This window comes from Prunus mume, linkage group LG5 (genome assembly GCF_029339155.1).
Source record: "Prunus mume cultivar Tortuosa linkage group LG5, ASM2933915v1, whole genome shotgun sequence".
Taxonomy (NCBI): domain Eukaryota; kingdom Viridiplantae; phylum Streptophyta; class Magnoliopsida; order Rosales; family Rosaceae; genus Prunus; species Prunus mume.
In genome coordinates this window covers 13417396-13541040 of record NC_142702.1, presented here as the reverse complement: position 1 = coordinate 13541040, position 123645 = coordinate 13417396, and the positions used below count along the sequence as shown (strand labels likewise).

Sequence of the window (123645 nt, the reverse complement as noted above, 5' to 3'; positions counted from 1 at the left end):
AGGGCATATGATGTCAGCGCTGATGCTAGCCTGGTGTTAGCCTTGATTTCCGCCAATGACTAGAAGCCACGTGGCTTGTCCTGGGCTGTTTGATTGTAATTTGTTCTCCAATCCAACAACTGCTATTTTTTTTTGTTTAAAAAATTTTAAACAAATTTTAAAAAATACCAAAAAATTTTGAATTTTTTTATTATAAATATCTACCAATATTCTTCACTTTCTACACCAAATTTTCTTCACTTTTCCAAATTTCATTTGTGTAAAAATACAAATGGCATCTTCTCATCGAAGCCGGAGGGTCATGGACAACCATAGAAGATGTTTTGTTGTGTGAGTAGGGCCAAGTTGGTCATTGCTTGATCATAGGCAATGAGATGAAGTTATCTCATATTTGGAGAAAAATTCATTCTGAATTATGTGAAAGATCAAGTTCAACTCGTATGGAAATGGCCTTGGCTAGTATGTGGAAAATTTTGAATAAAGAGTTGAGGAAATGGAAAGATGTGCTGGCAAAAGCGAGGGACAATGCTCGAAAAGGCGAAAATCTTGGCAAAGAGATAAATTATTTGTAATTGCTGTTTTATTAAATTTAATGTACTATTCTTTCGAAATTTTCTTGCATTTCCATTTTTTTTTTAATTTTAGATTATGCAAGCACAAATGTGGTTCAGTGGCCATTGACCAAGGCAAAAAATCTTTCAACAATCACCAATATTTGGTGAAAAATTGTTCGAAATTCAAAATTATTTCCACGGGTCCGACCATTGTGTTGAATGAGACGCCGCTCCATGATTCAACGGCATCAGATTCGCCGTTGTATTCCCCAATGAATCAAGACTCACCAATCCAAAGGGAGTCGAGGACTATTGGGAGAAAGGTGGCAAAGGCCTAGAGAGATAGTAATTCCACCAATGATATTGCAAAAAAAAATTGGAGCAAATTGCTCTGAACAGCACAATAAGAGTTGAGAAAGACGTGAAAAGAGATGCGGATGAAAAGGCAAGAGATGAAACATTTGCAAGAGAAAGGGAGTATGCAAGCAAACAAGACATGGAGAAGAAGAATCAGGAAACCATGGTCATGGATACGAGCCATATGTCCCTTAAAACAAAGTCATTTTGGAAGCTATAACTAAGGGATGTTATGAGAAGAAGGTTTTTCCGTGACGATGGACCTAGCAACATAGATTGGTTAAATGATGAAAACAATTAGGTTGTATTGCTTGTCTTTTATTTAATTAGTTGTATTGCTTGTCTTTTATTGAATAAAGAAAGCATTCAATAATATAGCTATTTATTTAACACATTGTGTACATCAAAACAAAGCATAATTCGATTCAAAATACAAAGAATGCATAATTCATTACAAAACACAACCAAAGCATAATTCAAAACAAAACATAAACAAATCATAATTCAAACAGAGCATACAGGAACACAAAGCATAATTAAAAATTAAGCATTAAACTTGACATCATTGACCGTCATTGCCTCTTAGCGCCCATAAGTGCTCCATCAAGTCAACTTAACGTTGTTCATGAACATAAGAAGATTGTATTTCCGTATAACAGTCAATCATACGATTGTTGTAACGACCGTCCCTAATCAACAAATTTGGGATAAAGTAATCTTCCAAAAGATTCTTACCCCAAAAATGCCTACATCTGTCCATATTTGGGCCACAGCCAACTTGTGAACCACGATGATGGCCTTGGCTTGATAGATGGAGCATACCCACTGCCATGGCAACTTGATCATCATCTTTTTCCTCCTCCATTTCTTCTTCAGCTCTTTTGCGCCTTCTTTCTTCAATTTCTCACTCGTCTCTCCAAGCACCTCCTCGTGTCAAACATTGAGAGTGGAATGTGTTTTCTACATTCTGAGAAATGAAAGGATATAGAGGATATGGTGTGAGAGGTCTGAGTTGAGGCTCTGGTTTTATAAAGGGATTTAGAAGATAGAGATGACATATGACACAATTTTAGATGGTGAAATTCTTCTCTGATATCTTAGATTTGTATTTTATAATGAATATCGACACATGGCAACCGAGAATCTTATTTGAAATTTGATATGTGAATTTTATAATAATTATGGACATGTGGCAACTAAAAATATTATCCGAAATATGAGATGTGAATTTTATAATAAATATTGACACGTGGCAACCGAAAATCTTATCCAAATTAATTATTTAAGTTTAAAAAAAAAATTAAAGTGAATAGTATTTGCCATTTGTCATGGCAATGGGTGGAAACACAACAAGCCTTTTGCAAGGACATGCACTATAACAACCTTTGTCTCCCCTTTCCCTTTGCCATGACAAATGAGTGGAAGTGCTCTTAAAGGGCATAAAAGAAATTGCACCACTAGCTCTAGATCTCCACACTCAAACTTCATCACAAATTCATCATAATTCTAAAAAATTCAGCAACAAAAATGCTACACTCTCTTTACAATAAACACTATTATTCTATAACGTTAAATTCACAATTTGATCTCAAGAAAAATATTTTTTAAGTTCCGCATTAGATAAGTGTTACTTCAAAATTTCATTATAGTTGAACTAAGTCAAAATTGAATCCATGATATGAGAATCAACACCTTGAGCAAGCAAACACATCTGTTACCTCTCAACCACTCTATAATGACTATCAAATTCGTAGACATGACAATAAGACACACATAAGTGCCCTAGTGGCACCGCCCTTGACTTGCCCCAATGAACCTTGTACCCAAGGCCGATCCTAACTTTTTCAAGCCCCATGGTAAATGTAAAAAATTAGGCCCTTACATATATATATACAGTCCCCTTCTATTGAGGGATTCCTCAAATAATTTTATTTGAGGGACGCCTTTTAGGGTACCCTACAATTTTTTTTCTAATGATCCAAACCATTGATTTTTTAGGTTTTCATTCATAGATCATCCTTACAAAAAATTAGACAAATCGGAAACCGTTTCGACATTCAATTGTGTTCTACAAAATCAATGAACACGGTGCTTCAAGAAAGTACTAAAATTTCAATAACTCAATTGAATGGTCAAATGATATCAGATTCAAGTGATTTTTTGTAGAGATGATCTTTGAATGTGTCTCTACAAAATAGACGGTTTGGATTAATGAAATACAATCCGGAGTGAGCCATACAAGGGGTGTCCCTCAAATAAGCTTATTTGAGGGATCCCTCAATGGAAGCTCTCTGTATATATATATATATATATATATATATTATATATTCACTTAACTGCTAGACTCACTCTCATTTTTCAATCAAGATTTAACTTATTCGAATTAACTAAAAATTTAACATTCAAGACTAATACATTATATAAATTCAAACTTCAATATATAAAAATATAAAATAAGAGGCTACACCTGATACATTCAAATCTAATCCATAAACAAGATAAATATTTGTAACAATTCAATAATTTCTTTTTCTTTTTTGATTTCCAGATTGTTGTTTTTTCAAAAATCATTGCTACTTGAAATCGGAAACAGTATAAGGAAATCCAATGAAATTTAATACTTCAAATAATAAACAAAGAAGGACATAACTTGGAATTTGAGGAATCCCCTTTCATAACAACAAACTTAAAACCTTCAAATTTGCAATCAATTAGAGCTTAAAATAGTTGAAACACCCCATGTTACTTTTAAAAAAAATATATTATAATAATATATAATAAATATAATATATCTCTTTATAAAATATAATATAACATAAATTTGGGCCCCCCTAGACAATGGACCAAGGATACTCGCTCTAACTGCCCCTATTCAAGCATTGATTGTACCTAATCCGTTGACCCCTGAACTTTCCCTTCAAACAATCAAACTCGACCATGGATGTGGAGGTGGATAGTATTCTTTTCAACATCCTGGCTGTGATTCGAGAATTCTAGAAAGCAACCTTTGTATATACACCTCGCAATTGTAACAAAGTTGCTCACGAGGTTGCATCTTTTGTGTGTAGGGTATGGTAATTTTTATTGGGACTTTGTACCTCCAATATGGTTGTTTTATACCTCAGTTGGAGATGCTAATGCATGTGTTCATCTTTAATAAAAGTTCCTTTTCTAGGCACACAAAAAAAAAATAAATAAATAAAACCTGCCCCCTTAACCACGGGCTTAAAAGAGTGACTTTGTGGCCCAACTTAGTGACCATTAAACCCACCTTGACATAGTTATCAAATGGGCTCTGAATTTATTAATTTAATGATTCATCAAATTTGAAAAATAAGCAACATTTAGTCGAAGAAATCAATTACGTTAACATTTTCGTTGGTAATTTGTGCGCATGTGAGACTCATAATTTCTTTAATCCGGTGCCATAAAGATTAAAAATTCTAAATTTATTTATGAAGCATTCTAAAACATTGTAAATAAATAAATAAATTTATATAAGAGAGATTGTGTGTTGGTGTTAGTATTACACTACAAAATACCAAAATTTGGGCATTGCATTCTCTCTTCCTATCCCCAAGTATAGGTGTGCATATGGTAACAAGGAGGGTTGAAACCTAGGATGCCATTACCATGAGATTTGGAGCCCGGGTTACTTTCTTATTAAATTATTTCTCAAATAAAATAATAAAGTCTCATAATGTAGTGCATAAAGATGCTAACAAATACGATTTTATATACCACGGACATATAATTCTACAATCGCACTACTAAGAGCTCGTTTGGGAGTGCTTTTGGAGCAGTGAGAAGTGCTTCTAAATTGGTGAAAATGCTTCTGTCTTTTAAAAATGGTGTTTGGGAAAAATTACCAAGCACTTTGGGTGAGTTCCAAAAGCACTTGGAGTGGTTTTGAAAAAAGCGCTTGAGAGGTGCTTCTTAAAAGCGCTGCGGGACAAAAACACGGGAAGCACTTAGTTTTCTTTAATGAAACTTTAAAAATACTAAAAATACCCATATTTAATTTTTTTAAATACCAAAATACCCTCTCTCTCTCTCTCTCTCTCTCTCTCTCTCTCTCTCTCTCTCTCTCTCTCTCTCTCCTATTAAAACCAAAACACTACCCTATCAAGGATTACTGTTCCATAAGAGTGAATCAAAATCTTCCAATAGTTGTTTCTCTATCACATTAGCAAGTCTCCTCTAAATTTGCTTTCTCCTTTTTCTACATCATTTTCCTTGTAAAAATTCTTCATATCCCTACTGTTATTTTGTAAAGATGGATAAAGAAGTAACAGCCCCAAATTAACCACATCGTCACCAAAATGGAGACTTTCTTCTTACTCACCAGACAGTGCCTTCTGCCCAGAAAGGTATCCACTAACCATATCATTCAGACTTTTCAAACTCAATGAAATGCAACTCATCAGCATCATCTTCTATAATCTTTTCACCTAGCTTTTCCTGAAACACGATTTCCCTTGTGCTATCTTCTTATGTTTGGTTAATTCCTTTTTTATTTTCAAAAAATGATTAAAAATTATACTTGGTGAAGCTCATACTTTTTTAGGTCTTGTTTTTATTTTGGGATCATGTGAATTTTTATTTCCTAGGTTTATTATAATATTTTGGAATTCTTTAAAAAAAAATTAAAATACTTTTAAAAACGTTTCTACCATGTCAGCCAAATACTCAACAAAATATCAAAAACGCTTTTATGTAGTGTAAAAATACTTTTAAATGTGACATCTAAACAACAAACGGCTTCTTTGTAGAAGCACTTACGTCATAAGCACTTCGGGAAGAAGCGCTCCCAAACGAGTCTTAAGTAACTACAAGTAAAATTATAAACACAAATTAAAACTAAAAATTGTGAATTAGCTAGGAAAAAAAAAATATTATACTTTTTTTTTTTTAATGAACTTAAACCTGAAAGCGAGGCTAGGACGAGGATAGTATTCCCATCCCTAGGCAGCAAGGCATGCCCCCGCAGGTTTAGCAGGAAACGGGAACAAATTGCCATCCCTGGTGCGCAAGAAAAGGGTTTAGTTTCCACGCTGAGATACATTTCTTTGGTTTGGTATTAATGGTTATATTTGATGAGTAAAACATACAGAATTATAGAAAGTAGTCTTGAGACACATTGCTCACAAATTTTGCTATTAAGAAAGCCAACGTTCAAGATTCATATCGGATTAGATGAGACTATGAACTGAATTAGTTTACCATAAATGAACTTTGGGATGTAGTTCCAAGACCGACAGATAACAATGTCATCGGTACTAAACGCGTATCAAAGAATAAATATGTTGATCAAGGTTAAATTCAAAGAAACAAAGCAAGTTTGGTAGCTCAAGGATATACTCATATTGAAGGAGTACATAGATTCTAATGAAATAGCATATGGTTTGAACTTCAAATTGATATGCGTGTCAAAACAACCTTTCTCAATGGTAAAGAAAATACATTATGCCTAATCTTGGGCAAAACGTGCATTTTTTTTTCCCTTTGGTTTTCTGATTAGTAGTCTTGAGAAAGGTTGTGTGAAACTATTCCCATGTTTGGTAAAACGAGTGATGGGAATATGAAACCTGCCACATGGATTTTTCAAACCCATGAATGAGGGAATCTCATACCCTTAGCCACCTTCGGAATTTTTCTATCATGATTTGGGAATGTATTTGATGCACAATTATTGGCATAGGCATGAATTTTTGGTTTAGGGTTTGAGGTTTTCTTTTCAAACCCATGGCAAAAAAATTCAATAGAATATTCAGCCCAAGGGGCGTGGCCAGATTCATTAAGATTTAAAGCCTCCTTCTGTTTGTCCAAGTCATACATATCAGATTTTCCCATAGTAGGCATAGGGATGAGGTGAATTGGAGCTAGGCATGACGTTTCTATCTCCATCTATAATATTCAAATTGAGAATTCCTCATTCCCACCTTCATTCGGGAACGAGTTCCCCCAATCCCATAACAAAAGTTAGAAATTGTTCAACTATGACAACATACACTCGTAATTTTTCTAATGTATTATTTAATTTAATACATAATATAATATAATTCAATTTAATCTAATATACAATATATTCATATGAAAAATAAATAACATTATTCTAAATGGGAAGGATTTGGATCGAGGATTCGAATACCCCCCTTGCCCTACCACGACGTTCGATTTCTATCTTTCATACTTGACTTGTTAGGGTTGCGCCTCTCGAAAACCCTAACCTGAGGAAAAAATTGTCATCCCTAATAGAATCCAAGCAACCCAAGAAACTACGCGAGGTTTGCACCTTTTTTTTTCTTTCAAAATAGTTCTTGAGCTATTATAGGAATTCTAAATCGTAGTTTGCACTAATTCTACCCAAGGCTTCTATCACAAGCATCTCTCCACACAATAGCTCTCTAGCCCTGATCTTGCTTTCGAAATATCTCTTTTGGAGCTGACCCAATTGGCCTTTGGCGACCAGTAATACTAGAAATACCAACTTATGATTAATAATTGATGTGGCAATGTTTCATTTGTTTCCTTTTTAGTTCCAATTTAGATCTTATTTAGAGCATTCACAATGGGCTCGTTAAACCACCTCCTTAGCTAATTTAGAGAGGAATTGAAAAAACCCACCTTCAACCATGCTCATTATTCAGCTCCTAAAATAGGGAGACCTCTAGGAACTCCTAAATTTGAGGAGAGAGAAAGTACTCCTAGTGACTCCCTACAATTAAATGCTTATATAAGCATTTGTTTAATGCCAACTATTTTTTATTATTGCTTTTGTGTCTACACTTTATTCAAACATTGAATTAAAATTTATTAAAAATATTTATGACTCTTTAAACTAGAGAGTATGGTTGGAGTTGAAATTTTATAGAGAGCTTCTAAAATAGCTTTCTAGTGTTTTTAGCTAAATTTTAACTAAAAAATAGAGAGCATGATTGTGAATGCTCCCAACGAATAAGAAATTGTCAAATCAATTAGTAATCAATAGTTTGTGTAATAATTTAGTGTCTATCAATATCGATTGTTATGCAAACAGACGCTAAAGCATTCTAGACAGAATAATACCATCAACCATAGTCCAGATAATCTCTTGCTCCAAATTTAATTGTAGAGCACAGTGACTGCCGAGTCATTCTTATGCAAAACTGAGGTATTATCTAAGAGTTGTACTTGCCACATTCAACTATGCACTGACTAAACAAATACTTTGTTTATCTAACAACGGCAAAAAGGTTGATATTTAACATAATTCAGGTCTAAACTGCCGATTTCGATGAGAGGCTAATCCAAGCCCATAAAGATACAACATAGTTCAGCTTGCTGCTGGTACAACAAGCTTGCTACAGTTTACAACATCGTTCAATTAACAACAGACAGTTACCGACTCTATTAAGGAAAACATACTCACTGTAGATAGTTCAACACGGCCCATACGGGCGCCGTTAACTCATACAAAGAACACTACGAGTACATACGACTACGAACCACTAGGCGACTCAGACATTGTTCCTCTTCAAATCCTCATTCTCCTTGTTTAGAAGATCGATTCGTGCTTGAAGAATGTTAATCATGGCTTGGGCACTCATCATTTCAAATTTCAATGTCTCCCTCTCAATAGAGATCTTGTGGATTTCATTTTGCAGAGTCTCTACATATTTCAAGCAGCTAGGAGGCACAGATGAATGAAGCAAAGCAGCACTGAATTCAGGCGGTGGTGGTGGAGTAGTATCTTTGGGTTCAAGGGATTCTAACAGCTGATACTCCACCAGTGCAGACAGAAAATTTCTTGTTGTCGTGGTCATCGATGCCTCAGTTGACGCTGTTGTTGTTGTGGACGAGCAAGGGTCATGTGTCATCCCACTTGAAATGTCAGAAGCATTTGAATGGTTAGAATTTGAATCATTATGCCGCCTTCTTTTATACTGGCGTAGTTGCCCAGGATGTCGATTGAACAAAGATAGCAGGGGTTGTGCATCATCAGGACCTGGTGATGGATAATCATCCAATCTCTCTTCCCGATTAACCACACATGTCATGGGATAATCATCCATTCTCTCTGTCTTGCAAAGCGGTAAATCATTTTCATTCTCTGTTGGAAGTTCACCATCAGTCACAAGAGCATTGCTGATGGGCTGAGTATCCTGAAATAAGCAACCAAGACAGACAAGCAAATTGTGGAGATATGGTGAATTGAAAATACAAAGGAAAGTTTCAAGTCAAATATGATGAACAAACAAGTCCAATACATATATGCGGTACAACCCAGATCTATTGTAAAAAAGAACAATATTAATGGGAATGTTTCAAACAGGTCAGGTTGGTTGTACACAAAATAACATGATATCAACTTTGGTTGCTTATAATAGCATGTCATTATCTACTTCTTTTGGTGTATATTCAATCACATGATAAACTTCTGATATGATGCACACAACACAGCAACAATAATAGATGATAACCTGTAAATCTAAATCTAAATTGCACAAGCAAGGATAGTTTCAACAAAAGATTAGAGTTTAAAGATAGAGTGAGAAAAAAAGAAATTGAGAGATTTATAATGATTCAAGATTCTCGAAATACAGTTGCAATACTCAGAAATATGGTCAGGTAGTATGGTTCTTTGAAAGGCATATGTGTCTTTCATTCAGTTTTTTGCATCCATGATTTCTATATTCAGGTCAAAAAGAGACAACTTAAAGTAGCTGATACTGTGGTGTCAGGTCAGAAAGTAGCATTATGAACAATCTAAGTAGTGGTTTTAGTTTAAAAATAATAAAATAAAAATTGGTCTCATATTATTCTAAGGCTAGGATTTAATGATTTCCAGCTGTATGTGACATAAATTTCTACAGACCAATGCGATAAAACAAAACTCAAAAGAACATTTAACATGTGGTAAAAATTACCTTCTAATAATTTTCTTTGTTTTTCTTCAGTTCTATCTAATATTTTTATCTGGAGCCATGTAAGGACATCATAGTTAATACTTGGAGTTCAATGGAGATCCTTATGTTTCTACTCACCATAATGGGCTAATTAAGACCGTCAAAATCTGATTAAACAGCAGAAGGATCTATTAATTAACTTTAAGAAAGCCAAAAGTTCTGCAAAAAAATAAAAGGAGAGCACAAATGATGGACATATAGTCACCATCCCAGGCTTTTCTTCAGGGTATGGCAATCCCTTAGTTTAACCATATTTCTGATTTTTAAAAACACAACCTTTTTTCATGTGGAAAACAAATAGACTGGCAAGTCGTATATGCCATGATATAGTTTCCCAAATCAAGACTCTACACATGGAAACACAATCTACAGCAAAACACAGCTTCAGGCACCTGCTGAGATAAGGATATAAGGGGGAGAGCGGGGGAGAGAGGAATGCAGGTTGAACTAGTAAACCAGTGACTTGAACAATCGCCTGGTTAAGCTTAAGTTCCTTCAGTGTACCATCCATAAGTTGACTTAGGTATTAACTAGAATAATTGTTTGGCATACTAAGAAATCTTGGGAACTGCAAAATTTGATTGTTCACCATTTGGCCTGCTTAGGAATCAAGAAGATAAATTGTTGTACAAAAGCCTCATAAATCCAACACCTATGCTAAAAGATCGTTAACAAACACCACAGTCATCAGATCAGAACCTAAATCGTAGTTACCATTTCGATGCTCTAAGAGTTCTTCTTCATCACCTGGTCTTTCAAAAATTCCAACAAGCTACAGTCTATGTCATTAGAATCATCGTTTTGTTATCACCTTCAGCAAGAAATGCTGTCAACTTCTTTCTACAGCTTGATCTCAAACAACCTATAAACCTTCCAATTATGCATATGCTCCTCTACAGAAAAGCAACATCCTTGCTCTTTATCCCTAACTCACATAAAATCCAACAAAATCAACAGCCTACTGAGTTTTTAACTATTCCACCTTCTGATATCTTTCTCTCAAGGTACTTTACTTATTTTACAGCAATCTCTAATCTAAAGTACCATCCTATTTTACTTATCCTCAAAAAAACCAATTTTAGGCCACAGATCCATAAAACAGAATAATATTCCAAAACTTTCTTCTTCTTTTTCGGAAGAGAACTCTCCAAGACTTCAAAGTTCAAACTGCCAAATTCTAGTACGATAGGAGATACAACATTATAAGCCATATCTGAAGAGCAATTCATTTAGAGACCACGGTCAAAACAGTTGCTGATTATTGGAACATAAAATATAGTTACCCTAAATCAAGGGCAAATAATACAGAAAACCCTAGCCACATAATCATAGGAAGTTCTCACAAACCACATGTTCTAATTCCAAACCAGGGACACATAGAATACCCCATCCTTCAAAGAGTACCTTGTCAGACTAATTACAATTTCATCAAGCAGTCATTGCAGCTTTTTCCACATAAGGAAGCCTCCATAAATTGTCTTCCAAACTTCCATTTCAAAATTATGTAACAATTCCAGTTTGTAATGATATCATGATGACACCTTTAAAATGATAAATCTAGAGATGGCATAGAAACAAGGGGGCCATAGGTTATCATCTAAATAAATTAGTCAGTATTTTGTGAAAAACTTCTTCAAGGAAAGAACAAATACATAGAAGAAAACATAAATGATTCAGTTTAGAAAATTTCAATCCACAAGACGATTGAGAAGTTGGATTAGCAATTCATGAATTCAGTCCACGGAACAAATAAAAAATAAATAAAAATTCTCATTTCCAACCATGTAGTTACATCCTTTCTTTTGGTGCAGCATATTGGATGTTTACTCCCATTTCTAAGCATACAGTAAAATCCTCATTTTATTATTTTGCATGTTTCATTGAAATTTCTAATACCTACAAATGATTAAATATCCCATATTGCCTAAATTAAGGACCTTCAATCAAAACAAGGTGCATGTTTGTCAAAAACAAAAACAAAAACAAAAACAAAATGCATGCTTCATTTGGTTGATTGCATGCTTTGATTGAGTTGTTCTAGTGAATAGTTGTTTGTCTTGTTGTCAATCACAATCATCATGATACACTAATGATAAAGTGGAGAAATCACTATTTGCATAACAGATGAGCAAACTCAGCCTATACGATAAAAGAGCACAAATATTTATGTGGATAAACTTAGGAAAACAGAAATAAACTGAAAAGCACAAACCTGCTCAAAATTATTTCCTGCATTGTGCATATCAGGACCATATTCCACCATTTCCAGACAGTTACCCTCATTAGTAGTTCCATGATCATCTCCAATTATAATGCCATGGCCATTTCCTTCAACAGAAGTAAGATGACCATTTCCTTTGACAGAAGTGCCGTGGCCATTTTCTTTGACAGAAGTGCCGTGGCCATTTTCTTTGACAGAAGTGCCGTGGCCATTTCCTTTGACAGAAGCTCCATGATCATTTCCTTCGAATGAAGTTGCATGACCATTTCCTTTGATGGAAGTTCCATGACCATTACCTTGGACGGAAGTTCCATGACCATTTTCTTGGACGGAAGTGCCACGACCATTTCCTTGGACGGATGTGCCATGACCATTTCCTTGGACGGAAGTGCCGTGACCATTTTCTCCATTACATGCAGCATGATCATTTCCTTCAATGCATGCAGCATGACCATTTTGTTCCCTACGTGCAGCATGACCACTTTGTTCACTACGTGCAGCATGAGCATTTTGTTCACTACGTGCAGCATGAGCATTTTGGTCATTACAAGCAGCATGACCATTTCCTATAATAAATGCATCCCGACCAGCTACAGCTTCATTCCGGGACTCTTGTCCAGGAACCAAAGTTAACTTGTCATCATCATCCCATTCCTCCTCAACAAAAGGAGCATATCTGTGCCCGTTTGGTGGTCCTATGTTGCTTTTATGAAATACTCTACACAGCACAAATGCATCCTGCAGCCCCCAAATAAAAAAGACAACAAAAATAATGAATCAATCTCCAGAAGATAGCAATAGCCAACACTAAAATAAAAATACCGTTTGGATGGTTCAATAAGATGTAGGTACGGATCTCAGTAGTTCACATTATTGTAACACAATATAAACCAAGTTCAGCAGTTCACTAAAATAAACTATTCAGCTCCAATGCCAAAACTTTTGATAATTACCAAACCAAAATTAGCATAACACAAGTGCAAAAACAGCATTTCTCTCATAAACAAAAAAAGTTGCTTATAGCATAAAAGCACTAACGAAAATTAGGCCAAGGCCTCACCTGAATGGAACCAAGCCCAGCTTTTTCAAATACTTCATCAACAAGCCTATATTCATGCATAACCCAATTGGTCCTTTTGCCATCAGGAGCTCGGCCACTATGAAAAACCAAGGTTTTCTTCATCCCCACAGTGATGTCGTTGTGCTTGACTGCCCTGTCATTTCCTGTGGCCTTCCAGTACCCTAGGTTTGTAGCCCTGTTCATCCTTGCCCCATTTCCATACTTCCTGTCTAATGCACTGAAAAAGTAGTACTCCTGGTCCCTGCTCTTCAAGCTCGACTTATCTAAAAACCCATGTAAAAAATTCAATAAATAACCAAAATTTCAACCCAGAATCTAAAAAAGCCCAAAAAGGCACAAAATTTCCAAGCGTCATCTCAGCCGAAAAATCAGCAAGGAAGACCCACAAACATAATAAGGCAAGTTTCCTTATAAAACACAAACATTAAGCAAACAAAAGCTTTAAAAAAACACAATAAAAAGCAAATTTAACACAAAAATTAAAAAGCCCAGTTACAAAATTTAAATAAATTTAAATAATAAAAATTGGAGAGGTGGGTATTACCTGCGAGGTCCCAAGGCTCGCTCTTGTAGATGTCGACCTCGGAGATCGCGTTGAATTTGAAGGGTTTTCGACACACCTTGCGCTTGAGGTAGTAAATGACGAGTTCTTCGTCTGTTGGGTGGAACCTGAAGCCTGGAGCCAAAGCCGTTGGCGCTGGCGGCGGCGTGACTGGGGCTGTGGCTGCGAGTACTATTGCTTTTGGTTGCTCTGCTTCGCGACCCATGAGTCCGAAAGCTCAGAGATGGGTCTGGTTTTTGGTCTGGTCCTTGATATGGAGGCTTCTGGGGATTTGGTGGAGGTGAAAAGCAAGCGATAGGGCTTTGATTGGTGTCGAAGAAATGATGGGAATGCCTTAGTTTACAAGAAACTGTTTTCGATTTAATTTTTATTCTGATCTGTTCCCTTTTATTTGTGTCATGGCCTTTGGGTTTGGTTTGAGTGAAATGGCAGAAAATTGTGCCTACTTATACAACAAGTTCCTCGGATGGAAATATCAGCCCAATAAAGTCATATAATATTCTAGTAATTTTTATTTCTTTTTTACTTCTATTTTTATGTTTTATTTTCTCCTTCATTTCTATTATTTATAAATAGAAAATTGTTAAGAATTGGTGAAATTTTTGAAGTTTTAACATCCAAAAATGTCATTTGCTAAAGAAACTGTTCAAGCAAAACAGTGACTAGGGAGGTGAAACTTATCTCTCTTATTTTTCTTATTTCTTAATTTTTTTTATTTTTATTTTCTTTTACGAACGTGTATCAAGAAGCTAGTATGTTCTTTCGAAAAGAAAATGTTATTTGTATTAATTCTTTTACAATTGATATAATAGTGTAAGTTAGAATGTACCACCATGACGTTATTCTACGTTAATAATACTCTATAATTTTTAAACCATCAAAGTTTTCCATAAATAAATTAAAATAAAGAAAAAACAACTACAAGTAGATAATAGTTACAAATACAATGAGTTATTCTTGCTAAGTAGTTACCGGTAGTTGCTGCGTGTACTTTTCTTCAATTTTAAAAAGTCGTTATACATCAAAAGTGCAGTTTTATGTTATCGCGCTGAGATAGTGGTTATCGTTATTTTCCTGACATTCTTTGTCTATAACTAGTTTTAATTCGCCTATTCTAGCTACAATCACACACCTTACTCCACCCCCTTTGGCAAAAGTTTGAATCTTATCATTTCTATTTCTCATATAAATAAATAAAAGAATTAGAATGCGGGATTTATAAGAGAAAATAAAAATAAAAATAAAAATTCCTGAGCCCGACCAAGCAAACCCTACTCGTCATATATGTCAGTTAACTTAAGAGTCAAAACAAATTTAGTAAAACTTATTTTCATATCTGTATAGATGCTAAATAAAAAATTTATCCATTTATGAAATTTATACTATTCTCGATTTATAAAATACTAATTCTGAAAGTTTAAAATGTATGTGATTTATTTTAAAATGGATAAATCATAAATTCCATATTTACTTTTGAAAAGAATTACATTTTATCTTTGCAGGGTAATTGGGGTCACAAAAGCTGTGACTTAAAACCCAGCTGGTGTACTAGTCCTTTCACCATTTGCCACCACACACAGCATTGAAACCCGCGTCAGTTGCATAAAACCTTGTGCACATTTCCAAAAATTAAAAACCTTTTCAAAATAAATTATCATCTTTACCCAAAAAGAAAAAGAAAACAACTGTAAGACTGGGTTGCAACACAAGAAACCTCAGGGGTGTTAATGTAAATAACTTTTCAAATTTTTCATTGTCATCATCATCTCGATATTATCGATATTATCGATATTATAGCGATATTTTGGCCAAATATTGCTAAAGTGTAAAAGAAATTATCGACATCGATATTTTTTAATATTATCGATATTTATACGATATGTGTATGGATATATTCCAAAATATCTTTGCTCCAAAAAAAGGATAATATCCTCGATATTATCGATATTTTCGATTCTGGTATTTACTAACATGTGGGTATTGAAACGATTTCAATTCTTGGTTTATGTGTTTACTAACACATGACAATTGGAATGATTCCTATTCATGAATTTAACACATAAGGAACCAAAAATTATGTGAGTTTCACGTTAAAATCCTCTCAAAATCATGAATGGGATCTGACTAAGGGGGTAGTTGATCAAATTCCAATTCCTTGAGTCCTCATCTAAGCTCCCTAACTCATAGCTTCCTTGTTCCTAATAAATATATAAACATACAATAATTATATTTATATCTTTCTCAGGTGACGGTAAAAAGATAATTCTTAACCATTTTCATAACACATATCACTCATATTTTCTCTTAAACAACATTCAAATCTTACTCCAATTGTGGTAAGAAATCTAAACACATCAATCCTTATAAGCAAAATTAATCCAAAATAGGAATGGTCAACAATTGATGGATAAGCATGCCATGGAAAGTGCATGTATGCCAAGTGTCAACTGGATTTATAAATTACACATATATGTTTTTACTAATTAGAAATTAAATTGCAGAATCAAAAGCTGGAAAAAAAAAAAAAAAAAAACACCTGGATTTGTCCAATTTGTCCTATTAAACATAAATATAGATAAAAAGCTTGTACTTCAAATTCTAACGCCACACAAACCCTCTGCCATATTGGAGAAGGTGGTCCTGTAAAAACAGTTGTCGTCCGGAAGTAAAAAGTTAAAGTAAAAAACAACAAAAGATTTTTACCTATAAAATCATGCAAGTGGAGCAGGAAATTTTTTGGCAAAACAAAAAAGAATTACAGTACAGATAAGGAAATAAAGATGGAGTGAAGAATACGTTGCCGTCGCATACTTCACCCACAAGGCAAGTAAGCGTAGCGAGTTTGGTCAATTGAGGCTGCAGATTAATAACAAAAGACAAAATTAAAATAACAAAAGCGTGATTGGGATTTTTATTATCTCCTTGTTACCAAGTTAGACGGTAAACGGTCAGATTTGAGGACGGCCATTTGACCTCGCTTGCAAGGCAGTTAAAAAAAAAAAAAAAAAAGGTTAGGTTTTTTTATTTTTTTATTTTTTTAAAAAAGCTTTTTTTATTTAAAAATATATTTATGGGCTTTTTGGGCTTTGAGCCGAAGTGGGGCTCTAGTGCAAACCACACTTCTGCTTCTGTTTTGTTAATGAATGTTATGAACATGGATTAGTTAAGTTGATTGATATTTAGTGTCATGAACTAAACTTCGACTACATTAGGTAATCATTCACAAAGATCTTTTTTTTTTTTTTATGTATGAATAGTTGGTAGAAAATTGATTCAACAAAGTAAATTGTGTTGATGAATATAAGTTCCACATTGGAAATTTGACTAAATAAAATACAAATAAATGACACCACTTCTAATAACACCAAGACCTTTTGTAATAAAATCACACACCTACTTGGCTTTGTAAGTGGTTAAGTTGGGGACAATATCGGTGTTGTTAATAGTGGGCTGATACCCTGTCTCTCTGAAAGTTAATAGTGGGCTGATACCCTAGTCCTCCCTACCAAAGTATGACACTACCTAATACTACACAAGTTCATCAAGCATTGCTTTTTAGATTTCTTCATGATTTGGGCATATTGTTACAAGTTAGACATCTATTAGCCAATGACGGAACTAGGAATATTTCGACGGTGGGCTAGCTAAATTTTTTGGCTAAAACAAAAATATACATTAAGGCTCGTTTGGTACGTTGGACTGTACTAACAAATTTATGTCGGATAGTATTAATTTGTTCCAGAGAGTACTGATTGTTTATCCATAATATTATAAGGCATTTGGTGCTATTTCGAATAAATAGTATGACTAAGTTATACTGTGTTTGGTGATGTCCAAATAACATCGGATCAAACTATTTGTTACAAAAAAATTCTTTGATAATTTAAGTGAAAATTCAAATTCAAATACACGAATTTTTTGGGTAAGATTCATATGACAAGATTTGTTTGTTCTAATCGCTAACTTGGGATGATAATTTAATTATTGAGTTTGATACATGGAGAAGATGAAATATATAAAGAAAAAAAATGCATGAAAAACTCAGTGGCATGTATTGAGTTGGATACACAGCCCCATGATGATAATTTGATAATTTGATTATTGAGTTGGATACACAGCTGCATGTATTGCCCCAATACAGCAAGAAAAAACGTCAAAAAGAAAAAAATCATAACCTAATTTCCACAAAATTTAATAAAAGAGGAAATATATAAAGAAAGAGAAGATAAGCCATAAGAAGAGAGAGAAAACATATTGTGGAGAGAGAGAGAGAGAGAGAGAGAGAGAGAGAGAGAGAGAGATGAATACCTGGAGAAGAGTGAAGAGAATAACCTTGGAGAAGATAGTAGAGAAAAACCCTAGGGAGAAGAAAATGAAAATAATGTCGTCGGATTTTTCACATGAACTTGTGTGTTCCTTTTCCCTAGCTGTATAATTAAGCATATATTATCTAAACCAGGCTGTGTGGATTGTATTAGTTAGTTAGGTAAGGAGAGTATTAAAAGCCCAACTCGTTTAAAATAGTCAAGTAATTAATAATACAAGTTGACACCAAACACTTGACATGAACTATTTACCCCTATCCATAGTTTAATACGGTGTACCAAACGAGCTAAATCATATAAACCATGCAATTCATGGCTACATTGACTAATTTCTAGTAAGAACCTAACATAAAATAGATACAAATTAGATGCAATAAAAAAAAAAGGGAGCTAATTTTCCCACTCTCCTTTTGTCCACTTACATTCTCTTTTGCTTTTTAATCAATTTCAATATTGTTCTTTTATGTTCCTCTCTTTCCTATTCTATCATTACCCTACATTAAGGTTTTGATAACTGAAATATTAAGAAAAGAACATAAAATAAATCAAAAATAAAATTTGGAAATTGATAGAAATGTAAGTATTTGTACGTCAAATTCTTTGTTCTTTTACCAAGTATGTGAGTACTATTTATCTTTGTCGTAGTTAATAGATAATAAATTTTTTGGGCTAACATGTTTACTGGTAGAAGAACCAAAGAATGCTACTAACAAAATTTTCATTAGGAGCTTAGATATGCAGAGAGCAAAGTATGCATAATAGATAATAGTCTCATATTAATATTAGTAATTGATTGTACATGTCTTTTTATTAAAGGGAAAGAGAGTGTAAAGGTAGAGTAGGAAAGAGAAAAAAAAAATTGAAAAAAATTGATTACAAAGTATTAAAAAGCAAAAGGGAGCGTAAGTGGAGAAAATGGGAGTGGAAAAATTACCTTCCTAAAAAAAACATATTATCAAAATGAATATACGTCTAACAACATAATTAAAAGTGTACTTATTGAAGTTGTGCCCTGAGATCCTGGAGAGAATTGAAATATTTTGTTATTGTCATCTAAATCCATCTTATTGCTAATCAACATATCTATCAAATGATATCTTTGTGACTTTTTTGTTTCATCTTATTCGTAAAAGGGTGAATTTCATTTAGACAAATCTTTCTCTTATGGAGACAAATGAATGAAAATTTTAAAATTGGAGAATTAGGGATAAGAATTTTACCTATGAGAATTTCATAACAAAGAATACAAAAAGCATCATGTATTTTTTTGGGACCGCTACTAGGGTTAAGTTTCACATGTATATTTTTTATTTTGACATAGTTTATTATAATCGAAGATACTTCATTATGTGGGACCAATTAGGATACTAGGATATTTATTTCTTTATATGAGACTTCAAACTTGCAGACTTCTTTACGTGGGAAACTGCCAGAAAGCCACAAGATGATAGGCTTAGCCAATGGGCTATATTAAGTTTAATATTTTCTTTTCCAAAAAGTTACCTAGGCTATAGTCCAGTCAGTGTAGCCCACTAGGTAGTTCCACCCGTGCTATTAGCGACTTATAATTAGCTTACTGACACATATGCATGCCAAATATGAACATACATTAGTTAAGCAATTTCTTCTCTTAATTTCTAGTTTGTTGTCTCCAACATCTTTGATAAAATGCCTCGAAGAGACAAATTTGCTATTGGGAAAATTTTGGAACTTTCATTTTGATCTCATGGGGAGAAATTCTTGGACCCAGCACTTCTTAAAATGGAGGACATCGATGGTTTCTAAAATAAAACCCACGAAAATTGTAAGAAAAACTTGAAATTTTTTCCTGAAACTTTGGAAGATGTTTATTTAATCAATTATCTATTACTTTATCACAAAAAATTGGAAGGAAATGCATTGCATGATGAGTTTAACTAATTTAAGTTGATTGTATAGTAAGTTGCGAGTGTAAAAAATATGTAGTAATTAATGAAAGAAGATTATACACACCATATTCATTTATTTATAATGATTTACTCAATATTTTACACTTTCTATATTGTATGGTCATATACATAAGTGACTTAGTACCACATAGAGTTCCTATAAGGTTTAAATTTGAGTTATTTACACTAACACCTCATGAGATTTTTGGTTTTTTCACAAAACTCCTTGAGGTTTTAGAAATTACAAGAACACCCCCTAAGGTTTAAATTGTTTTTACAAAACTCCTTTTCGTTGATTTTTCATCCAAAGATTGATGATTTTATACAAAAAATTCTCCAAATGACAAAGTTGGCATTTGAGATTTGATTACATATACTTCATTGAGGTTAATTTTGTCATTTGTATAATTTTTTTTTCAATGAAATCATCAATTTTTGGACAAACAATTGACGAAAATGGGTTTTGTGAAAACAAATTGAAACATCAGGGGGTGTTCGTGTAATTTTTGAGACCTGAGGGGATTTTGTGAAACCACAAGAAACCTTAGGAGGTATTAGTGTAAATAACTCTTCAAATCTTTCATTGTCTTCATCATCTCGATATTATCGATACTATTAGTGATATTTTGGCCAAATATTACCGAAGTGTAAGAGAAATTATCAACGTCGATATTTTTCAAACTATCGATATTTATACGATGTGTATGGATACATTCCAAAATATCATTGACCTGAAAAAACGATAATATCCTCGATATTTCGTCGATATTTCGATATTTTAGACTATGATCATAATCTCCAATGATAATAACAAGCATGGAAAAAAAAGAAAATCCTTCCTTACTAAATCATCACTATTTAATTTAATGTAATTTTTCTTAGGTTGTTAAGTCACTCTTTTCTTGTCAATTATTTCCATTTAAACTCCTCATTTGGTATTCTAATGTGCAGTTTTATAATTCATAAGATACTTCTACTGGGAAGCCCCAACTCAGGCAAGAGGCCCCCAATCCAGTTTTCAGTGGCCAAGTCTTGCCAGGGCAAGAGCTGGGTTCCACCAACTTGGGCAAACCCAAAGTCAAGACTTGCTTGTGCTGTTGTCTAGCAAGCTGACCTAATGCTAACGTTATGTGACGTCAACAACCAATTTAAATAATAAGAAAAAATAGGAAAAAAAAACCAAAAAATTCAAAAAATTTATTATTATAAATTCCTAGCCATATTCTTCACTTCCCACACCAAAACTCTATATAAATTTCTCTCCTCATATTTCATGTGAATAGTAATTGCCCCTAGATTGCCATGGCAATGGGTGGAAAACCAACAAAAAAATTGCTAGGGCAGACACTATTCATGTGAATAGTAACAACCATTGCCTCCCCTTATCTTTTGCCCTGACAAATGGGTGGAAATTCTCTAAGAATAAAAGCTGCTAGAATTATAGCTTGAATTGAAATTAACTTTATATCCACAAAACCACTGTTTATTATTATTATTATTTTTTCCAAATCTACCATTAAAAAACAAAAATCAATATGTTCTCTACATCAAATATATCATAAGCAGAAGCCCAATAATTTTTTTTTCTTTCCAAACCTGCTAAAATCAATCTAATTTTTATTTTTGGGACAATGTTAGGTTACCCAACTTTCTTTTCCCAATCTAGGTCTTCAAAGTTTTTATTATTTGAGACAATATTGTAGAGTAGATATCATTTTCCACCTAAGTTAGGAAAGAAAAATTGAGACATTAAGGGTCCATTTGATAATCATTTTATTTTTCAATTTTCTATCTTTTTTTAAAAAAACTGAAAATTGAAACCATGTTTTGTAACGGTTTTCATTTTTTATTTTCGTATATTTTTATGCTCCTTTCTCATTTACCAATTTTGTATCACCACACATACATTGCACTACAGCCCCAAAACATGTGTATGAGACATCCCAATTTGGACTAGGCCGCCTGACTATTGTGTTTGTATGCGTACCCAGTCCAAGCCTCGAGACCTCGAGATCCAAAATTCACAAAAAATTCATCCCAACTCCCAAAAATTCAACGAAAAATGCTACAAACTTTTTATTTTATTTTATTATATATGTATTTTCAATCTATGACCTCACATTAACAATTTGATCCTAAGAAAAATTTCATTTCCAAATTCCACATAAAACTAAAAATTAAAAAATGAAAAATGAAAACAATTACCAAACAGCTTTTAAACAGAGTTACCAAACAAGTTTCTTGTTTTCAGTTTTTTACAAATGAAAACTAAAAATTGGAAACTAAAATATGAAAACTCAAAATTGAAAACTGAAATGGTTATCAAACGAGCCCTAAGCATTTTCCTTCTTTGATGATTAATGTCTTTGACAACATCGTGATAACATGTTGAATAATTCTTTATGATGGAAAAAAATTTAGTTTGTAATTTGTTCTGAGGGAAAGCATACCTAAAAAAATCAGTACTAAATACTCATATTCATATATGGGACATACCAACTTTTAGTCCAATTTTCCCAATTTAAAATTTTCTCTCGAAAATCAGCCTGTTTTGTTTTTATGACATTTCTCAAATTGTATATAACATATTAACATTCCATTATTTATTTCTACATCTTCAACTAAACCACCCAAATTGAAATTTATACCATTGATTTGTATCAAAGGTCTTTGTATACTCATCTAATTTGAGTTGACATAGTCAAGTTGTACATATTTTCTTCTAAAAATATCATATTCATTTAAAGGGTAAGTCAATATTGCATGACGCTTTCTCGGATCATATTCATCATAATTGGTATGACCTTCTATACATACTCGACTCTTAATTTAGAAGGTTGTTGCTTCTCTATTATTAGTCACATATGGAAAAAAAAAAAAAGAAAGAATAAAAAATGTTGTGTTGATGATTGGCTCTCAATATTAGCTAAATTAGACAATATTTACTTAACTAAATGTGATCAAATAAGCATGAAAACAAGATATTTGCTATAAACAATGAAAATATTAATTTCTTGTAGAGATCTTCCTTTGTATGATGACTTAAAAATAAGTTTTGATAATCATATGATATTGTAAAGTGAGTCCAAATAGTAATTAGCGTCATATTAACTTAATAACTAATTAACGCTCGAGTTCTAAAGACATATATCACCTAAATGCAAGGGACCATAGTGGTCCTTGACAACTCCCACCTCTCACTTCTCTTTTTATTTTTGTTATATATATATGTATCAACAAAATAATATTATTTTTAAAACACAAATCCTTAAAAGCTAAGTCTTTTTCACCCACACAACAGACTTCCTCATTGCTCTTACAACCATGTTGGTGACTTTTGTTTATTCTCTTATTTTTCATATAACATATTATTAAGTTTTAATTGAGTTAACTCATTTAATTAAGTTTTATTTTTAAAACTTGGTTTGTGAAATTTTTTTATTGTGTTGTTTGGATTTGTGAAATTTTGATTTATTCTTTATATTATGCAATATAAATAATGTTTTGGTCCTCTTGGTTATTTTGGCATATATTGTAAGTTCGAATTTTTTAATATATGTTTTATTTACAATGATCTTTACATATAATCATAGTGGGTTGGATTGGGTTGGTTTAGCCTAAAAATTGAGTTCAAAAAATCATAAATCATTATATACTGGTTGGAATCAAAACTTAAAAATATTCTTAATTTTGAGTAAACTCGACCAAACTGCCCAACCCGGTCACAAAGTGTTTAGATTAGGTTGAGTTGGCATAATAATGAGCGTATCTTGAGTCCAAAAAATCATAAATCGCTATATATTAGGTTGAGTTATGAGTTGGGACTAAAACCAACTCAACTCAACCCATCCCCACCCATAATCACAACATCATGGGTTCAACAACAAAATAACTAAATAACTACAAAGCAACAATAACAAAATGAAAAGAATCACAACAACCATTGCAACCATTAAATACAAAAAAATTAAAGAAAAAATTTACAATAAATATTCAACTTGGCAAGTGCCTCTTCCAGTGTACTAATCTTGAGGATGTTTTCATTCATCTATCAAATTATATGTAAAGATCATTGTAACGGTGAGATGGAGAGGGTTCATAGAGAGCAATCTAAAACCATTGCAGACTATTTACTCCAAGCCGCATGATTTGCCTTTGCACAAAAACGCAAGTCAGCTGTCAGCAAAAAGCAATTTGATGCATTGTTGACTTTCTCTGTTTTTATAGAGCGGCACTGGCAAAAAGCCTCTGGCTCTGATTTTGCAGGTGCAGAGAAAATGTCTTTGGGGCGCTTCCTCTTGGGCTATTTCCAGTCCGATCCCTAAATCTTTGTGAGTTTACCACTTGCCTGCCCTCAACTCAGAGCTACTCAGTCAATGACTTGACATGACTAGAATAAGTAAGAAGAATAAGATAAAGCTCTATGTCTTTGATAAAGACGACTTGGGCCCCACATCAAAACTCAGGTCGGCCCACATGCTTAGTAAGTATTGACAGAATTCAGCTTCGACAAGCGTGTTGAGCGTGAACAAAACTCCCACGTGCCTTTCATTCCATCTATACGAAACTTTAATAAAAATCTAGGCCTCCCTTTCAAATGAAAAAGATGAAATCTCGTTACAACAGAAAAAAAGAAATCCCTTTTTAATTTTTTGAGAAAAGGGGATAATATTTTATTGATGAGACAGATTAAAACAGTTACAAAAAAATCAGGGTGTAATCAAGGGAGATTAGACGAGCTGTCTCTACATATAAGGATTCAGTCGATGGATTAACTGCATAGTCCCCTCAACTACAAGCGGGAAAAGAAACCTTGACCTAAAGGTGTTAAACAGACCAGGCCAATCTGAGTACAATACTAACAAAGCCCGTTTAAGTAAGGCCTAGCACGCTACGGTCAGTATCTTTCTTTGGATGGGCCAAGACAAGGTAATTAGGCCCAACGAGTGGGCTGGCCCATAGCCTGTTTCGGGATGTGCTGAAACCCAACATGCGCGGCTTGTTGAAAGCTTATTTATTAAATTATATTTATTTCAGAAAAAAATACAACATAATATTATTACATTTATATCTTAAATAGAAGTCTATTTCTTTATATATATATATATTAAAATGTAATGTTTTCTTTATATATATTTCAAGTTTCAATTTTAAAAATCCAAATAATAATCTAGTCATTTTCTATTTAAATATACTTTAAATAAATTTATTGGCCTCCTTTTGCAATATACACAATTATTTTATAATAAAAAAAGGATTTAAAGGAAGTTGTAAAAAAAATTACAAAACAAATGCAAAACATAAGTCAAATTTGGTGTGGGCCTATCTTTGCCCTGACACAAGCACAACTTGAGTCCATACTGTGGGCTCAGACCGGGATTGACAATTTTCATAAATAGACGATCTGCCGTTTATTAAATAAGCCAACTCTAAACGGGTATAAGAGCATCCATAATCATGCTCTATATTTTTTTAGTTAAAATTTAGCTATAAACACTAGAAAGTTATTTTATGAGCTCTCTATAAAATTTCAACTTCAACCATACCCCCTTAGTTTCAAGAGTCATAAATGTTTTAAATATTTTTTAATTCAATTTTCGAATAAAGTATAAACACAAAAGCAACAATAAAAAATAGTTGACATTAAACAAATGCTTAAAATAATATTAAATATAGATGTATTTAATTCTAAGGAGTCACTAGGAGTCTTTTTTCTCTCATCAGATTTAGGAGTTTCTAAAAGTGTCCCTATTTTAGGAGGAGTGCAGTTTTTTTAATTCCCCCCTAAATTTTAGCTAAGAAGGTGATTTAGAGAGCTCATTGTGGATTTTCTAAGTCTAGGACCATCCATTTTTTTAAAACTATACTTAATAATTTTGAAGCCATTGGACTAAAAAGTAGTGACAGTTTCAATCATCTTCTTGTTCCTAAAATGATAAAGCTTAATTTGATCCTCTACCTTGAAATGCTACTGACGTCAGATTTAATAAAATATTTTACATATTATAATATTCATGTTTTGAGAACTGTTATTTTTGGAAAGACAAAGGAGCAAAAGTTTACAGTAATTTAATTACAAAGTCAGAAACTCCGTTATGCATCTTCGCTTATTTTTGGAAAAGAGGGGTGGTAGGCCATGGAGAACTTACAAGAAAAACTTGTAAAACATACTCAGAAATATGTTGCAATGTTGACATCAATCTTCAAGCTCAATGATCTTCACCACAGAAGTATCGCCGATTTTCTGGCAAATCACAAGACGGTCATGTGACTTTATGACACCAGAGGATTTACCATAATCCAAAGCGACCTTCAAAATCGATTCATTTGTTGCACCAGTAGATTCAGCCTGCAGGAGCAAAAAGATAGAAATGCAAAAGAAAATGTCTCAGTCTGATCCAATGGGAAATGAAGCATGCAAAGTATATGCATTATTGAGATGAATGTAACCTACTCATGTCCCTAAACAGATTTTTACCTACCATAAGGGTATTTTGTTTAAATCATTTTGACATCAAGTAATCTAGATTGTGCTAATATTACGATATAAGTCTTCCGTGCTGCAAGCAATCTTCCGTTCTTCCCTAACCAAGAAGAAGCTTTTAATAACTGCTCACCTAGATTTTCGAAATACATATCGGATGTGAGTGTGGAAAAAATTCTTTCTGACTATATTATTCACTAGGGCTGCATAAGATGATTATAAGAAGTTCAAGGCCAACAAGAAACCCAACTCAATCAATTTTAACAGAAGGAAAGATCTGGAAGCCACGTGATATGAATTCATCATTTGTTTCTCCTATGTAATCAACAGGATATATCTTGCTTTCAAAATTTCCTTTGTAAATAATAAAAATCAAATCAAAACACAAGATTTGATTCTCACTGCTTGAGTGAAAGCATCTCCACATTGTTTCAACAAAGAGACTCCTAGGCTAGGGAAAAGAAAACTACTTCCGAAAGAGATTGTCTAGCAATAACCGCAAATTGATGCCTCGAACAATTAATTTCTCAATTCATACTAAAATATTTACCTTCTTTCCTTTTTCCAGTATAATAACCATTTAAATCATACTCACTCGAGGTGTCAAATTAATACCAAACTTGTGAGATGGAAAGATATTTTGGTAAAGCTAAAATGTTTTATCCTTCGAGTTTTAAAATGACGCAAATATCAAAACCAGAAGAAAATCAATATCCCTGTTGTGGAGAGAACACAACACAATGAAGGCGACCATCTTACCTCATTGCAAATTACACACAAAATGTCAGAAGGTGGAAGGAATATAGAAAGGTCCATTTGCAAAACTTCTATTATTATTTTTTCTATGTACAAAATATTTGGAAAAAAAAAAGGGCTTGCAAGATGAAATATGCTCTCAGAAAGAGACTTTTTTTTTGCCTCTCCAAGTATATGGGACTGAAATAATTTAAAAAATGATACAGAATAATTCTTACTGGATGTCGAGGATCTGCTAGCATGGGAAAAAGGCCTCTAACAATGAGTGATTGCCTTGCCTGCCAGACATTCATCATAAGAAAAAGATACACATGACGAGCATCAAATTCAGTTGGAGAATGTAATGCATAAAGAAACAGAAGCGTAAGTCCAATAACTAGATTGTCTTCTAATCATTGTTCTGTTCTCAAATTTAAACTGAGAGGTCTATAAGAGATATATGTTCATCCAAAACCAATGGGCAATGGGCGTAGAGGGTCAAGATATTTAGATATTGTCAGCAAGGCTTAGAATTCCCGATGTGCAATTTCTATTTTCAATTGGCAATGTTTGGCAGAATTGAGCCATACATGTGGATCAGTTATACCGGGTGACGTGGAGCACGTGTGACCATTGGCCTTGACATGTAGATGAATTATTTGCTCTGATACCATGCTAAAGTTAGAGCATCCAACCCAAAAAGAATCCGCTCAGATACCATGCTAAAGTTATATTGGGTGGAGAGGCTCAAGATATTATCTATTGACATGCAACGCTTACAATTGCCAATGTGGGATTTATATTCCAACACCATATTTTACCACTCTCCCAAATCAACCCTCAATCCACATGTTCAACAACATGATTTGAAAGAATTAGTTACAGATTCTGTTGACAGAAAATTATGAGTGGGACAAAGGGAGTACGAAAAACAAATCAACATAGGAACTGAGATAAGTTGAAAGAACCTTAAGACAAACAATCAGAGTTTAAAAAAAATATATTTAATGTACAAAACATTTTATCTTAAGAACAGTACTCCATTTTTTCTTCTTCTTAAAATGATACTTAGTAGACCTTCTAGAATCAAAGGAAATGGACGGACAGAACTGCTCTGGGATTATGTTTCAACAGGATAAAACCATTAGTAGCTACACTCTAGCATCTAGCAGAAACCTGGAAATGTAACCTCGACAGTGCATAAACCAAATCAGGTCAGTAACAAACCTCAAAAGCACCAGAAAATTTCCATCGGAGTTGATTTGTCTTGACCCGAGGAATTACAACAGAAAGCACAGGCATTGTTGGTCTGTACTTTGCGATCAACCTACAACAATGCCCAAGTATCAAAACCAATAAACGCAAGAGTGAGCATGACAATTACAACAGATTTGTATATAACATCATAAAGGAAAACTGTTTCTTAATTAAATATGAACCATCTAACTGAAGTTCAATAGGGAAATTAAAAATTTACATGAAATCAAATCCCATAAGCTATAGCTACCCACTCCTTAAGCATTTGAATCTAATATACAAATGAAGATAGAAGAAGAGATAAGAGAAAATCACCTTGCAGCTCGTCCGGATGAAGTGAAGCAAATAATTACAGAGGCCTTCACCTTGATGGCTGCCCGTACCTAGAACAAGCGACTTTTTTATATATAATATTTCACTATGCCATAAAACTTATCCTTCATACCATGCTTCAGTTAGCAAACATCTCTTCAGGGTTCAGGCCAATGGTACAATAAAAAAAGAAAAGAATTTGAAAAACACTGAAAGCAAAAAACTACCGCAGAGGAAGCAATAGATTCCAAGTGGGTCATTGGTTCTCCAACATATTTGACAGCCCTCTTAAAGTACAGATCTTGATTGAAAACTTTCTCAGCCTGCATACAGCATTTTTATAAAAATCATTAAAATTCAGCTCACGATAACTGATATAAAAGAACTAATGTAATAAATGTGAACTGAGAACTTTGCCTTGCCATTGTACTTTAATATCTAACAATCTTTTGATAACCCATCCTACGACACATGCATCCTAACAAGAATAAAGAATGGTCCCACCCTCCAAAAGAGAAACTGTCTGATCATAAGACAAAATTTCTGCACATCAAATGACTACCAGCTAGACCAACATATCACTGTATAAAGAAAGAAATAAGTATGCTTTAAAAATAAAAGCTGGCGTAACAAAACACATAAAGAAATTCTATAGCCAACTTCAAACTGTTGTAGCTTGAATGAGAGGGAGTGAACAGAATAACCATAACACATTTTTCAACTTACCAAAACTATATACAATTAATACAACAATTCAACAAAAAGCGAAATCCTAACCCTTAGTGCGGGTAGAAACTATGCTAGAGATCATCAAATTTTAGATCAGAAAAGATAAGACGGCAGAACATCATAAGCAGTGCTTAGTGTGCAAACAGAAGTCAGTTCTTCACAAAACTGAAAAAGAGGAGACTGACAACAATTTAAAAGAATAACAGGAGTTTGATCTAGTGTACATCAACACATGGAAAATTAATCCACAGTGAGGCGAAAAGTAATAGGATGGCAAAATCATGCTACTCCAACAGTAAGTTTGAAACTGCACGTCCATAAAGACCTCTACTGATGCAGGACAATAACAAAGAAATGAAGAAAGAAAGACATTAGCTCAATCCGGCATTTGGCATCACACTGATGTTTTCCTGAATCACCCCGAGTCAACCCATGCTTCAAACACAAGCAGGAAATCACAACTTCTTTCACCATTAACTAAATCTCAAAGCTCACAAAGTAGCCCTTTTATAGAGCCATTGGCACATGACTCCTTGAAAGACTCAAATTAATACACTTAAATGCTACAAGACATGTTCATGACATCTAATGCATTCATCATGTGACATACAATACATAGGGAGACTCAAAGACAATGACTATAACACTCCTAAACAGTGAAATATATGTTCAAATTGCATTTATTGCTTCATTTGTACTTGTACAGGCGCTTATCCAGTATAATTTGAACTTTGCTCTTGCATCATCCAGTAAAGGGAAAACGTTATCCAGAAAATTCGGGGATGCTATAGCCGGAAGGTTTCTCACTTGCTCATTTATTTTTGTTTTTCCGCCGCGGGGGGGAAGGGAGTTGTGGGGGGAGAGAGAGAGAGTCAATACGAAATTTCTTTACAACAATATGAAAATGGAGTTACCTCAGCGCAGATCTTTCCAACAATGGAGATAGTCTCAACAGGGTACAAACCCCGTAGGGTCTCCGCACCTAGAAGAATTGCATCACTTCCTGCACAAATAGAATTGAAAAGTAGATAAATAAGATCCCAATTGGCATGTGTCATACTTGGGACAGTGGGACCGTCAAAGCTCAATCAACAGGAATATTATAATAATGACGGTTACTAACACCAGCAGTGCAACAATCTATGTGAATCTGTGATGACATGAAAAAGTAATACACGCCATCCAGATCAGCAATAAGACGCTGACATCCACTAAAAGTTTATATTAAAAAAAATATATATATTTAATGTCAAAAGACAAAAATTTACCATCCAGTATGGCATTGGCAACATCAGTTGCTTCAGCACGAGTAGGTCTTAGGTTGTCTGTCATACTATCCACAACCCGAGTCACCACTGCTGGCTTTCCAGCCATATTGCACTTGTAAACAGCAGCCTTTTGAAATAAAAATACCTGGAAAATCCAAGGAGTGTGTACCAACATATTCAAGTTTCACTGTACAAAACAACTTCCAACTAAAAGTAAATGTAGATGCACATCCACCCAAGCATGCACACAAACACACACACCCCTAAAAGAACATGTGGTAACCAATCCTCATTACTGTATGTACCCCAATTTTCGGGTTGACATCACAGGAAATCTACATTTGATAAGTACTATTTCTTATAGTTGACATCATGGAATATAACTCATTCAAGTATACCATCATCTATTCAAACATCAACAAACCATGGATTTGACAGTGACACACATACAAGTATGATGGCGCCACATACAAGTGCAACTTGGTTCTCAAGTCATACAACTATCATGTGACTGTTTGAATTTTGACAATGATTTTCTCATATACTTGTAAAGCTATGTGCAGTTTATGCAAAGACATATAGAAAGTATGCCCACCAAAGCGTTTATATAATAATAATAAAATACTATAAGATTACTTATTTCTGAGATTTGAAAGCTTACCTTCTCTGGTGGGAGATCTATCCCCAAATTTCCACGAGAGAGGATAATACCATCAGCTTCTTGTAGGATTTCATCAAAATGATTTAATCCCTACAAAAATAGAGGAGAAAAATAAACTAATTTATCCAAGCAAAAGTATGAAATTGAAAAATCTGGTCACTACAAATGATCCTTTTCTGGCAACCATTCCTTACTACCATTACTGCCTAGATACTGAGGACTTTCAACAAATGTCAAACCCATGTGTCTAAGTGGTAACTGTGATATGAAGGAGATGGTGGCAAAATTTGTAACTTTCATTTATACTTTTCTTAAAAAACAACTCACCTCTACATTTTCAATTTTTGCAAAAATTTGAGTTTGGTTCAGGTCACCTAACTTTGAAAGAAATTCGCGGGCCTGCATAAAAGCAAGAACAACCAATGTTAAAATAAAATAATAATATGAGAATACTTAGTTTCTCCTTAAATTATGAAAAGTATAAACAGAATTATATTACCCAGTAAATTAAGCCCTAACTACAAGCTACCACGTCATAAACTAAGGATGAATAGGGAGAAAAAGAAGTCTTTTAAAATTTTATTTAACATCAGAAAATCATAACAGGAAGAACAGTCCTTACGTGGCGAACATCTTCAGCATGACGGGTATATGACAATGAGAGGAAGTCAATGTTGTTACGAACGCCCCAAGTGCTTATGACCTGATAAATTATTAAAATGTTCAAAAAGGAAATGCATTAAATAAATAAACAAACTTTGTAAGAACAAGATCTCCTTGGAAATTACAATAATTTCATACATAAAGTTTGCTCGAAATTGATTTTAAACAACTAAAATTTACCACATCAATCTAGGAAATGTAAATTACCATCTATAGAGAACAAACTTTGATAAACTTTCAACTTCAAAAACCATTTCTATCACCAGCCAAATAAACTAGGATTTACTGTCACTATTAAAAAAAAAATTAGGAACACAAGCCAATGAGTGACGACACTCGAAGATTGAATCCACAAGTTTTTGTTTTGTTTATAAGAAACACAAGCTTTGTTACTGTAAAGTGAAATTGGACAAGAAATCCATCACCTGCAAGGTACACCCGTAAAGCAAAACAAACATTACACTCATGCCAAAACTGTCTCCAATCAAAATGAATTATACCAAATGTTGTATGTCCAAAATACTTTAACAAAAATCCACAAAAAGAGTTGGAAATCTAATCTTATTCCAAAGAAGATGCACTCCATCTTCCTTGTCAAAAGAGGAAAAAACACCAATTGTTTGTTTCCAACCAAAGCATCAACCAAAGCAACAAAATCCCACTCCACCAAAGAGTGACCACCTTTTGTTAGCCTCTGCAATAACCTTTCAACCAAGAAGGAACGACAACTCCAAGAAAAACCCACACCACCCCAAACGCAACTAATAACCGGGTCCAAATTTGCCTTGTGAAGGTGCAATGCGAAAACACATGACACAAGTTAATGAATCCATGGATGGCCATTAAAAACTGTAGGCACTCCATTGGAAGTACTCAAAAAACAATCAGACAGTTTGGTTTTGGGCATTGTAGACGAACATATAACTACGTTAGCATCTAATACTGTGAAGAAAAAAGTATTCCATTCCAACAGATAAACTGACCTCCTTATCTTTATCTGTAAGTGTAGGCAGATCAATACGAATCTGAGAGACATGCAAAGTATACAATGGCCCTGACAAGGTAGCAGAATTCTTTATGAGACAAACCACCTCTTCACCATTCACCTCGGTGACCTGCATTGTGAAAGAAAAACTTTACAACAATATGCAAATTACCACTTTATTTTCCTGAGAATATTCCATAAAGAGAACCAAAAAACAAAAGGAAAAAGAATGAGGGAACTTCTCAAAAGACATCTGCAAACAGAACACATGGAGACACTGAACGGAGGGACTGAAAACAATAGTCTCATAAGAGAAGGCTTGCAGGACCATACTGTAGGCTTGAGTTCCTAGAGGTTCTAATTATAAAATTTTTGGAAGCCAGTGACTTATCGAATTAATAACTTCTGATAGTCCCCTTTTAATATCATAGTTGTAAGAACTAGTGGCGCTTGAGACACTGCAGGTTCCACTGCCAAATATTTTATCAAGTTATAGTTCTCTTTTTTCGGCCAGCAAAGCTTCTCCTACTTCCAAATATATGTCTAAATTGGAATTTTAATTTTCAGTTGAATGTCAGCATTCCACATCTCTTGCTTGCATAAACAAGATTGCTTTGAAATAGGCACATAAGAAATGAGTAAAGTGGCTGTTGCGTTGTTTTAATTTCAAACTAAGTGACAAAAGACTGGGCAAGGAGTTGAATTGACATGCCTAGATGTTTATTATATAATTATATTAAATCAGCAGAGACAAACCAACTTCATAATGGAACTCACTTCCTTACCTCCAGCCACACGGAAGTAGTTTCACTTCCTGTAAAGAGGTATTGACCAATAAAAATAGTATCTCCCTTCGTCACTACCTGCAAAGACCAAATTTGAATAATCATTGCAAGAATGCCAGCATAAGGTGAGAACGTGAGACATGCTGTAATATAGATAAAAATAACTCAATATGCTCCGACATGCTCCCATGAAAGTTAGGAGTAAAAGCAAGAGCACAAAGTCAAAATCAAACTCTATGAAGAAGGCAGATTCCTGAACCTACAAGAAGAATTGGTTCCTCCAAACTCTTGTGAAATTATTGTCCTGTGTGTATAGTAATTCTATACCAGAAGTGAAAAGTCTAAAATAGAGGAAAAATTCAAGACTGAAAGAAGCAAAAGAATCACCACAAAAACTGAGTGTAAAATGCTTACTCCTCTCTCTCCCAACAAAGTCAATGGAGACAAAAAGTTGAAAATGTTTGGTCATTTAATTGTGGTCAAATAAATAGATGAACACAGGATTTCTGATAAAATAAAAATGATCATGATAATAATCAAATGACTAAAGGATTTCCTATTTGATTATTCTTCCAATGGTGATCCATGAATGTGATGCATGTGTAGGAAAAATGGGTTGGGTTAGGTTGGTTGAATGTATAACATGGTTGCAGTGCTAGGAGAATTAACCTGTGAGAGAAAATGCTGTTTTTTTTAACGTGTTTTTAACAAAGGATGAAAATGTCGGCCGTGCAGATAGTATCAGCCCTCCAATTTACCCGGATATTTCAGGGGATATATCAATATCCATTTTAGTATCAGTGAAAATTGACAAAAAAGCCAGATATTGGCTTTAAAATGTGAAATTTTGAAATAGAACTTGCGTAGATTTTAGTTCCATTATCAATGCATGCATTAAACTAATAAATTTCAAAATATACTAAGTATACGATTTCATACAATGAAATTTATGCGTATATGATGTGGGTTCATGAAAACATGAAAATAAAAATTTGATTAGAATGGATAATTTATGCATAATTGCCTTCAACCTTGGAGTACAAATAAAAATGCGGTCCATCTAGATAAACGAAGAGCTCCAATGAGGCTCAAACAATGAGGAGCAACCATCTACATCCACACAATAGTCATACCAAGTCATATAATCTAAGCAGTTCGAAAGCCATGTTTGAACTTGGTGCACATATGTCTCTAAGCTCCTTACTGTCCTCACATACATGGGATACTTAGGATTAGCCCAACTAGTCAGTCACTAATCTGGTTCCTCATAAGGAGCTCCATAAGTTGTTTTAGGTGAACAAGGCTTGATTGGATATTTAGTTTGATTCAGTGGATGGGTTAGTAGATGCGAATTCAATTAAGGTTTAATTTGATTCATATTTGACTTGATTAGATATTTATGTCTGTTTTGAATTTGCATCTTCTTCCTCCAATTACCTTCAAAAATCAAGAAACTTTTCTGAGTTTTTGGGCAGATATAGGGAAATATAGGGGGAATCCGGGAATATCTGTGTTGACACTCTCAAAATCAGATAGATATATCAACCAATATTTCCATCCTTGTTTTTACCATTAAAGTTGTATAAAGATTTGTTTCAAAGTTCAATTTACAAAGAAGGTTCTCTTAATAATAGTGTACTAAATGGGTGTATAGAAATATACATACATATATATATATATATATTTTCTATATATATACATATCCCTATTTCTCCACCAAATAGTAAAACTCCATCGGACAAATAACCAACGCTTGATAAACCTCAGCCCTCATTGATGCAAGGATAAGCCAGCCTCTTTCCGGGTTAGCAGAGTTTGGTAAATGCAAAAACAGTTACTTCATAATCACTCAAGGAAGTAGATTGGTGCAGCAAATATCATAGCTATAGATATGATCAAACCAAAGATCCCAATATAACAAGATAATATCAAGGAAACCCAACATATGTCTTTCATAGAGATAAGCCAGACAGTATATTTCAATCATACATACCTTTGAGAGCCCACTAAAATTTATGGGTAATAGATTTGAAGTGGCCTCTTTGTCTTGATCAGGTGTTAGGACAACCAGGGTCTCTTCCTGAAGAGATACAGGGCGCTCAGATTTATTCACTACCTGCAACTCAGGACCAACTGTATCTAGCATAACCTGAGAAAAAAGGGTAAAAAACTGACTAGTAGGCGTACACGTCCAAAGGTTGACAAGGCATGTAACTCAGAATGTATACAAACCCAAGTCAGAAAAATACTTATTATGTACTAAATGAAGACAGCATGCAGTTAAGATGCTTTAGTGAAAGGCACATAACAAAGTAAATAATGCACAAAATGCACAGTTATTAAACCCATGAATAAAAGGGTCATTATAAAGTCAAATAATATAGAGACCAAATGCAGAACACATAAGAATAACCGGCTTACTGCACAGAGTTTCTTGGTACTCTTGATTGCGATCTTCAGATTTTCCAACGTCTTTTGATGAAACTCAGCATCGCCCCATGAAAAATCAAATCGTGCCACTATTTTTTTTCGGGGGGTGGGGAGTGGAAGAAATTATATACCGAAGTTAGTAAAACCAACAGCATGTCATATCCAAATTTAATCTTGCCAAAAACGAGCATGCTCGCATTTATTACCTTCACAAAGAAAATGTAAACTAGATGGAGAGGACAGAAGAAACTATATGCTTAAGTTAGTAAAATCAATAGCATATTAAATTCAAATTCAAACTTTCTGAAAATGAAAATAGGCTTTGCTAAAAACAAAGAAGCACACATTTATTGCTTTCACAACTAAGAAAATGTAAAAGGGGCCTAAAAACACTGCCAGAAAAGAGGTACATAGCCGGTACTATGTTCATTATCCTTTTATTACTTAACTATAATAGATGAAGGGTGACAGCAATAATGAGAATCTGCAACTCGTAATTATACAAAGAATAATGAAAATCAAACATAAAAGGTGGGTAATACCAGACATTCCTGCCTTCAAACACGCAGATATTGTCTCAACGGATTGTGAATTTATACCAAGTGTTCCAACAATCCTTGACATTGCAGGAAAGAATGTCTGCAAAATTTTGTATTTAATATCAAAGCTAAATCAGGCATTCAAATTCTTCGACATCAATATGACCGCAAATTCAACAAATGACAAATATCCACCAGCCAACACAGTAATTCCTATTCTCGCATTTTCTCAGCTACCAAGCGCATCATAAGAAAAAGCAAACAAGGGCATACAGCAGCACATCTATTGAAACTCCACTAACACATAGTTGATTCATACTAGTAACTCACAAAAACCCTTGCTCCAATTTCTGCTGCTTTAATTTAGTTTACAAAACAAAAGAACGCCAAATAAGTAGCGCTAAGTTCAGTTCAGCGAAAACTGAGGCATTGTTTTCCGTTAATCCCTTCATTTTTCTCAGGAACCAAACAACACTACAACTTTGTTACTTGTTGAAGAAACAAAAGCAAATAATTAGACAAACTAACAATAACAACTTCAAAAATGAGAGATTAGAGTGACTTACAGACTTAGAAGACTCGAGAATTGAGGCCATTCTGATAGGCTCCTCCAGAAGCAAGTGATTCGAATGCATTTTCTCCGACGAAGAACAAGAAGAAGAAGAAGAAGAAGAAGAAGAAGAAGAAGAAGAAGAGCAACTGCAAGGCCACTGTTGTGAATGTGATCAGAGAAAGACTGAGATGAGCTGCTTTTGTACGCTTTTGAAATTTTTTAATAATTTTTTTGGGTCTGCGTTGATTGAGTTTAGTAGTGATTAGTTTCTGAACAGTAATTAATTAAATTAAACTAAGTTAATTACGGTGTTTTAATTAAATTAAACTAAGTTAATTGATGAAAAAATAAAATAATGATTTTTGTTTGGTGGGTGGGTGATGTTAGGAAGCCACGCGGCGGTTGGACCCGAGGACAGGGCATAAGGAAAGGACCAGAAGGATATAGTCCGTGTGCTCTGTTTGTGAGACTTATTCCAGACCACAAAATTGCAAATTAAAGGAAAAAACAAGTCATTGTAGTTCTTTTTTTTTCTTTTTCTTTTTCTTAGAAGGTCAAAATGCTTCTTCTATTTTATTTCTTTGCCATTTATAGTTGGATATTTGTGTCCCACTTCTTTACTCGAGCCAATTTAGTTAAAATTAAAAACATTTCACAAACATGTTTTCAAATTAATAAAAAAAAATTAATAACTATTGGTAAGGAGTTTGTTGCTCAAGTGCTTAAGAGTTGTTATCCCTACACTTGAGGTCCTGTATTCGAATCTCCTCCCTCAATATCTCTTCTATCCGTGTGTTGTGAGCCAAAAGGCCTTTGATGCCCAAGTAAGATTTAAAGTATGAATGTTCAAAAGTAAGGTTCTTAGTTATAAGAGTAGTTACATTCTTTGTTTGACGGAGGTTGACTTGTATACATCCACTAAGTGGTTAGTTTCATTGTGTTGTAAGCTACGTGACATTTGCCTATTGGGTTAGTCGAGACTCGTTATTCCATCCATTATGTCAATTAGCTATTTGACTTGGAACAGTTAATGGGGTTTAATGCGAATAATGCTTGGTCATTCATCATGTAACATTCATTCTCAAGACAACCCCCCTCTCCCGGATTCCCTTTTAAAACCTAAGAGAGAGTCTTCAGCAAGTCCAACTAGGTGTCAGGTCAAAGCAACAACGGGTGCAACTGCAACAACAACAACAAGAAGTATAGATGTTGAGTTGGGTTCATGAGTCGAATATGGTTTTTGAGTCGGTGCCTCTCTCTCTCTCTCTTGTTAATTTTAATTTGAGAATCTAGGGTTTCTAATTTTAATTTTAATTTTTTTAAATTTCACTTGACGAGCCTGATGCTAGCGGATTGGGAAATTTTTAGAACAATTGAGGAATCATCACTAAATGGAAAGGCTCAGGATCCCATCAGGTAAACACCCACATATTGAAAATAAAATATGTTTAGTACTTATCAAGTTGATTGGTGGTGATAATTAGGGTTTTCTATTATTTCACTCGGGATTTAATTTTCAGTTACATTATAGATTAAAAAAGGTTTATGTCTTGTTGGCAAGGAGATTGACGAGTAGAGTGGAAAATAAATGAATATTGAGCATGCATTATCTTTTAATCTAATGTTGTATTCCTTTAGTTAGAGCGTCATTGAATACAGTGTGAAGTACAAAGCTGCTAAAGAATTTGCCCACATCAAAGCCATCATCAAATGGGGCACATATGACTTTCAATGGTACGTACTTTAGAGTCGCCGAGTAAGCCTACATGCAAAATGCAATACCAAAAATGGCGCTCTTGAACCGGTCGTATTAATAGTCATGCTATTAGTGGATATCTCAGTACTAATTATGCTCATCCTAGTCCTCTATCACCACCACCACCACCACCACCCATCACCCACCACCTCCACCACCATGACCCCCACCTGCACTGCCACCACCACTACTAACTCCACCTCCACATGATCCACCACCACCAACTCCACCTCAAAATAGTTGGTGAAAACCAAAACGTAGAAACATGATTTTGATATCTATTTATTATAAGTTGAATGAATTTTTTTTGTATAACTAATAAGAGCTCATCTTTTGAAGTCAAAGAGAAACCAAAAAAGTTAGGTGCTATTGAAATGTTTAGTTTTAATTTTAGTTTTAAATTTGTGGTTTTACCTTTTTAGTTGAGCAAATCTTAGTTTTAATTGTGTTTTTTTTTTTAAACGCTCCATCATAACAACACTGTTGATGCTATATTTGACAACAATATTATTCTTTAATTACTATAGATTAATGCCTAATGACAACCCTTAATGAGGAGAGATTACTTGCGTTTTTTGGAGCTACATAGGGGAAGAGGAGCTTTAAGAAGTTTGGTGCCTATGAGGTAAGTACTAATAATGAAATTGCTACAAAACTTGATGTTATGTGTGGTTTGCTTCAACAAGCATCAAACGACAGAATTTCACCAAACTTAGCATATCGTCGTGCTCAAGACGATGTGGGGATAATTCTAAGTTTGAGACAGATCACTAACAAAGGGTCATAGTGTAAAACTTCCAAAAAAAAAATTTGAGGATGAAAAAAACATTTAAAATGAAACCATATCAGTGTTATTCATGTCAAAAACAACATTACAAGCTACAATTGTCCACGACGATGTTTCATATTTTGAAAACGTAGCATTATAGCATTATAGCTTCATTTTCAATACAAGAGAAAACATATCTCTCAATGTAAACCAGCAAGCTATCATTCAATCATTGATCTCCCATTTTGTTCCAAAGTGGACCCTTAATAATATTCATGACGAAAAATTCCTTTTCTACTGAAGCTGTTGCAACTGGTATACCTAAAGTCAATGTAATAAGCAAGTACACATAATTGAATGCTAGAAACATCTTTGTCTCCACTTTTTTTTTTTTTTTTTTGCAAGACCACTAATCCATTACAAGTGACAGAAATCACTACTTGAACTTACATGATGAATATAATTCTCAAGTTAATTTTGAAGTGCCAAAAGATCCACACCAAAAAAGTCTTGAGGATAAAATTGAGCAAGGTGAAGTAATTTTTTTTTATCAAAAGCCACAAATGAATCACTTGGACTCAAACATGCCAAACAAATAAACAACTCAGTCTTTACCTCAGTAAAGCGATCATCTAACTCCATAATTTGCTCATCAATGACATAAATAGATAGCTCCACACGATAATGATGACAGTTTGTCTTAATTGGAACATTATCCCTTGACCTCCCTGGAAGTACAAATGTCTCATCCATGTCAGGAACTCCAATATGATGTTTGTCACAAAACAAAGATATTTTATCAGTACATTAAACCCATTATTTATAATCCAATGTAGCTTTTCCTTGCATTAACATAGCCCAAAGCAGCGTCGTTTTGGCGAGGTCATTTAAAAAAAATTTCTCTCGACCAAAACGATGTCATTTTGCCCACAATGTTTATAAAAAACAATAGAATAAATTGCCGTGCAACTTCTTCTTCCTCCTTAAAAGGTCTTACCTTTACCAAAGTAGCATCTTTTAAGCCTATTTCCATAGTTGTTAAAGGGTCGTTTGACCCTTATGACCTCATGTGGATCTGCATTAACTATCATTTCTTTCAAAAACAGACTTGAATAACACTTGTAGCCTTGTGGATTGTTGTACCGACATGTTGTTTAATTGAATAGTTTCATACTACAAAACCAATTTTGGTATAAATGACACGAATAATGTGTTTAATGAGACAAATCCTCAATTCAACGATCATCCCAGCTTGTTTAATATACGTGAGTTGTACAATCGACTAAGTTCTAACGCTGTAAGTGGAACACTGTATGCTCACGGGACACGAAAAGTTTCATATGAAAAACATTTGCTCATGTAAATGCATAGATCAAGAAGAAGACATAATTATTACCTCTGAAATTGGCGCAGAAGCAGAAGTTGGGATGTGGTCTAAGATTCTAAGATCATGCCACTAAATCTAAATAAATAATAACAAAAATAAAAACCAAAAATTAAGAACTAAAAATCCATATATATATATATATATATATATGCTTACACATCCATAGGATGAGAGAATCCCTAAAAATCAAATTAGTGGTTGCACCTATTACATCACCAACAACACTACATTGTTCCCTTCGAGGTATTTTATATATTATTTGCTTTCAAGACCCAAGTCAATCTCAAATTGCGTCAGCTGATGACTTGCGCTTACTAGGAATTCCTCGTTGAAGACTAACAATTACAATTATTTATCCCCATCACGATGAAATTTCAAAGATTATCTGGGTGTCTCGGCCAAGGCTATAGACTTATTGAATACATTAGTGTAGCGCGAGTGCAGCCCAGAATATCTAAGGGCACTTACCCTCCACTCGTGCCTTAAGGAAAACAAGAAGGCTCGACTTCTATCGTAAATCTGGCGGTAATCTCCCTTATAATTCGTAGGACTTCTTAAGCATATTTTCATGGCTATTAAAGGGTCGTTTGACCCCTATGACCCCCCTTTGGATCTGTCATTGACTATAATTTATTTAAAAGACAGACTTGAAAAACACTTGCAGCCTTGTGGATTGTTGTACTGACATGCTGTTTTATAGTTGAATGGTTTAATACTACAAAACTGGTTTTCGTATCACGAATAATGCGAGTACGGGTACGGGGGAGATCCGAAAAGAAAATCCCCGATAGGTTTGGGCTGGGTATGGTGAATGTGTCCCTGTCCCCGAACCTGCCCCGAAATATATATTTATAATTTTAATTAATATACATCTTAAAAAACTTAAAACATTTTTTGGATGGAGGCAAGGGGTTTTGAACCCATGACCTCCTTTAAAACCCAAGAGCTTACCAATACTCCACCAAAAGTCCTTGTGTTATAAAGAAACAATTAATTAATGTAATGGTTACGATTCTAGTTCCAGCTAGCAAACATGGATTTGAAAAACAAAATTTATATGCAAACATGAATAATAATCAATAAATTCAAACAATCCATATATAATGGAAAAAATCAAACACCATAACAAATACTGATTTTCAAAAACAAAATTCGTATGCAAACATGTATAATCAACATATTCAAACAATTCAAAGATAACAAAAATAATCAAACGCCACAACAAATATTGATTTATTTATTTTTTTAAAAACAAAATTTATATGCAAACATGTATAATCAATAAATCCAAAGATAACGTAATAGTCAAACATCATAACTAACATTGATTTTAAAAAATAAAATTCATATGCAAACATGTATAATCAATAGATTCAAATAATCCAAAGAGAGCGAAAATAGTCAAACACCAAACATCATCTTTACATTAGACAACTACTAGATATACTATCACAACAACTGGAGGATTAATGTAGATTGGTAATCAAACACTAAATAATCAAACACCAAGTCATACATAGATTAGAACTCTTCATCAATTAGATGACTAATGTAGATTGGTAATCACATACCACTCTATGAGTATATGATGGAGGTAGACAAGAAACACAAATTACTCTCATAATTAAGGTATCCATATCAATATATGGAAGGAAGAAGAAGAACCATATCAATGTACAATTTTTGTGTTAAGATGAGAAAGAAAAAGAAGAAAAATAATGAGACTTTTAACAAGATTCACAAAAATTATATGTCATTAATTCAAAAAATTGGAAAAAGTATATTTAAATTTAAAAAAAAAAAAATTGGAGATGGGTTGTGTGTTTTGAACCCCTGACTTCTCAATTTCAAACTCACATGCTTACCATCAATGCACAAACAAACATTGTGTTTTAGTGAAATATTTAAATTATTTAATACTTGCATTTCAGCTACAATAAAAAACACTAACCCTATCCCTAACAAACATCATTATCTTGCACCTCTATCAGAAGCACTTTCATTTTATTTTTCTTCCATTGCTTTTTTCTTTTTTTTCTTCTTTTTTTCTTTTTCTTCTTTTTTCTTTCTTATTAGAATATTGGCAAATCAATCTGGTTGAGTGTTTAATAATACAGGCACTTTAAATTTTGTATGATTGAGCAAATTTTAGCTTTTTTTCTTTATATTATCTTGTGCTTGTTGAATTAGGGGTATGTTATTTCTTCTTATTGCTATGGGTTTGAAGTTTTTGAGTTGGGGAGAGTAATTGATAACTGTGGTATTTTGGAATTTTTTTTTTGAAGCTTTCATTTGATATCAATTTGTTCTTAATTTGTTTCTTCTAAAGTTTTTCAAGGGGATTCGTTTTTTTTTTTTTTTGGGTTCTGATTCAAGGGGCTTCGTTTGTTTCTTGGAGTTCTTGTTTGTATTTTTTTCCTTAAAATATCGAGGATTCGGGGTGGGTATAGGGGATGATCATCTGCCGGTTTGGCTACCCACAATCGCTGGTTACAAACAACGGCCCACAATTCATTGGCAGGCGATCATCGCAAAAATCGCCATAAGCGGTGTCCTAAGGGAGACGCAGGTGGCGACCAGAATTTCCTAAGGAAGTATCCAGTTCCTATCCGTTCCCTAAAAGGGTAGGTAGTCTTGTAATTGCCCATAAGAAGCGTCCTTTGGGAGACGCAGGCGACGACAAAGCGTCATTCGGGAGACGCAGCCCGTAAAAACGTCATAAGGGAAAGACAGGGTGCACCAGAATTTCTTAAAATGAGGTCTCTATGCCTCATATAGGAAGTATCCAAGTTCCTATCCGTTCCTAAGGGGGGTAGTCCTACAGATTGCCTATAAGCGGCGTTCTTGGAGACGCATGATGACAACCGAGCGTTCTTGAAACGCAGCCCGTAAAAAGCGTCCTAAGGGAGATGCAGGGTGCGCTAGGAATTTCTTAAAAGGAGGTATCAATGTCTTCTGGAAGTATCCAGGTTCCTATCTGTTTCATAAGGAAGGCAGAATAGTCACACAGTTGCCCATAAACACTTTCTTCGAGACGCAGGCGACCAAGGCATCCTATGGGATGTGCGAACATGCCCGAGCCTCTTAAAGAGGGCCCGACACTCATGAATCACCAGAGAGGAGATGTGCAATCAAGACACAGGTTGGTTACTCAAGTAGTTCATAAATAAATTCGCAAGTCGAAAAGAAAAAAACAGCATCAACGACAAACAAAAACAAAAAGAAAAGAAACGAAAAGAAAAGAAGCGATACCGGCGCCTCCAAAGACGAAGGCCCACATGGCGCAGACCACCATCGCTCCAAGGCCCCGCCTCACTACATCGGCCACTAACCCATCCAAGCTCGTGCAAGGCCCAAGACCAACATGCGCTGCCCACACCTCGTGCCAGCCCATCGCTCCTTGCCTCGGCTCTAGCCCGCTTGCCCAATAAGCGCAAGCCCACTTCACACACAAGGCCTGAAGCCTTGTTGCCTTCTTCTTGAGCCCAGCGTATGTGGACACAAACCTGCCAGGCCTTCCATGCTCTAGTCATGCCCCATGCCTCACATCTCCAAGGACTAGCTAGAAGGCATGGACCAAGCTGCCAAAAGTCAGAGACACAAAAAATTCTTCCAGGCTAATTACCTTGGATGTGCGGCAAATGCAAAGTCTCAAGCAAGCTGGAACAATTCACCGAAGTTTTGTCTCTCACTAATGAAGTTGAAGGGATGGATTTTTTATGTGAAGAATAAATTAGAGAGCTCTACATTTATAAGGATCAAAATTCCTTGACCTACAAGGAATCGCAAACTCTTTCCAACTTGGGAGTCCATAAAATTGGCAAGTCAAACACCTCCTCAACTCGGGAGCCCAGGTCCACGAAGGAAGCCCAGTTACAGCTGGACAACCCAACGGATAAGTTACATCTCCTACATGCCACCACACAAAATGCAGAAGCTGGGGGGCATTTGTGGTAACCAAATTAAATCAAAACCCTAGATCAAATAATTCATTCCATTTGGGGATTATTTGACCTAATTGGGAATTAATTAACCTGATTGGGAGTTACTCAATTTAATTGGGGATTACGTAATTAAATTGAACTTACCTAATTAGGTTGAGAATTGATTTGATTAATTACCACGATTCCCAATTAAATGAGGAGTTACCTAATTGAATTAGGATTTGATTTGACACCTACCACAATTAGGGGTTTGATTTACCCTAATAAATCAAATCCCTAATTAATCAAATCAATTCCAAAAAGGGAAGGAATAATTCTCTTCCATCTACGAAATTATTCATCTGAAACCCTAGCCTCCAAGACAACTATAAAAAGATAGCCACACATAAGGGTTGAGGTACGTCTGAAATCCCTACTGAAACTCTGCAGAAAATTCCTCTCAAACCTTAGCCACCTCCTTTCTCTCTCTCTTTTACATAAGGCTCCGGCCACCCGGTTTACACCATAAACACATCTCCGTACCCTTATTGTTTTCTATACGATTCAATTGAACTAATTTAGGCATCGGAGGGCCTTTGGCCAACACCCCCCAAGTGTGGTCCTCTTATTGGTTCTATTTTGTAGGGAGAAGGAGGCGACGAAGAAGAAATGGGAATCTTTCCAATAGAATATTCTTGTGGGGAAATTTGTACACTCACCAAGTATTGAGCTTTCGCCACACTTTTTCTCGCACATGATTAAACATCCGGGATTTGCTGCGTTGAGCTAAGGTAGGCAGCCCAAGGTAGCATTCATGACATGTAACAATTGACACTCCAAGCATTTCAGAAATTAGTTGCTTCATCACCAGATCAGTGTTGGGGCTAAAACATACTGCAAACTTATCAAAATTAATTTTTTGACCAGATGCTTTTTCATACATGCTGAGAATCTGAAGCAAATGAGCACAATCAACTAGATGGGCATTAGAAAAAAATAGATTATCATATGCAAAAAATAAATGAGAAATAGTAGGTGCTCCCTGAGCCACGAAAATGCGACTTATACGCTTGATTCTGAGTGCTTTAGAAAACAAAGCAGACAGTCCCTCTGCACAAATTAAAAACAGATATGGAGATAGAGGATCTCCCTGACGCAGCCCCCTTGATGGCACAATCATTCCCGAAGCCACTCCTCGAACTTGGACAGAGTATGTAACAGTGGATATACAATCCATGATTAACTCCACCCATCTGTCGTTAAAGCCCAAGCGCTTAAGCATAGCCTCAATAAAGGTCCATTCCACTCTGTCATAAGCTTTAGACATATCAAGCTTTAATACCATTTTCTTCAGCTTACTCCCACCACGCTGTTTAATAGCATGTATGCTTTCAAACGCAGCAATAATGTTATCCGTAATCAGCCATGTAGGGACAAACGTGCTCTGAAACTCAAAGATGATAAGAGGCATAATAAGCTTCAACCTGTTAACTATAGTTTTGAAAATCATCTTATAGATCACCGTACACAACTAATCGGCCGAAACTCAGTAACTTTTACTGGTTTGTCTACCTTAAGAATGAGCGTCAAAAGTGTGTGGTTAATTTCTTTTACACTGGCACCCCCATTCAAGACATTAAGGCAGAACCCTACCACATCATCGCCTACCACCCCCCAATACTTATGATAAAACAGTGCCGACATACCATCCACTCCTGGAGACTTAGTAGGAAACATTTGTCCCAAGGAAGTTTCAATCTCCTCCCTTAAGAAAACTTGATTGAGGCGCAAATTTTGAGATGGAGTGAGTATCGGCTTAACCACCCTCAATGACTGCCCTAGCCTCATGTAGTCCATTGGAAGCAGACAAGCCTTGAAAATACCCACAATAAAACACTGCCAATACTTTTAGTAGATGTACGCCAAATCTCCTGATAATCTACAATAGCCTTAATCAAATTCTGCCGTCCTCGCATTTTTGCATGTTCATGAACACATCATTTCTTCTATTTCCAGTAACTCATCCATGAGACTCGCGATCTTTGCCTTCACAACATTTCTTCTCTTTCCAGTAACACATCCATTTCCCTACATATATCTCTCCATTGAAACTCAACTACTGGAGAGAAACTTCTCCTTTGGATGACATCTAATTTCCGCTGCAGACTTCGGAGCTTTGTGGGTATTCGGCCTACATGGGCATTATTCCACGTCCCCAGAGACCCTTGACATGCCTTCAATTTCTCTACTACAGTTCCAGTCTCAGACTCCCAAGCATGTGTAATGACGTATTGGCAACCCTCAACAGTAGTCCACATTTCCTCGAACAAAAACCGCTTATGCTTCCTCTCCCATCTCAAATACAACAACAAAGGAAGATGGTCAGACATAATAGAATTCAGATGATGCGTTGTTACCTCAAGAAAAGTCCTAAAGAAGTCACCATTAGCCGTCATTCTATCCAGCCTGAGCTTTACATTCCCATCACCTTGCCATCTGTTAGACCATGTAAATTTATATCCCTTAAACCCAATAGTTGTCAATCCACACTCCTCCAAAGCTTCTCGAAAGGCTCTCATCTGTGACATGGGTCGGAATCGGCGACCAAAGTACTCATGAGCCTCAAGTATTTCATTGAAATCCCCTCCTACAATCCATGGCCCGTGAATAGTCCCTGAAATTCGCGGTAACAAATCCTAAGAGTGCCGACGTAACCTCATTTCAGGATTACCATAAAACCAAGTAAAACGGAAAGTCTCCATGTCCACTCCCTTTAAAATAGCTTCAATATGCCCTGGAGAAGAAGATAGAATAGTTACTTCCACATTTTGCGATAATAAAGCTAACCCCCCCGCGCCAATCCTTCTCTACCAACACTGAAACACCCCACCCCATCATACCCAACCGCCATTGCACACACTTCATCCGCACACTGCTTTTTTGGTCTCCAAAAAAGATGATACGAGGCTTTTATCTTTGAGAAGGAATCTCAGAGCTCGGAATGTTCGTGGGTTGCCCAGACCCCGAACATTCCAACATAATATTGTCATTTCTCGTGATGGGCCCGACTCTTAGAACCCATCACCGGTGTGCGCTCAGCACCAGTTGTATGATCAACACCATGTCTCCCCTTTTTGCAAGCGGCTTCTAATTGCGTTTGATCCTTGGTTGTCACAGGACTCCTCCGGGACCTGACATTGCCCATCTAAAAGCCACGTTGTATACTACCTTTGCATAATGAAGTTGGCGGCCTCAAGGTAGCATAAGTCGTAGTGGTATCTTTCCCCAAAACTATTTTACCTTTATCTGAACGCTTTTGAACAGTAGGAAGAATCTGTGAGATATCCCCATCCAATCTTAGGTGGCCTATATTCGACAGTGCAGACTCAGAGACTCCTTAGTTCAGTTGCACCCTACCTTCCATGTGGCCAACCACATCACCATCGTCCCCTTGTGAGGAGGCCATAACCTCCTTCTCCCTGTGCACTCGGCGCCTTTTAAAGACTTGCACCAGGGGGCAATCTATCCTACTATCCATCTTTGTCACTCCTTGCTCTGCAAAAGCCTCGTCGAGGGATCTAACCACCCCCGTACGCTTGGTTGGCTTTAAAACCTTATCATCTTTTTAAGTATCATCGTCGAATAAACCTAGCCGCTTGCCTTTTAAATTATTCTCTGCCCGAATACTATACACATCCTTCATTATCGTTTTCCACCTTCCATATTATTCATCTTCAGTAGCCCTTGAGGCCTTGACACTGCATTCAGAACCCACATGGTCGATGCCCACAATATAAGCGAAATAAGGAGCCGCTCATATTCTATTTCATATGTTTAGCGGTTCATCACCGACAAACGCAGTGTGACACACCTTTTTAGCGGCTCATTGATTTTCAATCCCACCCTAATATGCAGAAAGCTCCCCAAACAGTCTCCATTTAAGCCACGATCAACCATGTAGAACGTACCCAAAAAATTTCCTAGTTTTTCTCCCATGGCTGGGGTCAAAAATATCGGCGGAATACGCCGCACTCGCACCCAAAAACTTTGCAAATCCACTTAAACGGACATAGGGTCCACTGCACCATCAGTGCTCGTCAATAGCAACAACGCTCTATCAAAAGTCCAAGGGGAGCCCCTCATCACATTCTTCCTATTGAAATCTGATTTGAAAGAGAACAGGAACTTCTTGGGGTCGTCCAGAGACACCGCAGTGAACTCCTTTCTTGTATGCCATGTCCTCTTCAATGTGCCAAATAAAGCCTCCTTATGAAACGCCTTTGAAATGAGCAACTTCCCAACGAGCAAAAACCATTCAGCCTTCAAGTTTCCGAGATCCTCTAACCCGACAACCTCCACTGATTTAGATTCTGAAATTGCCAAGGAAGAGGTGAGACCAGACACTAAATCATCAACAGCCGCCATCATCCACTCGATGCTTCCCGCAGTTAACCCAAGACAACACCCTACACTCGCTTGAACAATAGTGTCGCCATATTTCACACCGTACATGTGATGAGAAAGAAGCAACCGTAAAACATAAGCAATCACCTAGAAACCCTAACCAACCTGTGCTTGAGACTGGCAGGCCTAAAAGAACGAAATCCCACAAATTACCAAAACCCTAAATGAAGCAAGTTGTCACTGCCGCCGCCTCAAGAAGAGCAAGGTCCAGGGGAACCAATAGAGCAGATATGTAGAGTGTGGATTTGGGGGAGCAAGCCACCATACATCATACTCAAGCGATCTATCAAGTAGTGATCAAAATTGACCATAGACTCTTAGATTTGGGAATTTGTTGTTGGAGTAAAATAGCTGCAGCAATCCAATTGCAAACTAAGTAAATCTTAGGGATAGATGACTTTTGGGTTTGAGATTTGGTGGGTGGAAAGACACGGGTTGACGAAGGTGTTGAGGGATGAGATGAAAGAGAGGTGAGGGAGATACGAGGGTTGTAGAAGAAAGGGTGAGGAAGTTCAAAGAGAGAAGGAGAGGATCTATGGGCCAACATTAGAAAATACAGCAAAGGAAAGGCTTTCGAAAGGAAACACGTGAAGTAAAGGAGAGAAGCCATACAAAAGTTGGCGCAGTAGCCAGACCATAGGTGGTGGAGGAGCCGCCTCGAATGGCTGCAGGATAGCCACCAACTGCTCAAAAGAGGGCGGTGGAGACGAGAGAAATTTTAGAGAGAATGAGGAGCCTATCTCTCTAAAACTTCTCTATTAAGAAATTGCAAGTCGTTCAATTCACTTGTTTAAACTCATGAATGTTACTAAAAAAAATTGATGAATATCAAGCTATAAATTTGATTTTCAGACTTATAATATTTCCTCACTCATCTTATCTTCTAAATTGTATCATTCGTTCAAAAATCTGGATTCCATCTAGTAAATCTGAGCCTTTTGACCAAAAATATCTGGGCCTTGGGCCCTCATTGTAACTAAAAGATAAAGTTAAAAGAAAATTCATAATTAAAAGCTTTTATTTTATTCTTTTCATAATAAGACTACAATGTGTTTTATCCAAAAAAAAGAAAAGAAAAAAAAAACAAGAAAGAAAAAGAATGTTTATTTTTTAAAATTTTTAATTAGACGAGGGACGTTCTGGAGTAAGAGATGGAAACATACAAAAGCGTTTTGAATATCTCATGAACATCTCCTACTCTGTTTCCTCCGCCGTTTACAAGCCCGCCCACCCCACTTTCAGAATCACCCTTCTTTCTCAAAAATGGCAGAAAACACGGAGATTGTAAGCAAAGAAGAAGATCCTAAAGGACCCAAAAACTTATTCTCACTGTTTCCCAAGTTCAAGCTTCAATTTCCATTCTTGAAGCAAGAATCAAAAGCAGGCGTGGCTGTTGAAGATGAACCGACGAAGGCAGTAGCTGGTGATGAAGGACTTGAAAGTAAGACTCAGAAACCGGACACTGTGAGGTTCCCAAAGGCGCAACTTGTTGTTCCTCCTCCTGTGGCGGTTGAGAATGAAGAGCCTTCAACTAAGACTTCCAATCCTATTATACTCTGGCAGGCATGGTTTTTTGAACTTTATGTATTTATTTTTTCTGATTTACATGAATTTATGTTGGGTATTGAGAATAAATGGAGGGAATGAAGAAAGAAAAATGAAACCTTGTGTGTTATGTTGTTTGGTTTAGAATTAGTTGTATTTGAAATATGGGTTTTCATTCATGATGTATGTAAGTTGGGTTTCATGCATCCTCTTAGGTGAAGATAAAAAATTTCTTAAGGAAATTTTGAAGAAAATAAATTTTGGGTACGAACAAATATCATATCATGTTGTGTGGACAGAAGTCTATCAGAAAAAAAAAGTATTTTGCTTGAACTTTTGATTACAAAAAACCAAAATTCGATAGGAAGGGGCCAAGTATAGGAGTAACACTTAAAGAAAGGGGTTTTGAGCACCCAACTTGGGATTCCAACCCTTTTATCAAAGTTTGCATTGCTTTCCCAAAAAAGGGGTAAAAAAGAAGTCAAACAGAAGGTTCTTAATTTTGTTTTTACCATGAAGTCTATAGACTCACCTTGCTATTTATTTCATTATTGCTTGATTATAGTCCACTGAAACGTTGAGAACAGCAAGATGCTTGTAATAGAGAGCAGTCTATATGCATGCTTAGTAGTTAAGCAGCCTAGCTTAGTAAACATATGGACTATGGGATTTGGAGGAAGTGCGGCAAGGATGAGGACATCTGTGTACTTAACAGCGTATTGATATTATGAGATTTTGTTTTGAAGATTGGTGATGACACAGTCATGCCAGTGTCAAATGATGATTATTTTAGCACAGTGGTGGAAAGTCTCAAGTTGGTTCCTTAGGTATGGTTGAAAGAGTGTGTAGGGGAAGTTGTCATTAAGATTTAGGTGGGGTGATGAACATCAAGTATTAATTCACTAGATAAGAAATTACATAGTTATAGTTGAGTCAATATATGGCTTGGCCAATATGTGAGGTACTTATCTGCTATTTTTGGTGCCTTATTAGTGGATGGAGATATGTTGCTAAGAATTTGAATGATTTATGTTGAAACCTAACATTTCAGTATCTTATGGAATGTAACTAACAAAGTTTATGGTTTAATTATTTCGCTTGTAAGGCAGTAGGACTTGGAACATCAGTATGGTAACGGTTTGATACTTGTTGACTGGATGCGCTTTGCATCTCTTGTGAGACACCTGGTTATATGTTCATGGTCAGCAGAATCTTTAGATATTTTAGTAAAGTCTCATTAGTGGCACTGATTTCAAAGCTCTAAGAAAGGTGGTTAGGATTTCATTGTTTTGACATTGTTTCTTTCAAAAAAAGAAAAAAGAAAAAAAGAATTCTTTGTTTTGACCAAAAAAAAAGAAAAAAGAAGAAGATGCATATTTCATCTTTCAAGGAAGCACATGAAGCAAACAAAGAACAGTGGAATAGTTGAGGAGATGGGATAGGTCACTAGCCCTGCTCTCCACCATTTCCTTCAGTTCGCTTGTGTTCGTATTGTATACTTGTACTCATTGAGGTGGGTGGCTGAAAGTTAATACCATGTTGATCCTTGTCTTCTCCTGTTGTGATGAAATTATTGGAGCTCGCTATGAAGTTCCGACTTTGTGGCTTTCTAGTATCCAAACTTGCACTTAAGTTCAGATTATGCAATAGCATGCTAATAGTCAATCCTTTAGCGGCAAAGTTATCGGCTTTCTGTCCGTTATTTGTCTCAATGAGCTATTTTCTTTCTTCTCTATCATGTTTCATTTAGTTTTTTTCCCCTGTTAATTTGAATATTTTCTGTTCTCAGTACACATTCATTAGCCTTCTCATAGTTGTACTGATCACCCATTTGTTTTTGGGCATATGTCATATCACATTTCACTCATTATGATAAACTGATACTTGGATTAAACGAGGGAAATAGATAGGACCGCAACTTTTCCAGGCTGTCTATATAGGTGCAAATCATGCATTTTGAGGTTTTAAATATCATCTTGAAGGCCATATCGTGTATACAGAATAACATCTTTGTTAAATTTTGAGTTAAAGATTATGAATAAGAGGGGGTATGGGTGGGCTGTGGAATACCTACATATTTGAGACTTTGGTGTTGTGTTTGGCAGTCATCTGAATATTTAGTAAGGATAGTAACTGTTTGGTTGATTATATTAGCCATTGTGTTGGCTTTTCATTATTTTTTTGGTACAGGTTGGCTTTTTTTATTTAATCAATGTCGACTTTGTACTATTTTCTAATGTTTTTAATTGGCAGTTTTCAGTTTGCCCTATGAATTTTCAACTACTTTAGCACTGTGCTTGTTTATGGGTACTATGGCCAGATGGTTGAGGTTTCAGTACTTTGTTTCAGATATGGAAGAAAAACTTAGCTGGAACTGGTGATATATGCACAGGTTGTATTTTTCTCTCCCCGCTTGGAGAGTGAAAGACAACTGATTTATACAACCTTTTCCGTGCAAGTTTTTCTCCAGTTGTGAATATGAACAGACACTAAAGGAAAATAAAGAACTAGACTATCTGGATGTCCTTCAAATTTAAGTTTTACTTGTTTCCTTTAATTATTTAGTGATTTTACTTTGCCTTCTTTCAGGTTTATGCTATTGGGGGGTTTCTGGTTTTGAGGTGGATCTGGGCAAGATGGAACGAAAGAAGGGATCGAAAGGAGGGGTCTTCTGATGATGAACGATCCTCTCCTGATGATGAACGATCCTCTCCTGATGAATAGGTTTTTCATATGCGTTAACCCTTGAAATATGGAACATCGAAAATGCATATTACTTTCTGGATTCCTCTTGTAAGAAAATCAGTCCATCAAAACATTAGTGTGCTTAGTAAAGAAAGTGGCTTCCCTTTTGATTTCCTCTATTCATTTTGTCACTACTAGTTACTAGATTAAATTGCTCTTCTGATTTGGTTCCCTTTGATTGATAATGGGTTACACATCTCATGGATGTGATTAGTTGTGCTGCACAAACTAGATTTAGCTTTCTGATACAAAAAATCTTGGACACCTCTTAACAATCTACTTTGATAAATTGGATCAAGATATACATGTACCAAGAAAAGTAGGACAAAACTACCATTCGACTGGCGAAACATGCATTTGCAGCCTAATTTTGAGGACATCTGCATCCCAAATTAAGACTAACAGTGAAGCTTGTTAAAGTTTCTTGATACCATAATTAATGATGTCTGAACGTGATCTATTACCACAATTTTATACCAAAATCTTTATCATGATACAAGGAGGAACGTCAATTTGATGAGTTCTAACTTCTAATCAAAAGTGCTTTTAACTGTGTTTGACAAAAAATCATTTAGAAGTGCTTACGGTTCACAATAGTGTTTTATGGAAAAGCAGTTCTAAATGCTTTTACACGAAATTTTTTGACGTTTCTTATAATAAAAGTGTTCACCACAAAAATGTATATGGGTAAAAGTGTTTTCTATAAAAGTAGTCCCAAATGAGATTGTATACCAACCAAATAAATTGACTAACTGACATTTGGATGAAACGCATGGATTATTTTGGTGAAGGGAGTATTTTTAACACATCATTTTGATTTAGATGTACAATCATTACAAAGTACAAAGAGAAAAATCATGGTTCTCCTTTATATTTTAAAATATTCTTATTTCAGTATAAAAATAAAAATAAAAGTTAAGGAAAAACAAAAAAAAGGGGAAAATTTCTGTAGAGCAAATGAATAGAGACGTGTTGTTGGTCCAAGTGTAAATGTGTAACCAGACGTTTGGCGTAGCTGACGGAACCGTTACGACTGATGACAACACCACAATCTCACAAGTTCCCGAATCCCTTAACCCTTCCGTTGCCGTCTCCAACGTTCCGTCACTTAACCTCAAACGCCGTCGTCTCCTCCCTTCCATTCTCCTCAATCTCAAACCCTAACCGTAATGGCTTCCTCCGACGATTTCCCTCTGATCGACTCCTCCTCTCACCTCCACGCGCCGCCGCGCCGCCGCGACACAATCGACTCCACCACCGCCAATAACGGCGATTTCTTCCCCCGACCCTTCCCCGACGACCCGGACCGGAGTCCGAACCAGACCCGAACCCCCAACACTAAACGAAGCTCTTACTACTACAAAAAACTCAAACCCTCCTCCGCAAACCCTAACCCTACCACCAGCACTACCGAAGCCGAGTCCTCCAGCGGACAGGAAACGGCGTCGCAGCGGGGTGACTATCGGAAGGACCGCGAGGAGTGGAGCGACACGGCCATCGCTTGTCTTCTAGAAGCTTTTACTGAGAAATTCAATCAGCTGAACAGGGGAAACCTGAGAGGGAGGGACTGGGAGGAGGTGGCTGAGATGGTCAGCGAGCGATGTGGGACTGGTGGTGGTAATAAGTCAACGTACAAGACCGTAGAGCAGTGCAAGAATAAGATTGACAATTTGAAGAAAAGGTACAAGGTGGAGCTGCAGAGGATCACTAGTAGTGGGTTGGGGGCCAGTCATTGGCATTGGTTCAAGAAGCTTGAGGTCATTCTGGGGAGTTCTCTTGTGCCTAAAGGTGGCGGTGGTTCGGATGAGGAACGCAGTGGCGGCAGAGCCAATTCTAATGTGGCTAAGCAGCCTAAGAGGTATTGTAAATTGTAGTAATAAATCTGATATAAGTTTGTTGATGAATTGATTGTTTTGGTTTGTTGGGTTTGTGATTTTGTGTGAATTATGAAAAGGGGTTTGTGAATTTTTATGTGGTTTTAAGACTAGGCAATATAAGAGGGTGAAATATATGAAACTGCTTGGACTTGTTTCTGTAGCTAAAAGTGCGCCCTTTGGAATAGAGTTAATGGCATTGCTTTCATGTTTCGGTGTTGTTACTGGTTGAAGACGACGATGGGCCCTTTATAGGTTTTCTTGCTCAAATGAGTGAAATAAGCTATTGTGTGATTAGTGATTATTGGTTTTCTTCTCCCAAACAAAACATCTTCATGGAGTGGCAGATATTTCTATTGGCAGATACACACCTGGCAGCACTGGATTTACAAACAACCTGAAATCCAAATCGATGCCAAATGTAAAATGGAAAAGAGTAATGCTTAAAATTAGTGGTGCTGCGTTAGCTGGGGACTGCCAGAGCATCGACCCCAAGGTGCAAGTTTTAGCTGACAGATTATTGATATTTGATCAAGTGTGCTGAATAAATAAGCTGAGCTGCTTCTTTCTGTCATTAGGTAGCAACGCAGATTGCTGAGGAAGTGGCAAGAGCTTGCCGTCTTGGAGTGGAGGTGTTTCCTGAACTTGCATTTCTTTTTTAACAATAGTTTTTACTTCCAATCCTTAATAATATTTGTGTTTTTTCTCCTAACTTAACTTTTTAAAATTATATTCTTTGTAAAGGTAGCAATCGTTGTTGGAGGCTGTAATTTCTTTTGTGGAGACACATGGGTGTCTTCTACTGGATTGGATAGATCTACAGCATACCAAATTGGGTAATGTCCAATGTTTTGACTGTAATTGCAATTATTATCTGGTGTCCGCTACTTTTGTTCAATTATATGGCTTGGATATCATCGTGATTGTGTTCAAATGGTCAATGAGCAACATCAAATTGGGTAATGCCCAATGTTTTGAACTGTAATTGCAATTTTTTTCTGGTGCCTTCTACTTTTGTTCAAATTATGTTCGAATGGTCCTTCTCCTTGATCAAAACTAGTTTTGGGTACTTAAAGGGGGCCCCTTTTGATTTAAGCATGTCTGGATGTTTTGCGTAGCATGTATTTGCTTTATTTAGTGGTAGAAAATTGCAGGGATTTTTAGAATTAGCTAGATTTTGCATATGCTGCCTGTCTGGGTGTAAAGTAATGTGGGTATCGCTAAAATCTTTTAGGCTTATCTCTTTGTTTGCTTCAGTCGATAAAAAGAAAATCCTTTCCTTGCTTACATCTTTGCATTTATATCTTAACTTCTTTTAAAAGAATGGAATAAGTAATCAATACAATTATCCTAAACTTTGGATTGGTAGAAGCATACTGATGTTTGGACGGTTGATTTCTTACCAGTATGATGGCAACAGTCATGAATTCTGTACTACTTCAATCAGCTTTAGAGAAGGTAGGTGTTCAGGCACGGGTCCAAACAGCATTAACAATGCCAGAGGTTTCTGAGCCATATAACAGGCTTCGAGCCATACGACATCTTGAGAAAGGCAGAGTTGTTATATTTGGTGGAATTGGTGCTGGCACTGGAAATTATCTCTTCACCACTGATATTGCAGCAGCCTTGCGAGCTTCTGAGCGTGAGATTCTACCATCTCCCCTATATGTTTTGTTTCTAATATACTTTTGTTTTCTCTATGCTTCTTGTTCCTTTCTCTTTCTGTTCCATATTTTAACCATGATGTGTACATATATGTTTTCTGGTTCAGTTAACGCAGAGGCAGTCCTTAAGGGTACAAACGTTAATGGCATATACGAGTGTCATTCTGGTAGCAACAGTGTCACTTTTGATCATACTTGCTATAGGGAGGTTGTTTCTAGAGGCATTACCTCTGTGGACATCATGGCATTAACATACTGTGAAGAGAATGGAATTCCTGGTTGGTCTCATTACTTTCCTACTTGCACAAATGTTAAACCCTCATTTTCACTAAGAATAAATGTGCTTTCTCTGTAGTTGTAATTTTCAATTTGCTGGAACCTGGAAATATTTCAAGAGCTTTATGCGGAGACCAAGTTGGAACTTTGATTGATCAGGCAGGAAGGATTGGCTAATGCATATGGAGCCATCCATTCCAATGCTTTGAAGTGCGGTTTAAGTTTCTATGAAGTACCACTGGTCCTGAAAAGGATGTCGGATTTTCTGTTTCAGTGGCTCCTCTTGCATTCACATGACTGTAGTTTCCCTCAGAAAACCTGAGTCTTCGTGAGAGAGAGCACGAAAGCAGATGAGTTGAGGCAGTTGGTTCATTGTAAATGTTAACAATTGTGTATTAAGAAAGCAGAGGAAGCAGCTGGGTTAGGCAGTTGGTTCATTGTAATTGTAAAATGTAAAACGGTTGTGTAATAAGAAAACAAAGGAAGAAGGCGGGTTAATGCCTATGTAAAGCTCCCAATCAACCGTAGGAAATTTATGAAATATTAGTTCACAGTTCATCCATTTTTTCGGCTCCTATTTCATCTCTGCACAGAGTTGACCCATCTCCTAACCATTAAGTTCACCTTTTCTTTTCTTTTCTTATTTATTTATTTATTTATTTTTCTCTCTTTTCCCTGAGCCTGTAATTCTTTTAAGCTTCTTTACTGCTAGTCCTGTTGTAACCCAAATATTTGGCTGCAGCCCTTCTTTTCGTGTAAAATTTTGACTGATTATTATACAATTTTCTTATGCCTAATTGTAATTGTTGCCTGACAATTTTGCAGTATATATACAACCAAATGTTTAATTAGTTGAAGCGAATTAAAGGATTAATAATGGAGCATTTCTTTTGGATACTTGATTTACCAGTTTCCCTTCATTTATTTAAAGAACGAAGCTTGGCTTCTTAAAACTGAGGATGAATTTTTTTAAAACCAATGTGGTTTTGATATTTGTAATATTTCAGCAAAATTGACAACAAAAAAAAGAAGAGAAAGGTAAAGGAATTTGACAAGTGTCAAAACTACATTGAGTTCATCATCGTTGAGTCGGGCTCTCACAACTTGTTGAACTGTTTTGCTGCAATTGTTGGTGTATTTCCAAAATGGATGGCAGTCACTACTACCTTACAAGGCAGGGTTTGCATGCACCTTACAAGGCAGCTGCCCAACACAATTTTTTCCAAACAAAGATATTGAATGGCCAACTTCTCTCCTCTTGTCTTGTCTACAACAACTTCTCCTCTTCTTTGCAGAAACTTCTCTTCTACTTCTCTTGACATATAGACATCAACTTCTCCTCTTGCTAGCAATAACTTCTGTTTTTGGCAACAATTATTCTTCTCATTCTCTCATTTTTAATTATCTTATGCATTTTCAATTTGAAATTGAGTATTACAGGGTTTAGGAATGAATTAAAATTTGAGAATTTTGTTGAAATTAATTAGGGCTTTGATTTTAGGAATTTTGTTGAGATGCTTGATTTGTTGTTGGTATTTTTGAGTTGTTTGATTTGTGTTGGTAAGTTTGATTAAATGCATTAATGCTATTTTGAGAATTTGTTTGTTTTTGTTGAGATGTTGATTTCTCTTCTTGGCAAAATCTTCCTGAATCTCTCATTATTAAGCCTCAAGTTGAAAGAGTTGAGAATCAAAGAGTCAATGATGATCAAGATTTTAGGATCAATTATCTCAAGTGTGATCTAGGATTATGTTGTCTAGTTTTAATTTTTGTTTTTGTTAAACTTTTATTTATTGATAGAGATGCATTTAAGGGTAAGGCTCAAAATGTCCCTCTGACTGTATGTATCTTTATATGTTTATTAACGAAATCCACTTGTACCGTCGAGTTTAGTATATAAGTTTTGCCTAGCCGACTTTCGAATCCTGAAACCGACATTGCATGCACCACTTCTAAATAACCAAAGTGTTGAAATTTTCTTCGGCCATATATGTTTAGTGCTCGTCTTCTCCAAATTTGGGGCTGATGGCTTGCCTATTGTGGAATGCTGGAAAACATGATTAGTAGAATGGAAGGGGAAGATGAGGAAGGGGACGAGGAAAGGGTGGTGGCGGTTCAGGCAAGCAGGAAGGGCTCTATGGATATGAATGGTCAGCTGAACAAACACTATGCAAGCAAAAACAAGCACATGATTATCACCACAAGGCATAGAGCAAATTTGTTCGTCATATCATTTTCAAATCCATTGCTCCCCTCCACCCCTTATTTTAAACACACATTAACATCGAACAAAGGGTAGAAGAAGGTAAACACCGGGGAGGTAAATTGCTCAACCAAGACTTGAATAAGTTCAAAAAATAAACAGGAAACACTTAGATAAGAATAAGATGGTTTAGTACACGGTACAACACCCATAGCTAGTTCATAGTAAATCAAATCTTCAAGAAGAACTAATGGAATTTTCTTCTCCTTTCTTTAAGACCTCAATAGCACAGAAGCTTTTTAGTTTGTCTCTCTATAATGATGATAATCGGTGCACTCGTCCTCGCCAAACTTACATTCACGACCATCATCGGCACATTTGCGATTGGGATGTAAATGGCATTGTCTACTAAAACAGAAAAACAAAAAGAAAAGGATGAACTTGTTTAAAAAGAAGAAGAAGAAGAAGAGCTTAGTAAGAGCATAGTAAATTAATGAAGGATGCTCATGTACGCACAGAAAGGACAATCTGGAGGGCTGTCTCGCAATCATGCTGCCTATATGAATCGAGAATTTTCTCTAGTGGAGTTTTAACATGGTTAGGCCGATCTCGAAATCCTCCCGGTATTACCGTTGCTTCGTCTGGATATTTCTCCACTATCACCTCAGGATTATAAGGTTATTCTAAATAAGAGATATTATAATACAAAGAAAAAGGATGTTAAAGTGACCATGAAACCAAACCATTAAGGCACATATATCAACGAATATATTGCTTCAAGAAAGTACTAAAATTTTAATAATTCAATTGAGTGGTCAAATGAAATTGGATTCAAGTGATTTTTTTTGTAAAGATGATCTTTGAGTGTGTATCTATAAAATGACGATTCGGATTAGTGAAATACAATACAGAATGGGCCCTACAAGGGTATTTCTCAAATAAGCTAATTTGAGAGATCTCTCAATAGAAGCTCTCTGTGTGTGTGTGTGTGTGTGTGTGTATATATATATATATATATCTATATATATATATAGAGGCAGATCCGTGGCACTATGTTTTTGACACAAGTTTTTAACCATTAGATTAGAATGGATTGAATGGTTGAGATTATGTTTCATTAATTACTTAAATTAAATTAAATCACTCAATTATCTTTCCCCTCTTTGTTTTCTTATCATTTTCTCTCTTCTCAATTAATAACCCGTGATACCTCACCATTACCTTCCCCTTGCCATTGTCATCTACACCAACTGAGCATTCTTCCACGACATAGAAAATCTGTCTCAAGCTATCAATATTGAAGAGAAAATAAGATATTAATATTTAACCAAAAAAGAAAAAGCCCAGATTTGTTGCAATATTTCTTCTCTACCGTTGGGTTGATCTAACTCTGTGTTTCTCTCTCTCTCTCTCCCTGTTTTTTTTTTCTAACATCTTAATGGCTTACGATCTTTTATTCATTATGATTAATAATAACATTAAAAAAAACTCAAAAAAAATTAGGGATAGAGAAGTAAAAGAATCAGAAACCTGTAAAGCTTTAGAAGAAAGAGGAAGGAGGATGGAAAAGTCATTAATTGAAGAATTCTAGAGGATAGAGAACGACGAAATAGAAAGATTTTATAAAACATTGATTGAGGATGCAGAAATAAGAAAGAGAAATTTAATTAATAATTATTTTTAATATATATTTTTCTTTTAAATATATAATTAGTTTAGCTAATCTTAGCCATTCAATCTTCAATCTAATGGTTGAAAACTTGTGTAAAAAATATAGTGCCACGGATCCGCCCCCTATATGTATATATTATTATTATTATTATTCAGGCACATATGAGATACAAAATCCACAATTTATGATTTCTTTGAAAAGAAAGAAAGATTTTTTTATTTATAAAAAAAGTAGCAATGACTAGAGAAATTAAGTAACAGAGAAAGTAGTCTAATAGATGATATATGTTACGGTAGGAGAGACATTGGAACATGTATGTTATGGTAGGATGGTGCAATGAGTACTAAATAAATCAGCGGTTAAGCAAAAAATTCAATAGAGAAAAAAGAAAAAGAAAAAGAAAAGGCAGCATGATGCGATGAGTAATGAATGCATCATGTAAAATAACAAACAAACAAACAATTCAAGGGCCGGAAGCACGAAATTAATTAATTAAATGAAATTTACAAGAAGGCGATTATGTATACATACTTACCACTTTTTCCAAAAAGCTGGATAAGAGATTTTGCTGCATGCAAAGGTAAAAGCAATGCAGCCAGTCAGTCAGTATTGTAATAAGAATCCAACCCACCCACAACAAACATGCAATATGCAATTTAAAGGGTAAACAAAAAACCAAAAAACAAAAAACAAAATCCAAAATTTAAAAACAAAAAACAAACCAACCCAAACCAAACCACAGTTAGGATACAGATGAACTGAATAGAAGAATTCTATTCCAAGCTCGATCTATCAAGAACACTAACCTCTGATACGGGACTTGAATCGGAAACCGTACTCGTAAACGGCATTCAAAGTGGAACCGGAACTGGTACCGGAAGGGGAAGGGGAATTGGAACTAGTAGGACGGTAACAAGGATTGCAACGGATACCACCATAACCAGAACTGGAAAGGAAACGGGAACCGGAACTGACACGACCTATAGAATGGAAAAACGATAGGATGGGGAGAAAATATTCTCTGGGTTTAAAGCAAATAAACTTTTTTATGATTGATGAATATGTATAAGTTAAGGATTGTACTACCAACACATGTAATGAATGCAATCCAATGACCAAGATTAGAAGTATGTAACCAATCCTTAACATAAAATACTTATTAGAGAATCTCCCGAGAGCCTATAGTAGAACCTTTTTCTTTAAGATCTCAATAGCACGCCAGCGTTTTAGGTTAATATAGGCTATAATTCATTGTTGAGCATGAAAAATACTACACCAGCTTTTTAGGTACCTTTCTTCCACCTTTTTTTTCTTCTTCTATATGTGTCAATCTATTAGAAAGAGATTTGCAATGTCTGTTCTGTATTAACAGTGTATGCTGCAAAGGTTGTACTAGTGACACATAAGTTAAAGGTTGAGAAGATAAAATTAATATAGAAAGCTACCATATGATTTGAATATGTAAAACAAAAAAATTCATAAAGAGCTACATGCATGCGTACTGAGACTAATTAAGATGAACTTGCAAGTAAACAAAATGGTGTTGGGACACCATTTCCCCAATAACTTGGAGGGCTGTGTTGGGTGATGGTTTCGTCCTCTAAGTTGAAGATATGCCCATGTCACATCACATGCTATGGATGCATTTTCTCCAAAAGTGATGGAATCATCTGTGTAGTATATGCAGGATACACTACTACATTTTATGATTTGCGCGACGAAGAGAATTTCGTCGCGCAAAGTTACTTTTAGTCGCACAAATTCAAGCGTGACAGAAAATCCGTCGCGTAAAGAGCGTGAAGAAAGACTTTGTGTGACCAATTTTTTGCATTCGTTGCGCAAAACTGTATGACGGTTATCCTTCGTTGCACAAAAGGTTCGTGTCGCAGACATTTGCGGCACGAAGAGTTCTTCGTCACGCAATTCATGTCTCCAATGTTTGCGCGAAGAAATTGCCATTGTGGCGCATATCCTTTTTGCGACGAAGGACTTCGTCGCGCAAGAATAAATTATATGTATTTATAATTTTTTTTACCTTTTTTTATTTTGTAAAATGTGAATTTGCGCGACGAGAAAGGTTTTATCGCGCAAAATTAATATATATATTATTTAAATTTAATATTACATTTTTTTTATTTTGAAAAAAATAAATTTGGTTTTTTTTTTTGGGTAATAAAATGAAATTGCAATAAAAAAAATGAATTGTAAAGAATATATTTATTATATAAAATAAAATAAATGTATACTACAAGAGAAATATTTAAAAAATAATTATGAAAATAAAAAACTAATCAAATAATGTTCCAAAATCTACATTGTCGTCTAGCACATGCGGCTCGGAGGTCTGGGGGTCTACAGGGGCCGTCGTTTGGTGGGATGCTCGGGGTGGACGGGCTCGGAGGTCGGCGCATCAAAATTTGGGACTGGAATGCCGAACCGTGCTAGGGACTGCAGAATCACCGACATCCGACTCGAAAAGTGGCCACCTGTCTGCCAAAGCACCACTGATCGCTTGATCGCGCTAATGGATCGGGTCTGGGTTCCCTCCGCCTAGCATTCCCCATCCCTCCACAATATGTCCCCGGTCTCCTCCCAAGAGTCCGATCCCACGTCTTCGTCAAGATCTGAAACCCAAGCATCCTGTGGAGGATCCACAGACTCGATCGGAGTATTGGGAGGAAGTTGGGAGGCAGACTCCTGAAGAACCAACTAGCTCCTCGCCACCATCGTCGTCTGTTTAATATAACATAAAATATAAATTAAAACATTCATATAATAACCTTTAAACTTGAACGCGTAACATAAGAATTAAAATTAAATAATACTTACATGAAGGGACTCGCCCAACTCATTCCCAGGTCGAACATAAACGTCACCAAAGATGTCGATCTCTGGGAATTTGGACCCCCCTAAATTGAACAAGAGAAGAAAAATATTAGTACGAAAAAAATAAATTAAGAATAATGACATATTAGAAATTAAATAAAAATTATTATTATTATCTGCCGCCGTGCATCCATCCTATAGGAGAAGGGTCTGGAACCTGAATGGTGGAGAAGAGTCTTCTTCTTCCTATTACCCTTATTGACTTTGGCTTTATTATGTTATACAAAAAATAAAATGTATTAGTTGAAATTCAAATGAAATATAAAAAATTAAATAAACATTAGTAAGAAATATATAATAAATTTGAAATTCATATTACAAATTACCACAAAGTCAGGCGCTTGAAAATGAGCGCAGAGCCATACCCAACTATCCTCTCGCCCTTCAAGCTCCTTCAGGCAACCCTCCGGAAGAGCGACTTACGAATCATCAAACGCCGCAAAATAGTAGTGCAAGTCGCTCTTCCACTGTTTGTACCTCTCAAAGAAGAGTCTGTTGATGTACGCCAACGACTCATCGTCGAGGTCCTCCAAGTTGTAATTCGTCTGCAATAAATTAATTACATACATTAAATAATATAAATATATAAAGTTTGAAAGAAAAAGAATTAAAAGGTAGGATACATATCGACAACTGGTCGCGAACCTCCGTCTTGATTGTCAAGCATGACCTTCCAAGACTTTCATTGCATCAGGCAATGGGTCCGAACGACATGACCAATGTCATGGGCCAAGGAGCTATGCAACTCCGCCATTGATGCAGCCCGATGTCGCTCGTCGTATCCGATGTTGATACGACTGTTGGTCACCCGGGTGACCTTCGCCGTCTTCAACTGCCGACACAGCCCTCGGGTGTTCTTCTTGGCTGCAAAGAAAGATGACATTAATGTTAAATAAATAAAAGATTTAACTATAAAATACACACACAAAAACTAAAACTAAAAAAGAAAAAAGAAAAAAAAAAGAATTGGAGTTGAAGGAAATTTATACCTGGCTGTGACTCCGACGCATAAGTTGATGTGGTGTCGGTGGTGCTGGCGGCCGATGACGCCACCTGGCGCTAACAGCTGCACCACCGATGAAGCTAATAAAGTAGGCGCTTGGGACCCCACGGGACCAACAGCCAAGTGATCCATTAGTGCTGGCGCATTGGCAGCAGATGACGTCTAATCAGGTCTGACATCTGCATAATTTCATTAATACATATACAAATTAATAAAATATACGAATATTTGTAAGCACATACAATTATATTAAGATTCTTGACCTAGGGTTTGCGAGTTCGGAGTATCCAAGACTTTGATCCACGATCCGTCGAATCTTACACGATCCTAGAAATAAAAGGTACAACATACATGAGTTTGAGTTCGATCCAACGGTCCGAACATATCAAACCTGGAAATCGCATAATAGGCAAAATCCGAACACACCTACTTACTCGTGACAACTAGGGGATTGCACTGGGACCCAATGGACGACTACTATAGTATCCCACGAGCCACCGCACACTCCAACAGCGCGTAGGTGTCCAAACCGATAACAATTGCCGGAAAATTCTAAAAACTAAGGGCCACTATTGTTCTCGAACCTACCCCAAAAAATGGCTGGAAGTTGCCGGAATTTAAATTCAAAAACCGGCTGAAACATAGGGTTTAAAATCGATTGCCCTATTGCGAAAATTAATGAAATCCTACCCAACCATTACCTAAAGCATAAAAAATAGTCCAGAAATCATACCTCACGGGTCGAATTTGGTGGCCGGAGGAGAGAGAACGAGGCTGGCGAAGATTCGGTAAAACCGAGCAAATTCCTACGGCAGGCTCGACGGTGACTGCGAGGAAGCTCCGGTTCGAAGGTTGTGGCAGCTTGGTCTAAATTCCGGCAGAGTAGAGGCTGAGGTGACGGCGGAGAGAGAGAGAGAGAGAGTTATGGCAAAAAATAAGAAACTTGGGAAGAAGGAGGCGCTCGCATCGTTTCTGAAACTTTATTCGATTTTGCGCGACGAATAATTAAAAGCGTTGCACAAAATATTTTAAATGAATCTTGCCCGATGAAAAGGCATTAATTTCCGTCGCGCAATGTTGTGAGTCCGCGAAAATTTGGAATTAGGGTTTAGGGTTTGTGCGATTTTGTGCAACGAATAAGGAAAAGCATCACACAAAGTTCTCCATTATTTACTTTGCACGACAAGCTCTTTCGTCGCGCAAGGTTGTCATTCAACCAAAATTTTGGGATTTAGGGTTTAGCGGGAGAGAGAGAAAGTGAAGGGTCTGTGCGATTTTGCGCGACGAAGAAGGAACAGAGTTGCACAATGTTGTCTATTGTTCACTTCGCGCGATGCAGATAACGCTATCCATCACGCAAGGTTATGATTCTGCCAAAATTTGGGGTTTAGGGTTTATAGGGGGAGAGAGAGAAGGTGAAAGGTCTGCCGATATTGTGTGAAGAACATATGCAGTCATCGCGCAAAGGAATGTTCTGGGTGGAGAGAGAGTGATTGCGCGACGAAGAAGTACCCCTTTTGTCGCACAAGCTTGTGTGAATGCCAAAAATTTGGGCTAACTGTTAAGGGGAAGAGTGAAAGGTCTGAATGAGATTGCGCAACGAAAACTACCCATTTCGTCGCGCAAGCCTATTTGTGTACACTTTGCGCGACAGAGAAGTAGCCCTTTCCTCGCACAAGATTTTGATTCGCCAAAAATTTGGACAGAGTGTTCAATGGGAGAGAGTGAAAGGTCTGATTGAGATTGCGTGACGAAGAAGTACCCCTTTCGTCGCGCAAGCTTGTGACTGACAAAAATTTGGGCTAAGTGTTCAAGGGGGGAGAGTGAAAGGTCTGAATGAGATTGTGGGACAAAAAGTACCCCTTTCGTCGCACAAGCCTATTTGTGTACACTTTACACGACTGAGTAGTGGCTCTTTCGTCGCGCAAGATTTTGATTCGCCAAAAATTTGGACTAAGTGAGATTGCGTGACGAAGAAGTACCCCTTTCGTCGAGCAAGCCCATTTCTGTACACTTTGTGCGACGGAGAAAAGTTATTCGTCGCACAAACCCGAAACCCTAAAACCTAAGCCCTAAACCCGAAACTAGTGTTCACTCGTTTTGTTTTTGCTCCTGTGATGGAAGGGTAAAATTCCCCACTGCCTTGGAAACCATTGACTGGTCAACAAGTCAGCTTTCTTTGGTGTGCAAGTGTGCCACTATTAGCCATGAAAATCATAGCAGATTTCTTTAAAATGGATAACTTGCGCCCCAAGTTATTGATTTCTAAACAAGTGATTGTGAATTTGGGTTAGGAATATCTCCCAAGTAAGTTGTTTTTTTGCCTCAGACTGGTGAGGACTCACAATTTATCACAGTATAAGATTGGTATTTCTTGCCAGAATAAATGATGATAAAGAGGACTGTTTTTAGGCAGAACTGCCCTTTACAAGACTTGGAAGGAAAAAAAATTAAAGCTAGAAAGATAAAAAGAAGGCTGGAATTCCATTTATGCCTGGATAGAAGCTTCAGATCCGGCCGGCTGAATATGTCTGTGCTAGATGGACTGTTAACAAGTTCAACTGCTCAACTTTAGTTGTAAATCTATGTCAAAGTTCAATTTTGGCAGAGCTTTAATCTACTTCAAGCTTTGGGGGGCTTTTGAACGGGCAGAATTGTTGCTTCTTTATTCGAAGGGGCAGAAATGGCTGATCTTGAGGACTTAATGAGCTGGAACTGCACTATAAAATTTGTTGAGGTTTTCATATTTGTGAAAACTTAAGCTCTGCTTGTTCTTGGCTTTTGCTGAACCAAATTTGTAACGAGAGGAATCTCGTTTTGAATGACTTATTGTTCTAAGTCTGAACTTTGGGAATTCTGATCCAAAGCTGGTCTCTCTTGTGGTTCAAGTGAGCTTTTGGTTGATTCTTTGTTTGTTTGTTTGATTGATGAATTGAGTGTGTTCAATTCTGTTCACCCTATCTTATATTTATAAGGAATGCTTTGGAGTAGGGTTTCTTTCTTTTAATAATAGGCGGCAAAAATTCTCAAAAGATCTTTTATTTTTAAATGCGAAGAAAAAAGGGTTTTAATCAATTCTAGCAGATAAGTTCTCAATAGTCAATTCTCAAGATCACTTCCCTGTTTTTCCTGAAAGAGAATCTAACCCCTTTTTGATTCCAACTGACCTATGTGAGAGCTCAAACTGTGATGGTTAGTTTGATTCTTAGTTTGAACAGCTCCCTGTCCTCCTGCTTATCTCCTTTTGAAAATATGACCTGCTTATCTCTTGGGAGAATCACCCCTTTTTTGGAGTAGAAGAAAATATCTCTGAATATATTTATACATATCAATAGTGATTTGATCTTCTGATGGCAGAGATTCAGACAGGTCTCCTCCTAGTTTGCCTGCCTTTGATTAACACTCTTATCAAACTAAGTTGAAAATATTGACTTTTCAAAGTCAGAGAAAAAGATTTCACATAGGTCCATTTTTGTTAGTTTTCTTTTTTCTTTGATCATGCTGGGCCTGCTCTGATTTTTCTGGAATCAAATTAAGGGCTGGTTTGCTCTCTTCTTTCTGAGGCCCAAGTTTTTTATTTTGCCACCTTTCGATAGATCCTGGGCTGGGCTTTCTTGGATTTTTGGGCCTTTGATTTCCTGTTTATTTTGCAAAGTCTGGATCTAGGCCCGTAGTGTTGGGCGGAGTGTATAATCTTAGCCCAATTCAAGGGAACAGTGGTGGCTGGTTTAAAATTGCTATGGGCTTTGTGACCTTAGGCTGGGTGTGCCAAATTAAACCCAAACAACTAGTTTCAATGATCCAACTGGCAAACTTGTTTTTTTATACTTCGAGATCGTATACGTCGAAAATCAGAAAAAACAAACATTCAGGGATCAAGTAATGAGATAAAACTTTTCGACGGTTTTATATGAAAAGTCATGATTTAACGGTTATTTTAACTCCAATTTTGATGATTTTTTACAACTACATTTCTTGACCCTATATGAATACAATGACTGAATTTGATCTTCAATTTAAGATTTTTACACTAGGGGATACCACATAATCTTATGTTATATTTAACGAAATAAACTTTTCATTGTTGGTGAATATATGGTTTTGATGGCATACGCATTCTATACGAAACTAGTTTCAATAATCTAGCCGTCAAACTTGTTTGTTTATACTTCATAGACCCCAAAAATCAGGAAAAAAAAACATTCAGAGATCAAGTAACAGGACAAAACTTTTCGACGATTATAAATGAAAAGTCATGATTTAACGGTTATTTGAACTCCGATTTTGATGATTTTTTACAGCTACACTCCTTAACCCTATATGAATACAATGAACTAATTCGATCATCAATTTCTAATATATATGTGTGCATATATTATATTACAAAAAAATAATGTATATTTGCGCGACGAGAGATATCCTTTCGTCGCGCAAAATTTCATCACGCGACGGATGTTAGGTTGTCACGCAATGTTGTAACTTTACGAGACGAGTAGCTTCTGTTGTAACTATGCCCGACGAGGAGAGATTCGTCGCGCAAGGATTTGGCGCCATTTACATATTTAGGTCAAATTGTATATCATTTTCATTTTTTAAAAATGTTTTGTGTCAATAATTTTCAAACTTTGTATTAAAAGGGTTTGGATATATTTATTTACCAATGTTTTATAACAAATTTTTTTTTTTTTTTCATTTTTCATTTTCTTGTATATCTCAATTTATTTAATAATGTCTCACGCGGTTGTTGTTGCGTTGACCTAACTCGCTTGTCCTTTTTCTTTTATAAAGTGAAGTGATAAACTTTCACACTCATGAAAAGTCAATAAAAGTTAGAATTGGATACAACCCCCTTAGGTTAGATTGTTTATCATTTTCATTTTTTAAAAGTGTTTTGTCAAAATAATTTTAAAAATTATTATTAAAAGGGTTTGGATATATTGATTTACCAATGTTTTATAACTAAATTTATTTTAATAATGTTTCATTTCTCCACATATATAAGGTTTGGATATAACAACTACATATATTCAAACATTTGTATTACACAAAATCTGTACACTAACATAATAAAATTACAAACAAATTCATTATTCATCATTTGAACCATAATAACTTTCATTATCGTCGTTATCATCACTTTCGGTCTCCCAATCCTCCTCCTTCGCCTCTATAACTACATCATCGTCGTTGCTCGGGCTCATTGCAATATTGTATCGCGGAAGATCACCGAGGTCAATTGTAATTGACTGAATCGGTATTTTGATTGAAAACACTCATTGTATTTGAAACGGTTCTTGTATAACATTTGTAACTCGAAGTGTTTCCTCATCATTTTCCATTGAAGATTCTAAACGTTGGTCAGCCACATTGTCGACGTCGTTGTTAGTTGGGTCTAGTTCTAGTATAGTATACACGTTCCTATGATCCATGTTCTGAACAACTTTCCAACCGCTCCCGACTTTAGGGTCATCTAGATACACAATTTGTGTTGTCATGTTTGCCAAAATGTAAGGGTCGTCATCATAACAAGTTCTATTAATGTTCGCAGATAGTAAGCCATGGTCGATTTTAACACTTCCCGGCCTATTTGGGTTGGTATCAAACCATCGACACTTAAGCATGATCACTTGGTATCAATTTTTGTAAAGTAATTGCACGACAGTTGTGAGTTTGTCATAGAACTCAATGTCCATACTTTCGCCTCCCCCTGAGACATGGACACCGCTGTTTTGCGTACACAACTTGTCATCTCGTGCAGCCCCCAAAAATTTGACGCCGTTAACATTACAACCCTAGAACAATTCAGCATGAATCGGGCCGAACGCCAAGTTATATAACTCATCATTGTAAGTGGGGGAATTCGATGATTTCAACTTATTCACATAATATTATACAAAACCATTCATATGTTAGTATGACAAAATTAAATACTACAATTTATATTTGTCAAATACAAAATACTTATAACTTAAAGAATCGAAAAACCATTGTAGAAACAATTCACGGTGTTTCTGGGCAACCAAATGTGATGGATGTTCTTGCTTCATCATCTCTTCATGCTCATCTAAGTATTCCATTATCTCATCACAATTGTTTGGTACGAACCAATGCGCTACCTCCATGTCATTTCTAGAAAACGACTCTCCTCGTCCAGGATCTCCAAAGGGTCGTGCGCTTTGGGCAAAAATAGAAAGTTTTTCATTTCTCATACCACCGTCATTATTGTGCTGAGGACGATTGAAAGCCGTCTCCACATCTTTTAAATACATTCCACAGTAAGTAAGCAACTCATATTGAACCCAAGCCTCTATAATTGATCCTTCGGGCTTCGCCCTATTGCGTACACTTTTTTTTAGCTCTCCGAGAAGCCTGCCAAAATAAAACGATATGATACAAATTAGCAAGCTTGTGATAATGATGTATACACAAACAATAAGGATTATATACCTTTCTATTGGATACATCCAGCGATAATTGACAGGACCAGTGAGCAATGCCTCTTCTGGCAAGTGAACCATCACGTGCATCATACTTGTGAAGAAAGCTGGAGGAAATATCATCTCAAACTTGCATGGGACTTAGACAATGTCATGGCACAATTGAAACATGTTTGTCTTTCGCAATGTTTTTGCCGTCAGTCGGGAAAAAAATCTGGACAATAACATGATTGGCTTCACTACATCTTCCGGCAATAGGTGTCGAATACCCACAGGAAGTGGGCGTTCCATAAACACATGGCAGTCATGGCTCTTAAGTCCAGTAAATTTACCCTGTCAACATTCACGCAACGTGCGATGTTATAAGCATACCTATCGGGAAACTTTACAGACGATACAAACTTTATAAACTCTTTTTTATCATTCGGTTTCATATAAAAGAATGCAAGATCCCTTCTAGCTTTATCACTATCCCTATTCATCCATAAACCCCTTCGTATGCCCATTCTTTCCAAATCAAGACGTGCTTTGATCGTGTCCTTTGTCTTGCCCTCGATATCTAGAATCATGCCAACCAATGTGTCGAATACATTTTTCTCAACATGCATCACATCTAGATTGTGCCTCAATTTGAGTTTCGACTAATACGGGAGCTCAAAAAACATAGGCTTGTGCTTCCAGTTCATATGTGTAGAAGGTCTGGTCCGACTAACTGTTTTTCCGAACGGAGCAAAATCCAAATGGTTAAGCTGTTCCAAGATCTCATCACTGGACCATTCTCTAGATCTGAGGCGACGCTCTGTGTTCCCATCGAACTCTTTATCTTTTTCCCGCCACTCGTGATCCCATGGCAACCATCTCCGATGACTAAGGTAACAAACTTTTTTAGCATGCCAACCAGAAGTTACATCTTCCTTGCATACAGGACATGCCATATAACCCTTTGTGCTCCACCCAGAAATCATTGCATATGCTGAAAAATCATTCACAGTCCACATAGCTGCTACCCGCAAAGTAAACATCTTCCCAGATGATTTATCGTACGTGCGAACACCGTTTGTCCATAAATCCTTCAGCTCATCAACCAGCGGCCTTAAGTAATTATTGATTGACATGCCAGGATCCTCAGTTATCAAAACAATCATCATCATGTATTCTATTTTATGCATTTCCAAGGCGGCAAATTATATGGAAATACGAAAATCGGCCAAGTGCTGTGGTGTCAGTTTAGAACCCTATACGGATTGAATCCGGTGACAAGTCTCAATCTAACATTTCGGGGATCAGCAGCAAACTCGGGGAACGTTGGATACAACTCTTTCCATGCCTCCCCATTTGCAGGATGCCGCATCACATCATAGTCTACCCGTTTTTTCTTATGTCATCTCATATCTATGACAGTATGCGTCGACATATACATCGCTGCAACCTAGGTTTCAGGGGCAGATAACGCATGACTTTTTGTGAGATCTTAGTCGTTCTATTTTAAGATGTCATTTTGAACCTCGACTCATTGCATATAGGGCATGTATCCAACGTTTCATGCTTTTTGTAGAATAACATGCAATTATTTTTGCAAACGTGAATTTTTTCATAACCCAATCCAAGACCATTTAACACCTTCTGCGCATGTTTATGGTCTTTCGGCAAACAATTATCCGTCGGAAGCATTCTCTTGAAAACCCCCAAAAAGTAATCGAAACACAGGTTCGACATACAATACTTTATTTTCCCATGCATTAGCTCCACAATAGCCGTGAGAAAGGAAAAGCTCTCGCACCCCGGGTATAACTCTTGGTTGGCATTTTTTAACAGTTTTTCATATTGTTCAAACTCTGCACTGTCTATTGCTGTAGGCACGTCATCTTCCCCTTCTTGAGTGATGTTCGTTGATGCAAATGGAAAAACATCATGTATAATATCCATGACTTGATCATTAGGATCCACAATAGGTTCAACATTGTCCACTCTTGTGGCATTTGAAAACGAAGCATGGTCTAATTGTTCCCCATGAAGGTTCCAAATGCTATATGTCTCAATCATTTCATTCCTTACTAAATGAAATCCAACATTTTCAATTGTCTCCCAAAACGTGTTGTTACACCTCCTACAAGGACAACGGATTCTAGTTGCACCCGGGTTGTGTCTATATGCAAACTCAATAAAATCCTCGATTCCATCCAAGTATTCGTCTGCGCATCTATTCGGGTTTTGTATCCACCTTCTGCTCATAATTCTTGAAACCACAATCATAACACAACAATCACAACAACTTCATACGAAGTTATAATGTCACCTTATGCCTCCGGTAAGGGCCCTATCCCATTCGGGAATGCATAGTCCTGTCACGTAACCTACGGCTACATGAGATTAGATTTCGACGTGAATGAATTTTGGCAGCATCTCATACAATTCTTGGGGTGGGCATAGGTATAAATACCTACGTACCACCCAAAGAACGTACCGAGATGACACCGAAATCTCCACAATCGAAACCTAATCCTGTAGCCGTAGATTATGTGACAACACTATGCATTGTCAAACTGTCTAAATAATGAGACAATTCAAGAATTAATTGGACTACAGTCATGCTTTACGCATCCATGCACGAAATCCAACTAATCTTGAACGGGAAACTAAGTGTTACTAAATATAAAAATAAAAGTACGAAGTTAATTTCAATTAACTTCGTACATCACAACACATTGTACTACGTCACGCACAATTTAACAACATAATATAAATATAACTTCACAAAAAAAATATATAAACATAACAAACTAACTTTAACATTTTTAATATATAAAGCGAATAAAATACATTCTCAATCGTTATCCACCAATCGCTAATTACAAATATCCCTAATGAGAACAAAATTAATAGCGTTAGTACGAATTTACATTAATACTTTTTAAGTAACTGAATTCCTAGCGAAGCAGAGAGGTTGAGAGAGAGGCAGAATGCTATTTTTTTTCATTCTGCTTTTGCAATGGCAGAATTCTAATATGAAGAAGAAGGACTTTGCGCGACGAACCCTTGATTTCGTTGTGCAAACTACCGTCGCGAAAAACCATTTTTTCGTCTCACAAAACAACATTTTCATCGCGCAAACACGTGTCGACATCACACTTTTGCGCGATGAGTGACATAGTTCGTCTCACAAACTTTCGTGGCGCAAATTCTAATTGTTGTCACGCAAAAACAACTTTCCGTCGCGCTAAATAAATCTTTCGTCACGCAAGAATGTACCGACATCAAACTTTACACGACGAACACTATTTCCGTCGCGCAAAAAAAAAAAAAATCCCCGCAAGTATTTTGGCTCCCAAAAAAAAGTATCCCTTGTTTTCTTACGCGACGATAAATGATGTCGTCGCACTAAGTTGTCTTTTGCGACAAAAACTGTCATCGCACAAGTTTTTGCCGCCAAATAACGACCCACTGTTTTCTGTCCACCTTTATGTGACGAAATGTCCACCTGTAGCGCTAAGTTCTCTCATGCGACGATTTTTCTCATCGCGCAAGTGTTTGGCTCCAAAAAACCTGTGTTTAGTTCTCACTTTTGCGCGACGAAGAAATTTTCTATCGCGCTAAGACATTTTGCTCTACGAAAAACGTGGTCGCGCTTTTGTGGTTTGCGCGACGAATATTTTTTCCCGTCGCTGTAGTATATTTTGCAGGACGAATTAGTAAGTACGTAGTCATGCATTTCCTAGAGGAGTTTTCCTTTTATTTGACAAATCTTCGAACAAGTACAGATATCCCTTGGTTGATTTCACGAGATATGCTCGACCTTTATAATGGTCTTGGTCTTGGAACATACAATGAGGTTATGTTGTAAAATATCTCTTAACCAACATGTACAGTGAGTTAAGGTCAAACGACACAATCGATCTAGTAACACTTCCAAATGCATAGACGATCGACTTGGCCTTTGTTAAAATTAGCGTCAGTGAACTCATATGATGCAAATCTAATGCCAGTCCAAGCACTTTGTCCGCTTTTAATGAAAGAAAAACAGTTAGAACTGCATAATTGTCCGGATTCAAAGCTGGATCCGCGGACAAAATAACATTTGGGGGGCGATCAAACAATTCACAGTGATACAATCCCGGGAGACGGCACTGCTTTGCTGCTGAAAAGGTTCAAGAGAATTATATGGGAATTCAATATTCTGAACATTCATGTAGAGTTTTCCTTCACAAAAGTTATAGCGCTTTGCCAATTGGTATTGGGTTGGGATCATGAGCATGGGAGGTATGTTGTTACGTCATCGAACGATTGTAGACTTTTGCAAGACAAACCATTCTTTGCAAACGGCAGCAAATCGAGCATGATCAATGGGTTCCAACAACTTATCAAGGACAAAAAACATAGAGGAAGGCTTGCCCATTCTGAATCAAAATCAAACTCAGAAACAGAATCAGAATCGCTCAATGTATCTCTAGCACCACCACCACCCATGTTCCTAAACCTAGCTGCGGTAACTGTCAAGCCCTCCTCGCCTTTATTTATGTATTCATGCGTGGCAGTTTCTCTAGCCTCTTCTTAATCTGCTTTATTTTTTGGGAGTTTCACTAAAACACCCAAAATGGGGGTTGAAATTATAAAAAAACCCAAGAACTATTTAAACATATAAACACACCCAAAACCCATCATTACACACACTCAAAACCCATTTATAAACACACCCAAAAAGTTGACTTTATGGTTGATTTTGGGTGTGTTTCTATGTTTAAATAGTGCTTGGGTTTTTTTATAAATACATGTCTAGGATTGAGTTTATTTATAAATTTGTATTATTTTTTTTCTTCTTATTGTTGGGGCCTTTTAGTTTAGAAAATAGAGGAAGATATATCCACTAAAAGAATAGCAAAATTTTATTGCATCCGAATCAATACCGATGCCGACAAAAATAAGCAGAAAAAATTACACAATCAAATTGCCTAAAATCTGTACGCAGGCTAACCTAATTTAGGAAATAAATTTTACCCTTTATTGTTTCCATACGAGCACCTGACAAATAGTGTATGAGAAGTAGACGACCATATATACACCAGATCTTGCTTGTATCATTTTGGTTTTCCTTCCACCACTCCACAGACCTGCCTATACTAAAAATGGCCTTCAACTAACTCGACATCCTCTGTACAAAAGATCTCGAGACCCATCCTTCAATTTTCGGGTCCCTCCATCTGCATTGCTCTCATGTTCATTTGATAGTATTCTATAAAAAATCTTGGGATGTTCTAAAGATACTTGGAACTCTACCTGAAAATTTCAATAGGAAGAACATCGGAGGAGTGAAGTTGGTGCTCAAACCTCCAGCAGCTCATAATCTAAGTACTGCTCATTTAGGCTGGAAATAGCTATCATAAATAGAAAGTTTATCAAATGCCTCGTAGTTGGCCTTCAGTCCGACAAATTGGCTACCCAACCGAGCACAGCCAGCATCTGGCCACCTGCAGCCTCCATCTCGCATGCGTAAAGGGCATAAAGTTTCGCATACTCGATCAATTGGGTTGCTGGAAACCACATCATCTGCCATAACTGTAATTGAAACAGAGAGGTCTGATTTATCATCACGCTGTACAGCGCCATCTGCTTCTCTTTTTGAGGGATACGATGACTTCAGTGGAGGTTCAATTTGGCTGCTTTCAATGTTGACAGTGCAATCTCCACTGCCTGAAAAGTGGACGTTGCATCCCAGTGATTGTATAGCTCGCTTTATGGCCTCACTTTCCTTGCTTGCCCTCTTGGCCAAAATCATAGCTGAGCTGCTGACTTGCTTTTCATTTTGCAAATCTGCACTTAGCAATTCCATAACGGCAGTGATTTCTTTAGCTTTCCTTTCTGCCGCTTCTTTTTCCTGTGAGGAGTTTATACAGAACCAACATTACCAACAGTAAATGTTATTATTCATGTCACATAAGCAAATTTGGAATGCCATTTTATTTCTAGGAAGGTAACGATCAGCGATGCGCAAAACATAAAACATTGCTTTCAATAACATAGTAAGCACAACAAACAAAATGTTAATTGACTATCCCAATTGTTTGTTGTATCCTTAATCGGGTGAGTGTGAAATAGGGGTGGCAATTTCAAATACAACTTGCAAGCAACAAAAAGATGCGTACACATGTTTCTTTTGGTTGGCATTGTTGACACAATGAAACAGATCATATTCAGGTTGGATCAAATAAAATAAATTGACATATATAATGACCAAAAGGCCACTTGGGTTCAATTTCACAAGTAACTATGTTGCAGTATGTTTAAAGTTTTGGCTGAAATCATGAGCACTATTGAAAAGAGATTATAAATAAAAGATTAAGAACAGATACCTTTGAAACATAAAACATATGTTTAACTGGCATTTCATGAACAAAATGTCTGGTTATCTTCTGCTCTCATTTCATAATCCACTTTTTATAAACTCTCTCGATTGAGTGATTTTTCAATTTTCTTTTTTAGTCAGAAAAAGAGTCATAGTCTTGAGTTCTAGAGAGCTCAAGAACACACAAACATATATACTTAAAGCTTTCAACTGGAACATCCTACTAGGTTTGAACCTGCAATTTAACAGTCCAGCCATTCATTCATTCACTCACTCAGTCACTCAACTCAGTCACTCACTAGGGCTGAAAAGTAAGAACTATTACCTTCTGTAGTTCAGAGAATTTAATATCCATCTTCCTAAATTGAGCTTCAACATCTCCAGCTTGAGCCTCTGAGGGACAAGCCCATCGGAGATGGAATTGAGGCCAAAGAGTTGGTGCTAAAGCTGCTGCTGGAGGCAATATTGGACCATCATGCTTCAATGGATCATAAAAGTAGTTATAGTGCACATGAGAACTTCCCTTCGAAGCACGCAAATCGGCCAAATATGCCCACATGCATCCACAAGCTTCAGGTACACCACATTGCTGCCTCTCCTTTTCACTGAAATAGATAAGCAAACAGGAGAATTAAGTTAGTCTATTTCAAATTTCAGTACTTCTCTCAAATAATAAAAAAAGAAATTAAATAACCAAATCATGATGAACTCAAAAGAAGCTCACAGAAAAAATAACACAAAAAGACCAAAAAAAAAAAAAAAAGGGTGAGAAGAACAAATAGATGTTGACCAAGCGAAGGATTTGGTTTTTGACACTGCCAGTAACTATGATATCAATGCATATGAACTAGAAAACCTCACAACTATCAACATTCCGAAGACACAGACACACCAAGTGATTAACAATGAAATATACTACAAAATATCACGAGTAGAAATCAAAATATAATAAGAAATTTCTGAACTCATTATCATGAGTCTTCCATGAACAAAATTTGATATTCATTCCAATGCATAATGTACGTCGTTGATAAAGTTTAATCCTTTCCAAGCTTCAAAAGCATAGTTGAAACAGCTAGTCGATATACTAGATCCACTACCTTGCCCTATCAAATATGTCTAAGCATTTGAAACACAACCTGCTCTAGATTCTTCCCCATCCTATCCAGACTATCACTGCGGCCCGCTACATGCAATCATATGGTGACTTAGTAATACGTGTACAAGTACATTATTACAGAGTAAATTATGATGACTAGGTTACACAATTCACTTCCGAAATCTCTATAGTTACTGCTCAAGTCTGCTGCGTAATGGTCTGCTGGAATAACATTTGTTTTTTTGTTTTTTTACCTGTTTATATCTTAGGTACCTGACTCCACACCCTAAAGTAATAAACCCTAGCCAGGAAAAACATAATAATAATAATAATTTAAAAACCAATAGAAACTAAACTGCCACTTGAGCTCCTCATGTATGCATATAATGATATTCAAAGGTTACCTTCTACAAAATGCAGGAGCTTATTTAATTAGGTTTTGACCTTTCGGGCTCTTTTGGTAGAGTTTTTTTTTTTTGGAAAGTAGAAACTATTTATGTTGAAATTAGGATTTAATTTTGTTAGGGCGAAGGTTTTTTTATCCTCTTATAAATAGAGGCTAAAAGCTATGTTGTAAATTACTTAAAATTTCAATTACCAATAAAGTTTAGCCTTCAGCTTTTAAATTTCTTTTGAGAACTCAAGGTTTGTCATTTGTTTCCCTCTCATAACCATGGAAGATCAATATCCATCAACGTGTATGCCTACATCATATCACGCTCGTAAGAAAAGCCAATTCTGAGATACTAAACAAAACTGTGAATTCACCACCTTGAGATATCTAGATATTGGTTTGATTCTCATCATGCAGTCTAATCTAAAGGAAGACAGATCAATTAAGAGTATGCAGAAGATCAAAGCCCCATAACAAACTGTTTCAAGGATAATGCTCATAAAGGAATTTACCTATTACAGAAGAAGTTTCCAAAGCGACAGGATAGAACACAGTCCACAAGATCCACCAGGAAAGCCTAAATCATAAACCAGTAGAAAAGTTAATGAACTATTGTTCCCTGACCACAAAGGGCAATTAAAAGAACAGATAAAGCTGTTCGATAACACATTCAACTACATTTGTGATCAGTTTCATCAAAAAGAGAAACAAGTATATTTTGGAAGAAGGATACATACCGAAGAGAACTCAAAAGCGAAAGGATACATTCGCAACAATTGTGAAACGCAATCAACCCACTGCATCAAAATACAAGCTAGATTAATTACTGTATGAATGCTGAAGACAACAATTTTCGGTGCAACACGTTCTCCTTTCAAATGGAGAGAAAGTACAGAAAAATCTAGCATACAACATTCGAAATGAAAAAGGAAAACTTGACAACAAACTGGAAGTTGGACTGAGAGTGCATTGCTGCTCGAATCAAATTCAACAAAGAACGAACCACTTATTTAACAATTTTGGTAATACGTAATTACATATTGGATGTCACTCTCACATCTCTCAATTAATAAACCTGGCTGCTCCTATTTGTGCACAAGAATAAAACATCAAATAACAAACAAACAATGCATTTGTAACTAGAAACCTCAAAAACATAAAGAATTGGAGATGATGTACCTTTATTGCAACTAGTGTAGAATACCTCACATCAGGTGGAACAACAAAATTAGATGAACAATAGTGAATTAAGATAAGTCCTAAGAAGATGCAAAAGATAACTACCTAGATACACATTTAATCCACAACCTCTATAAGGTATTTTATGAATATTTTGTTTAGGAGGTGTGCGAGTTGAGCAAAATATTTTTGTTTTTAACTTTCTAGGAAGATGGGAAAAGAGGTGGATGGCGAAAGTTGGGAGGTGACAATTGTGCTGCTCTGTTATCTCTTCAGATTCTAAACATAGCCATTGGATAATAACCAATAGCTTATTAATTGAAGGATATCCTCAACATTTAAAATTTGACATTGATTTAGAAGTATAAAATAGTGAGTTTAATACTTTATCATATACCCACATAACAATGCGCACCTGCAGAAATATGGGAGAATAGTTGTTCTGTGCGTGAGAAGTAGGCGGTTGAGATGTGAACGATGCTGATGGCTGACGCATGGGTGATGACTGGATACTCCCAGTAGAGGACTGCCTTGTCAATTCAGAAGGTATGCTGCAACTTCCAGTTACAGTTGACATGCCCACTCGATCTGCAAATGGATGACCAAATGCTAGCCAATCTTTCTCAATAAGTGCCTGCATAGAAGAAAATAATCAAAGTATTTTTTAGTCACATTACATCAAAAGTGCACCTTCTGAATGTTCCAAGTCAAAAGACATTCGCTACTGTCAGCACCTGACCATATGTTTAAACTAAATATTTTACAGTGCAAGAAGTTGAATTCCAGGATATGTACTAGTTTCACAATTTTGCCAAGTATGCAACTCAAGCATGTGTAGAGTTAAAATAAAAAGGGAAATAAAAGGAGCTTTCAGCATTAGGTCCCTACACACATAAGCTTTCTCTGCACCCAGTCAGGCAGAAGATTATATTCTGTATGTGGTCCCAAAAACAGAATTGTTTTTTTCTAACAATCTTTTTATTTCTGTCATTTTATTTTCATATCTTAAAAAATGTCAAAGCTTCGATTGAGAATTTACAGTGTAAGGTACCGGCCCAAACCCTAAATTCCCCTAAACATACTAAGCCCTCCGAACCGTCTATTTTTTAGGTTTCCTTCAAAGATCATCTCTACAAAAAATCACTTGAATCCAAATCCATTAGACCGCTCAATTAAATGGTTGTTATTTTAGTGTTTTCTTGAAGCACCGTGTTCATCTATCTTATTAGTCACAATTAGATGTCTTAATGGTTTTCAATTTATCTAATTTTTTGCCACAATGATCTATGAATAAAGACTTGAAAAATAGACGATTCGAATCATTGAAAAAAAATTTGCGATGGAACCCCAAAAGGTGTGCCATTCCGAGCAATCAACACTCCGACATCAAAACCGCAGAAGGACCACCTAATAAATGGAAACAAGTGCACTCCTTTTTAACAGAAATGAGTTTCTGTTAGGGATTTTGGCATATTTTGCCAAAATAAAAATTACCCTACATTCCACCTTGCATGTAAAGTACTCATAAAACTGAAGAAAAACTAGCATCATAAATGAGAACAGCTTAGAAAGAATTTTCTAAGCCTAATGTGACTCGAGGACCACAGATAAAAATGCAACTTTAACTGTCCAATTATGTCCAGCAGATACCTGAAATCCCGTGACTGTCCGATAGTATGGATCAAGCAGCAAATTGGCAAGCGAAATCAGCTGAGTAGTTCTGTCCCATCCATCACTAAACAAACGAATGGATTATTTGGAGATTAAAACTCCATAAATGGAAACGCTGAATCAGCTAATTTGATGGAGTGCAACAATAATATAACTTACCTACAATGCACAAGCACCGATGCCGACTCCAAAGCAACACGGGCAGCAATCCAAGCAGAACCAGCCAAGACACTTTGAACATGTATTAACCAACCACTGTCCCCGAGAGTTGACACTGAAGCAGACATACTGCTAAGGTTGCCTCCACCCCAAGTCCATCCACCGTGTCTCTGTCAATAGCAACAAGTATAAAACATATATTCTCACCCACCTCAAACACAACTTTTTTTTTTGTGGTTAAATTTAAAACAAGGGCCATAAGGAACTTCATCTTCCCTTCTTTTTTCACTGTAAATACTTTCACCAAAATCAATATTCTTAACAGCGCTTCTTAGAAACCCTCAACATCAGTGGCAAAACTACTTTTAAGCCCATGGGATTGGGGACCACAACCCTCTGAGTTCTCTAAAAGTACTCTTGTTCCACTTTCTGATTTAATACATCTAATATTGGAATTGGCACCTTCCTAGTATATGAATAACCCTAATTTGGTAAAAAATTAAAAACCTTACTTGTTGCAGAGTGTAAAAATCTTACTTCTAGGGATTATTTAACCCTCTACAATTATTTTCTTCAGTTGTAAAGGGCTGCACTAAAATTATTTTTACAGAATTGTTGCAGGGGGTCATTTGTTTTGGCACACGGGGATCTTCCCCAAAAATCTTGATTTAGTCAATAAGTATATATTCAACTTTGAGAAAAGTTTACGGAAGAATATCAGATGCAAATTGTGTTCGTAGTTTTTGGGTTTTTATATTTCTAGGTTTGCCCATTTTGGACGTGAGAAGTGGATATTTCTTATAAAGGTTTGTGTGGAATAAATTGATGGATGGTTATGTTACTGTTTATGGAAACCCATATTCAGAACAGTCCTATAGCTTCAAAAGAATGTTGGGGATGCGAAGGGGAGATGCAGCCTTGGGGTTCGATCATCAGATGAGAGAGAGAAAACAGGAGAGGGAAGAGAGAGAAGAGAGAGAGGGCAGTCCGCAATATACCCTTAAAAATTGACAGAAGCAATTGTAGGGGGCCAAAGTGAAACTCGACTTCAAATCTGAACACCAATTTTTGACGAAATTAATTTAGGGACCAATTTTTGACATAAATCAAAGTCGTTTAACTTGGTGATGCCACAACTTAAGAGACAAGCTACTTATCGACATTCATGCTTTGGAATTGCAGTTGTATGGTCTTCCCAATAACCTTATCCTAACTATACTGCCTATTTCTCATGGTATTCTTGAGACAAGAAAAGATAATAGCTATATTTTTTTTAATAAGGAACAAAACACACACACACACAAAAGATAATATCCTAACTTGAAATTTATTAAAGAAAGAACAAACCAAAAAAAAAAAAAAAAAATACAAGATCCGATGGACGAGATCCATCAAAAGTAAAGAAAAACATGTTTTGTCATACCTATAATACAAGATATAGCCATCAGAAGATAAACAAACGATAAGTACCACAATTTAACACAGATAAACAATCCAGATATTCATAAGATATCAAGACTAACCAAGAAAGATGACATCCCATCCGATGAAGCCGCACCATGAGTGTCTAAGTAGTCCCTAAGCCGGGCAAAACTCTCTCTCATTGCATGTATGTTGTCTATCCCAAAGAAAACTATCTGATACACCCCACAAAAAAAATAGTATGTTATATATTTTTTATATTAAACACCATAAGATGCAGAAATGAAAATTGCAAACCATAGACATACCTCAGATTGAAAATAATTTGAAGATGACTCAGAGCCACCTCCCATGGCACCATTAGCTAAAGCATTTTTTCGAGGTCTTGCATCGGCTATATATAGCTTCCTGGCACATAGAAAGAAAACAATCAATCATTTTAACTTCTTAAAACATATATATATCATAAGACATACATGTTATTAAATAGTACAACCGAATTTGTTTATCAGAAAATGATTAACACCACCTCTACTTATTGAACTCAAAAAGCTCCCAAGCATAGAAGAATGTTATGGAATAAGAAATGTTAAAAAGTAATTAATGAGGACATGCATCATGGAAGGACATAGAGGCTTTTAAACAGCTTATAAACACTTCTTAATACTTGTTGTTTTGCAACATGCCGTACTAACGATACTAAGTCATTAGGAAGTCGATGAAACAAGAAAACATGAATGTGAAAAAATAACACAAACAAAAGTACAAAGCAAAACGGACAAGAAAACTTATCACTTACCTCCGTTTACCTCTTGTACCAGTAAGTTGAGGACAAAGTGCAGCAACAATCTTTTCATCGGTGTTGCTGTAGACAAATGAATGGATGTGAATTTGTGGATCAACACAATTTCATAAATAAATAATAATAATCCAAAATATATTATAATATATAGGTGCTCCAAATTCGAAGCATCAAAAGTACATTCCTTTTTAGGCTGTCCCCTTGATTGTGTCATGCATGTCTGTGCTCTGTGTGTGCACAAAAAGACAGGAGATTCAGCTTTGAAAACATAGTTTATATTACCTTCTCATATTCATCATGATACCAACCAATGGTTGGGAAGAACGTGCAAGAACTGCTCCAGTTTCTGTAAGTTGTCAAGAATATTAAGAAGCAAGTACAAATACCACAACATACAGAGTAACGAAAGACTTATAGCATACTTGGATGACACCACGTAACTACAGGCAAGCGACCTCTTGCACGGAAATTGGAAGCCTGGAGCACTTCATCATCACTAGCATCAGCAACCATGCAAAATTATTAGTTGTGTAGTTCCAAGGCAATGAAGCAAGCCTCATTAAACCCTGAAAATTCTTAGGGCAGAAGTATGGAAGGATGCATCTCAAACTCTTACGTAATGGATTTTGGAACTATCAAGGCAAATGGATAACTCTGGCACATTGTATAGCTGGAATTTATACTACTTATTCTCCACAAATCATTGGAAAATGTGAATGAACCATCCTCAATCATATTCATCGATGCACGTAAGGAGCCTTTTCCGAGAAGCCGAAGATACTCATTTAGTAACCGCACCTTTGGGTTGGTGTTATTGAATTTGGAAGGTCCAGAAACAAAAGCATAAAGATCCCATAGACTTGCTGGCTTTGTACACTTTAATAGTGCATTAAATACTGCAAGTCTCTGCAAGTTTTTTTTTTGGGGGGGTAAAAAACAATACCCATGTTAGACTGCTGTTCACAACTTCACATGCAAGCAACTTTCATCATAATTTTAAAAACATTTCAGCTTTGATACACGACACCAAGGTTTTGTAAGCCATTTCGAGTTGATAGGCCACAAGAAACCAATTATATAAACTGCTCATTCTTCTAAGTTATCATACCGTCGCATTCTCCCCTCTAAGCCAAATTATGTCAGAACCCCTAACATAATAAACTACTCTTTTCATCATTGTTTTTTGTAGTTGTATTTTATGCAGCGGAGAACTTGTCCACAATTTTGTAATTTTATAAGGCTGTAAGTTTTAAAAGAAAAAGCTTCTTTTACTTTGCACATATGTAAACATAAACTGAAGTATTATATAACATAACATATATAAGCACAATGTATAAAGTATAATATGCATAATACTTTTTCTGTATATGTGGTCCAGACGTGCTGCCCCTTTGTGCAGCTGCCAGCAGCTGTTACGAATTTGGTTTCAGCTGTTGCTAGTTGCTGCAATATGCTGCTGCAAAAGGTAGCTGCTGAACGGCTTTTTGCAACTTTAGCTGCATTTATTCTTGCTGAAATATTGGAGAGACTGTCCAAAATTTCGACCAGACTTGTGGCATTTTTTGTGAAAGTTAAAGCTAAAGCCTCGATTTTCACGACATGGTAAAAGCATAGTAATGTCTCCTTATGTTGACCGCCTCATTTTTGGTGAAACATGATGATGACTGATGTTAATTAGACAATCAATGTAATGAAGAGCATTCAAGGGATTTAATAAAGTGCATTTTGTCTTTAAAAAGAAAAGGACGATCATCTTAATTTGATAATATTAGTTTTTGAAAGTGGCATTCAGTTTTTTCACACCATAAACCATTTGATAGTCTTTAACCAAAATTTTAAGGATATAAAAACTTTAACAGCGATATACTGGACCAGAATGCAAAAGAGTCAATAAGTATTCACAGGAAAATTTACCTGCCTTGTTTTAGGGCGAAAGCCAAAGACGATGATCCTCATGTCTTTACCTGCAAAATATAAATGCATAGAACTATTAGTTCTCTCACAGTCTCTGCAGAAGACCTACCATTTGACTAGCAAACTAGATTTAATAAAATATATGAGTATCTAATCAACAGATCCCATACACAACCACTCATAGTTGGAGCCACAATTCCAGTAGTTACTATGGAATTAAAAAGAAAAGATTGCTTATACAAAATATAGACAGCTACACAGCTAAGTCTTATTGAAGGAACCTTAAATTTCCCAAACATCAATTAACAAAGGATCATACTGAACTAACATAATCCCTTCAGTCACTATGACCATATGTGAAAAGGGATGTGGTCTAAACTTCAAACTTCTAGCAGAAGTAAAGGGGAAAGTGCACAGCTGTAGTGAGACGTCCAAATTGTTACGAACAAGAATCCACAAAAACATTTGGCTCTTGTGTAATTACTTAAATCTACTGGAAACTGTTAACTTGTTCAAGTAAAATTCGTCATTGCAAATTTCCACAGTGGTCATGACAGCAAACAAAGAAATGTGTATGATCATGAACGGTCTCAGGTTGATCATAACGGAAAAGAACACATGTAGGCTGCTTCTTTAAGTGGGCATTCAAAATTGTATAAGTTCTATTCTCACCACACACCGCAAGAGAGAGAGAGAGAGAGAGAGAGAGAGAGAGAGAGAGAGAGAGAGAGAGAGAGAGAGAGTCTGTCTGTCTGCAGAAATGCAAATTGGCACTATTCGAGAAAATCAAAGTAGACCATGAGGAAAACTTTCGCCTGCACAAAACCATTGATCTTTAATACCACTCAGTCAGATAGCCATGTTACTGCCATGCCACCCATACTTAGCAGTGAGGATTTCTGTGTGGTTCACCAAAACTATCTAACAATCTACAAATTACCATTAAAACGGAAATTTGACTGAATTAGTTTAGATCTAGGATAGAATCCAGACCTCTCATCAAACACATTCTTCAAATGATACACAAAATCTCACATGACAACCAATTAAACAAGAAAAAGATTCAAAGCAATAAAAAATTAACATGAGTACTTCATATGAAATCATACCAATGACCTGAAGAAGTCGCCTTGATGGAGTCTTGTCAGATTGACGAGGGGTTGATTGATTCTTTACAACCTACAAACTCAAGGAAATACAATGAACTGGATATTGCCATACACACAAAGAAAAGCACAATAAAAGGTGAAAAACAACATTGAATAGTAAAATAATTAAAAGAGTCCAATCACTAACAGACATATATATATTGGTCATTTTCTTTTTGAGTCCATTCAATGATTTAGTTGAGCAAACAAAACCAAGGAAACTTAAGTAGTCTTAAAGCTCTGCCATCTCTCAAAACATGGCAAGGAATGAATTTATTCTCAAAAGAACAAGAAGAAAGAAACAAAGAAAATGCGACGACGAGTGAAAAGATAAATGGTTCAAAAGAAAAAGATCATATGTCAAAAAGGGTTGATCACTGATGTATTGTTGGTATATCACTAGCGAAGTGGAACAACCAATAGGAAAGCACGAATGGCAAACATGATGGAGGTGGAGAGGACTTAGATGAGAGAGCTTTTGTAGTTAAAAATGTAATAAAATATTTCATATGAATACAGTTTCTTGTAAATAATAAATATTAAGCATTTCACTAACAGTTAAAAACATGTGACCAGGCATCTCCTGTAAAAGTTACAAGTACAAATATATTTGAGACTGGAGCACCAAAACCAAAGTTATCACAAAAGATAAATACGCAAATCTCGATTAGAACTTACAATTTTGTTGAACTTCTCAATTGTTGCCAAAGGTATCGTGCCAAGTGCAATAACATTCCTAGTTCCCTCACTCTTGAAAAACAAATAGTAAGCATATCAAATAACCTGGGGTAGAAAAAAATGGGAACACACAAGTACACCACCAACCAAGACCATCATTATATCAAAGATTATTAAATACACGAATTAAATGTTTTACATTCCTCCAAACCACAGGCAACTTAGGGGCAAACAATTTCATTAACCGTAAAATACACAGAAATAAGACCTAACAAATGCAATATCTAGTAGAAGACCATTTTTTTTTTTAATGAGCAAGCCATAGGGCCAGAATTGACATCATGGAGATCCATCCATTGATAGGTAAGAGGGCTCCTCTCTTAGCCTTTCACACTAAGCAAGTATAACATAGCATAATATAAGAAAGGGATCTCCAATTTCTTCTCACAAATCTTGAAGCGTTTTCTTCTCCCATTTGTTTTTTCTAATTTTCCCCATCACCTTCTTCCTCTTCATCATATGCATCAATTGCACATTGAAACAATGTCGAGCAGAATATATGAAACAAAATCAGACGAGGCCGGATTAATATGGCTGACTGTTGACACTATTCATACAGATAATCAGGTCAGCCCAATATGTAAATTTATGGCATTACGTAATTATACCAGCGTTGTTAGGACTCAAGATCCCACATTGGAAAAATAGCAAATCCTAGAGTGGTCTAAGAGCTCTTGGGCACCCTTCCGTTACAAGCCGGTTTTTATGGGCAAGTTCTACCCATGGGCTCTTAACAATTGGTATGAGAGTCTAGTTTCACCATGCAACTGGGCCCCATTCTATGGAAGGGGCGACCTATAGGCTTGATTAAAATGTTCGGTGTTATGTATGCACATGATATTGAGTCAATGGATACTGACGAAGACGTTGGGTACAGAAGCGTGGTGGAATGTTAACATTCAAGATCCCACATTGGAAAAATAATATATCCTAAGTGGTTAAGAGCTCGTGGGGGCCCTTCGGGACATATCTAATTTTCAACCAAGAGAGAGAGAGAGCTTTTTGTTTCAAACTCACTCTTCTAACATACTCACTCTAGATTGCCACATATATAACATCAATTTCAGTGTTAGCAAGATTATTCACTCTTCTAACATAAATTTTCCTTGGGACATGCATAAAACGAACAGAACTAAACTTTAGAATGAGCACATTGATGAGGGTATATTGTCGAATATCATATGAATTACTTACCAAGAAAAGAAGACGAAAATTGGTCACTATCAAGGTACCTGCCTCATCAGTATTTACAAGAACAACGCCATACCCCTGAAAGTAAACTTTGAATATTAAGGTTTCGTATGCATACCATTAGTTAATGAACAAAACACCACATTACATCCATCTTCGTCAGTAACTATTGTTATTTACAAATTTTACAAAGAAAAAATCCTCCACAGCTATGCAGAATTGATCAAGAATTCAAAACTACAAGAACAAAAGAATTACATTGCACTTCAACAATCCCTATTTCGCATTATCATTCAAGAATTCAAAAAAGAATTCCAAGTACCTCAACTTCGACCTGTTCAGCTTCAAGCAAGCACTCCAATTGCACACGCGAAACCGACCGAGAAACGGACCGCGAAACCGGCTGGAAAACAGAAACAAAAAACAAAAAATGAATAAATTGATCAACTAAATTTCATTAGAAACGGACAATTCATAGGAAAAGAGCCCTAGAAGAGGGGAAAGAAGAGGACCTCAATGGTCCAGTCGAGGGCGTCCCAGCTACCAGTGGCCTCCATCTTCTCGGACTCGGAAGAGTCCCTGAGAGGCGTCGATCGACCTGAGCTTGAGCGGGGCTTTGGCGCTGCCATGCGGCGAAACGACACCGTTTCTCCAACTTGACAAGATAATAGAAGAGAGAGAGAGAGAGAGAGAGAGAGAGATAGAGAGAGAGAGAGAGAGAGAGAGATTCGAGAAAATGGAGATGGAGACGTGAGCTTTTGTCGTCGCTGTTTGTTGTGGGTGGAAATCGGCTATGGGCTTTACCTGCCTTTCAAAGGAATAGCGGTTCGCACGCCATCTATTATTATAATATGATGCTCGTATCGTATGTGCCCGTTGGGTTTTTTTTATTTAATTTTTTTAATTTTTATTTTTAAATTAAGAAAAAATGATATAAATAGTCATGTTTCATAAAAATTAAAATGAAAAAAAAAATTAGATAATAGGTCCTATTTATATGAAACACAACTATCCATTATTTTTTTTAATTTTAAAATAAATTTAAATTTTTTATAAAAAAATCTCCCATCGAGTATGTGCTGAGGGGCTAGTATATATTATTGGACTTGTTTTCGTTCGGACCACTCCTTTTTTTTTCTATTTCCGTACTTTTAAGTCAACTGGACCCAAACTTTGGTGAGAATTTTTGTTTTGACTAAATATCCTCAAGTAATTAACACTCCACCCAAATTGTGTCAATTTATCCTCAATTTGACCAAAAGAGAAAGCTGACTGGGCACTTAACCAAAAAAGTGAACTGCCATTTGGTCTTTTAAACAAATGAGCTTGTTATCTATGATTCTTTAGATTGTTGTTTTAACAGTGCAACTTTTGACTGGTCTTTCATCACCTTACAACCGGACATCGACATGTTTGCGCTTACTAAGATTACACCGTAGAGCTTGGATCGATCTATCCTTGAGCAACGTCAGCAATTTAACAAGTTTTTTGACGAAATCCAACGACATAGACCAACTTAAAGTACGGTGATGTGGACATCATTTTTTTAGTTTCCAAATTTATTTAGTTAGTTTTTTAGGTTCTCTAGTTTTCCATATTTCTAGTTTCCTAATTTATTTGGGTTAGGATTTCTTTTTAATAAGAAAGTTTTATCATTTTGCCTCTTGGTCTTAATTTGCTATAAATACCCTCATGGAAGTTGAGTTATTGAGTAAAGTTTATTTTTCCATAGATTGGAATTCTGATGTGAAGCCAAACCCCTTGTGATTCCATACCTATCTTTATTAATCTATTTTCTATTTTTTCATTGTTTTCGCTTCCACTAATCCATCTAAATATTCAATTCGCCTAAATCCTACATCAAATTTGTCACTAGAGCCGTCTTATTGTTTTTCCTAGGGTTTGAAAATTTCGAGTTACTTTTTTTTGCATGCCGTGTATCGATTGTATGACTCCAACTAAGGCTGGTAAGACATGCCAACTAGACATAGAAGAACAATCCAGACTCGTTGATCATCGTTTTGCAGACATAGAAGCATCTATTCTACATGACAAAGAAAGTTTGAATGGAGAAGAGCTGAATCATGATATGAGACATCACGATAGGACGAATGACCGAGATGGAAATAAACGTCATGATAGGAGGAATGACTGAGACGGCAAAAGACAAAAATTTCAGCATGACTATGAGCAAGACCTTGATTGAAAAGGTGATGAGGTCAGGCCTTCGGCCTGAGCTTCAAAGAGGATTGATTCCTCATAACATGAATACTTTCGAGAGGGCCTTTGAGGTGGTACAAGAATTGGAGCATCATCTAAAGGCCTCCAATGTAGTCAAGCAAAATAATTCTCAGAAATCTGATTTTCGTGTTGGCACATCTGAGACTCCAACATCAAAGGGTTTTTACTACGATTAATTTAGTTAAAATTGCCAACGAGAAAGGAGCACTAGTGGATACCCATGGTGTGGGATGACAAGAAGTTATAAATGTCAAGGTTTTGGACACTTCGCTGTCCACTGCCCGATGAAGGAGGCAACAAGAAATCCGTGGAAAGGACATCATGCTGAAGGACAGTACGAATTTGACTGGGGTTTTTTTTTACAATGTGAAATTCTAAACTACTCTAATCTAATGAGACGGAGTTTCGACGGGTAAAACATCTGCAGATACATTGTAATTTTTGGATTTGTAATACAAGCTCAGACAAATTTCTATTCACTCTCCAAAGTCATGGAATTCAAATTTAACTAATTATCTAAAAAGTGTACAAAATACTTCTTAAACTAAAAAAAGAAAATTTCTAGAAAACATCCTCAGAATTCTAACCAAAACAAGTTAGCACTTACCGAAGTTGAGGGAGGGCCTTGTAGGTAACAGACAAGGCTAGTGCATATACGGAGATTTTAAGCTCACCATCACAATTCAGTCGCTAAGAAAAGAACATGCTTTCACCATAAGAGGCCTTTGAGACATGGAGAGAACTTCTATACTAGATTTACAATCAATTATTAAAAACGTATAGCGGATGAAATATACACGGTACACAGCTTAAGTAAATACGGCAATCCATGCTGTGCAAATAAAAGAATAGAGGAGCCGATTCCAGTGGCTTGAACTCTCACCAAAAGAAAGAATGTTCGGAAGCTCTGTCTCTACCTTTTAACTTACACAAGGATGCCTTTAATACAATCATATTGAAAGTAGTGGTTGTTTCTCCGGGACCAAGCAATGATCAATCTGTCCAATAGCATTCGGGAATTTCATCTACTAGCCAGGCAAAAGCATTTGCTTAATGTGGTTAGTTGTGAAAATGATTTGGTAATTGCCGTGATCTGAAAATTATACTACCCATCCAGATCCAAAAATTCATCATAGATTCTACTGCTACCACTCTCTAATAGAGCTTTTGCATTGACTTCTCTGCCAAATCTCCAGACATAATTCAACCCAACAAGCAGCTCTGTTATTGTTGCTTCTGTCTTTTGTTGATTTGCAAAGTAAAGGGTTTGTGCCAAAAGCACATGTGTCCTGGAAACCAAGCTTTGCTGTTCAAAACTCCTCTCGGATTGCCATCTTATCATATTATGAGCAAGAGGTGCCAGCCACTCTAATATTCCTGTCATTGCCTCATTCCACTCTCCAGCAAGAACTGTATCATAAACTGATGAAGTCAAGCTCTTACTGTACGGCTTTAGTCTGGCCCTTAATGTAGCTCTCACACTCGCAGGCAGCATATTGTACAGGTCATCTCTCGCATCAAGACCAATCAAGTGAGGAGATGCAACTAACTTCTCAATTACGATGATAACGTTTGCATAGTGCAGTGCTAAGGCAGCAGCACCAAGGGTTTCAGGTGGGGCATCCAACAACCTGTGCTTGGAACTGAAGATTGATGAACTAGGATGACTTTTGTTGCCAGAAGCTAGAATGTCTGCATTGGCATCTCTGGCTACATTGAGAATTGCTGAACGAACATCATTTGAACTCAAGTAGCAATTGGTGACGGGTGAATTGTTTGAAGTTATCATGCATCCTTTGAAAGGTCCAACTTGAGTCAACCTATTGGACTTTGTGTGTGATTTCTTCCCATGATTAGTGTGTGAGTGATTCCACAACTTCCTGATGGTTCTATTCGTTGCAGCAATTGCGCCTGACTTCGTTGTTGACCTCCCAAGAGGGCCCGAAAAAAAGTTGACATCTCTATTCTTTCCCGAAATAGGGCCTGATTTTGTAATTGAGTCACCAAGAGGACCTGAATAGCAAATGTTGGTTTTATTTGTTTCCGATATTGGCCCTGATATAGCACTAAACCTCCCAAGGGGGCCTGAAGCAAATCTTGGAAGACCATTCTTAGGTGGACGGACTGAAGATTGCATTAATGCAGAAACTGAATTGCTACGATTAATGTGATCAGAATTAATAATTCCAGAATCTTTGGTATCACCAGCATCAATCATCTGTTGAATTCCAAAGACATGATTGATCCTACTGAACATTGTGAAGAGAGATCTTGCCAATAGGAGGACTATGTAATCATAAGTCCTGTTCCACAGAGAGACCTCTTTCAAATTCTTCACCTCCTGCTGCTTCCACACTACCTTCTTCTGAAACTCAAGCAAATTCACACCATCTAAGTCATCATTTCCCTTCATTCTCCTCAAATTTTGTTCAAGCTCGGTAAGCACTTCCATCTCTTCATACAAATTTGCATTTGCTGAAATGAACTTCTCCATCTTCTTAGCTTTCCTTTCCATCTTCTTCCATGAAAATTCCCATCCATAAGGGTCAATACCATTATTGATCCACTCAGTAAAAGCATTCTCAAAACTCTTCAATGTAGGATCAGTACAATTTTTGGCAAGCCTGGCCACAGATTTTGCCACGCGGACCATATTCTCAATCAATTCGGCGCATATCAACCCTACAATGAAGTCATCATCATCTGACACAAGCTTTTTTATACCCACTGAATTTGTGATTTCTTCTCTTAGCTTAGTAACCTGTTTATCACTCAGAAATTGCCATAGATGGACCAGCTTAGACATCAAGCTTGCAACTTCAAAGGCCAAAACTCCAACCACTGCTTTCTCAGGCCCCTCATGCTTCCTTTTAGTCTTCCAAAGACTGCGAAACCACGATTCCGCAACCATCTCTTACACCCAGAAAAGGTTTTGATAAATGATCTCTAAACCAAACCCCACATCATATTTCTTGATCCTGCAAAAAATATATAAACTAATGATCAAACGATTAGGTCAAACGGCTAAAATTCAGCGCATTAACTTGAAGAAACACCCAGACAGCTTCCTATCAAAAATTCAATTACCATAATGCTCTCCCAGGTTGCTTGTCTACTACATGAAAAGTAGAGAAGGGGGAGAAGGGGGAAGCATAATTCGGATACTAAAATTTTGGTACGCTGGAATTTGGGTAGAATAAAAAAACTAAGTTTTTTTGCTTCTGTTTAGTGGTTTCAATTTTTTGAGAAGTAAAAGAATACTAGGATTTTAAGAATTTCATGCATCCAAGATCCACAAATCAAAAGAAAAGAAAACTACTCCTCTCAGAAGAACCTATTCTAGAAGTATTGGTAAGAGAAAAGTCTGCTTAGCTAATGCATGAAATGGCAACCCCGTAGACTTTTTCTCACAACAACTAACCTCATAATTCATTAAAAAAGAAAAGCAAACCCCCCAAAATCACAAGAAAATAAATCTTTGGGCAAACAGTTCATAACAATATGTGACATAAACCTAAAACCCAAGATCAAAATCCCATTCCATAAATCAGCAAAATTTCAAGATCCATTTTTCAGAACCCAAAAAGTTTATTTTCATTACATTTCTATAAAATTTCTGAACTTTTTCTTTCTTTCTACTTGGATAATTAAGAAATTTATACAATGAAAAGATTAAAGCCAGATTTACTGATTTAGATAACAGCGTCAGTTGTATAACCAAGCAAATTCACAAACACTATAAGCATCAACCCAGATGTAGACAACTCTGTTTTCCAATTTCTTTGTTCAAATGAACTTAAACAAGAATAAGTGTACGATCATATGCACAAAAATTCATAAACAAAATATATAAACATGTCATAAAGCTCACCGATCATATGAAGAAGAAGTAACCGACGAATCTTTCTACCCAAAAATTAGGGGAGAGAGAGAGAGTCCAGCTTAGAGAGAAAGAGAGAGAGAGAGAGAGAGAGGAAGTAGCGGGGAAGCTGCACTGAGAGCTTCCGCAGCCCAAATGGAAGAGAAGCAGAAAATAAGGAAAGACCAAAAACGAGTGATATTTAAGATACATATCCTATTAATAACTAATCCTTTTGGTTTTGCATTTTCTACCCTCTGTCCTCTAAACATTTACACCTACCTACCCCCAAGTTTTTGTGTCTTGCTAACTTTGTCCATTCTTTTTCACAAATTTATCTTCTTTGTCCCCTTTAATTCTTTTTTGTGTCAAAAAAAAAAAAAAAAAAAAGGAAGAAGAAGAATTTAGCTCGAAGTATTTCATAATTGATTCATTGTTTTTCTTGAATCCATTTCTATGTATAGGCTGCGTTTGCTTGCCTCAAATCCATATTTGGAATGAGAAAGGGTTCATTCCATTTGTGATTTTAGTTAAATGAGAACTTCAAGGACAACTAAAAGAAAGATAATTAATTATCTTAAAAAGGCATACAACAAATTCAATTAGGGCATATTTACTTATGAATCGGAGTAACTATGGATTAGATTAAGCATGAACCAGATTAAACAAGCATCAGAGTCATGCATTTCATCCATCATGAATCGAAGTGAAAAACATTTTGATTACGAAAATGCCATTAAAAAAATATGTTTTTTTTTCTCCAAAGACCACTACAATTTTCATATGAAAAAAAATAGATTTGTGAGGGGTTTTTTTTGGCATGAAAAACTTGATTCCCTTTCACTATTGTCCAATCCCACCTCCCCTCTTTGGAATCAAATCTCTTCAATATCAGGAATTAGAAATCAGATTTGTTATGGGGCGCATATTACTATTCATTCCACCAATGTAAGTAAACAAAGAAGTCATTCAGAATGAGAATGACTAGAGGTAGCAATATTGTACATGACTCATTAACTCGACATGAATTCGTACAAACAATTCAATATTTGGGTCTGAGTTATTGTGTTGTGTTGATATCGTGTTGACTCGTTAGCCACCCATTAAGCTATCGTATCGTGTCAATTTGCAAATACCCGTTAAGCTCAGGGGTATTTTGTAAATTTATCTTCTTCTTTTTTTCTTTTTCCTTTTTCTCTTTTTCTTCTCTTTTGTCTTTTCCTCCACTATAATTATGAAGCAGAAAACCGTCATCAATCAAGAGCATCAATTTATAAGGAAGAAGAGGAACATACTAGGAAGGTTTCAAACCCGAGCTCTCAAAGAAAGGTCAAACTCATTAATAGGGTGGTATCACAGATACCCCTATTCCATCTCTCTCTCTCTCTCTCTCTCTCTCTCTCTCTCGCACACACACTCTCATCCTCTTCCAAATCTAGACGCTATGATTGTTTGAATATATATATATATATATATATATATTTTTTTAACTGGTTGATTTTTTTTAATTGTTTAATATTTCTGTTTTTATTTTTATTTTTATTATTTTTGTTTTGTTTTTAATTCTTAATGGGTTATCGTGTCGTGTCGTGTGATTTGCGAATTGTAACAGGTCGTGTTCGTGTTTGACATTTTCTACAGGTTTTCTTATTGTGACGTGTCGTGTCAACCCGTTAAGAAAAGCGAGTTGACACGAACACGACATGAACACTGAAAACACAACACGAATGCTAGGTCTAAGAATGACTGCTATTCTACTCAACCACTTTGGTTATGTAAACATGCCCTTATTTAATCTAATACACGAAATGCAAAAGTACAGCTTCTACCATTTAAAACATTCAATGTGAATAAAAATAAACGTAACCTTTCAATCTGTTTTATACTCTCTCTTTTTTTCTCAACAAATTGAGTTGTTTAATTTCTTCATTACGATGGATATAGGTGAAATGTCGACTATATTACAAATGTCATCATGAATTGTAGACTTCCATGCTCCGTTTGTTTGGTTGGGATTCTAATCATGAATGAAAATTCGTTTCTCATTCCATCACGACATGATGTTTGGCCAATTTGGAAAGGAAACAAGACAAAGCAATTGATATACAACAAGAGACGGGTCAAATGATGTATAAGGCTATAAAAACCACACACACACATATATATATATATATATATATATATACAGTCCCCTTCTATTGAGGATCCCTCAAATAATTTTATTTGAGGGACGCCCTTTAGGGTACCATACAATTTTTTTCCCAATGATCCAAACCATCTATTTTTTAGGTCTTCATTCATAGATCATCCTTACAAAAAATTAGACAAATCGGAAACCGTTTCGACATCCAATTGTGTCCTACAAATTCAATGAACACGGTGCTTCAAGAAAGTACTAAAATTTCAATAAATCAATTGAATGGTCAAATGATATCGGATTCAAGTGATTTTTTGTAGAGATGATCTTTGAATGAGTATCTACAAAATAGACGGTTTGGATTAGTGAAATACAATCCGGAGTGGGGCCTACAAGGGGTGTCCCTCAAATAAGCTTATTTGAGGATCCTCAATGGAAGCTCTCTGTATATATATATATATATATATATATATTGGTGTTTCGGATTGCTCGAGCACTCAAGTAAATAGTGAATTTTGGTAAAGTGCGATACAAGTTTCATGTTTCATTTTTTAAGGTTGGAATAAGTAGTATTTTCATTGTAATTAAGTTTAGGGTTTAGGGTTTAGTTTTGGGAACTGATTTTCCCACTCATCTTTTGTTCATTTATACTCTTTTTGTTGGAAATTGTACGTTCTCACTCCTCTTTTGTTCACTTACCACTTACATTTCTTTTTTTGTTATAGTAAAAAGTACTAGAAAAACATGAGAGTGGGAAAATCATAAGGGAGTGTAAATGAAAAAAACAGGGAGCGGAAAAATCAGCACCCTTAGCTTTCTACGTTTCCTTTTGCTAATTAAATTTCCTTATTCTGTTGGGGCTGATGTGTATTATACAAACAAACATCTTCTTCTTTTTTGGGTCAAGATACAAATAAACATCATGTTTATACAATTCCCTTTCACTATTCTCCAAACCCAAAGAACCACTCGGCACCCTTGGCACGGGGCCTCTCTGATGTAACCCAAACGACAGTTTGCTACTTTCAAAGATAGAATTAATTTTGTTATACTCGTTCAGTCATGATACAAACAAAAGGGAAAGACTATTGGAATTGACAACCTGAAGGAATCAAAGGAAAGTGTTATGCAATTTCATTACAATCAATTTGTATATCTACTTTCAGCCCGCATTTGTTTGATTGTTCAATAATATACTGATGTCAATTTCTGCAAGAAGCGTATGGTAAAGAAGAGCACGGCACAGCGACAATTAGTACCAAAATGAATCAATCATGAGCAAAAAGAAAAAAGTAAAAAATTCCATTAAAAATATAAATACATTAAACTGTAAGGACTGCAATGCAAAACCCCGATCGAGGGAGAGAGAGACCCGTCGCAATCATTAATGGCGACCACGCGGAAACATGGCGTTTTACCGTTCTGTCCCCAGCCTTTATTGTATCTGCAAAGCGGGTCGGGTCATGGCGTACGGAGGGACCGACATGCAAAGCAAATGTGTAAAAAGCCGCCAAATCGATCCGACCGACGATCCGGGAATCAAGAAAGTTGAATTCACATGGAATGCAAGCATGGTGCTAAAAAACAGAGAGAGATTCAAAAGGCTTTCACCACACCAACCTCACTAATTAAATCCTTGGTAGTTGCCTAGTTGATATTATCTTCTTATCCCAAAAGTCCAAAAACACCTTTTGTTTTTTTAATTTCTTTAATTTGGATTGATTGTCTTTCTTGGTCACTTTTTTTTGGATGGTTAGTGCAAACTCAACTTAATTAGGGAATGTTTTAATGAATTTTAATTAAAATTTGACTGACCAATATGGGCTTATTTGCCTAACTCATGCTTTTTTAATTTAAAATTAGGGCATGCTTAGTTGATGGGTCAATTTTGTTTATCTCTGTCTTTGTGCCAAGGGGACCCAAGAAGAGACTATGGTGGCAATTACTATTTATAATATTATATGGGGGTAGTTTATTATTACAGTACATGCCTCTGATTTGCAGAAACAAAGAAAGTTGAAAGTTGAATGATTAACTCTCATCATGAGAGTAAACTTGCGTTTATCACTTTTTTAGGTAGATTGTCATAATTTCTTTTTTAAGTATAAGTTATAATTTAAATTAGAATGCAGAGGATTCGGATATGAGACCATTGGTCTATAACCATGATAATTTGTGGAGTCATGCAACCATAATCCTCGTCTAGTACTACATTTCATTGATGAAGAGTAGAGAATTGATGGATCCTATACAAGAAGGTTTGGTGGTGGTGGCCCCATCTCATGTAATATCATCTTTGAGACATACTCGATGTTAATTAATCCCTTAATTAAGTTGATTGGTTGTTCGGACGATTCTAGATTATTTCACTTCCATGGGTTATTTGTCACCATTTGCTATGGCACAGACCTTCCTGTTATGGATGGTGCGTCCAATACATTCTAAGTGACATTGTGACACTAGGATTATCATCAATATACTTGATCCTTTTAATTTATTATGACTAACATCTATATATTTTGGCCAACAGAGTCTAGCCTAAAGGAAAAGGGCCTTAACTTGAAGATTAGTAGTCTCATGTTTGAACTTCATAACACCTTAATTGTGTGTGTGTGTGTGAGAGAGAGAGAGAGAGAGAGAGAGAGAGAGAGAGAAACCTCCATCCCCTCTAGTTTACACTATTACTTGTACTAAAAAAAGGTCTAGATAATTTGTGTGCAAAAGGAGCTAGTAATAATAATAAAAATCTTGTTTGTACCTTGCACCAAGGGGCTTGATATTTGACATCGGCGTTAGGAGGACTACGGTGCCCTTTGGTACCCTCGGTCGAATGGCAAGACTTGTTCTTGAAGCCCATTTTTCGTTCTAAGTAAGGACTCCACTATTTAGGGACACATATCACCACTTCGTGTCACATCTGGAATCCCTATTGAAGAAAAATGTGAACCTCCCAACATAATTTCACCACAACTAATTAAATAATGGGGTTTTATTATTTTAAGTTCGATCCATTCGAGACACAGAGTCTCTTAATTACAATCCCTTGCTTCAAAGGAAAACCCTTTGATTCCATAATAAAGAAACATAACGTGTGTGTTTGGTTTTGTTGCTGCCCCTAAGTCGAACCTCAGGGTGCCTACGTATCCATTGCGGGAATCAAGCCACTCGTAGTTCAAAGAATTGCAATGAATAAATGACTCATTTTGAGGGAAATTTGATTTGAATTGAATTGAGAAGTGTTTGAGTGAATTTAGCCGAATACACCAGGGATTCGATATGAAATTGTGTTTGGGGGCGATTTGGTTAAGAATAAACTAGGGATTCTGTTAGTATTTAAGATTTGGACGGTTGCATCTAGATTGAATCTCTAGATTGCCTACGTACCCTTTCGAAGGGATCAAACCAACGTAGTTCGGAATTGATTTGGAAATTAATGGGTAAGTGTGACCTACTAATTAAGAATTTGTGTCTTTGAGACAATTTGGAGATGTTGAAATTTTCATAGATAAATGACTCATGAGAAAAATTGGAAATTAATAGGTAAGTGTGGCCCACTAACTGATAATTTGTGTTTGAGATATTTGAATTTAATCTCATCGAAATTTACATGGGTAGATGACCTATGGGAAAAATTGGATGGTTTTACACAATTTTTCTTACTGTCAATGTCCAAGAAAATAATGAGCAATTTTGATTAACCCACTAATTTTCTAAACTTGACATTTGCACTTGGAAAAGTGTTTTGGCAAATTTGGTTAGGATAAACTAGGGATTCAAATTTGGTTGCGGTTGTGTCTATTGGGATGCTAGACTGCCTACGTGCCCTTGACGAGATCAAACCGACGTAGTTCAAAATTTAGAAATTAATGGGTAAGTGTGGCCCACTAATTTAGAATTTGTGTCTTTGAGACAATTTGGAGATTTTCATATGTAAATGACCTATGGGAAAAATTGGAAATTAATGGGTAAGTGTGGCCCACTAATTGAGAATTTGTATTTGAGAGATTTGAATTTAATCTCATTGAATTTAATCTCTTTCGAAGGGATGGTTTTGTAGCATTTTTCTTATTGTCAATGTCTAAGAAAAATAATGAGCAATTTTGATGAACCCACTAATTTTCTACAATTAACATTTGCATTTGGGAAAGTGTTTAGGCGAATTTGGTTAGGATAAACCAGGGATTCAAATTTGGTTGCGGTTGCGTCTAGTGTAGAGGTGTCAACGGGACGGGCCGGCCCAAGACGCACGAGCTCAGCCCATTTAAATTAGGCACGGCATGACACGCGCACGAATATTAATGGGCTGTGCTCGCACGGCACGAAAACTTGGGCTGGGCCGGGATAAAAGTGAGGTCCAATGGACCGGGCGGCCCATGGCCCGAGCACGCTTCAAGCACAGCACGAGCCCAAGCACGACCCACTTAACATTTTTTTCTTTCTCAAAAGTCAAAATGCAATCATTTGACATCTAATGTCATTATTCATATGTTTTTTTTAATCATAAATATATATTTGATGTCTTTCATTTTAGGAAAATTACTTGGGTCCTTAATTAATTAAACATATCAACTACAAATTAATTAAACAACATTGGACTTGATATCTAATCAGTACATATGACATATATGCTTCTCTTATAATAAAAGCAAGACATTATTTCACATATAAAATAATAAATTGTTTAAAGATGAAAAGTTGAATTGGACTTTGTAGAGTTTGACACTTTTGGCCCTCCGTCATTTCATATTGTTTGGATGTTTATAATTTGAATTATCTAGTGGAAAAAAAAAATGAAGTGAAAAAAATTCAAATTAAATGGATTTTTTCTTGGGCCCGAGTATGGTACGAGCACGAGCACGGGCACGACATGAGCCCAGCCCGGCCCATTTCAATATGGACATAGGATTTGGGTCTGGCCGGGATCAATGATTTTACTAAATGGGCCGGCATGACACGACCCGATAAATTAAATGGGCCGGTCCGGCCTGACACGAAAACGTTAAAAGCACGAGTTTAAATGGGATGGCCCGTTTGACACCTCTAGTCTAGTGGGATGCTAGACTACCTACGTACCCTTGACGAGATCAAACCGACGTAGTTCCAAATTTTGATTTAATTTGCATGGTTTTGTGCCATTTGGGCTTGTGACATGGTTTTGTACCACTTGGGTTTTGGCATAACTTTCTACCACTTGGGATTTGGCGTGGTTTTGTACCACTTGGGATTTGGCGTGGTTTTGTACCACTTGAGATTTGGCGTGATTTTGTACCACTGGGAATTTGGGGTGGTTTTGTACCACTTGAGGCTTCACTTGAGGATTTAGGAATTAATGGGCATTTTTGAAATTTAAGCCCATTAATCGATAATTTGCAAACTTGAGACTTTGCACCAATTGTTCACCAACTGGATTTTTAATGGACAAGTCTATTAAGTTTGAGACTTATAATGAACAAGTCCATTGTATTTGAGGCCGTCAAGTCATGGAATGTCGGCTTATATAAGTTTGAGACTTATATGTCACATCAAAGCAGTGTGTTGTATTTGTCACGCCATTCTCTTCTAAACGATAGGTTATGAGCTTGATTCTGAGCTCGGGGCCCATACTTGCATAGATTGGGCTTTGCTGGCGCGATGACGTGCGCGCCTGTCCAACTGTTCCTCGATCAACTTGGCCATATGTTCTACATCAATCTCTTCCACTTCGAAATAACTCAACCCCGAGTTATCTTCAGGATAGAGTGGATCATCTTCATAGAATGCATACAGGTCAACAACATTGAAAGTGCTTGAAATCTCAATGGATGGTGGCAAGTCCACAACATAAGCATTGTTGTTATTCTTCTTAGAATCTTGTAGGGACCATATTTGCGGGGCTGTAACTTGCGAGAAGTACCCACTGGGAACCTCTCATTCTTCAGATAGACCATGACGGAGTTGCTTTCATTGAACCCCTTGACTCGTCTATGTTTGTCTGCGGTGGCTTTGTATTTTAGCATTGGTTTTCTCCAACCTCTTCTTGACCTCATTCTTCATTGCTTGGACGTTTTCTGCCATATGCTCAACTACGGTACTTACACGATGGGCCTTGGGTAGCTTCACTAAATCAATCACATGGTTAGGAACCGAACTGTAAACCAAAGCAAAAGGTGATTTTCCTGTGGCACTGTGAACAACGCTATTATAAGCAAACTCCACTTGAAGCAGTGCATTATCCCACTATTTGGGTTTGTCTCCATAGAGACCACGGATCATGTTACCAAAAGTTTTGTTAGTAACTTCTGTTTAGCCATTAGTTTGGGGATGTGCGGTACTACTGCGATTAAGGGTGGTTCCAAACATCTTCCATTAAGTAACCCAAAAGTGACTAAGGAACTTCGTTTCACGATCAGAGGTGATGGATTTGGGCACACCATGCAAACAAACAACCACCCTGAAAAACAATTTGGCTATGCTAGCAACATCATTCATCTTCTTGCACGTGATGAAGTGCCCAATCTTGGAGACCTGTCAACAAAAACAAAAACAGAATTTACTCCCCTTTGTGTATGGGGGAGTCCCAATGCGAAGTCCATAGAAAGGTCCTGCCAAATATCATTAGGCACAGACAAAGGCATGTAAAGACTAGTGTTTTGAGACTGAACCTTAGACATCTGACAAGTATAGCACTTTTGCACGATCTTTCCCACGTCCTTTTTCAATTGTGGCCAACAATATCACTCCTCCATGCCAGCAATTGTTTTGTCTCTTCCCAAGTGCCCACTCAGGCCTCCTCCATGTAAACCTCGAATTAGCTTCTCCTTCAAGAAGGTCTCAGGAATACAGAGTTTGTTGCCTTTCAACAAATAACCATAAGTGAGGTGAAAATCTGTAACATGTTGGTTGTGAACATAGTTAGACCAAATCTCCTTAAAGTCTTCAACTCCTTCAAGAACTCAAATCCCACACCTCTTGAGCCATGGGAACTAGCATGTTTGCTTTTCGGCTCAAAGCATCTGCCACACGATTAAGGGTACCTGATTTATGTTTAATCACAAAAGGGAATTTCTGCATGAAGGTACTCCACCTTATATGCATCTTGCTCACGGATTTCTGACTGTGGAGTAACTTCAGGGCCTGGTGATTTGTATAGAGTACAAATTCTCATTGCACCAAGTAATGCTCCCACTGTTTCAAAGCACGAATCACAGCATAAAATTCTTGCTCACAAGTACTCCATTTTTGGCGAGCTTCACTAAGTTTCTCATTGAAAAAAGCCATTGGTTTCTTCTCTTGAGACAAAACTGCACCCCACTTGCATTATATTCGACCTCAAATATCTTCTCAAAGTTAGGAAGGGCTAGGATTGGGGCGGTGCACAGCTTGTGCTTAATGAGTGCGAAACTCTTCTCTTGCTCATCTCCCCATTGAAACTTTTCTTGCTTCAAACATTCAGTGATGGGTGTAGTAATGGTGCTAAAATCATGATCAAACCTTCGATAAAAGGTAGCCAACCCATGAAACCTTCTCAACTCACTTAGTATTCTTGAGGTAGGCCAGTCACTAATAGCTCGCACCTTCTCGTCATCCACCTAAATGCCATCCTCGCCAATAAAATAACCTAGAAAGAGTAATTTATTGGTGCAAAAATTACACTTTTTCAGGTTGATGAAAAGTTGGTTTTCCTCCAAAACTCGAATGTTCCAAATGTTCTTCCTTGGTTTGACTATAAATTAAAATATCATCAAAATATACCACAACGAAAGAACCAATAAAAGGAAGAAGAACCTGGTTCATAAGGCGCATAAAAGTGCTTGGTGCATTTGATAAACCAAAAGGCATCATCATTCGTCTTGATACGAATCTGATGGTAACCACTTCGAAGGTCTATCTTCGAAAACACCTTAGACCATCTCCAACCCAAGGGGTGGAAACTCAAATTTTGAGTTTAGCCTCCAAAAAACTTCTCCAACCCATGTATTTTGGGGTGAAAATTTGAGAAATATCAAAACTGGACTAGAATTCGGTTTGATTTTTGCCTGGACTGATAAATTTGTGGGCCCAAAATCTGCTTTAATTTTTTTTTTCATTGAATGCTGGAAGCCCACGTGATGGCCAATTGATGCTAGGCCCGCTGACAAGTGGGAAAAGCAGATTCCCATTCCTTTATTGATGGCCAACGGCTACTTTTTCAAATAATATGTTATGCTGTTTATTTTATTTTATTTTATATATTCCAACAGCTATAAAATTAATGATTTTGATTCATTTTAAACAATCTCAATGGTAAAATTTCACATCCAACGGCTCAAATTTAAATCCAACGGTCAAATTAATATTTATAATTAATCTAAGTCAGATGGAACCCCAAAACTTATTCCAAACTCTATAAATAGCCATTCATTTGGTAAATAATCCACCAAAAATCTTTTTTTTCCTTTCTCCCTTTGTTATAATTTTTCATTCTACATTCATTCTTGTTGAGAATGGCCCCAAAACCTCATAGAGGTGTGAATTGGAAACCACAAGAAGATGAGGCATTGTGCAGAGGGTGGTTTTTGTCTCTGAAGATGGAGCTATTGGCACGAATCAATCAAACGACTCATTTTGGTTGCATGCGTACCAACATTTTTTGGAAAATGATTCCGGCATGAGCGGAGCCGGGGTATGATCACCGCAAGCTATTGCTTCTTAGTTCAAGATCATCAACTGACAATGTTCTCTTTGGAAGGCATATATAACACAGGCCAATGCAAGGCATTTAAATGGCTCCAATATTTAAGATGTGGTGAGTACCCATTTTTTTCAATGCTTAAATTTATAATTTTAATTGTTTTCAATTATTAACTTGATTTTTATTTTATTTTATGGGTAGGATTTGAATGCAAAAACACTTTTCTTGAATGATAATAAACCTTTGAATAGGCCTTTCAAGTTGTATCATGCTTGGAAAATCTTAAAAGATTGTCCAAAATGGAACGACCTATGTGAATCTCTCACACAAACATTCAAAGATTCTTCTCATACTAGCAATACAGTCAATTTGGAGGAAGATGAAGATGATGTGTTCATGCCCACTCCAAGGCCGTTGGGAAGAGATAAACAAAAGGATGAAAGAAAGAAAAGGAAAGGTGTTGAAAGTTATCTCAACCAAAGTGGTAAGTTCTTGTCTGAATTGGTTCAACAAGGAAATGAGGCAAAAGAGGATAGGAGACGAAAGTTAGAGCTCCTACAAGAGCAACATGCATATCAAATCCAACAAGATAAGGAGGCCAATGGACATTATCCAATGAACGTAGGATAATGTCCATGGACGTATCCAAATTTACTCCAAGAAAGAAGTATTGGGGGAATAAGCAAGACGAAAAAGTGTTGTTATTTCCACCCACCTATCCTATTTCCTCACCCACCTAATCTTGTAAATTTTAAAGACCAATTTACTCCTTTACAAAATGACTTCTAAGGACTTGGGGGAAAATCATTAAAACCAATTAAAAAACATAAAAAAATGATTATAAAAAAAAACTAAAAAGATTATTAACAAATATCAAACCCCTTCCCTCACAACACGCACACCCCACCCTTCTCCCTCTTCCTCCACTGCACAGCAGCCATCTCCCCACTTCCCAAGCACCCATCTCTGCTGTACCCAGCACAATCCATCTCCCCTTCGGTTCAGAACCATATGAATATTGGGAAACCGAAGCTTTACCCACTGACAAGAACATAGCTTTCATTGTCAATTCCACTCATATCCTCAACTTTGCCCGGAATCATATCTTCCATTACCCAAACCCACCAACTTGGTTCTTCATGGTCAACATTGATGAGAATTTCGACTGCCTCCAAATCACTTCCTAAAAAACAAACATGTATTTTAATTGCTAGGGTTTTGGATTTTCACTACTTTCAGGTGTTTTCATTCTTATTCACTGGAACGATATTTTCTTGGATTTCAATTATGATTATGAGTAACTAATTCCTTTTGCCAGGGCGAGGCCGTAAGCCTTAGCATGAATATGTAGTTTTATTAATTTGCTTATGAATGGATGCATGTTTGCTTTGAATTATTAATCACTGTGTTTAAAACTATCTATATATTTTAATGACTGATCACCATTAGGATATGTAGACAAGTAATTTGATACAATTTCTGTTGGAACATCACCCTGAAATTGAGGAGGGCTTCTTGTGATTAGTAATTGTAAGTTCACTTAAGGCGAACATCACGCTCTTAAGGGTTGCATGGTTTTTCAAAGGGTTTTCACAAAGCTTAATAAGTCTTGCATGTTTATATTTGATCTGAACATCACAGACGGATTGCATGTTAGATATATGTTTTCGCTTGAACATCACAAGGAAAATATGCATTAGGAAAACCTAACCTTCAAAGCATATATGTGGAAATTCATAAGTAATTGATAGAATTGCATAGGATTGCGACGGTATTGGCTAAACCCTAGTTTTTTCTCTAAATTGTTAGTCTTTAAAAAGAAATCGTTTTTCTTATTTGCTGTTATTAGTTCCCAACTTTCAGATTTCTTTTACTGTTAGTTTAATCTTTTCAAATTCATAAACTTCAAATCTTTGATAAAATCTATTTTAGTTATTAATTAAGAGTTAGTTTAATTACAGATTAGTCAAATAATCTTTGAGGACAACGACCTTGCATGAGCATTTATACTACAATTACCTTGTATTCTTGCAAGTATTTTCTTTGATTTTAACCCTGTTTGCGCAGGTACTAAAAATCCTATCAACTAGAATATCTTTTCAATAGATCCAAGTAATCTCACCACAGAGTCTAAGCTATTTAGAATCAATTAGAAAAGAATTTACAAACTTCCTTTTGTGTAAAGTGAACCATCATAGTTAAGGAGACTCGACTAAAACCCTTACCTCTCATCCCTTTTATTCATACTTCACACACTTACTTCACACATTTCTTTTTCTTTTTCTCTTTTTTTTTTTTTTTCAGTAACAGTAGTGGTTGTGCAATGTTGGTTTCCTTAAGCTTTCGATCCAACCCATGTAGCGAGCTTTAGGTCAATAACTCCCAAATCACTAAGGCTTTAGGGCACTAGGTGTAGAACACCCCTAAGGACTTAATAACTCAAGCTGAAAAGGCTACGAAACCAACTAACCACCCTGCCTCATGCCAAAACTCTACCGTTAATCTCGAGAATCACTGCTGATTAGGCAGGATTGGCCCGATTACTAGGCAAAGCCTCAGGTGAGACAATTATTACTTAATAACACATGCTAACTTCTTTTTTCCTTTTTTCTTTATTTATTTTTATTTTTTAAACAGAAATTCAAACACACTGGGACAAACAGTAAGTATTTCAATCTCACTTCCCACAAACCATGTTGGTGTGATGTGCAAATTTCGAAGTATAATTTATGAATTAGTGTCTAAGCAATAATAAACAGAGAAGACTCTACAGTGGGATTGATTTTCACCATGTCCATTTGTTCCAAAGTTTAAAATAATCTATGGATATTAACTTAAAAACGAAAATTCTAGACAAGACCAAAAATTAAAATTTTAAATTTTTAGTTTCCCACCCCCAAACTTAATTCACACATTGTCCTCAAGGTGTGGAAAATAAACAAAAGAAGCAAGGGCAGACCATACAACTAAATCCTAGAAAATATAGACGAAACAACACAAAGAAAGAAAAATACCCTAAGAGAAAAGAAAAAAAAATTAAAATAAAAACAAAAAAAACAAAAAGAAACAATAAAAAAGAAATAGCAAGAACACGAACACACAGGAGATTTGAGCAGGACCAAGAGCTGGGACTTGCTATGCACGCTGACCAACTCACAGTCCACACTTGTGATATATTGGAGCAACAGAGACGATATAATGGGGTAGTAGCTGCGGTGTCGGTTCCTTTTCACAAATTGAGCTGTCCACTCCATCTCTTCTGCTCGTCATTTCTCGCAAACCCAAAGTCCGTTTCTTCTTCTGGCAAAACCCAAACCAGCATCTCATATGCTACCTGCCAAACAAATTTTTCTTCTCCACAATAAAACTCCACTTCCACTCCATATTGTCTTAAAACCTTAGCCTTGTGAAAAATCGATCTTGAAAATTTGCCTCCCCCCTTTTCCAATTACTTCTGAGGTTCAGCATACGACAACATTTCTCAATCGTCACCCTTGTCGGTTGCTGGGCGCGAATAGGTTCAAGGCCGGATGCTCGGAAAAGAGGGATGTGGGTTTGTGTATTTGAGTTGGGTCAAAGAACCAAATATGTGTGCAGGTGCCTTACCCCCAATTTTCGCAATGAAATTGACCTTATACTGTGATGCGCTTGAGCGATTGATGGAAAATGCAATTCTTGGCACGTTTAGTAGCTGCCCATTGATCCTTCCCCGCTCTCACTTCTGCATTCTCTAAAACTCAAGAGCCGTCTCACTCTGTCAGCCATTTCACACTAGCGTCTATTATGGCAAACTTGCCATCTCACAGTAGCTTCGTCATCTTGTTCTAAACGCCGCACCCGTGTGCAACCATACCCCAGCAACAAACACACCTCCCTGAGTGGCCGGTGTAAAGGTAAATGATATGAACAGCTCGGAAATCTCAGAATTTGTTTGTGGGTCTTGATATGTAGAGAGGTTTGTTCTATGTCTCTGCAGGGACTCATATTGGTGCTCGCTGTGTAAGGTCTGCGGATACAAGAGAGATTCATGGGAAAAAGGGCAATAAACACACAAGCTCAAAGGACAAAATAACACAAAGCCCTGAGGACCCCCAATCCGTGCATCTCATAGGAATAATTTCGAATCCCTGCAAATTATGTTGTTGGAAATTTGGTAGGCTTGCTGCTGGGTGCATGATTCCAGATAGACTTGCTGCTGGGTGCGGATTCCAGTGTAGACTTGTCTGGGTGCGGATTCCACCTAGGATTTTTTTGCTTTTGATGTTTGCTGCTGATTGTTGTATCCTGCATTGAATCAATGATGTATTATGAGTAGAAAGAAAATAAAAACATCTAGTTAAAGAAAACAACAACAAATATTTTTTTTTTAATAATTTTTTTTTTAAATTAAAAGGAGTAAGGAGTATAGAAAAATTGGGTTGCCTCCCAATAAGCGCTTTATTTTAAGTCTGTAGCTAGACTTTGCAGAAGCCTGGTAGTCAAATCACTGGTTCCTTCAAAGTCAAAGACTCGTTTGCAGTGTCAAAGGGTGTCTCCACGTAGGGTTTCAGCCTGTGACCGTTGACCTTGAATGTGTTGCCTTGAGCTTCATTAGTGATTTGAACTGCTCCATGAGGAAAAACTTGAGTCACCAGGTAGGGTCCAGTCCAGCAAGATTTTAATTTCTTTGGAAATAACTTGAGCCTTGAATTGAATGTCAGAACCTTTTGTCCTCGCTGAAATTCCTTCCAGTAAAATCTGACTGTCATGAAATGCCTTCGTTCTTTCCTTGTAGATGCGAGAACTATTATAAGCACCTTGACGAATTTCCTCTAGCTTATTGAACTGCAATTTTCGCTTTTTCCCAACTAACGGTTTATCAGATTGACTTGTTTTTGAATTGGCATAAAAACTGTCTTGAACCATACTGTCTACCACATTAATGCGCATGCATTCTTGCTGTTCAGCAGGATGTTTTGCTGCCTCAAACAAATTAAACACCACAGATTGGTCCTGAACCCTTAGAGTCAATGTTCCAGCTTCCACATCGATTAAAATCCTAGATGTTGCCATAAACGGTCTCCCCAAAATAATAGGTGTTTGAAGGTCTTCGTCCATGTCTAGAACTACAAAATCTGCTGGTAGATAAAGATTATCGACCTTTATAATTAGATCTTCAATAACACCTCTTGGATAAGTAATTGAACGATCAGCTAGTTGAAGTATCATTGATGTAGGCTTTAAATCTCCTTGCCCCAATCGCTGAAAAACAGAAAAAGGCATCAAATTAATACTTGCACCCAAATCAATTAAAGCACTTTTAAAATTAGAATTTCTAATAGTGCAAGAAATATTTAAACTCCCTGGATCTTTTTTCTTAGGTGGCAATTTGTGTAGCAAAAGCTGCACTGCTCATCAAAACGACTTGGTCCAAATCTAAAAACTTCTTTTTGCTGCTACAAACTTCCTTCAAAAATTTGGCATATGATGGAATTTTCTTGATTGCATCCAGTAATGGAATGTTGATTTGAACCTTGGATAATGTCTGCATAAAGTCCTTGAGCTGCTGGTCCTTTGCTTTTGACTTCAAACGTTCTGGATATGGAATTGGGGCCTCATAAACACACTCAGGAACTTGTTTTGGAACAGTTTCTGGATCTGCTCGTTTATGTTTTTCTGCAGTTTTGGTAGGTTCTGCTGCTGCAAAATTTTCTATATTATCCTCCACTACCTGTTGCTCCTTTTCAATGCTATTTTCACGATTGTCATAGCTTTTTCCACAACGTAAAGTCTGAACAACGTTGCAAACTTCACGTCCATTTGGATTAGGAATGGTTTGACTAGGAAATTTGCCTTTGTCTCTGTCTGAAATCTGTGCAGCTAGCTGGCCAAATTGTTGCTCCAAATTATTAATTGATGCTTCAACATTTTGAAATCTTTGATTGTTGCCCTCGATGAATGATTGAGTTGTTGCTGCCAATTTAGCTAGTTAATCATCCAGAGATGGTTTGGAGGGAACAAAAGGTGTTTGTGCATGTTGGAATGGTTTTGCATTATTTTGATTGTTACCCTATTTGAAATTAGGATGATCCCTCTATCCGGGATTGTAATGATTGGCATATGCATCATTCTAGGCCTTTGATAGCTGTTCATCATATTGACATGTTGTTCAACAAGCTCTGGGTAGGAGTCTCTATGTGGGCAGCCCATTATGTCGTGTGTCACCATGCTGCAGATAGTGCAAACTATTGTTGCAGGTGGCTGCTGTGTAGAACTTGCCATCTGTTGTAGAATAATGTCAAACTTAGCATCAATTTTCTTCTCCATTTGTGCCATTTGTGCAAACATGTTAGGAGATCCTGCTGATAACTAAAAAATTCCCCTTTTCTGTGAATGTTCTGCTGCCCATTATTGAGATTCTGTAGCCATCATATCAAATAATTCAAATGCTTCTCTTGCAGATTTATTTGACAACGATCCTCCAGCTGATGCATTCACATGACTCTTAGATGTCGGATTAAGCCCATCAAAGAAAATATTCATCTGTGTATCTGAATTAATATTAACATGTGGACACTTTATGTACATCTCTGTATATCTTTCCCATGCTTCATGAAACTCTTCATTAGGCTTCTGTGTGAATGTCAAAATCTCCCTCTTGTAATTCAATGTCTTGGATGCTAGATAATATTTGTTCAGGAATTTTGTGTGTAACTGCTGCCAAGTAGTAATGCTATTAGCTGGTAGAGTAAATAACCAAGTTTCTGCTTTGTCCTTCAAAATGAAAGGAAAAAGACGTAACTTGATAGCTTCAGCAGAAAAACCCCTAATCAAAATATTCTTGCAACCCACAATAAATTTTGCAATATGTATGTTTGCATATTCATTAGGCAGCCCACGGAAGGATGGTAAAATCTCAAGCATGTGCTGCTTGATTTCAAATGTGTCTCCCTCTTCCTGGGTGGGATAGACTATGCAATTAGGAACATCATTTGCACGGGCAGCCAACGACTCTCTGAGTGGTCTTCCTGCTGCAGGTATTGCCAACGCCATTTTTCTCTCGTCGCAAGCAATTTTTTCAGAAAAGTGCCTGCGTGAACGATCGAGCCCGATTAACTTCTCTTTGCTGCATGCAGAGTGCGCTCTGTTACTCGATCAAACTGCATAAGCTGTGCAGTTCTGATCCGTCCGACCATGCAGTTTGTAGAATTTGAAACAGAAACGAAATTGTTCAAATTTTTTTATTTATTAATATTTTGAAGAAAATTAAAAAATATATATATAAAAAAATAAAAAACAGAAAAAGTGTAAACAAAATCAACTAAGAATATGATAAAAATAAATTAATTAAAACAATCCCCGGCAACGGCGCCAATTTCTTGATAGGATTTTTAGTACCTGCGCAAACAGGGTTAAAATCAATGAAAATACTTGCAAGAATACAAGGTAATTGTAGTATAAATGCTCATGCAAGGTCATTGTCCCCAAAGATTGTTTGACTAATATGTACTTAAACTAACTCTTAATTAATAACCAAAATAGATTTTATCAAAGATTTGAAGTTTATGAATTTGAAAAGATTAAACTAACAGTAAAAGAAATATGAAAGTTGGGAAATAATAACAGCAAATAAGAAAAACGATTTCTTTTTAAAGACTAACAATTTAGAGAAAACTAGGGTTTAGCCGATACCGTCGCAATCCTATGCAATTCTATCAATTACTTATGAATTTCCACATATATGCTTTGAAGGTTAGGTTTTCCTAATGCATATTTTCCTTGTGATGTTCAGGCGAAAACGTATATCTAACATGCAATCCGTCTGTGATGTTCAGATCAAATATAAACATGCAAGACTCATTAAGCTTTGTGAAAATCCTTTGAAAAACCATGCAACCCTTAAAAGCGTGATGTTCGCCTTAAGTCAACTTACAATTACTAATCACAAGAAGCCTTCCTCAATTTCAGGGTGATGTTCCAACAGAAATTGCATCAAATTACTTGTCTACATATCCTAATGGTGATCAGTCATTAAAATAGATAGATAGTTTTAAACACAGTGATTAATAATTCAAAGCAAACATGCATCCATTCATAAGCAAATTAATAAAACTACATATTCATGCTAAGGCTTACGGCCTCACCCTAGCAAAAGGAATTAGTTACACATAATCATAATTGAAATCCAAGAAAATATCGTTCGAATGAATAAGAATGAAAACACCTGAAAGTAGCGAAAATCCAAAACCCTAGCATAGTCCTTCATGAGACTATTATGATGTGTTTCTTTCTTCTGATTCTTGTATTCACAGCCTGCAACATAACCACCATGTTTGGATTGTTGAGCATATTGCTTTAGCAAAAATGTATGGCGTTGAACAGCCATTGCAACCCTCTGTTGATGAAGGTCATCATCATCAGAATCATCATTGAAGAAATTTTGTATAGCCTTCCCATGTGAATTCATTGTAAGAAGGAGAATTGAAGGAGATTGTGTGGTCAATTTAGTAGAATAACACTTCTTAAATAGACAAGAGAATGAGATGATCTACATGTTTGAAAATAATTGAATGAAGATAGGAGAAGATAGGGAAAGATAAGGGAATCCAATAAAGTAAGATGAACAAAGATGAGCAATGGTTCAGAATGTGATTGAAACAAGACAAGATGAGAAATGGTTCAGAAAATAATTGAATGAAGATAGGAAAAGATATGGAAAGATAAGGGAATCCAATAAAGTGAGATGGACAAAGTTGAGCAATGATTAAGAACATGATTGAAACAAGACAATAGAGGATGGGAAAGAGTTTAGAAAATAATTGAAGAACACAAGTGGAGGTGGGCAAAAGTTCAGAACATTATTGAATGAGGATAAATGAATCCAATTAAGTAAAAGTAAAAGTAAAAATGGAAGAAAATTATGGCAATGGCTTCAATGAATAGTTCAAATTATTCCGAGCATATGTATGGTGTTGTACTTGTTTTTATTTTTAAGTGAAATTCTATTATGCTTTGGAATTTTAATTTTTTTAGGTTAAAATGTTTAGAAAATTAAATCATGAGTATTGAAACAAAAATAATATCAAGAAAAATTAACAAGAAAAAAAATTAGGGGTTAATCATTCTTAAACAATTTAAAAAAGTTGTGGACTCAAATTATGAGTCTGCAAGGTTGGAAGGAAAAAAATTTTGAGTCTTGAAAATACATGAATAGTTGTATTTTGGAGGATGAAAATTTGAGTTTAGCCCCAACATGGTTGGAGATGGTCTTAGAACCCTCCAACACATCTAACATGTTTTCCAACCGTGGTATTGGAAATCTGTATTTGATAGTAATTTTGTAGATCGCCATACTATCAACACAATTACGCCATGTGGGGCACCAGCAATATTGGGACTCATGTGGTAATGTGGTAGATTTGGGAGACTTGCTCTAAGCACCAAATCAATTTGATGTTGGATATTCTTCATGGGAGGTAGATGGTTAGGTAGGTCGTCAGCAATCAACTCCTTGAACCCGTGCAAAATTTTCTGCATTTCTTTTGGGATTTCAACTTTCTCAGGCACGACAGCTAACAACCCTTTCATCACCACGGGATAAATTGTTTCTGCATCTTTAACGGCTTATAAACATTCACGTTCATTGTTAGCTATGGTGAGGAAATTGGGATTCGCGGTTGGTTTCTCAGGTTTTCCAGAGTCGTTCAGGGGAGCCATAGCAATTTTATAAGAGCCCCAATTGAAAACATATACATTATCACATCCCTTATGAGTGGCATCTGTATCAAACTGCTAAGGTCTACCCAACAAAATGTGACTAGCATCCATATCAATAATATCACAAAGAACCTCAGACTTATAATGCTTACCAATGGACAACAGCCTTGCAAACTTCTGTCACCTGAACTGAAGGGCCTTTCTTCACCCATCTCAAGGAATAAGGTGATTCATGCTTCTCTGTTGGCAACTTTAAATAATCCATGACTTTTTTGGATATGAGATTCTCGCAGCTGCCACCATCGATAATTAAATTGTACACCTTGTTGTTGACAGTACAAAAAGATCGAAAGATCTTATGTCACTGCCCTTCCTCTTGTCTTGGTGTGAGTAACACCCGATGCAAGACTAGGTTAATTAATTCGTCTCCGTCCTCATAGGCAAAATCAGCTCATTCGTACTCTTCATCAGCACCATGATCCTCATTGTCATCCTCATTCGCTTCAGCCAAGTTAACTTGCCTACGATTGGGACAATCGGTGGATTTATGGCTCGGTTTGCTGTAATAATAACAATGATCTCCATAAGGTTTTGCATAAGGATTCGGTCTTCGGAAACGACCCTTATCCCCAGTATGGCTACTACCTTATGTTGCTCTCTTTGTACCCTGCCATTTATTAGTATTATTATTCCTAGGAACCTATGCAACTTTCCTACCTTTCTCTTTTGCAGGGACAGGTGAATCGGCAGATTTCTTCTGAAAATTACTAGAACTCGATCGTCTCTCGTTCTCCATTAGTTTCGCCTTGAGGGCCATGCTATTAGCCTCTTACGTGGTCTATAAAATCTGCAACCCAATTCAATCTTGGATGGAAGGTTTAAGCCCATTCATGTACCTTCCCACTTATTGACCATCAGTTTCATCTAGGCTATTACATTCTGCAAGGGAAAATTCATATGTATACTCTATCATCGTCCTATGGCCTTGGATGCAATTGTGGTAAAGGCGGTACAAATATTGCTCAAAGTCTGCCAGGAGGAATCTATCCATCATTATTGCTTCATCTGTCGCCAAGTTCACACATGAGCTTTGCCTTGCCTTTGGAGTGTATTCTATAATTGATCCCACCATACTACAGCACTACATTTGAGACGAAAAGCTGTTAACTTCACCATCTTTGCCTTGGGAACCTCCATTAGTTCAAAGAACCTCTCCACTTCAAAAAGCCAATCTAAGAAATCTTCAACTTGTAAGTGCCTATTGAAATATGACATTTCAGTCTTCATGCAATAGTCTTCTTGGCGTTGATTATTGGGTTGGGCATGAACGTCATGAATTTCTTCCTCCAACTCTGCATCGCTATCTTCTTGATGAGGCGCTGTGGGGGACGTCATTCGTTACACCGGTCTTCTCCTTTGTCTTCATTTGGCCGTGCTTGGTTTCCCAAGGTCAGGATCATCTAACGTAGACCCTCGATTGCTGTATTGCATTCATCACGAGTGATTGGTTCCCCATCTCCATGGGTCCTATCTTCTCCGTCTGGACGAGCCATTGGAAGTACTCCATGTCAGGCAAAAACCTGCTCTGATACTAATTGACGCAACGAGATATAAGGGATAGGGAGATCGAACGATAACCCTACAAGTAACAATGCCAAAATCCACCAACAAACTAGAATCCACCAAAGAAATTGAGTAAACCTCAAATATATTGATAGAAAATAATATGATTAATCTTAGGATGCTCCAACACATTCCTTTTATACAAGAGAAACCCTAGACTTGCTTGGAAAGCTAATGAGAAACCCTAGACTTGCTAAGAAAGCTAATTAGAAAACAAAACGGAAAATAATAAAAGTTTTCCAAAATATTCTAAAAACTTTAAACGCTGAAAAGTCAAAGTAAATGATATAATTTGGCTAAAATAGCCTATACATCACAGTAAAGTAGTGAGTTGTATTTTTCACGTCGTTCTCTTCGAAACGATAGGTCATGTGCTTGATTTTGAGCTCGGAGCCCATACGTGCACAGATTGGGCTTTGCTGGCGCTACGATGTGCGCTCTTATCTAGCTGTTCCTCAATCAACTCAGCTATATGTTCTACATCAGCAGGACATCAAGTTCTCTATTTGAAAGACAATCCAATCGTGGTGGAATTTGGAATTGCTTTTTGGGTACTCGTAGAAATTACCACATGGTTTCTTTTTTCCTATAACATCCTACATTGACCAACGGAGAGGGGGTGATGTGCCTTATATGTACATGCCCACCTCCATCTAGCACAAGGCATTTTGGGAGCTCACTGGCTTTAAAGTCATGGGAACTCCGAAGTTAAGCGAGTTTGGGCTAGAGCAATCTCAGGATGGGTGATCCACTGGGAAGTTGCTCGTGAGTTCCTAGAAACAAAATTGTGAGGGCAGGGGGCCCAAAGCAAACAATGTCGTGCTGCGGCAGAGCCGATCCGAGATGTGACAGAATGGTATCGAGCCACTTTGTCGTGTGGTGCAGGTGTGCCGATGAGGACGTTGGGCCCCTAAGGGGGTGGATTGTAACATCCCTTATTGACTAACGGAGATGGGGTGATGTGCTTTATATGTACATGCCCACCTCCATCTAGCACGAGGCCTTTTGGGAGCTCACTGGCTTTAGAGTCATGAGAACTCCGAAGTTAAGCGAGTTTGGGCTAGAGCAATCTCAGGATGGGTGACCCACTGGGAAGTTACTCGTGAGTTCCTAGAAACAAAATTGTAAGGGTAGAGGGCCCAAAGCGGATAATATCGTACTACGGTAGAGCCAATATGGGATGTGACATTTCCTATTTGATTTCCTTTTTCTTTGTTGTCCTCCTTGGCAGACAAGAACAACATTGAACAAGTATCAGCCATTGTGCTGTTGAAGTAAGAGAAGTCCATAAAATTCTGGGAATTTCTCTATGTCTTTTAATGGCATTGCCAATCAGTTTTAGTTTTGTGATGGATAGCTCATCATGATAAGCAACTTTATGGAGTGCTCATGAATTTGATGTTGAGCACATCCTGAAAGTGTATGAGTGAAGCCGCACTTTGGAGTTGATTAGGTCTTGATTCTATGATGACCGTGAAATCATATTGGCTGTCAATTCGTAATTGGATGTTATGGAGATATTTGAGAGGAGGTACGCCTTGGAGTAGATTCTTGACTTAATTTATGATTATTGAAATCATCATAGCCAAGAATCCCCACTAGGGGTGGGCATTCAAACCGGCGAACCAAAGATTCGAGTCGAACCGCACCGAACCAAACCAGAAAAAAATCGAGTTGACCAAAAAGTCAACAACCTGTCAAAAACCGGACCGTGCCGAACCTAACCGGTCAAATTAAAATATATATAATTTCAATATATATTTATATTTAATGTTATATTTTTAATTTCACAAAAGAAAAAAACTAATATTTATCCACGGTCAATTTCAAAATATCTCTCTTTTCTAACTTTAATATTTTTTTTATATGAAATTGAATAATTTGTTAATTTTCAAGTAAAAATAATAATATTTCAATTGAGAATTGTATTTAAAAAATAATTTTTATAATCCTGTTCAAAACCGAATCGGACCGAAATCGGTTCAACCCAAACCGGACAATTTTTGAGTTTTTTTTTATTAAAACCAAACCGAACCAAACCAAATGAATACTACCAGATCGGTTCTAATTTGAGGCAAAAATTGGTCCAACCTGAACCGTGCCTACCCCTAATCCCCATGGGTTGATTGTACTAGATGTTGAATGCATCCTTGCCATAGAGAAATTCCTGACTTTTTTCGATGACGGGTGCTCCTCTATGCCACTGCTCCTCTCTGCCTTCTGCTCCTCTCCTTCATTCTTACGGATCCCCCCTTTTTTCTGGGCCTCCGAACTCCCTTTTATATGCCCTTGGTTTTGAGGAGTTTGAGATTAAACAAATGATCACTCATTGGCCTCAGTGTTTGACACAAACACTTTAGCCGAAATAACCTGTGGGCAAAGAATTGTAATTCCATTTGAACACGTGCTCCATAGCTGGAATATTGGTGTTATTTTATTTGATATGAATTTCAATGTGTGCAGCCATCTTTTTTTTTTTTTTTTAAATTAATTTTTTTTCGTTTCAACAGTCCCAAATCGAAAATATCACAAAATATTTCACCCCTTTCGTACATATAGGAGTCCTCCCCTCCCTTAGTATGATTTCCTTATCATCCTAAATACCTTGGGCTCATTCAAATGATTGAAAACCTTAATGCCATGTTTTCTAATCATTGAAAAGAAAACTTCTTAATTATCAGAGAATTATATATGGATCATCTATATAAAGGGAACATTTTTGCTCACCATTTTAACCCAAGGTGTATGCTTATCACCCATTTCAACATTTGACACGTGTACATAAATATAACCATGATTACATAAATCAAAGTAAAAAGTTAATCATGGTTATGCTTATGAACACATGTCACTCAAAATGATTAGGGTTTAAAACTGATATATTTTTTCTTCTCTCAAGAAGGAATTTATATACTACATACAGAGTGGTTACAAATAGGAAATATGTACAAAATCTCCTAATTCTACTCAAATTAGATAATTACAATAAAACAGAAATTTTATTCCTAATTGGAACAAATTCTATTCCTAATAGGAACGTTGACTCATGCCAACACTCCCCCTCAAGTTGGTGCATAGATATCGGTAATGCCCAACTTGTCAAGTGAGTTTTCAAATCGGTGCTTTGACACAGCATGGGTTAACATATCTGCAAGCTACTCTGAAGAAGGCACAAAAGGTATAGAAATTAACTTAGGCTTAAATGCTACAGTGCCCCTTGGAACTTTAGTCAATTCTCACTTTACCCCCTCAAAGTTAAAGTGACCCACTTTGCCCCCTTGACCAATGTTTCGTGTTTCACTTAACCACTTTCCGTTTACGCCATTCCAAATTCCGTTAAACCAATGACGTGGCAGGGGTAGTTTGGTCCATTCAACTGAGCTGGGATTTTTCCCACCAATATAAGGGTGTGATGTGTACATGTGGAGCCCACCTCTAACATCTGATATAGCTCCAATGTTCTAATTGATCTCAGCTGGCTACGGAACCAAAAAAACCCCAAATTGGCTTCCTCTAAAACCCTAGAAATCAGAGGTTGGGTTCCACGAAAACTGAAGATGAGGACTGAAATAGTTGACAGAGGGGAAGAGTTGGATGTGGCGGCACCACGTTGCTTTTGTGGGAAGATAGCTTGCTTACAAACTTCATGGACTGAGGTGAACCCACTTCGAAGATTCCATGTTTGTCCAAACTCATCAGGGGTAAGTTATGTTGTTGAAAGTGTGTGAATCCGGTTAAATTTATTTATTAATTGGTATTAATGTTTGTTGCAGAGGAGGAAAAAAGGATGTGGGTTTTTTGTTTGGGTGGATGTTGAATTTCCACCTAGAGAGAAGGCTCTGGTGAGTTGGCTACTTAGAAGATTGAAGGAACTTGAAAAGGACGTTGGGCATCGTCAAGCAAGAGAAAGAAAGTTAATAGGTTGGCTTATTCTTTCATGGGGTTTAGTAATGGTTTTGTTTTTGCAATGTCTGTAACAACTTAGCACAAAATGTGGCCATTGCAATGGAGGAATTAGGCAGATTGTACAAGTCTAATTTTGCAACTGTATGTAAAATATCATGTCTTGGTAGCTATGTAATGATGGAGGAACATGGTTTCCATTTGCAACTGGATGTAACAATGTATTGGTACTTATGTAATGAATGTGGTTTTTGAACACAATGTGGGAGTTACTTATTGGATTTTGACCTCATATGTAATGGTATGAAAAACATTACCAAATGAACAGTACCACAAACACTTGCAATAGTTTATAACACTGATCAAATCCTCACAGTTTATAACCATTTTATAACATTACTAATAAAGTTCTTAATAGTTGGACTTGCAAAATAATAGTTCAATCAAAAGCCCCATTTCAAAGGTTTGTCCTTAACACTTGTCCTTAACAGTTGTACATGTAAAACAAAAGTGTAATGAAAAGGTCTTCATAAGAGGCATTTTAACAAAACACAAAACACTTTCACATGATCAGAATCTCCAAGGCTGATAACCATCCACCAAATCCTTCCGATTGGTAAATTTCATCCTCTTGGCAGGAGATTTGAATCTCTTTTTGCTTGGACCACTGGCAAAAGGGTGTGATAAGCTTGTACTTGGTTGAGATCCTTGCACAGATTGAGTAGTTTGGGCAGGTTGAGAACTATGGGCAGTTTGAGAAACTGGGCAAGCTTGCACAGATTCAGTTCCTTGCACAGATTGAGAGCCTTGCAGAGTTTGAGAACCATCATTCTTTTTGGGGAATTTAATCATCTTTGCAGGAGACTTAAACCTCTTTTTTTAGTGTCCAAGCTTGGCCATTTGAGATGCTTGGGCAGGTCTTGAAGGTGGGGCGTTTGAGATGTTGAGGCGTTTGAGATGCTTGAGTTGGGGCAATTTGAGATGTCTGGGCGATTTGAGATCTTTGTGGGCGTTTGGGAAGCTTGGCCTGTTTCAGAACCATGTGGAGTTTGAGAACACTGGCCAGTTTCCAACCTTCTTCTCACCTACAAATTGAAAAGGATTCCAATTTACATTAACTACATCTCATACCTCATCCTCTTAATATCAATAAAAATAAAGGAGGCTTACAGGTTGCTTGGCTGTTGATTGTCTTGTAACCCTTTTGGTTGATGTCGTATCTTGGGCAGATTTCTGAACCTTTCGTTTACATCGGACCTAACATAAGTAGAGAATCACTTGAAAATAAATAAATAATAAACATCCAAAACAAAAATGCATTGCCAATGTGTTTTTGGAAGAGACAAACCTGACTGCTACTACCTTCTTTTGCCTTAGGGCAGCTCCTCCTATTATGTCCTCCTTGTCTACAAAGTGAACACTTGGTTTCCAAGTTATACCTTTGCAACTTGGTGGCTGTAGGATTAGATTTGCTTGGTTGTTCACCAGCCGACCTCATCCT

General features: G+C 36.4%; 6 protein-coding genes, 1 non-coding gene and 1 pseudogene across 8 annotated transcripts; 3 read left to right on the top strand and 5 right to left on the bottom strand.

The window, feature by feature from the left end:
* Positions 1 to 8153: 8153 nt before the first annotated feature.
* LOC103331477 (uncharacterized) lies at positions 8154 to 14145 on the bottom strand. Its single transcript, XM_008234095.3, has 4 exons — positions 13706 to 14145; positions 13141 to 13424; positions 12072 to 12818; positions 8154 to 9055 (listed from the first exon to the last, which is right to left on the bottom strand). The coding sequence occupies exons 1-4, from the start codon at positions 13926 to 13928 to the stop codon at positions 8411 to 8413; spliced, it is 1899 nt and encodes a 632-aa protein (XP_008232317.2). The 5' UTR covers positions 13929 to 14145; the 3' UTR covers positions 8154 to 8410.
* An 11813-nt stretch (positions 14146 to 25958) lies between these two features.
* Positions 25959 to 37608, bottom strand: LOC103331201 (pyruvate kinase 1, cytosolic-like). Its single transcript, XM_008233811.3, has 16 exons — positions 37391 to 37608; positions 36828 to 36924; positions 36277 to 36374; positions 35849 to 36004; positions 33856 to 33933; positions 33069 to 33200; positions 32045 to 32125; positions 31750 to 31821; positions 31423 to 31512; positions 30762 to 30906; positions 30408 to 30496; positions 28992 to 29087; positions 28768 to 28835; positions 28423 to 28522; positions 27435 to 27494; positions 25959 to 26325 (listed from the first exon to the last, which is right to left on the bottom strand). The coding sequence occupies exons 1-16, from the start codon at positions 37457 to 37459 to the stop codon at positions 26173 to 26175; spliced, it is 1584 nt and encodes a 527-aa protein (XP_008232033.1). The 5' UTR covers positions 37460 to 37608; the 3' UTR covers positions 25959 to 26172.
* A 13202-nt stretch (positions 37609 to 50810) lies between these two features.
* On the top strand, positions 50811 to 54085 carry LOC103331200 (uncharacterized). Its single transcript, XM_008233810.2, has 2 exons — positions 50811 to 51239; positions 53811 to 54085. The coding sequence occupies exons 1-2, from the start codon at positions 50940 to 50942 to the stop codon at positions 53943 to 53945; spliced, it is 435 nt and encodes a 144-aa protein (XP_008232032.1). The 5' UTR covers positions 50811 to 50939; the 3' UTR covers positions 53946 to 54085.
* Positions 54086 to 54876: 791 nt separating this feature from the next.
* Positions 54877 to 58342, top strand: LOC103331205 (uncharacterized). Its single transcript, XM_008233814.3, has 7 exons — positions 54877 to 55824; positions 56204 to 56336; positions 56419 to 56472; positions 56585 to 56676; positions 57247 to 57482; positions 57612 to 57782; positions 57860 to 58342. The coding sequence occupies exons 1-7, from the start codon at positions 55136 to 55138 to the stop codon at positions 57955 to 57957; spliced, it is 1473 nt and encodes a 490-aa protein (XP_008232036.2). The 5' UTR covers positions 54877 to 55135; the 3' UTR covers positions 57958 to 58342.
* A 6022-nt stretch (positions 58343 to 64364) lies between these two features.
* LOC148916998 (uncharacterized) lies at positions 64365 to 76445 on the bottom strand (annotated as a pseudogene).
* Positions 76446 to 76843: 398 nt separating this feature from the next.
* On the bottom strand, positions 76844 to 90857 carry LOC103331199 (phosphatidylinositol-3-phosphatase myotubularin-1-like). The gene is made up of 19 exons (XM_008233809.3): positions 90548 to 90857; positions 90358 to 90438; positions 90039 to 90113; positions 88785 to 88856; positions 88068 to 88137; positions 86959 to 87008; positions 85661 to 85950; positions 85467 to 85540; positions 85327 to 85390; positions 85042 to 85107; positions 84551 to 84650; positions 84344 to 84457; positions 82821 to 82990; positions 82641 to 82725; positions 81406 to 81624; positions 80549 to 80608; positions 80324 to 80388; positions 78644 to 78923; positions 76844 to 77850 (listed from the first exon to the last, which is right to left on the bottom strand). The coding sequence occupies exons 1-19, from the start codon at positions 90662 to 90664 to the stop codon at positions 77332 to 77334; spliced, it is 2571 nt and encodes an 856-aa protein (XP_008232031.2). The 5' UTR covers positions 90665 to 90857; the 3' UTR covers positions 76844 to 77331.
* A 2110-nt stretch (positions 90858 to 92967) lies between these two features.
* Positions 92968 to 96328, bottom strand: LOC103331198 (type-1 restriction enzyme mjaxp r protein (DUF668)). Of its 2 annotated transcripts, none has more exons than XM_008233807.3 (2): positions 96148 to 96328; positions 92968 to 95254 (listed from the first exon to the last, which is right to left on the bottom strand). In XM_008233807.3, the coding sequence occupies exon 2, from the start codon at positions 95185 to 95187 to the stop codon at positions 93382 to 93384; it is 1806 nt and encodes a 601-aa protein (XP_008232029.2). In that variant the 5' UTR covers positions 95188 to 95254; positions 96148 to 96328; the 3' UTR covers positions 92968 to 93381. The 2 variants fall into 2 exon arrangements, with proteins under 2 accessions (XP_008232029.2, XP_088908368.1); XM_089052242.1 differs by having other exon boundaries at positions 92968 to 95272; positions 96148 to 96312.
* Positions 96329 to 113460: 17132 nt separating this feature from the next.
* Positions 113461 to 113567, top strand: LOC148916997 (small nucleolar RNA R71). Its single transcript, XR_016127562.1, has one exon. It is a non-coding gene; the product is annotated as a small nucleolar RNA R71 (small nucleolar RNA).
* The last annotated feature ends 10078 nt before the right edge of the window (positions 113568 to 123645 follow it).

Bases quoted from the DNA above. Each gene is read 5' to 3' on its own strand.
- LOC103331199 (XM_008233809.3), bottom strand. From the start codon at position 90,664: ATGGCAGCGCCAAAGCCCCGCTCAAGCTCAGGTCGATCGACGCCTCTC. The intron at 87,009-88,067 runs GTATGATTTCAT...TATATTTTGCAG, and splicing joins GCGACTTCTTCAGGTCATTG to GTAAAGACATGAGGATCATC. The intron at 85,391-85,466 runs GTATGCTATAAG...GACAACTTACAG, and splicing joins AGTTACGTGGTGTCATCCAA to AAACTGGAGCAGTTCTTGCA.
- LOC103331201 (XM_008233811.3), bottom strand. From the start codon at position 37,459: ATGCATTCGAATCACTTGCTTCTGGAGGAGCCTATCAGAATGGCCTCA. The intron at 31,822-32,044 runs GTAAGGACTGTT...GCTTTTATGCAG, and splicing joins ATGCTGAAGATGTTCGCCAC to GCCCGCGAATTTCTTTCAAA. The intron at 26,326-27,434 runs GTAAGAATTATT...TTGCTCCTGCAG, and splicing joins TAGCAGATCCTCGACATCCA to GCTGAATCTACTGGTGCAAC.
- LOC103331198 (XM_008233807.3), bottom strand. From the start codon at position 95,187: ATGGTTGCGGAATCGTGGTTTCGCAGTCTTTGGAAGACTAAAAGGAAG.
- LOC103331477 (XM_008234095.3), bottom strand. From the start codon at position 13,928: ATGGGTCGCGAAGCAGAGCAACCAAAAGCAATAGTACTCGCAGCCACA. The intron at 13,425-13,705 runs GTAATACCCACC...ATGGGTTTTTAG, and splicing joins CGAGCCTTGGGACCTCGCAG to ATAAGTCGAGCTTGAAGAGC. The intron at 9,056-12,071 runs GTTTGTGCTTTT...TGCTTATTTCAG, and splicing joins CAGGAAATAATTTTGAGCAG to GATACTCAGCCCATCAGCAA.
- LOC103331205 (XM_008233814.3), top strand. From the start codon at position 55,136: ATGGCTTCCTCCGACGATTTCCCTCTGATCGACTCCTCCTCTCACCTC. The intron at 55,825-56,203 runs GTATTGTAAATT...TTCTATTGGCAG, and splicing joins GTGGCTAAGCAGCCTAAGAG to ATACACACCTGGCAGCACTG. The intron at 56,337-56,418 runs GTGCAAGTTTTA...TTCTGTCATTAG, and splicing joins GCCAGAGCATCGACCCCAAG to GTAGCAACGCAGATTGCTGA.
- LOC103331200 (XM_008233810.2), top strand. From the start codon at position 50,940: ATGGCAGAAAACACGGAGATTGTAAGCAAAGAAGAAGATCCTAAAGGA. The intron at 51,240-53,810 runs GCATGGTTTTTT...GCCTTCTTTCAG, and splicing joins ATCCTATTATACTCTGGCAG to GTTTATGCTATTGGGGGGTT.